The sequence below is a fragment of the Nansenia antarctica genome (genome assembly GCF_963989245.1).
Source record: "Nansenia antarctica genome assembly, chromosome: 7".
Classification (NCBI taxonomy): domain Eukaryota; kingdom Metazoa; phylum Chordata; class Actinopteri; order Argentiniformes; family Microstomatidae; genus Nansenia; species Nansenia antarctica.
The window spans coordinates 41,881,528-42,025,706 of NC_137677.1; the positions used below are offsets into that span (position 1 = coordinate 41,881,528).

The 144,179-nt window shown below is 43.8% G+C and overlaps 3 protein-coding genes across 3 annotated transcripts; 1 reads left to right on the top strand and 2 right to left on the bottom strand.

The window, feature by feature from the left end:
• Window positions 1-32,748: 32,748 nt before the first annotated feature.
• On the top strand, window positions 32,749-36,789 carry LOC308162123 (alpha-aspartyl dipeptidase). Its single transcript, XM_080536229.1, has 8 exons — window positions 32,749-32,874; window positions 33,367-33,455; window positions 33,545-33,619; window positions 34,161-34,240; window positions 34,429-34,602; window positions 34,727-34,786; window positions 35,425-35,507; window positions 35,599-36,789. Exons 1-8 carry the CDS (start codon window positions 32,780-32,782, stop codon window positions 35,663-35,665), a joined length of 723 nt encoding a protein of 240 aa, XP_080392355.1. The 5' UTR covers window positions 32,749-32,779; the 3' UTR covers window positions 35,666-36,789.
• itgav (integrin, alpha V) lies at window positions 36,784-72,292 on the bottom strand. The gene is made up of 30 exons (XM_080536228.1): window positions 71,863-72,292; window positions 71,561-71,691; window positions 67,009-67,100; window positions 65,866-65,980; window positions 65,508-65,569; window positions 65,299-65,344; window positions 63,963-64,085; window positions 63,652-63,696; window positions 63,488-63,531; window positions 63,149-63,205; window positions 61,564-61,616; window positions 60,779-60,984; window positions 57,443-57,634; window positions 56,900-56,945; window positions 56,176-56,283; window positions 55,748-55,803; window positions 53,994-54,148; window positions 49,397-49,534; window positions 48,761-48,828; window positions 48,038-48,185; window positions 47,614-47,706; window positions 46,619-46,698; window positions 45,788-45,868; window positions 43,685-43,790; window positions 43,199-43,357; window positions 41,759-41,893; window positions 41,151-41,264; window positions 40,925-41,032; window positions 39,000-39,122; window positions 36,784-38,166 (listed from the first exon to the last, which is right to left on the bottom strand). Exons 1-30 carry the CDS (start codon window positions 72,027-72,029, stop codon window positions 38,068-38,070), a joined length of 3,150 nt encoding a protein of 1,049 aa, XP_080392354.1. The 5' UTR covers window positions 72,030-72,292; the 3' UTR covers window positions 36,784-38,067.
• A 2,942-nt stretch (window positions 72,293-75,234) lies between these two features.
• zc3h15 (zinc finger CCCH-type containing 15) lies at window positions 75,235-88,438 on the bottom strand (the record flags this gene model as incomplete). The annotated part of the gene is given in 12 exon segments (XM_080535780.1): window positions 75,235-75,404; window positions 76,331-76,463; window positions 77,382-77,495; window positions 84,878-85,006; window positions 85,008-85,025; window positions 85,643-85,779; window positions 85,782-85,824; window positions 85,949-86,046; window positions 86,210-86,362; window positions 86,622-86,730; window positions 86,878-86,979; window positions 88,361-88,438. Coding segments are annotated over 12 exon segments (1,284 nt in total).
• Window positions 88,439-144,179: the final 55,741 nt, after the last annotated feature.

Consider the following 144,179-nt stretch of genomic DNA (forward strand, 5'->3'; position numbering starts at 1 on the left):
CTGTAAACGTTTGGGGTTAAGCTGATTTATTTTTTTATTATTTGTGTATGCAAATACCGTAACATATTTTTTTGCCCCCAGTTAGTTTTTCATGTCCCCATTTGGAACAGAGTAGTAAAGAGAGGGATTCACAGCACAGAGAAAACAGATGTCTATGCCTCTATTTACCCTTCACCAAAATAGAATGTGGACTAACAGATATATCAATTCATCTGACACTACTAAACTTTTCCTGATACGGCCAAAAGTCAAATATGAATCAGCATGTCTTAAATCATTATGCTGAAAATATACCCTAATCATAGCTGATGTACTTGCAAGGTTTACACAGTAATTCAAACCAGGGAGGACTCTTCATGGATTTGAGGTTGGAACTATCAAGTAGGTCACTTGTCTCTAAGGCTAGTACTTTGGGTAGGCAAATACAGTAATAACAAGGACCTTTACTCATCCTATGGTGTGTAGGTCTACTGTATAATCCATCCAATAGCTATACAGTTAAACAGGGCAGAACCAGCACAGGGCAGGCAGTCCAGATCAAGGTTTTGGTTCATTCAGTCAAGAAAACAAAATCAAGAAACGTCTGGGGGATTCTTTGGAATTCAATTCACAAACGGAAAACAACCTATTATCTTTCCTGTATGTTTCAAACCTCAACGCATCCCTTAAATGGACTGTATGGGAACTGAATTGACCCCAACTCTGTTTACAGGTGAGGTTCAGGCAGCAGAACCAGAACCATGCATCTCAGAGTATTTTATGGACTAACATGTTTTTCCCTCTGAAGAGCCTGGAGATCACAGAGACACAATTACAGAGTGGATGAGATCCCACGGAGTGTGTCCTCCTCTCTTTGATGGTCATAAATAAAGCCATGCGCTCCGCTCCCTACAGGCCTGCCTATTGAACTTGGCTGTTGACAATGCCTCAGAAGTGGTCAGATCCAGTCAGTTCAAATCCCTCCTGCCCTCAAGAAAAGGGACCACGGGACCTTTAAAGGGAAGCTTCATCAGACCAGCGTCTCCCTCTCTGTCAGACCGTCCATGATGGCAGTGGTTCAGACACCAGGCCCAGGCCCTTTTAGTCCATTGATGTATCCCCGAGTTATTAATTTTCCCCTGTGAAATAAGAGGACGCCAGGCACCAAGACAGAGGGAGATGGGTGCCTTTCAAATAATGCCAGCCGGAGTGCCTTTCATCTGGCTGTCAGTGGGGTGAGCATACTGGGTGCTCACATGGGCACCAGAGCTACCCACGGCCCTAACCAACAAAGGGTGTTGCAGGGAGAGAGCAAAAAAGGGGGAGGAAAAGAGAGAAAGAGAGAGAGAGAGAGAGAGAGAGAGAGAGAGAGAGAGAGAGAGAGCAAGAGGGGAGGAAGAGAACGAGAGAGACATGGCATATTGGTATGTTCCTCTACTATTAGCTGGTAAACAACTCTGTTTTTAGTTGTTTTCTTCTCTGGAATGGCGTTTTTGTGGGTTGTGGCGGGATCGGTGTTGTGGATATTTACTCTACCTCAAGGTAATGGCAGCTGTTTTTTTGCCCACTTCCCGCTGTCCTTTTCGTTTAACCTCCAGACAACTTCTGTGAGCCTTTAAACCTCAATAAACACCTCCGTTTGCTCGCCAAGAACATGGTTGTGTGACCTTTTTTAGTATCCTGGGTCAACTCTCCTGAATTCACTTCCTGAAAAAGTCCTTTCTCACATCCAGTTTTCGACATCCCCAGTGTTTTTGGCGGAGAGAGGAAAGTGACATTTCATCCATGAATGAAAATGTGGAGTGTCACTGACATATCAGCCCATTCCCTTCAGAGGCGATGAAGACGTGAGTGGTTGAGGCAGCCAGGCAGCTAGGCAGGCCAGGCAAGCAGGCCGGCTTGAAGGAGCAGACAGGGAAAAAATAATACCCGAAAATGTATAAAAGCAGAAGCTAAAAGTGGCCTGAGCTTCGCCGCCTGCAAAGAAAACAAAGAGCTGCCCAGGGGACTCGCTCACGGCCGGGCAGTGTGGATGGGACTCGCCACAGCCTCGTCTCCTCTCATACGTCCTGCTGCCAAACGCCTGTAATTGAGGCCTAAAGGCCCTGCAGCCATGAATAACTCAATGAACACCGCATCAATAGCAGCCTTGAGGTCCTGCCCTGGCCCCTCTCTCTTGCTGACTCTCTCTCTCTCTCTCTCTCTCTCTTCACCACCTTTAACACCGTAAGCTCTTTCTTTAACCCCTTCTTCTTCTCCCCCCCCTCTTTGAACCAGGAGGCTGGGGTGGGGGCGGCGGGGGGGGGGGGGTGCGTGTAGGTAAATCAGTATGAATATTAATATATGACCTGGCTAAATGGTGTTATAGATCTTAGGGTATCAACTTAACTGAGTCATATATATTGTGATTCATTCTAGCCGTAAGAGCAGGATCCCAATTGGTTCATTGGTCAGCTGATCTACTGATCTACATGTGAACTACTATTTCCCATAGACAGGACGAAATAATTGAACCGTAGGTACAAATGTCAAGGTCGACTATGACCACAACTGTTCTTTAGAGCACAGTAGGATTTCCCCCCCGTTGCCCTGCTGGGCGAAGGTGAAGGGTAACAAGACTGTAATGACCCCGTACGTTCAGCGGGCCAGGGTAGATGATGATGTGGTGGTTGATGAGGATGAAGGAGAAACACATGTCGTATATATCGCTGCTGCCCTGCTGTTTATTGCTCCCGCTGTGCTCGTCTGTCGGGGCCAGAAGAAGAAGCCAGTCCTGTGTGTTTTTTTTTTCTCCTCTTGCACGCGTGCCACGACTGTGGTCGCTGCGGTGATGTTTCACTGCTCAGAATGGATTCGCCAGCTCAAAAGCGTCCTTATTATATTTATATTTTACTACACCACCGCGGCCTCTGCCAGCTGCGTGCTGGATAACAGCCTGGCTCCCTTAAATAGGCTGTGACAATATGATTACCCAGCTGAAAACAAAGGTAAACATCAACACAGGCTAGGCTCTGTGTCATCCCCCTGAGCGCTAGACAGATCTCAAGCAAACAATGGTGAACTTTGTTTTTTTTGTTTCCGTCAATACAGGACGAAGGATGTGACTGAAAGGGAATAAGAGAGGGATAGAGAGAGAGAGAGTGAGAGAGTGAGAGAGTGAATGTGAGAAAGAAATACATTTGGGGGCAGATGAGAGAGAAGAATGACTCTTTCTTAAGCCAGGTTAGGATCAGGTGTCATGATGTTATTGGTTGAATCATATTTAGCACAATTGGGACTACCGTAAATGACGACTCCATAGGAATCACATTGATATTACACGTGTTATAGTGAAAACGACGGAACTCCGTAATGTATGTAATTACAAAGGAGCTACTAAATGACTACGTAACAGCATGTTGTTACCAACGTAATTACAGCATTACGACACGGGCGTAAGAGCAATTAGATGTCAAATGTGATCCCCTCTTTTCCTGTTTAAGGCAATGACAGAGGAGAGGAGAGGAACGAGCCCGTAAAAGAGAAAAGGAGAAGAGAGAAAACAATCCCCTCTCTACATTGCAGATGGATGCCTTTTGCTGACATCTCCCTTAGCACTGTCTGCATCCACACACGGGAGGACGGGAACGGTGGGAGTGGGAAAGATGAGCATGACAGGACCGATGTTGACAAGTGTCTGCAACAGAGTGAGAGAGAGAGAGAGAGAGAAAAAAAGTGTGCGTGTGTGTGTGTGTTTGAGAGAGAGAGAGAGAGAGAGTACGAGAGAGAGAGAGAGAGAAGTGAAGAAAGAGAGAGAGAGAGAGAGACAGAAAGAGAGAGAGAGAGACAGGGAGAGAGAGAGACAGAAAGAGAGAGAGAGAGCGAGCGTGAGTGAGTGAGCGAGCCGGGGCCCTGCGTGTCCCTGTTCCTCTGGTCGTCTCCTGATCCCCTGCGGGACGCCACACTAACCCCGGCTGTGGCCCGGCTCTGCGGTGGTGCTGTGGTGCTGCTGCAGGCTTCAAAGGCCCCAGGCCTGACCACAGCCCTAATTAGAGGGTCCGGGGCCTTCGGAGCTGCATGGGGACAAGCAAGTGGAAACTGTGTGCAAGTGCACACACACTCCACTTCAGTGTCAGCGGGGCTGACATACGCATAGGACGAATGGGGGGCGGGTGGCTGGGGGGGGGTTTAGGGGAGCAAGGGGGGGGGGGGGGACTGCCACCTCTCATCAACCCCCCCCGTTCTCTCTGTCCTATCAGTCTTCAAGATATAGACACTGACTTCTAGGGTAACGGGTGAAAACACGTTCCCCTTGAGTATAGACTAGCCTGGAGGCTAGCTGATGGGGACACACTTCCATGGCTGTGGCTCTAGACTGGCCTCGACGACAGCTGATGGGAATAGTCCTAATGGCTTTAGACTGGTGTTGGGGAGCTGCTGACATGGAAGGTAGTTATTGCGGTGATGTTGGTGTGTCAAGGCACAAGTTCACACGGGTGACTGATCAGGTAGGTGTAGAATAGTAGGCAGGAGGAATCGACTGTGTAAACTCCCTTGAGCTGTGTCCAGGTAACTTCTCATCAAATCACAAAGGCCTAATCATAGTCAACTGGCATCCTCTGACAGTCTAATAGTGTGTCCACACTGTTGACGATGATTCTCTCTTGACATCATCAAGTTGCTACTTGGGGGTGTTTGTTCCAGGTGACACAAACCGGGGGTTCTCTCCACATTCTCTCCGCCGATTCGTAGTTGCAGGGAAAATACAGAGCCCACTGTAATGAGGAAGCATTTTGTCTTCTTTTAGCTTGAAATCAAACAATTACTATGTGGTTAAAGTAGAGATTCTCAGCTTTCCTTCAATGTTTTATTTTCTTCTGATTGGGTTAGGGTGACCTTTTTAGACATTACAATCCTAACAGTCCCCCTATTCTGGGCACCAAAAGGATTGGAAAGGTGTCTAGAAAAGTGTTTGGGGCTGGTCAGGTGTGGTCCGTCACATCATTTGTGCAGCCATAAGAGAGCTGTTGATTCTAGGCTTTGCATTTGCCTTTGGAGTCTGCTACTGATGCACGTCAACATGAGGACCAAAGAGATGTCAGTGAAAGTCAAGGCAGCCATTATTTACATTTTTACATTTTACATTTTTGGCATTTAGCAGACGCCTTATTCCAAAGCGACTTACAATCAATACATTTGAATACTAAGCATGTGAATTATGAGGCTGTAATATGAGAAAAATCTATCAGAAAGATACCCACAACTTTAGACTTACCAAAATCAATATTTTGTAAGATCATTTAAACAAAGACAGAAAGCACTGGTGAGCTCAGCAATCGCACACGGGCGAGGAGGCCAAGGAAGACTTCTACAGTGGATGACCGAAGAATGCTCACCATAATTACGAAAAAAACAACTGTCCCACAGATGAATGTGTCTAGACTACTTTCCACAGAATATGTCACAATATTGTGGTGGACCTCTATGGCTCAGTTGGTAGAGCATGGCGATAACAATGCTTATGTTGGGGGTTCGATTCCCCGCTGGGACCATATATACAAAACAATTGTAGACACTCACTGCAATGTTGCTTTGGATGAAAACATCAGCTAATGGCATATATTACTAGTTATCCTCAAAAAGGATGGTCAGGGTACAGTTTGCTAAAAAGCTAAAAAAAGCTCTGTAAAATGGTCTTGTGGACAAAATTATAAGACGATGTACTTGCAAGAGTAAGTAAGTAGTAATAGCTTTAAGAAAAAAGGACCGTCCGAAGATTTACAACATAACATCTCGCCTGTGAACCATGGTGGAGGATTATTATGATTAATAATAATAATAATAATAATAATAAAAATAACATGTACAACAACAATAATAATAATAATAATAATAACAACAACAACAACAACAATAATAATAATAATGTATTTATATAGCACCTTTCATACATAAGTGCAGATCAAAGTGTTGTACAATACAGCACAAAAGAACAGAATAAAACAACTAAGACATCAGCAAAGTACTGTACAATATAGTGCAAAAGATAGAAAAAATAACAGATTAAAAACAAAAACATGCAAAGAACAGTACATTATTATGAGCAACGAGTAATGAGCACTGAATTATAATGAACACAACATTAGGACATCGTTTGGTCATTTCTTAAAGATAAAACCAATCAGAAAAAAGAAAACATTGAACTAAAACTGAGAATCCTACTTTGACGCCATCGTAACTACTGGAGCATAGAGCTAAAAGGACACAACAGGCTTCCTCTTTCCAATAGCACTGTATGTCTCTGTATGTATATGTAAAAAGATAGACCTTTTTTCTATTCTGGTGTCATCGCCCAATGGTGGAATCGTTCACGCCTATGGATATCTATGGATGTCTAGGGATATCTATGGATGTCTATGAATGTCGTCTATTCAATGAAACAGTTCCGATTTCCATGCACTTTGTTGCTCTTCATCACTTCATGTCTTAACACCCAGTAACTCGTGAAAAAGTGTGCTGGTTTGGGATGAAATGATGGTAAACTCATCTAGAAGCCCATTTTCTATGAATACTATTATGATCTTTTGGGTCTACGTTCCCAAAAGGCTGAGAGGGTGGAACAACTATACTATGGGCTAACAAGACTTTCATTCTGTTGGAAAGGAAGGAAAGTGGAAAAATCTCATTGAACAAAACGTTATTTTTAGGGGAGATTGAAATCAAAAGGAAGTAATACTGGAAACTCCCAAAATGCCTGAGATTTGTGTATCAATCATGTTGCTTCGGTAATTGTCATTGTCCCACATGAACAGAAGTTTGTCAGCCACAAAGATAATTATGCAAAGTTTATGGGATGTGATTCACGACCGTCCCTATCTCTGGGAGTATTCTCCAATGTCACCCTTGCCATCTTAAATCTTCTCAAGGAACATTCCAACGAAAACGTTTAGAGTTAGACAACACACTTTCAAAGAGAAGGAGAAACCCCAAGCGAGGACGGGTATAGAGTCTTAAAGGTTGTGGGACGGAGGCTGGTGAGATGAATGGGATTGATCAGGGAGCTTCTGTGAACGAGCTCCAGTTGCATGGGGCAACGGTCAGCTCTCTCTAACTGAGAGCATACATTCCCACATCCCAGAGACCCACTTGAAAACAGCCACTCTGGTACACCACTCCCTTACACAAAAACACAGCCTCTGGAAAAAGGCAAATATCAATAAATTCATTACACATTTATATTTAAATATTTATATTGAAGTGCAGTTTATAAAATGCTTGTATTCTGCTACCAATAGTATTTTTAGTGCTGTGTCACATCGTCATTTTCGGCGGCCTGTGGTGGCTGGGCAGCTGTGTGAAAGCACCCATGGCCCAACTGTGGTTCCTCGACCCAGCTGGGAGAGTGTTCTGGGCAGTACCAACATCAGCTGGGAGAGGGGGGTGGGGGGGGGGGGGGGGGGGGTTCTTGGCAGAACCAAGACCAGATGGGAGAGGGGAGTTCTTCTGGGCATTACCAAAATTATATTTCTATGCTATCAATTCCTGCTAGGTGCATTCTGGGCCGTACCAATTCAAGCTGTGACAGCGGTGGGGGGGGGCTCTGGGTTGTACCAAGTCCAAGTGTTATGATGGCATGTGGCATGTTAACCCTGTGTTGCGCTTTGGTATTTACCATTAGATTGGAAGTGAAATAGACTGACTGACAGAATATTGGGCAACATTGTGTTGCTCTTACATTGTGTTGTTAAACAAGGGTAATATAGGCCATTTTTCTTCCACTTATATAGTATCAATAAAAGACACTCCAAATCATGTTCATTCAATTACAGCAATTGCAGATAAAAGAGGAACTAGCATATTGTGTGTAGCATGTATTCAGGTGTGTGTGTGTGTGTGTGTGTGTGTGTGTTTAGGTGTGTGTGTTCCTTGTCTCCACAGTTTGACATGCTGCTGGAGGCTGGAGAAGGACAGCAGCAGAATGGTACAGTACACACACACACACACACACACAAACACACACACACACACACACACACACACACACACAAACACACACACACACACACACACACACACACACACACACACAAACTGTTGCAGCGGATTGAAAGGGATGACCTAGGTTGATTCAGGCATTAATATGTATGCTCCCATTCATAGCAAGTGCGAGGATTGAAATCTCAGGTACCAATGAAAACCCATTTCAACACTCATTGACAGGGTGTAAATGTTTTACCTGTTGAGTGAGGGAGAGAGAGAGAAAGAGAGAGAGAGAGAGAGTTAACCAACCAGGCCGACCTCTCAGCTGCCCTCCTCCTCCAACGCTGATCCCAAAACAGCTCCAGGTCCACTGAACTCTGTTGCAACACAGTTACACAAGACCTCCCCTACAACCCAATACTGTCCTGCAATCTCCCCCAACAAGACCTCCCCTACAACCCAATACTGTCCTGCAATCTCCCCCAACAAGACCTCCCCTACAACCCAATACTGTCCTGCAATCTCCCCCCAACAAGACCTCCCCTACAACCCAATACTGTCCTGCAATCTCCCCCAACAAGACCTCCCCTACAACCCAATACTGTCCTGCAATCTCCCCCAACAAGACCTCCCCTACAACCCAATACTGTCCTTCAATCTCCCCCAACAAGACCTCCCCTACAACCCAATACTGTCCTGCAATCTCCCCCAACAAGACCTCCCCTCCAACCCAATGCGCAATCGCCGCAACTCTGAAATATCCTCTCAGCAAACTCAGCAAAAGGACAATGGATACCCTATTTTAGACTGTTCTCCAGGGTCTTACTATACTTAACTATCAGTCTCTTTCTTCAAATATAGTACTGGCAGAGCTATGGTATTTCATTTGGTGAGTAGTCCAGCTGAAGCGTTGTTCCCAAGCTGAACCAAGTACAAATGTGTTTCCTGACATCGCCACCAGTCTCCCCTTGCCTCAGCAGCCGATCGGTACTGATGTGGCTAAAGTTGCCACTGGTCACGCGTAAAATCGACCTCTTCGTTCTGTTCACCTCGGCATGCGTCAACAGTCACATTGCTCAGAGTCTCCTCATGTCACCGTTGTAAATGACTGATTCCTGCTAGTTCTCTTCAGTATCTCGTATGAACACAGAAACAGATAATAATCTTCTCACCGTTCATGTACGACTATGAGAATAGTCCTTTGTGGCATTCTCCATGTCACAGAGAGATATGTATACAGAAGTCAGCACATGGGAGCTACTGTACATTACACAACCCTCTGCAGAACCTCAGCTGCAAAGCACAAAGGCATTAGAAAAGACGACAAATAGTCTGTTAAAAATGATATCTGATAAAGCAAGAACAAAATTAATCAGGGAGGGCTATGAGTCTAGCAGGAGGCACTCTCAGAGAAATATTTACATTTGGGAAATGAAAACATTATTTTATTGTTCATTGTTTATTGAGTAATGAACACAATTGCATTCATTGGCCTTTCTAGATATTTTCACAATTGTTCTTATGCTAACAATAGATTTCATCAAATTCATTCAATTCATGAAAACAACAAATGGTGACTACGTGCCACCAAGTCATAGAAAATAGTTGATTAGCATGATGGGTGAGGGCACTAAACTTCCACTATGGAATGAATAATCCATATTCATCATTCTGCTGCTATTCAATCCCAACAAAGGAAAACTTGTGACGTGATGGCAAATTCCCATCACCCCCCAGCTCCCATAGGGCCGTGCTGTGGCTGCGAGAGATGCACAAGGACGTTGGCTCTTTCATAGAGGCCCCTGTGAGTCGGTCCTCTAAGGCTCTGTTTGTTTAGCAGTTCAACGAGAGCGGTATAGGTGAATGGGCCGTAAGCGCCCCATCAGCAGAGTGCAGGAGGGCAGAATAACGCACCCAGCAGCCTTGCCTCTGAAGCTTTCTGCCCCCCTATTGGGCCTGTCGCTAGTTATGGAGGAGAGCAGGAGAGAGGTGCTGAAAGTATCTGATTGATTGCACTCAAACACCTGTCCCAGAACCCTGCAGCGCCTCCCCTTTTCCTCACAGTTTAATTGGGCCTCAGTGATATCAAAGGATAATGTTATGCTATGGTTTCAGGGGGCTTAGAGCTGAGGCAGCTTTACTAGACACCCTTACTGTGTCAGCTGAGGAGAGAGGAGGGGTACCAACACCAAAACATACTAGTCAAAACACGGCAGAGTGGCCTCACACCACTGACACAGTCAAAAATATAGTTTTAACAAGATTCTAAACCACCTGTACAACCGTAACCTCAGAAACAACATCATAAAGCAACCTACAGTAAACAATCTTTACATCATAAACAACAATTACTTCATTAAGATCCTAAACAAACCTTATATCATAAACAATATTTACTTCCCCATAACAACACAACATCATAAACACCATGGACAACTTTCACATCATAAATGCCCTAAACAAACTTCATAAATAACCTGAAACCTTAACACCATGACCAACTTTTACTGTACATCATAAACAACTTGAACAGACTTTATTACATCATATTGAACATTTAACTCATAAACAGTCTGAACAACATTTACATAATACACATGTACTTCCCTTATACAACTTTTAAATCATAAACAACAACCAACAACAATCAATAACAACCTTTACAAAAAAGCCTTTACATCATTACCTTAACAACCTTTACAAAAAATACATGACATTCTAAACAGCTTTTATTTCCTCTTGTCTACCTCATCATCATCATCATCATCATCATCATCATCATCATCAACCACTCAGGTAGACGTCCATCCTTGGACCTGGATGAGAAGAGAGCCATGCCAGATCAGAGAGGGGCAGGAATAGAGAACTCTGCTGACCACAGTCCTCAGCTCTGGCTCCAGTCAAATACACCTCATCTTAACTACTCCTCATAAACCCCCCCTAACCATGTGATTCTACCCAGAACACAACCTACCATGTGATTCTACCCAGAACACAACCTACGATGTGATTCTACCCAGAACACAACCTACGATGTGATTCTACCCAGAACACAACCTACGATGTGATTCTACCCAGAACAGAACACAACCTACGATGTGATTCTACCCAGAACACAACCTACGATGTGATTCTACCCAGAACACAACCTACGATGTGATTATACCCAGAACACAACCTACGATGTGATTATACCCAGAACACAACCTACGATGTGATTGTATACTATACTATACAAATAAAACACTGTGCTGTACTCTATGCTATGCTATACCTATTCTAACATTTCCTATCTCTGAACCTTATGTACCCGAGGGTTGTCATATTGCACATAGTGTTATTGCACATTCATTTAAAGTGTCGCAGTTTGCAGGTTTGAAATGTTCACAGTTGTGTTTCAGTATTGCACTTGATTACAATCTAGTAGCTGCCATCAAATTGTCTAGATTGTCCAGGGCCTAGAACCTAGGTCTTTGCTGTGTTCAGGGCCTGAATGGCCCTGGGGTAGAAGCTGAGCTTCAGTCTATTTGTCCTTGCGAACATGGTCCTGAACCGCCTGTCCGAGGGCAGCCGAGCAAAGTGTTCGTTCCCAGGGTGGGATGGGTCTCTGGAGATCTTGGAGGCCTTCCTGAGGCAGCGTGTGTTGTACAGCTCTTCCAGAGAGGGGAGGGGGGCGCCGATGATCTTCTGGGCCGATCTCACGACTCTCTGTAGCGCATTCCTCTCATACCCAGAACACAACCTACGATGTGATTATACCCAGAACACAACCTACGATGTGATTCTACCCAGAACACAACAGAACACAACCTACGATGTGATTCTACCCAGAACACAACAGAACACAACCTACGATGTGATTATACCCAGAACACAACCTACGGGAAGGAGGAGATGTGGTGTTGGAGGAGAACGGATGGATGGTGATAGGAGAAGAGAGGAGAGGAGAGCGGAGTGGAGGAGAGCAGTGTAAACGGCTGTGTACGTCTCTCACAAAGGCTCTAGTAATGCTGTGTGGAGGGGGAGGGGAGGGGTGGGGGTGTGTGGTCACGGGGGGTGTTGGGGTTTCAAACTCCTAGCCTCTAATCCTAACACACTGCCTCCACCAATTAGAACTCCTTCAAAAGGCAAAAGGGGAGGAAAAGACAAACCCAGAAACCCAGCTAGGGCATATTTAGTAACGTTTTGGCAAGCTATAATTACATGTATGGCTAACAGAGAGATTTAACTACTTTCTGCCCACTGATTGACAAGGCAGGCAGAGGGAGACAAGCTACACAACTGCTCGATACAACTCTATTCAACTCTTCTATGAGTTATGGTATTTATGATAAACGACGTTGCCGTCCTGAATCTTTCCTTCACATACATCATTCCATGGTCTGTCTTCCTCTCTTTGGGGGGTCACTAAATAGTGGGGTCCATGAGTACATAAGTGTAGAGTAGAGTAGAGCGTGTTAATGTATGTAAGAAATGCATTGTCAAACAGAAACATTTATGTAAATGTATGTAAAAGTCAGATTAGAGTAACTCTAATCAAAAATGTGAATTGCACACTTCCATGAAAAGCACTGCAGAGGTCACTAAAGCCCTGGCAGCAGTGAAAGTTATAATTACTCCCAGGTCAATATTGACTCTTGTGGTGGTTAGGTAGAGCAGTGTGCTGCTGTCTGCCTTAGAAAGGAACAGACAATAGTACATGACTCAGAGAAAGGGAGGCTGAACAAGAACATGACAAGATATTATGTACAGTAACTGTATCTCATTAGATACAGTTGATATTATGTACAGTAATAATCGCACACAGCTGATATTATGTACAGTAATAATGTCACACAGTTGATAGTATGTACAGTAATAATGTCATACAGTTGATATTATGCACAGTAATAATCTCACACAGTTGATATTATGTACAGTAATAATGTCATACAGTTGATATCATGTACAGTAATAATGTCACACAGTTGATATTATGTACAGTACTAATGTCATACAGTTGATATTATGTACAGTAATCAAATCAAATCAAATCAAATTTTATTTGTATAGCGCATTTCTTACAAGATGCAACTCAATGCGCTTCACACAATGAAAATGTTCAGTCAATCAGTCAATCAATCAATCAATACTGACAGAGCCGCGAGCAGGCAAAAGTAAAAAACCTGTATACTATGTAGCCAGGAAAAAATTCCCTTGCAGCCCTCTACCAATAGAGCGACTACTAGCCAGTTTGCTTACCAGTACCCAGCGGTCCCCCAGGGGAGGCCAGGACCACCGGCACAAAGCAAGCAAGCAAGGGCAAAAACCTGTACACCATGTATCCAGGAAAACTTCCTTGCATATTATCGGCGTACACACTGTCCATAAATTTTGTGTTGTATTTGCATCGTTCTGCATCCAGTATGGTCACAGGTCCTGCCAAAAGAGAAACTTAAGCACAGTTAAGATGCAACAACACAATAGAGACAATAAAGATGACAGCAATACAACCTGATGGTGGTCCTGGTACACCCTTGTACCGGTTCCAGTACTGCTCTAGGTGCTATTTGGAGCTGACAGTGCCTCATCAGCACCCGGGTCCATTTTCCTGTCAACACAAATCTCAAAAACACGAGTATGGTGTAATGGCCTAGTGATCCTATTTCTATAATGTCCAATGTCTCCCTTAGTATCAAAAGGCGACATTGAATAAGTAGGTTTTGAGGTCACGCTTAAAAATGTCCTGAGTTTTAGACAACCTCAGGCCCTCAGGTAGGGTGTTCCACAATCTAGGAGCATATATGCTAAAAGCTGATCCTCCAAATCTCTTTGTCCTAGCCTCTGGCACTATTAAAAGTTCCGTGCCACTAGACCGTAGGGGTCTAGCTGGTGTGTATCTTATGAGCATGTCCACCATGTAATTGGGTGCATCACAGTGAAGTGATTTATAAACTAGTAAAAGGATCTTAAAGTATATTCTATGACTGACAGGGAGCCAGTGTAGTGATCTCAAGACAGGTGTGATGTGCGCTCTCCGTTTGGTCCTAGTAAGGACACGAGCAGCAGCATTTTGAACCATTTGTAGTCTATTTATCATTTTTTGGGGGAGACCTGTCAGGAGAGCATTACAGTAATCTAGCCTACTAGTAACAAACGCATGCATTAATTTTTCAGTGTCTGCCTGGGAGAGAAATGATTGTACCTTAGTGATGTTTCTTAGATGGTAGAAGGATGTTTTAATAGTGTTATTAATATGAGTTTCAAAATTTAGATCTGGGTCAATTATGACACCAAGATTCCTGGCCTGACACTTAGTGTTAAGAGCTAGTGTTTTCAAGTGTGCAGATAATTTCTCTCTCCCAGTTTTCTCGCCAATGATCAATACCTCTGTTTTTTCTTGATTGAGTTGGAGAGTAATAATGTCATACAGTTGATATTATGTACAGTAATAATCTCATGCAGTTGATATCATGTACAGTAATAATGTCACGCAGTTGATATCATGTACAGTAATAATGTCATACAGTTGATATGATGTACAGTAATAATGTCACGCAGTTGATATGATGTACAGTAATAATGTCAGTAGGATACAGTTGCAGGGGACAGGAGAGGTGTTGGATGTGCTAACTATAATTTAAAGGCCCGCTAAAGTGACTGAATTCCATCTAAAATGTCTGGGTAAATGATAGGTTACATACTTTAATTGTTTAGAATTAAAATGGCAAGAAGTAGCTTTTTTGCTTATCACAATTTCTCGAACCAGCAGTCTCTCAGGATTGACTGGGTGTGACAACCACATTTTTGATTGAAAGTCTACTTTTTGATTGACAGGTCGTGAGCCTTTCCTTCCTAGTTGGCAGCCTACAGTGTCTACTGTGGACTTATGAAGCATTTCTGTTTGCAGTTGGATGCTATTACATTTTTGTAAATAGAGTTACTTTGAAGCTAACTTTGTAAAGTGGTGAAAAATAAATAATAATTAAAAAACATTAGTTAGCCAAAAGATCATTTATCGAGCTTGCAGAAAAACAACACTGTGCTCGCTCAAACAACAAGATCTAAATTAAGCTACATAACTTTCTTACCTTTCTATTTTGTATTCTATAACAGTCTTGCTGCATTTTAACACAACATTCTAAATGGCCAGTTTAATCTAGTCTTGACTGTTATCTGTACCTGCCATGAGTTGATAATGTGTGTGCTGCTAGTGCTGGCTAGAATGGGAGGGATGTCAAATGTATCCACATTGGTTAATTTGATAGAGCTTTACTATCCAGAGCAAGCGTCTTATTTGAGTATAACATGAGCAGGTCGTTGTGATGAACACAAAACCTCTTAAATCACACCCGTTGAAAACTAGGCGTTTAAATAAACAGTACTGACAATTTTACAGTGTAAAATGACAGAAACCTGTTTTTACATATTTGGGTGATGGGGACAATGGATGGCTAATTTGATGTGGGGACAATTTTCACTTTAGTGGGCCATTAACTTGTATCTTGTCAGTCATTAAAACAGTATATCAAAAGTATATCAAAAGAGTTCCGTGGGAGGCACACGGAATGCCGTCCAAAAGGCGAGGCCTCTTCCGAAGCCTCAGGGCCGAAATTCAGAGGCTAACCAACAGCTACTTCCCGCAGGCGATCAGGCTCATGAACAAGCCCACTGTAGACAATTGACCCCAAGCACACCCCATGTATACGGACTACGGAAACCTTAAGCTCACCGCCACTTTACTACTGAACTATCTATTATCACTAGTGACACCACTAGTGTATCCTGTCTTACCTGTACTATTGTCACCTTTATCTTGTATTACGCCTAGTATTTTTTGTCCTGTACCTCTGTCAATTCAAGTTAAAATCTTTAATTATTATTGCCTTATGTCTTGTGCTGCAATGCAATGTGTAATGTGACGTAACAATAAACTTAAAACTTTACGCTTGAGGAGACAGTGTGTGGCTCCAAACAGTACTGTGCCGACCCGAACCATACTGTGTTGGCTGTTACATCTTCCTTTCGCATTGTCCTTTCCAGCACTGTTACATCACCTATAGTGGATGGATGTGTAACCAGGCAAGACCAGTACAGCTTAGCTCAATGAAGCTCTGTCATGTGAATTAGGGTTAGGATAAAGGAGGTGGTAAGTTGATATAGGATATAGGAGGGGGTAGTTTGGTTGGGCTTCACAGGTGAGGTGTGAGTGAGGTACTGTAGGTTCAACTTGGTTTCTGACCGTACAGGGGACTGGAACCAATCGTGTAAAAACCTTGATAAAACAGGCCTGCATTTACCATCTATCGTTACATGACGGAAATTCATCCCCTTAAATATTCCTCTCACGCTTGACTATGATGGTGAATGTTTAATTTCAAAACAAATTCACCCATGAATAAAGATATTTAGCAATAGGCTTGGCTGAATGTAGCTGTGTATTTACATGCTGGTCAGTAGGACGGGGGTCACATCATCAGCACCACGTCAGCAGCAGCAGCCCAGTGCTCACCACAGCCTCAGAGCGGGAGAACGAACAATGTGTTGATAGATCAACAGGTCGCCACAGGGCAGATGTTTGGAGGCATTTAGAGGAATCATTCATTTAGTCCAGAGGAAAGCTTGAGAGTTCATCATTCAAAAATAGAATATGTTTGTGTGCGTGAGTCACACTTGGTAAACTTTATTTTCGTGATACCATATCCACTGGCATTTATCTGGTATTTACAATAACAATAACATGTGGTAATAATGGGTACTTTCTGGTACTAAATTCAGAAACATTCCTAACAACATTTCCTCATACCAAATGAATGTCTTGTGGTGCTTGCTATGAATCGCAAATAAACAAACGAGTACTTCTGTAGTTATAAACAAGTCTGCGCTGTAAAATAAGGGGCTCATGAGAACTCTTCATGTAACAGGTGTAAGTTCAGACCAGAGTTAACACAGAAAACCACTTCAATACTAATCAAAACAGCCACAGTGACGTGTCTTGAATGCGAAGGCTTAGATGTTGTATGAGCTGAGGTGTGAACAGGTGAACAAAGATATTTTGTAGAGTTGGTGTATTGATGTACTATATCAGACACCCAGACACAATATAAACCGCATCAGGAGTACAGCAACTACCACTCAGACATCATCAAAATCATCTAGGTATCGTCTCGAAGTGTCTTGTTTGGTGAAGTGTGTTGTTGACTCCACGGTGACACGCTCGACACCAGACAAACAACAGCTAGCGACAAAAGTGTCAAAACAACACAAAACAAGGGCACATGCCTCACACGTCCCGTAAAATCACTGAAACACCCCCTTATCACAGAGAATTCTTCCTGTCCCCAACCCCTCATTTCCTTTAGGAGCCCGGGACCTGTAATAACAGCAGGAGAAACCGCCAGACTTCATTACTGCACTGATTACAACAATTAGCAGCATGTAGGGAGGGGCCCCGCGATGCCCGGAACTACCACTGTGACTGACTGCCTGACTCCCAACTATTTACCATACCTCACACACACCACGTCCACCAGCCAGCCTCCCTCACTCTGCACAGCAGGATACCACCGGCATGATGCAGTCCACCAGCACGATGCAGGGGGCGGCTGTGGCGCAGGAGGTAGAGCCGGCGTCTAATGATCGCAAGGTTGGCAGATCGGCGGTTCGAGCACCGGCTGGCCACATGTCGAAGTGTCCTTGGGCAAGACACTGAACCCCAAATTGCTCCCAATGAGTGGGGATGGGTGAATGAGAGGCCATTGTAAAGCGCTTTGGAATAAGGCGCTATTTAAGTCAGTCCATTTATACAGTCACATCTCCTTCAGCAGCTGATAATGGTCCATTATCATGATTTATTCTCAATGTATCTCAATGGAGAAGAGAGTGTCTGAGTGTGGACTTAAAAACACACCTTTTTTTAGCCTGGCTTTTCTCTAGTGTCTATGTCAGCTTGCACTTCTTCTCCTCTCTCATTCTATTCTATTTCTTGTTTTATTCCTGGTTTTATTATGTTCTATTTATTTGATCGTTTTCGTATCTTCTACCTCTTGTTTTATTGTATTGTAGTTCATTTACTATTGTTTTTATGTTCCGCACTTTGCAGAAGTTGCATTCAATGCATGACTTGTGCTACATAAATAAAGTTTGATTGATGATTGATTAGATACACTGTATTTAATGATAAACAAAGGTGTTACCTATGAATCCATACTATGTCCATTTTACCAATATGACGATCATAACAGAACTATGCATCACATTCAGTATAGGTGACAAGGAAGGTAGGCTTCAAACAATGTCAGCACTATCCACACCACCCGTCACCATTACAGCACTAAGAAGACAATAACAAACAAAGAAATAGAACAAAACAGCAGGCTATCGGCTGGGAGATTGAGAGTTGGAGTCGAGAAGTCGTGTGCTGTACGTAAACTACACAGACCCAGTGTCTTGTTTCTGTCCTCGCTAGAGAACATCTGATATTGTGATACGAAACAGAGGATCTCAGTCTCTGATCTGAGCTGTGCTGTTAGATTAGCAGCTTTCATGGGGTATTCCTCTGCCTTTCAACATCTCCCTCTGAGCAGATGTAAAGTCCAGGAGTGGCATCCCAGAACGCCACAAGTGAGCGTATTTTCCAGCCGCAGGGTCGAGAAGAAAAACCACCAAACAGCCTTCAGCAACCCGACATAAAACAAAACTCCTCAAGAAAAAAAGAAGAAGAAAAAAAAGGACAACATTTTTTTTCAAAAAAGGGGGAAAAGCTAAGGATTTTCTAATCCAGCCTTTATTGAGGTTCCTGGTTTCAGCAGTGCAACCTTTTTTATGTGTGAGAAGCGTTCCCTGTAATTTCCCCCACCGCCACCACCAGACCGGCTTGTAATAAAAAGTGCTCTATTCTGGGATTCTCTGTAATAATGGCCTCCTCTCTCTTCCTCCTCTTGTTAGATCCATGCATGTCTATCTGATCCCCTTGTCCGAGGGGGAGAGTGAACAGGTGGTGGATGGATGGATGGATGGATGGATGAACGGAGAGAGGGAAAGATAGAGGGATGGAAGGATGGAAGGATAGAGGGTTAGATGGATGGGTGGATAGATGCATGCATGGATGGATGGATGGATGGTTAGATGGATGGATGGATAGATGGATGGATGGATGGATGGATAGATGGATGGATGGATGGATGGATGGATGGAAGGACGGTTAGATGGATGGATGGATAGATGGATGGATAGATGGATGGAACCATGGATGGATAGATGGATGGAACCATGGATGGATGGGGGGATGGGGGGATATACTGAAGATAGGGAGATGCAGCAACAATGGCTGTGAAATACTTCAACCTCAACTTGAACTGAGCTCAACCGTCAACAGACAAGGTAGCAGTAATCATTACTTCATTAACAGGTGAAACATAGTAAACTAGCCAGTAAGATGTGGTAGGTGGATCTGGTCCCTGCTCCAGGTCCTGAGAATACAATTATTATTTTTAAAATTAACAAAATGACATAACCCTAACATTTTTAAAGAACTAGTTAATTGGGAATATAACAATACATATCTGAATTCGCACCAACATCGTTTGGAGTGGTTTACCTAATAGGCTAATCCAGAAACAAAACATGAACTTAAATTAAATTAATTGATGACAACATTTACAAATTAGTTGGTGCTTAGTCAATACCAATCTTATTCCACACCATCAGTGAATTGTATTCCCTTGACAAAAATGCCTGTCTTGCCTCAATTTCCCCCTAATTGGAGTTGGTTGGTCTGTCCCTCCCCCGCCTCAGCCCCTCTTCTCCAGAACATTCCGGTGGTCAGAACCATCTAAGCTGGTGCAACGCGGTCACCCTGTCTAATACAGAAGTGGCTTATTTTCCCTGAGAAGGGGAGAAAAAAAAGTGAAAAACGCACTCTTGTTGCATGACAGAATCCCTCCCAACCAAGACTTGTCCTTTAATACCGAGGTCCTTTCATGTGGCTTCTCCACGATTGCACATGGGGAAACACAAACCACACGGTCGGGACGCTGCTTATTATACACTGGAAGAGTGTGTGTGTGTATGTGTGACTCGATGTGTTCCTGGAATGCTCTTGCAAGCCATGCAGCAAACTTTAAATTTAAATGACACATCTTAATTTGTCAACAACCTCCTCTTGGACAGAAAACAAGGGGGAGAGAGAGTGAGAGAGAGAGAGAGAGAGAGAGAGAGAGAGAGAGAGAGAGAGAGAGAGAGAGAGAGAGAGAGAGAGAGAGAGAGAGAGAGAGAGAGAGAGAGAGAGAGAGAGAGAGAGAGAGAGAGAGAGAGAGAGAGAGAGAGAGAGAGAGAGAGAGAGAGAGAGAGAGAGAGAAAGAAAGAGTGTACTCACAATGGTTCTCAGTGATGGTACGCTCTACATCTGATGAGGACGTTGTTTTCGACAGGAGAATGTCTGAACCTGCCAGTCTCCTCTGGGTCCTCTGTCTCTGAGAATGACAACAGTTCAACAACAATGTAGAGGAACCCAGTTGACCCAACGTAGAGGAACCCAGTTGACCCAACGTAGAGGAACCCAGTTGACCCAACGTAGAGGAACCCAGTTGACCCAACGTAGAGGAACCCAGTTGACCCAATGTAGATGAACCCAGTTGACCCAATGCAGAGGGACCCAGTTGACCCAATGTAGAGGGACCCAGTTGACCCAATGTAGAGGGACCCAGTTGACCCAATGTAGAGGAACCCAGTTGACCCAATGTAGAGGGACCCAGTTGACCCAACGTAGAGGAACCCAGTTGACCCAACGTAGAGGAACCCAGTTGACCCAATGTAGAGGAACCCAGTTGACCCAATGTAGAGGGACCCAGTTGACCCAACGTAGAGGGACCCAGTTGACCCAATGTAGAGGAACCCAGTTGACCCAATGTACAGGAACCCAGTTGACAGGGGCACAACGCATGAAACAACCTAGCAGCTGGACCAATATATCTGAGCAACTCAATACACAATCTCGCTTCAAATTGGCTAAACTGACATAAGGGGCCTCATTTATAGAAAGTACTCAAATTTGATCTTACCCGTGTCGTACGTAGAAAACCACGTCAAAGTAGTGATTTATACAATTTCAACGTGAGTTGATTTGACCGTGGAAAGGATCGTAGCTCTACGTCAGGTATTGACTTTACGTACGCACATTACCTACTGGTTATGCGGAGTTATTACAGGCATGTGAGCCGCACTGCCTATACTGTAATTCATGCGAAGTGAACGTGGCTCGTAATAAAATTAACAATGTTGTTATCAGCCGAGAAAATGAGTTTAATTCAAGTCACTGACGCTGTGGGGATGCAAAAAAAATAATAATAATTGATGTGTGAATCCGTTCCCTCTGTTTAGTAATTTGTTCCCTCGGTTTAGTAATTTGTTAGGGTTAGGGTTAGGGTTAGGCCCGACGAGCCAGAACGATCGCAAGGATTAGGGTTAAGGTTAGGTTTAGGGTTAGGGTTAGAATCCTTGCGATCGTTCTGGCTCGTAGGGCCTAACCCTAACCCTAACCCTAACACTAACGAATTACTAAACCGAGGGAACAAATTACTAAACCAAGGGAACGAATTACTAAACTGAGGGAACGGATTACTAAACCGAGGGAACAGATTTACTAAATCGAGGGAACGGATTCACACATCAAATCTTTTTTTTCTACCATGTGACCCCAGGGGGGTCAAACGTTACAAATGCAACTTACCGAGAAGCCACCCTTCTCTGCCCTCTCCCGCTCACTTGGCTCAATTCAGCCGCTATAAGCATTACATTTCAAGTATATTTGGTATTTATAGACTTCAGTATGTACGCAATTTTAAACAAGCGCAGCCCGTTTTATAAATAATGCTTACGTCCGTTTAGAAAAATGTGCTTACGTGCAAGTCAAAGATGACGTTCAAGTACTTTTTTATAAATGAGGCCCAAGGACTATGAAAAGTTCAAGTCCTTCAAACAGTAAAAAAACAAAAAAACTCTGACAAAGCATATCAAACGGACAACGGACCATTGTCATCTCCATTGTCCGTCAACAGATGACTCCCATAGAGAAACCAGTGGCTCAATCCATGAATGGATATCTAGTATCTATTACTGTAAAGTACACAGTCTCATTGCCAAATGCTCGCCTAATCTTCTAAGCAGCGTTCAGACTTTTATTCAGAAAAATGTGGCATGAATTTCAGCGTTGTTGAGGATCAGTGACACACTCACTGTTCGAGCCAATATATTGCAGTGCAATGGATTCGGTGAGTAATCCCCACTACTACCTAGTTAATGTAGAGTGGTGGGGATTGCTCACCGAATACATTGCATTGCAATATATTGGCTCGAACAGTGAGTGTGTCATTGATTTTCGGCAACGTTGAAATTTATTTGAATTTTTCAGAATAAGAGTCAGAACATGTTGATTGGTTGGCACCAGCTGCTGTCACATTTTTTGTTCAGTTGAAGTAAGACAACAGGTGGCTGGCTTCAACAGAAAGCAGAATGTCCCCATCAGGTATTTCCTCCATCTCTCCTGCCTCAGGCCCTTGCCGTGTTCTGATGGGTCTCACCAGAACATCCTCCAAAGGTCTGGTACTGAAAGAGCTATCTGCTTAAAGGAGTAGGCCTATTTTAGTCAAAAACCATTTTCCAGTATATTTCTCATCGGTCCGCTGTTGATATGGTCCTAACTTTTAGCATATAAGCCAGTTTTGTGTCAATATACATCATCATCTCAGTTTTCCAGGAAGTAAATGTAAGCTTGTCATTAGGATATCTATGTAAAATAATGGTGTGTTGAGGCCTAAGTGGATCACAAACATATAGGTATAGGTATAGGCATATATGCCATGCAGCAAAGTTGAGTGCTCGGTAAATTGGCACCCGCTGGTCAAACTTTTCCTCTGCAATGCCATGCCCCCCCCCCTCCCCTGGATCCGGTCTGCCATGCATGGCTTGTGAGCCACAGGAAGGTTAAAAAGGAGGAGAGGCTAAATCAAGTGCCCTCTCATTCCAGCGTTTTCATGGTTTGGTTAAAAGCAGGGTGCCAGATGATTCACATTTTATAAGCCCTCTCTTGCGGTGGGCTGCGTCACCCTGGCGCTCGGACTGGGCCATTCCCTCACACCTCCCCCCTCTCCTTGACTCCAAAGCTGGGGAAAGTCTCAAAAACAAGCCCATTTACTGGAGTAAATGAAGCTCCTGGTAACAGTCCTTCGTCTAGGTACAGGTTCATTAGGAGGCAACAGAACATTATGGGGAGAACTAATGGCTCACCCCTAAGAAAGAGAGGGTGTTTCCGTTTAGTTTTGTTTCACTTTATGTTTCCATGTTGTGTGTTTTAATATGTGCTTTTCATGCTGTGTTCTTATACTGTTTTTTATGCTGTTTTATGATGATGTTTTGTTTTATTCATTTTATGTTTTATACTGTGTGATGTTTTGTTTTATTCATTTTATGTTTCCATCGAGGACCACTTTGGAAATAAATGCTTTCAAGTGCCATCCTCTGGACATTACTTAGTGTCATAATGTGTAAATGATGCTATTTGTAAATTCCTAATAAAAATCAAATCAAATCAAATCAAAACAGACAGAACTGTCTAGTTCCTCACATATGTTACTCCTAACACAGTCCTGTGTGTCTGTGTTGACTGACTCAGCTGCAATACCAACCTATCACAAGTGTGTGATGGACATTCCCATAAAAGTACAAGAGGGACGGAGACACAAGACAGACCTACAATCTTAACCAACCCACCAAGGCTCTATTACATCCCAACAAGTACACAATGTCTGTCTGTCTTGAAGGAGGCAAACGGAAAATAACAGTTTGTTCCAACCAGAGTCACTGAGGAAAGAAAGAAAGGAAAAGGAAGAAAGAAGTAGGTGACTGACATTCCACTTAGAGGCTCTGACAGCCAGTTCCTCGCTGACCGCTGTCCTTTATCATTTCCTCATCATGGATCATCTTGTTGTGAGCATGGCAGTAGTGGAATCCTCGGCCAGGGAAAGCACCAGGCACCCAGAGGGCAGGAGCTCACATAGGAACAGAGACAGAGACAGAGAGAGAGAGAGAGACTGGACATCCACTGGTACATAAGCCTAGGACTATGCCATGGCAGCAGCACACTCACAATGTTGGGTTGCACTGCCCCCCTGTGGTTGGGCCTTCTCATTACAGGGGAAAATAGTTTTCAGTCAACACGGTTGGTGGATAATAGAACTATGCAAGTGACACCTAATCTGAGAGAGGGAAAACAATGAAATTGATTATGAAAAAAAGTACAGAAACCTGTGTGTATACATCAGAGTTTGGTCTAATGTTTTAATTTCATTGGACATTTTGAAGACAAAGGGTGTTTATTATCTACTTTTCCTGTTGGATTTGCATAACTGTCTATCTAAATTATAGTTGTGTACTATTGCAATTGATGGTCATACCACCGAAACCAAATGGAACCAGAGGATGCATCTTAAATAGAGACATACCATAATGTTATTGTCAATGAACACTCAAACTCATTTGCATTCTTCTGCCACCCATCAAAAGTGCAGAAGGACAGACCTATAGGCCTTCTTGGCACCCAGTCACATCCCAGAGGAAGACACTGTGACCAGGCAGAGAGAGGGAAGTGTCGTAGCCAGCCTGAGGTTTGGAGGAAGAATGGGAACTATGCTGTTGCCGTGGTGCTGGTCAGACTGCAGGCTTTAGGTTTCCCAGCAGCCACGGCCCAGACCGCATCCCTGCATCTCTCTCACTCTATCGCGCCCCTCAAACCAGCTCTGCTATAAAATGCTTCCTTACTAAATACTGCTCCACCCTTCTCTTAAAAAGCGTGTACATTAAAAAGCCCTACAACACCCACACCACAGGAAATAAAATGGTTCTTTTTCTCCTGTTAAAATTGTTGGGGAAAAAACCATAGGCTTTTCATTCACATGTTCAGTTCAGATGTTCAGTCTGTGACTAGAGCAATCCCACTATGAACAGTGATGAGAGGAATTGTGGAGTTTTTTTTTTTTTAAGTCTAAAGGGTGTGAGCCAACTATGGACTATAGAGAGCCAATCAACCAATCAGGAGCCAATTAACATACTATTGTTTATATTGTACATTCTAATTACACTTTCCTCCAAACAACCTTTGAGAGCGCAGAAAGAGAGAAGAGATACTCTGAAATTACAAACCTAAGCAGTATTGGTGTCAAACAATGCAAAAACAGTAACACTTTACAGTAAAAATACAGTATGTAGCCCCATTTGTGACTAGACGTACTACGTTTTACATCTGGATGTTGCAGAAGTCTAGTCACAGAGTGGTAGACACAGGGGATGTGGTAACATAGCTTCATATAGGAGACGGCTAAACAACGACTCACATTGCAGACATTTTTGTGAGTAAAATTGCCTGAGTAATTTTGTTTTGAGATAGGGGTACAATAATCTAGAAGGAATGACTTTATCTAAGCTTTTCCCAATTTCAATCAGCATTCCAAAAGGCCACTGGAAAAGAAACATTTGCATTCACATGACCTTGTATCCATCTGTCCATCTCACTTTCTTTCAACTACCTAGGCCACATCCTTTCATCCCATCACTAGTCAATCCTGTTTGACTCAGTAAAACCCATACTGAATGACCTCTTAATTTAATGTATCTATCATTCCCTCTCTCACCTATCCATCCTCTATATATATATACACGCATATCTGTCTATCTACAGTGTCCTGAATAAGTAGTGGGACAGTGAAGCATTTTTTTCTTCTTTTGGCTCTATACTCCCAAAAGTAGTCTCTGACACATTCATGCCTACCTCCTGGAGAGTGTTCCTCATCTGTGGGGCAGTTTGTTTTAGGTTTTTCTTAAATGTGGTGAGTATTTTTGAGTCATCCACTGTAGAAGTCTTCCTTGGGCATCATCCTTTGTTCCTTTCACCAGTCACTGCTTCACCCAGTCACTGCTTCACTCAGTATAACCCACACTGGTTAACCTCTTAATTGTTACCATGTTTCTATACCTCCCCTCTCTCATCTATCCATTTGATCTTTCATGTATCCATTCATTCATCCAAGCAACCTAACCAACCTATCTCATTTTCTTTCAACTACCCAGGAAATCATCATCAACTCTGATAAAAAGCTTTCTGATCCCTATTAAAGTTTTTTTTTTGCAACTCCAAAAACTCTCATCTGGTTAACCAACCAACGCTCTACCCACTCCACTGAAGTACCCCTGGCTCATCCTTTCCTTCCTTCCTTCCTTCCTTCCTAAACTAAACTAAATTCTGTTAGTTCCTAGAAAATGTAACATTGATTTTACTGTAGTCAAAATATTGCATATTTTAGAGAAATGTGGTCAGCTTTCCAACTTACTGTGACGCTTAACGGTAACAACCTATATAGAAGATGACTGTGACATCAGCCGATATTTGTGACAGGGTTTGATGAAAAAGTCCACATGTCTGGCAACATCATTTTTCAGTTTCTTACAGATTATGAAAGGGTAGATTGTAAGCTTTCATGTATCATACATTGACATCTGAAATAAGTTGAAGAAGTCATGCATATTTGAATGTTGATACCCCCAAATCACCAAGCCGAGAAATCCGCCCTCAAAGTATTTTCAGCCTTTTTCACAGGTAGGTAATGGGTGGGAACAATAGCTGGTTAACTCCACCCCAACCACTCCCTCAAGACAACCACTCCCCCATTACACTACCTGTCATTATCTACCTGTCATCTGTCAGTGGGGTTGCCAGCTAATCCTCAGGAAACAAACTTGCAGGACTGTTTAAATTGCTAAATAATAATAATACAAGATTCATGATGTTTTATTGCCATGTGTGCCAAAAGTGTATTACATCCCATTATACAAGTACAAGAGAGTAAAATTCTTATGGCTTCAGTTTCAGTCGATATTGCATACTGCTACTTACATACAGGGTGGGCGTGGCTACACACACCGCCACACTAATACCCCCCACCTGACTTTGCTAACTAGATGTAGGTATTTAGTGAATGTAAAACTATTGGTTATGATATCGAGTGAGTTCTTCATCCCTTCATTTGTCATCCTATGCCAAAAACCGTAAAACACATTTTTTCACAACAAGACTTGTTTGGCTCGATTGCGAGGTTTCACAATTGCCGACATGAGGACCTTTTAATGAAACTGTGTCAAATTGTACTTTTAGACACACTTTTACTACACAGTTTACTACCGTAAACCTGGTTGCTACCAGGTTTGTTCTGAAGGATTGGTTGCATAGCAACCAAGCAGCAAATTATTTGAGCCGCATTCATGGAACGGAACTCGAGCTGAAATTATCGTGAATTATCAAAATTAGTCTAGTTTAGCTCTAATCACGCTTCGAGGAACAGGCCCCAGGCATGGTAGGGTAAAGCCCAATTTATACTTCTGCGTCGAATTTACGCACGGCTACGCCATAGCCTATAAGGGCTCTGCCAATTTATACTTCTGCGTTGGTCGGTCTTGCGTCACGTTGGTCGGTGTACTCATAGCGGCATAATAGCGATCAAAAAACGTACTTTTTGTTATGCTTGTTGTAAAGAAAATGTGTATAATGCATTGAAATGACAGTAAACTAAGATAATAAGATGGTTATCATAATTTTTCAAATCTTTATTAATAAGTAATTACAGAAAAAGTAAATGACATTTCTGTCATGACTTCCGCATTTACGAGAGAGTCGGAATGTGACGCTACCAAGCGGACCAATCACAGTTCTTATAGATAACTTTACATAAATATGTCTATCATAAATATAATTTAAACCCAACGAACAGCCATGGGGCTCCCTGTAACTAATCATTTATTTCTAAATAAACAGGATTGTACATCTCGTAAATGTGAATCGCGCTCCTTATAGGAAGGCTGCGCCTGACGCTTCCATAGGGCGCTCCGTTGGAACGGTGTACGATTTTTTTCCGTTACGCTTGTTGTAAATAAAAGTTCTATGATGCATTGAAATGACAACTAAGATAATCTTTATTAATAAGTAATTACAGAAAAAGTAAATGACATTTCTGTCATGGCTTCCGCATTTTGGCCTACGAGAGAGTCGGAATCATGTTGGAATCATGTGCTACCAAGCGGACCAATCACAGTGCTTACGGTTGCGTAGGCATTTATTGCATAAATTGTTGATTTATCTATATTTTAATGTTTTATTATATAAAGGACATATCTAGCTTGCTGAAAAACATAGTGGTCGAGCTCAGGCACCTACATTTTATTTTATTTAGAATACCCTCTGTAGTTGAATAGGGCGAGTGTCTCCAGAACAGAGTGGACACATAACAGGGTGGACACTAACAGGGTGGACATTTTGAGTTAAAGTTAGCCTTTACCCTGCCTGTGTTAGCATAATGCCTAGAATGACCATGAATACTTGATGAGGAATCTAATTTGCACTAAATACTTTTTTTGAAATTATTCAATTTGATTGATCTCCTCAATATTTAGGCATAACAGGGTGGACACGTTATGGTCAACCACATTAAACTCACTGGATAAAAACATAAAAATCAGATGGTAAAAGAGGTAGAAAATCACACAGCTTACCACATTTGAAATCCCCTCCACTGATGTGATGTCACGTCATGAGAGTGATGTGATTGAGAAATATGGTTTTCTTTTAAAAGGGACACAGCCAGTGGCGGACTGGCCGTCGGGCAAGCCTGGCAAATGCCAGGAGGAGGGCCGCGAGACTCTGGGCCGCTCAGAATGTATTATATAAAAAATAAATGAATAACATATTTGTAATTTTGTCTCTGGTGATTTTCATTGAAAATAACTTATTTCAGCAGACCGTGGCCCAAAACATTTTATATCGGCCCGGGTCGTCCGCGCAGGGCTGCGTTCGTAATTTTGCTCTGAGAGTGCCGGAACGCACACTAGGTGCAACGTCATAAAGGGACCAAGTAATTTGATTGGATAAGAGGCATTCCATGAGTGGTGATCAGATTTCCAGAGCGTTTTTTACAAACAAAGCCTCTATCGCTGTTTTGAAATGATCGCTGGTAGCTTTGCGCCGCTCTTTTCCCATTGACATCATGGTGTCAAGTAATGTATAAATAAATGTGCTGAATTTAGATGCCCTTTTGTGTTTTCATGCAGGGATGTTCAAAGTATTTTACTTTCAACCAGGTATTTGATTCTGACCACCTGTAGTCACTTACTTAATGTAGGAACTACTTAATTCTTGTTGCACTGAAGCAGGTGGTTGAATGACAGTGTCTAGCTTTGTCTAAATGTAAGGGGTATCCTATGGTTGTCTAGTGGTGATGTTAGGATTGACTGTGTGTACCCTTGTCTAAATGTAAGGGGTATCCTATGGTTGTCTAGTGGTGATGTTAGGATTGACTGTGTGTACCCTTGTGACCGCAGCCTACTGAAAACAGACCACTTTGGTCTATCTTGTCTCCGTAAAGGTAAGGTGGCTTTTACATTTTAGTAACCTAGTGTACATATTTTTCGCTCCTTCTGTATAGCAAAAATAACACAATTATTGGCCGAGATACATGTGTGACTATCGCTTTTATAGCTGTTGTTTCATGTGGGGCTGTTGATGTGGTGAAATGAGTAGCCTGCAGCTGTGGCGTCAGGATATGTTGGTATTTGAGGAGGAGGAGGAGGATGAGGATGATGTTTCGGTACCGGTACCGTTTTTAAAGTATCGATTTGTCACCGGTATCGAATAAAACCCAAACTGTACCCAACCCTAACTATATGTTTACATGCCAACTAATTAGCTAATTCATTTCTGTCATTTAGAGCTGAGGGGAGCAACAGAGAGCTGGACAACAGGACAGCAACAGAGAGACAGACAACAGGACAGTAACAGAGAGACAACGGGAGAGGAGAGCAATAGAGACAGAACTGAATGCACTGAACCTTTTTTTATTCTTTGCATTATTAACACTGTTGTGTTATTGTGTTATTAAAGTGTTTAAGTGTTTTATGGTAAAGCATTATGAGTGGTGTGTGTGTGCAGGGTGCTCGTGAGTTGTATATTTTGGGGAGGGGGGAGGCTTGTGTATGGGGGCGGAGGGTCCTCACACAAAGGAGTAGCCTAGGGCCACTGACCACCTTAATCCGCTACTGCCTATAGCTAATTAAAACTTGTAAGTCCCATCGCTGTGTGGGCATGATTCGCGCGTGCATGAGAACATTTCGCACTGTTATTTTGGAGACCCCCACAGAGTTCAGCTTATAACTCGAACCCTGGCGGTCGCGGTCCTGGAACCCATGATGCTGACGTCCGATGTCCTTTCTTTATCCAAGATTGGATGAACGGGAGAGGGTCAAATTTGTCAGCAGGGCTAACGTTAGGTGTCATAGCAGGTTTCTTTGATAAAAACCCGAAATTTTCTAGGCTTGATGACCCGGTCGGCAGCAGTGGCCTTTTTTTGGGCGGCATGGTAGCTACTGTATGTATATACTCCTGTATAGCTAATGAATGAATGTTTGCTTCTCAATAATAGGCTAGGTGCACGATCTCCACTACTTCCTGAAAGGCACCTTGCATGAACATATCCTGTCTCACTCTATTGGTTTAATTGATTAATCAGCTGTGCACTGTGTGTTCCAACGGTTTACCGCACAGCTGATTAATCAACCTTTTGCTGTTGCTCAATATTCTACTGCGCCCCATGGTGTCTTGGTGGTGAAGTGCAGGCAGTCAAAGGCATACTGTCATTCACAGGAGATTAATGGTGCGCGTAGTTCTTTTGGAAAACGTGTTTATTTTACAATATTTATAATATAAATTAAATAATATTCATTACATTGACATTTTGGTCAAATAATAGTTGTGGTAATGTATTATTAGCGACCCCCACAGATTTTTGATTTTACTGCCTTCAAGGGAGCTCAGACCATCTCTATGGGAGCTCAGCTCCCATTGGCTCCCACATAACTCGAACCCTGCATACATACATACATACATACATACATACATACATACATACATACATACATACATACATACATATATATATATATATACACTCATATCCAAACTATGCCTATCGTAAGACAATAATATCAGAACATAACGAGTCTTTTGCTCGTCCAGACCTGTCATTTAAAAGCTTAGTGTTCGGATGACTGGCCAGGTGTACACATGTGTCATAAACTGTGACTGTACAGACAACGTTAGACCACGTAGACCATGTTACAAATCAACCAGATTTTTCTTTTTTGCGCTCCACTCTCGTAATTCCTCCTGTCCGCCATGCACATGACATTGACAATCGCTCCACCAAAGATGATGCCCCTGCCCTGCGCGTGACGCGTCGATGTAAACCTCTCCATTGGCCTAAATATACAGTATAATTAAACAAATTAAAACACGTCATTCATCAGAGCGTCCAGTAGGAATAGTGATAGGGGCTGTATTTCCATGCCCGCGGGGGAGGGGGGGGGGGGCTGTATTTCCGTGCCCTGCGCTGCGCCAATTTTTTTTCTTCCAATTTGAACGTAATTTATTAATTCAAAATCAAAGAGCAAATATGTATTCATACATTTGGATTTATTTTGGGGCCCCTTGTAGCCCGGGGCCCCTGGGCTCAAGCCCAGGGTAGCCCATGCATAAGTCCGGCCCTGACCAGATGGTAATGTGTGTGTGTATACTTACCAAGAATAGGCCTGTAGCACACGAACATTACCAGGACTGATACAATATTGAAGAAATAGGAGGCGGCCATTGCATGTTCGCCTTCTCCTCGCCGGGTTATAAGGCTAAAGAAAGTGAAAGTGGTTTTCCCACTTGTCCATAAAAGTGGTTATCCACTTGTCCAGGAATGTTTCAGAAGGAATGAGGTTAAATCTTCGTTTATAACCTGTCTAGAACTGCACTGAGAGCTAAATCACAGCAGACATAAAGTCAATCTTATCTATAACCTGTTCCGATTGCGGAGCCACACAGCTGAACCCGTAGGAAGTCAGGGTTGGATTAGTGACTCAGGTAAACTCAGGTAAGCGACGTAAGCAACAGGTTTTTGGAATGGATCCCAGAAGGGCAGGTGCTACGTCCAGTGCCGGACTTATGCATGGGCTACCCTGGGCTTGAGCCCAGGGGCCCCGGGCTACAAGGGCCCCCCAAATAAATCCAAATGTATGAATAAATATTTGCGCTTTGATTTTGAATTCATAAATTACGTTCAAATTGGAAAAAAGTGTTTTGTCGCAGCGCAGGGCACGGAAATACAGCCCCCCCCCCCTCCCCCGCGGGCATGGAAATACAGCCCCTATCACTATTCCTACTGGACGCTCTGATGAATGACGTGTTTTAATTTGTTTAATTATACTGTATATTTAGGCCAATGGAGAGGTTTACATCGACGCGTCACGCGCATCATCTTTGGTGGAGCGATTGTCAATGTCATGATCATGCAACCTGGTCTCACACGGAACGTCGCTGTCATGTGACTTATCAGCTGACCCAGCGCTTTCCAAACAAATCAATGTTTCTCAACCATGTTTAATAAAAAATAAAAACCGATAGATATTTACATTGTATCAACATTCAGTTCAGTGATGTAATTTGTAAATTGACAACGTTTCATTCTGTCAGTGCAGAGAAGAATCGCCACTGGTATATATGTTCTCCCATGTTGCCATTTGCTCTGATTAATTCTCGTGGTGCTCAGTTCACTATGTTGAGTTCAGCTCAACTAGTCATAAAAGTCTCTAGCTTTTGCAACAGACGTTTAATTACAAGCAGAACTTTGAACTTTGACCGCTCATTGGTCTTTGAAATTGCTGCACAACTAAATAAATATTTCTGGCGTTATTTCAGCCCAGTTATTGGAGTTCGGTCTTGACAGAGATGGAGAGGAGACTTCTGCTGGTGTCCAACTCGACCCTCCACGGGGGAGGATATCTGGAACACTGTCAGCAACAAATACAAACATTTTTCGGACAGTAAGTTGCTTTTCACTTGATGACTATTCATATTCATGTAGACAGTCTTTTTGACCGTTTCAAACGAGTGTGAGTATCGGATATTGACGCTATCTGTGCAAGGAAAGTAGCTTTTAGCTTTCTTCTCTTCTCACTCTCAATGAGCTATATAATGCATTAGGACAATTTGTAGCTCCAACTGTGGTTGGGACTATATTCTTTAGTATGTTGTAAGCCTATGTATGTATAAAACATAATATGGTCCTAGTAACACTTTTTGTGTCTAAATACTATTCTCTCTCAACGATGTGTCACTGCCATATTTCACAATACCATTGACCTGCAAACATAACATACATTTTGTAGCATTATTGCTTTTCCCCCCTTTTTTTTAGTGCAGACTGGTTTACTTTGTGTCAGTACCATTTGTATTATTGTACATCATAGGCTGATAGGATGCATCTCTTCTTATGATATTTGTGAAAGATTGACTGTACATTGATTCTTTCGCAGGGATGTGAAGAGGGTTCTGTTTATTCCTTATGCCCTGCATGACAGAGATGGGTATGCAAAGACAGCCAGGGACAAGTTCAAGAGTCTGGGTATGTCTTTTACAAGTGTATTCACACACGCTCACTTATCTTATCAGTTAACTAATCTCAGTTCACTAAGGAGTGTTGTCCCCTATAAGGCTATGACGTGGACAGCATCCATGAGGCCTCTGATCCAGTGGAGGCAGTAAGGAAGGCTCAGGGCATATTTATTGGTAAGGATTACCGACAAATGTATCATCTTAATACATGTACAATAACTCGCATTTCTAATAAGCTTCTGACTAATCGTCAGATAGTTACTTTCGCATTTCTAATAAGCTTCTGACTAATCGTCAGATAGTTACTACTGTATGTTGACATATTTGTTGCATTTTCAGAAGCGGGTTCTTAATAATCAATAACTCCAAGTGAGCTTTGCTTGAAATCCAATAGTTTGTTTCATTTATTTATTCTCAGCTACGATACAGATATGATCACTTCAGATATTTAATTACCACTAACTGCCTTTTACATGAACAGGACAGTTCCCAACTGTATCAACCAATCACCATAGAGAGACAATTACTCTTATTGGTTTAACATGACACTTTTAAACAGAGGTATAACTCTTAGTGATTTATAATAAATACATACGTCATTACGTATTTCAATACACCACACTATCATAAGCTGCTAATGATAATTGTTGGTATTGAAGCTTTTTTTGGATCATGTGACTGTCGTCATGACTGTACCTTTCACTGTGCTCTTCAGGTGGTGGCAACACTTTCCGTTTGCTGAAAGCTCTGTACGACAACAACGTGGTGTCTGAGATCAAGAAGCGAGTTCTACAGGTGAGAGGCACAGATCCTACCATTGACACATCTGACTCTTGCTCCTGGTACTCTTCTGGTACTCTGCACCGTACCGTATGTGAAAAGATGCGTATTGTTGCTGTTCTCGGCTGGTGAGATGATACAACTGTTAGATAGCAGTGTGTCAGAACATCTGGTGATGATTTGAAGTCTTGTTGTGTGTCCAGGATGGCGTGCCCTACATGGGCTCCAGCGCGGGCACCAACGTGTCCACTGTCAGCATCAACACCACCAACGACATGCCCATCGTCTACCCGCCCTCCTTCGCTGCCATTGGTCTGGTGCCCTTCAACATCAACCCCCACTTCCTGGATTGTGACCCCAACAGCAAGCACATGGGGGTGGGTACAGAAGAAGAAGGCTTAGTGCCAGTGGGAGTGACCTGACATCATTAGCCAGTGTTTCAATCTTAGATGTATATCACCAGATATATTCAGAGATAACATCATGTTCCTTCCTCTCCAGGAGACCAGAGAGCAGAGGATCATCCAGTACCATGAGGAACAGGACACTCCCTGCGTGCTTGTACGTCATATGAGAGAGCTTAGGCTGGTTATTGATGATTGATATGGTTGATAAGGCCCAAATTACAAAATCACATATTTGCTTCCTTAGTGACTAACATGGCACAGCAACATAACCCAGAAAGTAGCGTAAAGACAAGGACACAATTCAATTCACACTTCATGTTATGTTGTGGGTCGCCTAGACTGGTTTTGATTATTGATTTGGCGGTATTGGTCGTTAAAAGGGGTGGATCAGAAATTAATTTGCATGTGTATTGCTGGTCAATCAATAATGCATACTGTCTTGAACTATTATATTTTTGATACATCATAGCTATCGAAATGTGAGGTCTGTTTACTTCCTAAAAAAAGTATTGTACTGTGTTAAAATACATCAGACAGATCAACAGAAGGACCTTGTGGGGAGGGAGAGGGGAATCTTGGGATTGAATTGAATTAGATGGCCGATTTGGAACATCAGGACTGATGAGGGCATTTGATACAAGATATCTCCGTGGTCGTTTTAAAAGACACATTTTTGTTCATGTGTTTACTATTGAATCCACTGGATTACAGGGCAAAATTCCACCGTAATGGTTGTGTCATCAGTATGTAGTATTTATGATTAATAATCAGGCATTGATTGTCCACTCCCAGGCCATGAGAGAGGGCTCCATGCTCCTGGTCGAAGGAAACAAAGCTTCTCTGCTGGGGACTTGCAAGGCACGCCTGTTCATTAGGTAACACACACCGTCTCTCACACACACGCACGCACGCACGCACGCACACACACGATTTTGGGAGTCTCATGACAGTTTGTCTGTGTTTCAGGGGAAAGCCAACAGTAGAGTATGAAACCGGTAGTGATCTCAGCTTCTTGCTGACGGAGTGTCATTGACCTGAGAAAAAGGGAAGTCAACAGATCGCCACACTCAAGACTGGCCTTGTTTTGGACTTCTACCATAAAATGGAAATACATATTTTACTACAAATGTTGTCCTACTTTCAGCACAAGCTTACAATGAATAAAGTGTATTGAATTGTCAATGTGAGGATGCCTTTAACAAGGTTTGAGGTCATAGCAATTAAACACTGTGTGTTTACACAGTAACACAATTATATACTGTGATGCATGTTCTACTTTCGCGTTCCCATATCATTGTGCGATCAGTTCTGTGTGCTCCATTGTGTGTCCAGAACCATGGCAAAGTTGATCTGATAAGTGTTATCAGTGCCATAAATATGGTCAGATAAAGAGCAACAAGGCACTTGTAACATACTTTGTAACACTTTTATTCATTTCATTTATGAAAGAGAGAAGTCAGCTCTAGAAGAAACATGTTTCTCGGAGGGAAAGAATACATACCCAATTGCAAATGTTTTAATTGAAAACAATAACTGACATATGAACAAGGAAGTAACAATATGAAATGACCAGTCACCCAGTTAGAGTGTAGAAATCTATTCTACACTCACAAAGAAACAACATCTATCACGCAACCTTAAACTTACACCAAGATAAATAATGAATGTGACAAAACAGACAAAGCAGTGAACGAGAGGCTAGTGAATGATTAATTTGTGTTCCAATAAAATAATTACGTTGTTATCATTAGTGTGATTCCTGACTAATAAACAACTATTAAACAATGTTAGTCCCATGCTGATGCCAACCCAATATGGGTCAATTCAATCTTGGAAGTTCTTTTATACAAATCATTGCATATATACAAACACAGAGGGTTGTGAATTTGTGACCTACTAAATGCATGTAGCTATGTTAGGTGCATGAATATAAGGGGACTCTTTCCATTGTCAAGGCCTTTTCTATTGCAGTGTTTCCCATTGATCACATAGACTGTGGTGGCCCTCCGGAGTCTAATTTGTGCTGCCACATTTTCATAACGAATCCAAAATATTTGTACACTTCTCATAATAACATCGATCTTTAACATTGTGTTTTGTGCTGCTTCAGCAAAGTGTCTCACTCCCACCCGCTGCTGTAAGGCGTTTTGCCCACCCTTGGATCTCCCCCCCGACGAACATTTTCTCCGCTAGCATGCCCCCTGTCTCCGATTTAATAAAATACCTTTAAAGAAATTAGACGTGATTCACCCGCCACAGTCTCACAACATCCTGTGGGAAACACTGCATTGTCAATAACATAACGGCAAGCTGAAGATGACAGAACTTTGAAATGTCTGGAAATTCATAAACATTATAGTTGATTTAAAATCTTGAATCTGAAGACCACCGCATACAGTACAAACAATATTAAATTGCCAGTGAAATGTGCTTACCTCTACCTGAAGCATTGTGAACCCATGCAACCCAAATGACATTATTCAATGCCCTCAATCTTTTTTTGCAACATCCTCTAAACCTACCACCTGAACCCAAAAGGACTTCGTGTTTAAACAAACCATTCATACAAATTACTATTCAATATAACCTAAAATGTTTTTAAAAAAAAAGTATATCAATCATCCACACTTGGCAGTTATCATCTTAGAAAATGCAACATCATTTCAACTCTCAACTATTAACTTCAACAATGTCAAGTCCTGATCAGACAAAGTATGAGTCTAAGACAAAGTATTATTATTGCTCCTAGTTACATCTCATATTGCAATTATTCCTCTTGTCTTATAATGCTGTCTTATTATATTCTCTTAACACATGTATTCACAATTGCAAGTCAGTGCACTGAGATGCAGAGAAAGAACCAGAACAAGCCTCTCCCTTTTAACAGAGTCATCTAAAATGTATATTTATATACACAGCATTTCATACCAATCTCTCTTGTTCCTACAGTATCATAACTGTATGGTACAGCAGTGTGCTCCAAATATATGGAGCCAGGCCTCAGGTGTGTGTGTGTGTGTGTGTGTGTAGCGGTAAATATACATTGTGAGCTTTACTAGCAAGGATGTAAAGAAGGATTATTCTATCTATCTCTGTGTGGGTTAGGGTTGTACTGGTTTCCAAGGCAACCCTGACCCAATCAGCACTCCTGTACATCTGAGAGAATGGGGAGGTACGAATTAATGCCAAACATTTATGTTGTTTACACAAAATACATTAATAATGTTTATACCTCAAATATGTTAATACTGTACCGTAAAACTACCACCAAATCATCTCATATCTACAGGAGTTGCTAGGAGCCAATTTGGAATTCAGCCTTTGGCTGTTGCTAGAGCTACCAGCCGACAGCGTGTCACCGTAGCCCACACAGCCGCTGCAGGGCTCGGCAGTACGCTCTGGCAGGCCAGGGGGGGGGGGGGGGGGGGGGCCTCGCTAGGTGTCTGTGTTCCTGTCTCCGTTCTCCTGAGGTTGCAGCTGCTCCTTCTCTGTGCAGTCTTCCTGGGGGGGGCGGACGCGCTTGAAGAAGCCCAGCTGTGGATAGAAGGGGGGGTTAGCTGGGTAAAGTAGTGTTCTGCTGGGTGGGCACATTTGTCCCAAAGCACTGGTACATACCAGAGGTGTGTGTTAGATTTCACAAACTCATCCCTGACTTTTGAGGAATTGAGGACTTTGATTCGGAGAGAGTGATTCGTTAAAGGAGACGTGTTAGCGCTGGGCTAATGTGCACACCTTGAAGATCAACTATGGATGGATCAATCAGGGGCCAAACACAACACAGGACTCCCAGCTTCAAGTAATCAACCAGCCATCACGAACAAGTACAGAAGAGACAGAGGGAAAAATAAGGTGTAGGAGTAAAGAACAAAAAGGAGAAGAAGGAAAAGATGAAGAAGAAGAAGAAGGAGGAGGAGAAGAAGAAGAAGGAGGAGGAGAAGAAGAAGGAGGAGAAGAAGAAGAAGGAGGAGAAGAAGAAGGAGGAGGAGAAGGAGACGGAGAAGGAGAAGAAGAAGGAGAAGAAGAAGAAGAAGGAGGAGAAGAAGAAGAAGGAGGAGGAGAAGAAGAAGGAGAAGAAGAAGAAGAAGGAGAAGAAGAAGAAGGAGGAGGAGAAGGAGAAGAAGAAGAAGGAGAGGGAGGAGAAGGAGAAGAAGAAGGAGAAGGAGAAGGAGAAGAAGAAGGAGGAGAAGAAGAAGAAGGAGAAGAAGAAGGAGAAGGAGAAGGAGGAGGAGAAGAAGAAGAAGGAGAAGAAGAAGGAGAAGAAGAAGGAGAAGGAGAAGGAGAAGAAGAAGGAGAAGGAGAAGAAGAAGGAGAAGGAGAAGCAGAAGCAGAAGCAGAACAAAAAATAAATAGGATAAACTCCTCCTCACCTTGTACATGACGAAGATGAGCAGGGCCAGCAGCAGCAGTCCAGCCAGCACGGCCAGCGCCACCACCCAGCCTGGGACGGGCGTGACCTCACCAGACTTCACCCAGATCACTGTTAGGCTCACCTGAGGAGAGGAGCAGCACACACCAAGGGGGGGGGGCAGCGTTTATTTCCCTTGTTCATTGCCCTTCTGTACATATCATACTGCACATATCTTTGCCCTTGTCTGTACATATCACACAGTACACATATATTTACTGTACGTATCATATTCATATATGGGCCGGCTGTGGCGTAGGAGGTAGAGCCGCCATCTAATGACCTCAAGGTCGGCAGATCGGGGGTTCGAACCCCGGCTGGCCACATGTCGGAGTGTCCTTGGGCAAGACACTGCTCCCAGTGAGTGGGCCGGCGCCTTGCATGGTAGCTTGCCGCCGTTGGTGTGTGAATGTGTGTGAACGGGTGAATGAGAGGCCGTTGTAAAGCGCTTTGTATAAAGGCGCTATATAAGTGCAGTCCAACTGTACATATCTTCGCCCTTGTCTGTACATATCACTAGGGATGTCCCGATCCCACTTTTTCACTACTGATACCGATACCGATACCTGGGCTTCGGGTATCTGCAATACCGATACCGATCCGATATTCAATACATTTTTTTACCCCTGAATAATAACAAATACCTCCCCAGTCCACACCAACAACAGTTAAATTAAAGACTGCCAGCAACAAATGCGACGTGTTGTGGATTGGAACTACGGATCATAAGCTTTCAAATGATGTGTCATACATTGAAATCCGAAAAAAGATGACGAAGTTAGAGTCATTTGAATGTTGTTAGACGTCAGGCACATATGGGGTTAACCTCTTTGTAATGAAACTGGAAGCACACAGCGCTACGAACTATGAGAGCTTATGCGCATTTTAAGCGCATATAGGACTCGCGTGAAGCATTTCTGCGACACGCGTTTCTGTTCACTGTTTTCATTCCCTCATCGCTTATACACATAAGTTTGACTGCGCATGGCAGTAGTTCAGCTGTCTCTTAGTCGCACTGGTGCGATTGAATGTATTTCCAAGTCGCACAGAAATATATTCACTCGCAAATGAAAACCAAAACAGTCGCACTATCGAGCCCTGGTCATGCACGTGACCACTGGCTACTACTGTTGTCGTCACTTGAGTGACACGCCAGATCGGGCACGCGGATTGGAGCCTTTTTTTTTTCTGGTCCGATCTGCGATCCAGCATTCAGGACCAATATCGCGGCGATATCCGATATCAGTATCGGATCGGGACATCCCTACATATCACACTGTACATCTTTACTGTACGTTTACTAACTATCTTTACTGTACGTATCATATTCATAACACATATATCGACTTAATATTCATTGACTTATACTCACTGTAATAACGTATACTGTCCCACCATGCACTGGCCATACGTTTATGACTATTGTACTGGTTAGATGCCAAACTGAGTTTCATTGTATTAATTTGTACTCTGGACAATAAAGTTGAATCTAATCTAACCTAACCTAATCAAGGGGGGTGCTCGTACAAGTGACACCTTAGGGGCATCACAGCCACTAACTGACACTCTGTTTAACAGATTGATGGACCGACATTTCCCCACTCAGACCTACAGAGAAGACAACCCTGACATGAAGGCACTCCAAATCGCCCCCTTAGCCCCTTGGAAGGGACCTACACAGTATCGCCTACCTTCAAGGCAATCCTATAGATCTGAGAGGATTGGAGATGTTTGAGCAATACGAGAATAACCTTGGCTTCTGAATGGCTGGCCGGAAATATGACACAAAATATTATTTCCATCTATCAACGGCTCTCAGACACAGCGTAGCTAGGTGCAAATTTGGAATGAAGCAGGTGTCATGCGTGGTTAGGAGAACACACTCACGGTAGTACTGTTGGAAGGCAGCTCAGACACCAGGTTTTTGTAGGGCATCTCGATCACGCTGAAGGAGGCAGTAGATCTCACAAGGAACGAATGGTTCGAGCTGTCGGTCTGGATGGGGAAAAAAAAACACACACACACACACGGTTCTACAGATGTTTCGTACAGCCCTTGTCTAGCCTCTAGAGGGCGTAACAGGGGAAGACCAACAGGTGAAGTGCCCCCTCACCTTCTGGAAGGTGGCCACGCCCAGGCGGGCGTGGATGAACAGGATGGCGTTCTGACCCCTCTCCAGGCGGCCCACCTGACACTTGATCTTCAGACACTGTGCCTTGGAGCAGTCCTGAGGACACACAAACACCACATTTAAAAAACGATTAATTAGTTCTTGTTGCTTCTTGCATATGTATGATCATTAACACAGTAGTAGAGTGAGAATGCCTGGGTACTTCCATTGAGTGTGGGTGCAGTAGGCAATAACGACCGTAATACTGGAACATTAGAACAGTGTTTTCCGTATTGGAGGGTACAGTATAAGAAATTGCTTTATTAGGAATAACCCCTTGAGATATCTCGTTTTCGAGGGGGTCCTATGCAACAACAATAAAATAACAACACAATTAGACAACACATTTAACAAAAAAACGAGAAGAAAAAATCAATAAATAAACAAAAACTAAAGTAACAAGAGGACAGATGAACCACACAAGACATGACAAGCAAAATAACAAAACAGACAAAACAAAACCCAAAAATCTAAATTAGAACAAAACATAAAGAGCATACAGATGGATCTTTCACTGATTAGCAATAGAAGAATAGTAATGGTGACAGTACCAGCGTCTGCAGGTCCTCCTCCTCCTCTTTGCCCTCCAGGTCTCGGCGGTGAACGTGGTTCCGGTTGCCGCCCTCGTTCCTGTCTCCGCCGCCAGTCCCCGGAGAAGTAGCGTTCTTCTCTCCTGACACAGGGTTCTGGAGCAGACACGGCAGACGGTGTTAGACCCTTAGACACCCAGGCTGGGTTCTCCATATGGCGCTTTTCCATTGACCAGACCGGTACGGCTCGGCACGGCACACATTTGAAAAGTTCGGTATAGGTACGGGTAGGATACGTTCTCCATTATACACAACAGACCAGGAACGAGTGGTGACAGTAGGAGGAGTTAAGTGTCATAAGAGCACTTCACTTTAATAAGTGCCGGTATACAGCTCAACGGGGGGAAATGCGATAAGAATTATGTCAAAATGCAGCACTATCATGCACAGATCAGCCTTAAAACATGTAATGTTAGATACGTTGGACAGGGAGCGATGTATTCTATCTACAGAAAGGCTGTGCTTGACGCTCCCATTGGACTGACGGCGGGGCTCATACAATCTCTGCGTTTGTTATAGATACGAGTGCTCCGGTGTCTTGCTGGTAGTCAAATATATTTATTTATACAGCATATAGATGTTACGTGCCTGTTACTTGCCGCTTTCAGTTCTAGTAGATCTAGAAGTTCTAGTAGATCGCGCAACCAGGGAAACGCCGACATGTGTTAAAGGGAGCAAGACGCGAAACCGGCATTTGGCTCATGAGTGAACGGCGAATATGCCTGGTCGGCACAGCTTGGGATTCCATGGAAATTATAGGGAACTATGTGTGAAAGAGGCTTAAATGTTGAAATAGCAGTAATACCATGTTCATTGATAAAATGACATAAGGGATGAAAAGGGGGGATGGCAGTTTTAGAAGGGGGATGATGAAGCTCGCTGGACTGAGGAACAGTCTAGCATATCGCCATAAAAGCGACATTTTTTATGCTTGTTAAATAAAAGTTCTATGATGCATTGAAATGACATTAAACTAAGATAATAAGATGGTTATCATAATTTTTCAAATCTTTATTAATAAGTTATTACAGAAACAGTAAGTGACATTTTCCGAGAGCGAAATCTGTTGTGGTATTTAAAAATGGCGGTTAAGGGTGAACTCTGAACATGGGATGACAATGTTGTGACGATTTCCATTGACCAATCAACGGTCTGCAGCGTCACACGTCACACACAGCCTGGCAAAAAGTACCTCTCGCTACCCCTCTGAAACGAGAAGTAAAATGCCCGGCTCGGCCCGGCCCGGGTGGCAGTGGGGAAAGCAAAACGGTGCGGTACGGCACGGGTCGGCATGGTAGTGGAAAAGCGCCAATAGAGAGACACCGTCTTGTTTTAGTTTTTTGGGGGGGAAATTGTTTCACATTTTCAGAAGCCGAATTTCCTGGTTGGGATGTGACTTACTGAGACGTTGAGAGGGTTGATCTGCATGTCCGTGCTGCAGTTCATGGCCCCCTCCACCTCGTACTTGGTGATATAGAGGAGAGAGCCGTTGTTGAACCTGTACGGCCACTCGATGTCCAGCATGGCCTTGCTGAACGTGCTGGGGCCGTTGTTGCGCAGCTGGAAGGGAAATGACACAGTTACAGCACAACAGGGAAGAAAGAGGGAATTTACGGATGACGACGATGATAACGATGATATACTGACGAACGTGTGAATATGATTATTTTCTTTAATTCATCGTTTATAAAAGTTAAATCTGATTTTTTTTTACAAGGGATACCTGTTCCAACAAGCCAGCCAAATAGCAATCATTCCAGTAAAAAATTGTGCTGGCAGTTTATATTCATGTACAGATAACATATTGGATTGATTGATGATGATTGATGACAAGGTCAGTGTTTGAGGGTTTTGACACCGGGTCATGTGATGAAACAAAGGCGGAACCTCGTAGACGTGGAGGATCAGCGGGCCGATGTCGTCAGCGATTTGCGGGTTGTCTTTGGGTTGCCAGTTAGCGATGGGCAGGAAGATCTGGTCCGGTGCTGATACTCTAAAGGACAGAAAGGAGGGTTATATCCAGGGTTCCCACACCTTCTGAAACATAAAATTCAAGCACCTTTCAAGTTACTTTCAAGACTCAATTCCCTCAAATTCAAGGACCCAACACGGCGTAGTTTGAGACAGACCTAGATGAGAATTTATATAATAGGAACTATCTGCTCACAGACAACAATTAAAAAGAGAGGCTTGAATGTGTGAACACTAGATGGTCTCTTGCCTTCTCTACCACAGCACAGCAAAGCAATATATTGTGAAATATGTGTTAAGTTAAGCAATACAGAGACTTATTTACTAGTTGACCAGAGGACACAGAGGAGGGTTATATCTGACCAGAGGACAGAGAGAGGAGGGTTATATCTGACCAGAGGACAGAGAGAGGAGGGTTATAGGGGGGTCGTAGAGTTAGGTCATAAACACTTTCTAACCCAAGTACCGTATTTTCCGGACTATAAGTCGCACCCGAGTATAAGTCGCAGCAGGCCAAAAATGGGTCACGAAGAGGAAAAAACCACATATAAGTCGCACTGGACTATAAGTCGCATGGTTCAAGGGAACGGGCTTGGCGGAATCAGCGGGGAAAGAAGACCCTGTTGAGCTTGACTCTAGTCTGGCACTGTGAAGAGACATGAGAGGATTTGTAAGCCCAGGAAGGACATAATTCACGTTAAAACTTCTTCTGAAAGGTTAGAAATACTTAAATTATCGAGTGTAAAGCCAGGGCTAGCTAGCGCGTTGCTAACGAAGGTTAGCAAAATGGCGTCGCGGGAGCAAGCAAACAGGATGGAACAGCCTCTGAAAGGTAATAAATGACTTTAATATCGTGTATAACGTTCATAATAGCGTGTATAACGTTCATAATATAGTGCTTAATGTCCACATTGTCGAGTGTAACGACTATTTATCGTGTATAAGGCCATGACAAAGATAGCTTGGTGAAAAACGGAAGTAGTTAGGATGAAGGGCGGCCTACAAACAATGCAACATTGAACAGCCTCTGAAAGGTAATAAATGACTTTAATATCGTGTATAACGTTCATAATATCGTGTATAAGGTCCATAATATCATGTTTAATGTCCACATTGTCGTGTGCAATGTCCACATTGTCGAGTATAATGGCTATTCTATCGCGTATGTGGCGCTAGCGGAAGTAGCAAAATAGCCTCGCGGGGGTAACTTAGCAACATAGAACAGTCTCTGGAAGGAATAAATGACTTTAATATCGTTTATAACGTCCATAACATTGTGTATAAGGTCCATAACATCATGTTTAATGTCCACATTGTCGTGTTTAATGTCCACATTGTCAAGTATAATGGCTATTCTATCGTGTATGAGGCGCTAGCGGAAGTTACTCCTTGGTTCATGTCAGTCAGAGATTACCGTATGTCAGTTCATGTCAGTCAGAGATTATGAATTATTGATATATAAGTCGCACCTGACTATAAGTCGCAGGACCAGCCAAAGTATGAAAAAAACCGCGACTTATAGTCCGGAAAATACGGTAGGTGCTAAAACACAAAGGTGAGTTGAGTTCACCCACAAGCGCCTGGCACATGCACAGGGTACTGAGCGCCTGGTGGAAAAGCCAAAGTGCTATACAAATCAAATCCATTGTCATTACAGCAGCTATCTGTTGTTTTCATGAAGATTTTAGCACAATATTTAATTGTTATTATTAAGTGCTAAGCAGACTTTTATCAAAGAAGATGCAGAGTGTATGCCTCTTCCATTTCACAGTCAGGATGTTTAGTGGAGAGAATCAGGTTAACCAGCGCAACTCTTAGACAGATGGCTGGCTGGCTGAACGCCCCACCTGGGAGTAGAGGCAGCAGAAACTCATTAGCTGCTCTGACGTTCTGATAAATGGGACTATTTCAAGAATATAAGAATAGTCTGCGATATTATTCTATAATTATCTGTACTCTGTATTCTATAGTACAATGTGCAGAAAAAAATGGGATCAAAGTGAATGAAATAGAAATTACCCTCTAATATCCACCTTCGCCAGAACAGCTAGTTTGGTGATACTCGAGACCAGACTGCTGGTGTTGTTGAACTGATTGGAACTGCAAAGAAAGAAAGTGTACGAGAAAATTAAGGGAGGAACACAAACCCAAACACATCAGAAAGCAACAGTACTAAAGCATTCAGCATGTCACCACTTAGCAGATGTTGGCGTTATATTACAAATGTCCACACGGTGGTGATATTGCTTCATGTCTGACAGTGAGGAGTTTGAACTCCTGCCAAAGCCTCTTCAACTCCCTCCAGACAATTTAACCACAAGACATATGGGCTGAACTAGACTCTCAGCCATTCAACAATTACTTTGGTAAACAAAACAACCCTGTAGAGTGTTCCGTGTGAGCCTGGGGGCTGAGTCAACAACGTGTTTGGAGATGAATGGTCTCCTTACAACAACAGGCTACACTGGCCCTCTGTCATTTACATGTCACTCTCAATGCATGCAGGGAGCACAGAATAGTGCCACTTAGCCTGCCACTGTGGACGTTTGTGGAGAGAGCCGGGCTCTGCTTCATTCAAATCAAAAAGGATCTAAATGATGAATGAATGCTCTAACCTAGAATTAGAAAACATTGGCTCACTCAAATATCACACAGAAACAGCATCGTCATCTCACAATTCCGGAAGTAAATATAAGCTTGTCATAAGGATATCTAAGAGTATGCAAAAAAATGTATTATATTATGTTGGAACAATATCAACAGTGGACTGATGAGAGATACTTTTAAAATGATGCTCTGGGGGAAAGTCCTCCTCCTAAAGCGGCTCCAGCAGAGCTAGAATAACGTTACCTCTGTATCTGCAGGTCAAACTTGACAGACGTGTCTTGTTCCGAGAGCTGGTGGACACTGAAACGCAGTCCTGCCAGCACCTAACCCAATCAGACCACAGTATTAGGAACATCTACGCCCAATCAGAACAAAGCATTTGGATCATGCAGAGGAGACTGTTCAGGCTGTTGCGGTGTAACAGAAGGTTCCTCCAGAAATGTATTGTGTACAACAGGGCATCAGTGACTGCCTTGTCTGCCTGTCACAGTACCTCCATAACATCATAATAATAATAATAATAATAATAATAATAATAATAATAATAATAATAATAATAATAATAATAATAATAATAGTCAACTAGGGTTGCCAATATGACAACCCTAGTTGACTATCTGTGCAGTATAGTACAGTGGATTGTGTACATAGCCTTTATTGATGTAAACCAGCTCCTTACCTTCTTGTGATTTTATGCTTTTATGCTTTTTCTAAAATGTTTTTTATTTTTTCCCTTTCCTAACACCAGGGGAGCCACCCCTCCTAAATTTTGTTGTTTGGTACCTGTACTGTAGCAATGACAAATAAAGTCCATTCCATTCCAATAATAATAATAATAACAACTTTTATTAGTGTAGCGCTTTTCCTGCAAACGTTGCAGCTCAAAGTGCTCCAATTATTATATAATCATAATTGTATTATTTAGTCATTTAAAGGCAATATTAAAAAGATGGGTTTTTTGTCTCGACTTGAACATATTTGCTGAGGTTGCATCCCTGATGTAAACTGGCAGTGCATTCCACAATTTGGGTGCATAAAATGAGAATGCAGCCTCACCAAATCATATGACACTATCTATCTGCAACAACTGTGAACATTTCACCTCAATAAAATACATCTCAGTGTCATTACCATGCAAAGTGCTCGTCATCGCCTCTAGGGGGTCTAACACAATTTTAACACAAAGTTTCCTGTTCCATTTCAAATGAGCTCGTTCACTTTCACTTGTCATGACCTACTTTAGTTCCTCCTTTCATGGGGTTTCCCAGGTCACACACCACCACTCTGGTCTGGTTCTCTCTCTTGTAGGCGCACGACAGTTTGGACAGAGTCTGGACATGGGAAAAAAAGATCAGACGTCAGTCACTCCTCTCATCGTGACGGGTCAGAGGACGGGGGGGGGAGGTCCGACAGCCGCAGCCTTTGGTACATGAATACGACGTAAGCGCTGGATCCAATCCCCGGTCTCACTATCATTTCCAACACATCTTTCTCCTCCATTTCCTGTCTCCTCTCACACATTCTCTATGATAGAAAATAATATGGAATTAGGAGGAGCAGGAGCTGGATCTAGATAAGGATGCGATTAGGAGCAGGATTGGGATATGGTATTTTTTGGGGGGGGGATTTTGGAAGGCAGGGTGGGTGAAGGGAGCAGTATACCTCACTGTTGCGGACCACCCCGGTGAAATCAGCCTGGGGGGGCAGGAAGACGTGGAGCTCCGCCTCGTACGCCCCCTCCCCTCCGTTCTCCGCCGTCACCTCCAGGGTCAGAGGGTTGTCGTCCCCGATGTAGATCTGCTTCTGGTCGCTGCCGGACAGAGACGGGTCACCACACATCAGGACACACGTCACAGCTACAGCAGAACACCCAATACTGGAGCTCACTCAGAACTAGACCACTGACATACTAGTTCACTAACATACTAGATCACTGACATACTGGAGCTCACTCAGTCAGGACTAGATCACTGACATACTAGATCACTGACATACTGGAGGTAACTGTCAGGACTAGATCACTGACATACTAGATCACTGACATACTGGAGCTCACTCAGTCAGGACTAGATCACTCACATACTAGATCACTGGCATACTAGATCACTGACATATTGGAGGTAACTCTGTCAGGACTAGATCACTCACATACTGGATCACTGACATACTAGATCACTGACATACTGGAGGTAACTCAGTCAGGACCAGATCACTGACATACTAGATCACTCAGTCAGGAGTTAGGTCACTCAGTCAGGAGTTAGGTCACTAACATACTAGATCAGTCAGTCAGCAGTTAGGTCACAAACCTCTATGGTACATAGACAGTACCAGTACCAGGGAGACAGCTCGGTGATTGCCCCCTTAAAATGTAAACAAACTCACCTCTTGACAGTCAGCTTCAGGTTTGGCTTGCAGATGTTGTCTTTTCCACAATCCAGTAAAATGTGAGCCTAGGAAACATAATTTCCATCCGAGTTATTTTTGTGTAATTTGCTATCGTTTTACTTCCCCCCCCCCCCCCAATGTGATGTACTGTAGCATTGATATAAGTGATCAAATGAATTAAATGAATGGATGAATCGACCCGAGCCAGGCAGGGTGCATCAACAACACACTCAGGGTGCTACTAGATTGAAATGAAGTGCAACACTGAAACACAACTGTGAACATTTCAAACCTGCAAACTGCGACACTTTAAATGAATGTGCAATAACACTATGTGCAATATGACAACCCTCGGGTACATAAGGTTCAGAGATAGGAAATGTTAGAATAGGTATAGCATAGCATAGAGTACAGCACAGTGTTTTATTTGTATAGTATAGTATAGTGGATAGTGTACATAGCCTTTATTTATGTAAACCAGCTCTTTTCCCTTCTTGTTTTTAGTTTTTTTTTCCTAGCACCAGGGGAGCCCCCCCTCCCAAATTTCGTTGTTTGGTACCTGTACTATATCAATGACAATAAAGACCATTCATTCATTCATTCATCATTCATTCATTCATTCATCGTGGGTACCTGTTTGGAGACGTTGGCAGGGGCGGACTGGTCGAGGATGGGCAGCAGGCCGGTGGCGTCAGCGGCCCGTTGGTAGTCCAGACTGTACTCCATGAAGACGGCGATGGGAGTGATCTTGTCCCTGAACTCAGAGTCATCCTGGACAGGAGAGACAGCACAGGAGGAGAGAGATGACATCACTACTGTTAGCTCAGCACAGGAGGAGTTAGATGACATCACTACTGTTAGCTCAGCACAGGAGGAGAGGGATGACATCACTACTGTTAGCTCAGGAGACACAGGACAGGAGGAGAGAGATGACATCACTACTGTTAGCTCAGCACAGGAGGAGAGAGATGACATCACAACTGTTAGCTCAGCACAGGTGGAGAGAGATGACATCACTACTGTTAGCTCAGCACAGGTGGAGAGAGATGACATCACTACTGTTAGCTCAGCACAGGAGGAGAGAGATGACATCACTACTGTTAGCTCAGCACAGGAGGAGAGCGATGACATCACTACTGTTAGCTCAGCACAGGAGGAGATAGATGACATCACTACTCAGTGTTTCCTCTATATGCATTGATTCGTGCATCGTTTTCTCCGCCACTAATTGATTCAGTCCACTAAGTCGGCGATTTCTCGTCAGGCTGCGCAACGAGAAAGGCAGCGAGGTAGTATGAAAGAAAAACCCAGATTGAAGGTAGATTTAGGCCGATTTTGTTCCGATTTAGGGAGCAGTAAGTTACAATGTTACAATGTTGCAGACTTAATCGCCCCCACACACGCGAAGTGACGGCAGACATTAGCAAGTCAAAAAACGATGCTTATGTGCCGTCACTTTAGCAACGACACAGTATTGGCAGGGGAAAAGAAGGAATTACTTGCTGGAAAAACATGCAGCTAAAATTCAGGGAACATTTGGACAATAAGAGACACAAGGGAGAGGTACGGGAAAACAGGGCTCATGTAGGTGTCATCAAAGGTAAGAGTTGGTTTTCTTTAACTCAGCTGATACTCAGCTGTTTACCGAATGCTCCATCTGACTGTCACACTGTCATTCTACTTGTGTAATGTGGTGGGTTGACATAATTCACCCACGGAACTATGGGTTGGGAGTATTGTTCCGTACGGACAGATAAGTGCGTGGTACCTGAGTTGTTTATTCAGTTCTATTTACTGCTTGAGTGTGTTGTTGACAATCGTTCATGTCCTACAACTACCAAGATCATTATGAAGGCCCTTGTGATTGTGGAGAAATTCTATATTCACTGTGGGCATGTGATTTCGAGCAGAAAACCTGAAAAATGGCATCGATAAGAACAGGTTAAGCGCACCCACAGGCTATGCTTTTAAACAGCCATGGGAATCTAATCCCCTTGATTAAGTCAGAGGTTCCAAGTCTTGGTGTTATTTTAAGCCTGGTACAGACACAAGGACAGCAAACGGCCGATAATCGGATGGCTCTTAAGATTATCCTACAAGATTATCCTGTGGTGTGAGGTGTGTTAAGAGTCAATTTCTCCCGACAATCTGCTCGGAAAACGGTTGGGCCGACGATCGTAAATATTCAACGTGTTCAATATTTACGATCCAAAATCCTCTTGTGTGTGGGTGACTCCCGAGTCCGATTGTGACATGAAATGGAATGTAGCCAATCAAGAAGCGAGCTGACTGAGGCGTCTTCTTCTTTTTGTTCTTCTGCACTTAATTTGCCCTGTAGCACATGGCTGCCTCGTACAGGTCAGTCAGGGTACTACTACCCTGATCACGCGAGATTTCTGGCTTGGGGGATGAGACTTTAGAATCTCGTAGGACAGATCTTTATGTATGTGGTGTGCTGTATTGGGAATATCGGAGCACACCACACACAATACGATCAAAACTGTTCAATCCATGATTTTTTTATCTTTATGTGGGGGGTCTCTCTCAGATAAAAAAAACATGTTAAGATTTAGAAAATCTTTATGTGTGTACCAGGCTTTAGACTCTGATCTGAGTTTTAATTCCCACATAAACAAAAGTGACCAAGATGGCCTTTTTTCTTCTGAGAAACATTGGCAAGGTGTAGCCATTTTTAACTCTGATTTATGCTTTTATTTCAAGTAGACTTGACTACTGCAATCTTCTCTCTGCTGGCCTCCCCAAGAAGTCTATAGAGAGGCTCCAACTAATTAAAAAATCCTGCTGCTAGACTACTGACAAAAGCTAAGAGAGAGCATATCACTCCAGTCTTAAAGGCTCTGCACTGGCTCCCTGTATCATTTAGACTTCCAAGTCCTTCTATTGTGTTTAAAGCACTAAGGGGGTGTTCTCACTAGAACATTTGCTTCACTTGAAACTGAGTTTAGGATAAAGTTCGCTTTGCTCTGCGTCGTTTGGAGCTGTGAGAACGCGCATTCGAAGTAACTCCCGGAACAAATACCTGTCGGATGCTCCGCTTGAAAAGGGTGGTTTTGCTTCGGTTAGAAACGACGCATCCATCACTTTGCTTTGCTTTTGGTGAGAACGCTGCTCGAGGCAGTCCATAGAAAAACAACAGCGCACGCGTGTTGATCTGGATAAGAGAGGGACAACGGGCAATTCTAAATTTTTCGGACCAATCAACTACCACGTCTGTTGCTTCGATTGCGTATGTTACTTCGTTTACATGAAGGGCTGTGAGAACGCAAATCAGAGAAATAATTTATGCAACAATGTTGCGAACTTTGTTCCACTTGCTCCTCTAGTCTCGATTCGGACTTTCATGTGAGAACATGACCTAAATCAGCTGAGACCAGTCTATCTTACTGTACTGACTCGCTGACAACTTATACGTCCGCACTGAGGTCCTCTGCTGCTGGCTTATTGAAGGGTACTATCAGAAAACCAAAAGAAAGTTGCTGATGCTGCATTTGTTAATTATGCCCCTAAACTGTGGACTACGTTACCTCAAGTAATCAGGGAAACAAGCTCAGTAAACATCTTTAAGCGCCACTTCTTCTTCTTCTTCTTCGTCGTATGGGTTGTTGTTTTCCTCTCCACTCCACCAGGCTCGGGGCCGAGGGGCTACCCTTTTACCACCCCGAGACCTGGTTGAGGGGCTCACCCGGGCTATATTTCTGGACACCCCTCCAGAAGCCACGTCATCGTCTCGTCATCTAATACCGACAGACCATGCATCCCGTTGGGTGGGTGGTACACCGGGCAGTCCAGGATAACATGGTCTGCGGTTTGGTCCTCTGCGCCACACTCGCACGACGCATTTGGGGCCAAGCCCCATCTGTGCATTGATGAGCGGAAACGCCCGACGCCGGTCCGGAGACGATTGAGCCTCACCCAGGATAGCCTTGACAAGTCCATCACGAGGGGCTCAGGGCCGGCGACTGGGATGTGGTCACGGAGTTTGGAGGTGTTTGCCTCCCACTCCGTGCGCCACATATAATCCGCCCATCCAGCCGCACTGATGTTTAGATCTCTGCGCCAGTTAAGAACGTATCTCTTCAATTTAGCTTTTAATTGGCATTTAAATTCATGAAACAAGCGGATGAGATCAGAGTCCGTCTTCAAGAGAGACAGAGAAACAAACAACAAGGTTGTTGCATCCTATGTTGCTTTCTTTGCTGCTTTTATTGTGATCAATTATGTTTTTGTTGTTTTTGTCTTTAATCTGTTCCTTTTGCTTTCTTCTGCACCTTTACAAGGTTTGGCACCTTTTGTTGTTTAATTTAGTTGAATTCAGCTCAATCCAACCATGCTTGTGCCCTCTGGTGGCCAAGGCGAGCAACAAGAAATCCTCAGTGGGGACCCGCTCTACCAAAATAGTCTGAGGTGATCTGCACGGGAGTTCTGCAGGCTGTCTATCACCGAGTTACACCGTTTACAGAAATAGTGTGAGTAGACAATATTTGCTCCAATCCATCATTGAAACCGAAACTAGCCATATTTTAATTAACAGAAGGTTAATGGGCCTATACTGTCCTGAATATTTTAACATATTTGAAAGTGTGTATGTTTGATTAAAGCTACATGACTAGCAGTAAGGAACCTGACTGTAAACCAACACCTGTTAAAGGCTTATATAGACCACCTGATGTTAGTCTTGACCAGATAATGTTTGTTTTTATTATGTTTTCAATACTCATTGAATCATTTAGTGTTATTCCTTGTATGTTTTTACAATTTTAATCTGTTACTTTCTTCCTTTCTTTCGCACTGTATTATACAGCACTTTGCTGATGTCTTAGTTGTTTTCATTTTTAATCTGTTCTTCTGTGCTGTATTGTACAGCACTTTGAGCTGCATTCTTATGTATGAAAGGTACTATATAAATAAAGCAAATTATTATTATCACAATAACAACACAAGATTTGGCCTCTTCCATGTCAACACTGAATTTAGCCTTGACGGTAACATGGTAAGAAGTTAGCATGATTTCCCTGAGGTACACTGACTAAAAATATATATAGTATACTTTTTAAAATATAGCTAATATACTTAAGGGTCTTGCATGATACACAAGGACACATGTCGTCAGATCAAATGAAACACAATAGCATAAAGACCAGATTGAAAAAGAACAACAAGGCTAAGGCAGAATGGCTAACGGTCTGGAGTGGTGTGGAAGAGCACTCACTATGAGGAAGGCGTCCTGCTCCTCGCAGGCCGGGCCTCTGCCGTTGGCCACCGTCATGTTCTTGGAGTACTGAGACGTCCTGCTGTGGAGGAACAGCACGCGCTTGATCGCCCCCTTGTGTTTGAGTCTGTCCAGGACCAGGTCCACCTGGAAATCTGAGGAGAGACAGACAGACAGACAGTCAGACGTACAGTCAGACAGACAGACAGACGTACAGTCAGACAGACAGACAGACGTACAGTCAAACAGACAGACAGACGTACAGTCAGACAGACAGACAGACAGACGTACAGTCAGACAGACGTACAGTCAGACAGACAGACAGACGTACAGTCAGACGTACAGTCAGACAGACAGGCATACAGTCAGACAGACAGACAGACGTACAGTCAGTCAGACGCAGTCAGACAGACAGACAGACAGACAGACGTACAGTCAGACAGACAGACAGATGTACAGTCAGACAGACAGACAGATGTACAGTCAGACAGACAGACAGACGTACAGTCAGACAGACAGACAGACGTACAGTCAGACAGACAGACAGACGTACAGTCAGACAGACAGACAGACAGACAGATGTACAGTCAGACAGACAGACAGATGTACAGTCAGACAGACAGACAGATGTACAGTCAGACAGACAGACAGACGTACAGTCAGACAGATGTACAGTCAGACAGACAGACAGACGTACAGTCAGACAGACGTACAGTCAGACAGACAGACAGACGTACAGTCAGACAGACAGACAGACAGATGTACAGTCAGACAGACAGATGTACAGTCAGACAGACAGACAGACAGATGTACAGTCAGACAGACAGACGTACAGTCAGACAGACAGACAGACGTACAGTCAGACAGACAGACATGCGTACAGTCAGACAGACAGACAGACAGACACACACACACACACACACACACACACAAGGCTAACATGCTAACTCCAAGGACTGGAGCACCATGGGAACACCAGAAAAGTAGCGCACGGACACAGGACAGGACAACCTGTCCCTTGTATTGCAAGCTTCCTGTATTCAAAGTGAGTGCAGACTCACTTTGAGGAGTTTGTGAGCAACACAGCGCTTTCTGTAAACATCCTCCGTTTCCAGAGACAACAAATCAGGACGTATCAGGATGTATCAGGATGTGAGAAAACGTCAAACCAAGTCAGCTGGAAGCACTTTCATTTCCACTATTTGACACTATTCTTACAGAGGCACTTCCAGAGAGTTATCGTCATAGATCAACACAACACAGATATCAGTCCCTCTCGTTTCCTGAGAGTACCCCATTAGTAGGGACATGAGGCTGTAAAGTTCAAAGGGTTGAGAGAGGGGTAATAAATTGGCAGAGGGCGTCGTATGTGGTCTCTTAATGGTGGAGAACCTGGGTCTGGCAGCCATTACAAACAGACCTTGGTGCCATGGAAGGGCCGGATAGGCCCCCTTTTTAAAAAACCCTCACACCCACACAGAGACCCTGCAGCTATACTGTGTGTATGTGTGTGTGCTTGTGTGTGTGTGTGTGTGTGTGTGTGTGTGTGTGTGTGTGTGTCGCCACAGCCGATGTGGATGTGTCGCAACGCAGTGAGACAGGGTGTCTCTGTGGCGAGAACAGAGCTCTGTGTGAAGACCGCCGTCTGACGCAACTCTGTCTCAGAGTGGAGCTAGCTGCCCCTGTGGGAGGCTGTGGGAGGCTGTGGGAGGCCGTGGGAGGCCGTGAGAGGTTGTGGGCGGTGTGGGACTTACTCAGCGAGGCCGGGGCTCCTCTCCCGCTGGCCTTCAGACAGTACTTCACTTTGAAACTGAGCGGAGACACGGAGACAGGAATAAAGACCGGGGCGTTAACATTTCAAAGACACTGCAGTAAAAATGTCAATCATTGCCTCTGTGTTCGGCAAAGAGGATTACGGCACGTCATAGTGAACAGCGTTACATAAGCTCTGCACGGTGACAGACACCAAGCATTCTGTGTGTTGTGTGTGTGTGTTTGTGTATTGGAGTGTGTGTGTATTGGTGTCTGTGTGTGTGTATGTATGTATTGGTGTCTGTGTGTGTGTGTATGTATTGGTGTCTGTGTGTGTGTGTGTGTGTGTCTGTCTGTGTGTGTGCCTGTATTGGTGTGTGTGTGTGTGTGTGTATGTGTGTGTGTGTGTGTGTATGTGTGTGTGTCTCACCAGGACACTGCGGTGTTGGTGTCGGGCAGGGTGCAGCTCCTGTCCTCAGGGTTCAGGATCTGAGGGCTGATGTCCAGCGAAGCGTTGACACTGATGACCGGCCGCGCCCTGAGGGTGAAAGACGGTCAAAGCATGAACACACACACATCCTGTCACGGCCACACCACCACCACGCCATCTGACCGACAGCAGCAGTGGAGAACATAGTGGACGTCACGCCCGAATTATGTCTACGGCTAAAACCAATGGTGCACATCAAGGTTGAACAGATATGAAGAGTCTGTTATGTGGGTCATATTCAGAGCTACTCACGACCAATCCAGAGCCGTTTCAAAGACTGTATTGTCCACAACAGTTACTGTTCAGCCAACTGAAGCGATTGGTCAGTGGATACACTGTTTTGTAATGATGCGTGCAGGGTTTGGGTTTGTATGTAGGTCACGGGTTTGTATGTAGGTCAAATCAATATACAAGTCCTGTAACTGTAGTATCGGACGCCTTTATAAAAAACAGTGGCTGCTTGTTCGCTATTAGATACATCCATGTTGAATGTATTACATTCATTAAGGTTAACACGCCGCTAATTGTATATAAACGGTGTGGGGATTCCTTTCTATTAAAATCAAACTCATTTGATGGTTGAGGTGGGCTTGGTCATAAAAGCACATTGGATGCATGTGTACAGTAAGATCAAAGGGATAAAACGCTAGCACGGTAGGCCTACCTGTACAGAACAGCTTTGTCTGCTCCAAACACCCCAACAATTAGGTCTGCGGTACAGGGGAAGAGAAAACAGGTCAGTCATTTATAAATGGCAACCCGCAGGGTAGCCCAGCAACAGCAACAGCCAACTAAAGCCTTGTTTACGTGGCTTGAAGGTCACACCTAAACAAATCTAAAGTACCTCACAGGATTTTACGTTTTGAGATTAGAATAACAACCTGGGTTGGGAAAAAAACGATTAAAAAAATCTATATTGTATATATAATGTTGTAATCTATAGTTAGGAAAACAAATTCCCCCAAACATGGACCAGATAGGAAGTAGCAGACCTTGTTCTCCCTCTTTCTCTCTCTCTCGTGCCAATATCTGTCTCTCAACAACATTGCAACATGCATAGACATTACCACATCAGACTGATGGGGAGACAAACACCCGAAACCCTCCCAAACCCTCCCTTCATCTGCTCAGAGACATGCATACAACACAGCCTCTGTACCTGGGTATCTGTCTGCTCAGAGACAAACATACAACACAGCCTCTGTACCTGGGTATCCGTTCTGGTCGATGTCTGTGGCTCCGTGCATGGAGTATCCAAAGCTGGCGGGCATGTAGGAGGACGCCCACCTCCCCTCCAGGACCTGAGAGGCCGTGGGGTCGGGCCCCCCCGCCCGGCCGTTGTGGATGTACACCAGCCCCCGGTGTTTGGGCCCGCCGTACGGCGCAGCGATGGCGATGTCTAGAGAACAAGGTGGAGAGAGGGACAATCATCAAGTCTGAACGTTCTACGGGTGGGGGGGGGGGGGGGGGGGGGCGCTGAATGAAGTTATGTACCCTGACGCTAAACAGCGTTCCGACACATTGTACTGACGTCACCGGTTCATCTCGAGCAGCGGTAGCTAGCTTGTGCCGCTAACTCGCCGTGTCGGTCCGTCCACCCCCACCGAACGCGCTCAGTTATCTGCGCACGAATCTAGAACGAGGCCGGAAGAAGGCGCGAGCCAAAGGGCAGCTCCGTGCAGGCCTCTCACTTTTTTCTTTTTTTTTAAGGTATTTATTTCTGAGTGGGGCAGTCCCACTCATATTTTTCCTTTTATTGACAGATACAGTAGAGATTTAGACAGGAAGGATGGGTGAGAGAGAGAGGAGGGATGACATGCGGGACATGTCCGCGGCCGGAATCGAACCGAGAGTTACATGGTTGACGCCACCTAAGCGCCCCAGGCCTCTGACTCTTAACAAGACAAGAAGCACATCGGACCTGACGGCCGAGCATGCGCACCGAGTTACCGATACGAGAAGCACACAGGAACCTCAGCCAGGAAGCAACGATGGCAACATCACAGCTTTCAGCTGATAAAACACATCTTCTTTCTTTCCAAAGCACATATAGGTAAATACAAGTAACCTTAATGGGTAGTCTTGATAGTAATTATTTATTATTTATTTTTGTTTAATCAATGTTCAACGTTTAATCAATTATGCCCGATTAGGATCAACGACTGAAAAAGAAGGATAGTGTAATTTTATTCAGATTCGGTCAAATATTCCCTTAGGTTACTTCTAGAAAGCCTTACCTTCAGCCATGAGTGATTATATCATCATCCAAAGCAAATTACCATCCCACAGAAAACATGATCCAAATATCACTGCATGTTAAATAGCGACAGTCAACAGGCCTTAGCCTTCTTCATACCTTCTCTAGCCATCGTTGATAAGATTGTTGAAGTCATCTCATGATGTTCGCTCATGGCAGCGTCCCTCAGTTCTATCTCAGCCTTAATTAGCATCTCACTGTAATTGTGTCAACAGGTATGTCAATGCTATGGATTTCTTTGAAGACATGATGTACTGCATAACTAAATGTGTATTTCCACCAAAATATGAATTAACCTGTCGTAGAATATAACACACCTGGAGACTCAAACTCATGAGTCATGAGAGAGAAACAACGCTGCTAAGTTGTGTACTCAACCAGGTGTAGGCTAACGTACAGTACATAAGAGGTGTAGGCTAACGTACAGTACATACGTCTATGCCTACAATTTGAGATGCATGATGTTACTAATCTCACGTTAGCGACTAGGCTAATGCTGGCACGCTGAATTACCTGGGGCCTCATACATAAAACTGTGTGGAGGATTAATGTGATATGGTTGCGTACAGATGAAACACAGAAAGTGCTTACACAAAACAGTATTCTGATTTATAACTCAGTGCATAAACACGTTCCACACAAGGTTTCCCTTTATAAATCACAAAAACATTTGCGCGTGGAATGAAAAGAAAATCTCCAGAGGTAAAAACAAGGCCTACCACCAGTTGTTGTTGACATACCAGTAATAATAATAATAATAATAATAATAATAATAATAATAATAATAATAATAATAACTTTTATTTGTATAGCGCTTTTCCTGCAAATGTTGCAGCTCAAAGTGCTCCAATCATTATATTTCATAATTTATATTTGTAATTTAAAGGCAATATTTATAAAATGAGTTTTTAGTCTTGAACATATTTGCTGAGGTTGCATCCCTAATGTAAACTGGCAGTGCATTCCACAATTTGGGTGCATACAATGAGAATGCAGCCTCACCAAATCTCTTCTTTTGTACATGTGGTACACAGAGAAAACCAGTGTCAGAAGAGCAAAAGGTCTTTCAGATATGCTGGTGCTATGCCAGAGAGAGCTTTATAAACAAGCAGAAGGATCTTGAAATCTATTCTGAACTTAACAGGAAGCCAGTGTAAAGTCTCTAAAATAGGTAGAGACACAGGCATCTATCAGAAGGCAGACAGTGGTGCCGATGCTTATTACAACAAACATTTTTGAAGATGAAATCAAGGCTTGTTTTTTTTTTGTCAATTAAGGTTTGTATTTGTCCGACTGCACTAGTTTTAAGATCAAGCACTACGTCTCCTGAGACATTACCACCCCCAAGCACTACGTCTCCTGAGACATTACCACCCCCAAGCACTACGTCTCCTGAGACATTACCACCCCCAAGCACTACGTCTCCTGAGACATTACCACCCCAAAGCACTACGTCTCCTGAGACATTACCACCCCCAAGCACTACGTCTCCTGAGACATTACCACCCCAAAGCACTACGTCTCCTGAGACATTACCACCCCAAAGCACTACGTCTCCTGAGAGTTTACCACCCCCCAGCACTACGTCTCCTGAGACATTACCACCCCCCAGCACTACGTCTCCTGAGACATTACCACCCCCCAGCACTACGTCTCCTGAGACATTACCACCCCAAAGCACTACGTCTCCTGAGACATTACCACCCCAAAGCACTACGTCTCCTGAGACATTACCACCCCCAAGCACTACGTCTCCTGAGACATTACCACCCCAAAGCACTACGTCTCCTGAGACATTACCACCCCCAAGCACTACGTCTCCTGAGACATTACCACCCCCAAGCACTACGTCTCCTGAGACATTACCACCCCAAAGCACTACGTCTCCTGAGACATTACCACCCCCAAGCACTACGTCTCCTGAGACATTACCACCCCAAAGCACTACGTCTCCTGAGACATTACCACCCCCAAGCACTACGTCTCCTGAGACATTACCACCCCCCAGCACTACGTCTCCTGAGACATTACCACCCCCAAGCACTACGTCTCCTGAGACATTACCACCCACCAGCACTACGTCTCCTGAGACACCTGCTTTTACTATTCCCCTTGTACTGTCTCTCCACATTTTTTTTTCACTACGACTGCCCCTGGCCTGAGCTAGATTACGCCTCCTACTAGAACTGATGAATTGATGATTCACTTCCTTAGTCAAATGTATTGATTGTAAGTCGCTTTGGGGTCTGCTAAATGCCAAAAATGTAAATTTAAATGTAAATGTACCGTTGAAGCCGTCCATGTCCAGGTCTCCCAGGGCGCTGATGGAGCTACCGAAGCGGGAGTAGACCTCCGAGCCCGTCAGCTTCTGGGGGGGGTGGAAGGAGAAGCCCCCCTTGCCCAGGTAAACGTACACCTGGCCCACCTCCCGCAGCTTTCCATCTGAACCACGGTCCATGAAGAGGGGGGCGCCCACAAACATGTCCATCAACCTGAGAGAGAGAGAGAGAGAGAGAGAGAGAGAGAGAGAGAGGGAGAGAGAGGGAGAGAGAAAGAGAGAGGGGGGCGAAGGTCAGAGAGAGAGGGGGACAGAGAAAGCGAGAGAGAGAGAGAGAGAGAGAGAGAGAGAGAGGGGGAGTGAAGGTCAGAGGGAGAGGGGGAAGGAAAAAGAGAGAGAGAGGAGAGGGAGAAGCAGAGGCAGAGGGGAGAGAATGAGAAAAGAGAGATACAGAGAAGGGGGGTTGGGGGGGGGGGGTGGTAGAGAAAGAGACAGACAGAGAATACAGACAGACAGACATACAGATAGACAAGCAGAGATATTTAACACAGCATTCAATATTCAGCGGCAATTTGAAGATATTCAGTAGCGTTTGAGAACAGCCGCTGGCTGTGTGTCTTTATTGTTCATTCTGCAGACCCACTGGGGCTGCTACGACACAGGACATCCACATCCACATCGCCTTGAGCAGAACCAACCGTTCATTAAAGCCAGACTCATTAACCCAACAGCCCACAGTAAAGGGAGCAGACAGTTAAGAGAGGCCTTGGCCGAGTACCAAATCATAACTCACCCGTCATTATTGATGTCGGTCGCTGCCACGGAATGGCCGAAATAGGCGGCCATCTTGGAGAAAACAACAGGGGGGGGGAAGATAATGAGCGTCTTGATTACAGAGAGATTTTGGACTACTGCTACTACTCCAAGTCCCCCAACAGAAACCATTATCTGGTCATCAGCGTTGGGTTATTGCAGTATTTTGCGATAGTGGGCCGAAGCATCTTCTGAATCATATTATGTGGAGTACTGTATAACAGCATTATCTTATACAGCTGCTACTGTGTAAAGTTGTTGTTGTCTCGGCAGTCATGCCGATAAAGCATTTGAATTTAATTTAATTGGGAGTAATCCATATACAGTATGGTGCCTCTAAAACAGACAATCAGCAACACAGCAATTATACAAAAGGGCTTCGACACAGCCAAACAGCCTCGCTGTGGGCTGTGTGCCGTCTCCTGGGCATGCCCCCAAAAAACAAAAGCATATCAATTATGTTTAGCAGTCCTATAATCCTGCTGGCTCCTACTTTAGCCGCCCCGTAGAGCACTCTCTCTCTCTCCGAGACACTTTCCTGGCCCACGCCGTCTTTACGAGGAACCATCAGAGGAGAAGCTTCTAGATGTTTACAGGTTGTTAACACAGCTGGGTGTCGCTGGGGCGCTGAGGTTTTCACGGATACGAGTGTAGAGAGAGAGAGAGAGGGAGAGAGAGAGAGAGAGAGAGAGCACCCTGCTATCACAGAGAGCTTCTCCTCCCCTTCTTCCTACCCCCCCCCCCCCCCCGCCCCCCATACCCCCTCCTGCCCCTCCCTATCTATCTGCTGACAGTGGGTTCCAGATGTGGTAGTGTTGGGTTTTGGGACATGAACTCCCAGCTTCGTAAACAAATACCAACGAAAGCGGAGGACCACAGCCGGGCCCCTTTTAGCCGTGTGTGCGTGACACCGCTCAGTCACAGATTCAGAAGGCGTTATTGTCCACACACACGGTCACACACGGTCACACGCGGTCAGCTGAATCTTACAGCAGCATAGCCGTTCCCAGTGTCCCCCCCTCACAACATTCCCTGCGGTCTATGACACAGGGTTCCCACACCTTCTGAAACATCACATTCAAGCACCTTTCAAGGACTTTCAACAAGACTCAATTCCCTCAAATTCAAGGACCCAACACGGCGTAGTTTGAGACAGATCTAGATGAGAATTTATATAATAGGAACTATCTGCTCACAGACAACAATTAAAAAGAGAGGCTTGAATGTGTGAACACTAGATGGTCTCTTGCCTTCTCTACCACAGCACAGCAAAACAATATATTGTGAAATATGTGTAAAGTTAAGCAATACAGAGACTTATTTACTAGTTAACGAGCTACGTATTTTTTTTAAAAATATTTTTTTTTTTTAAATGCGAGAGAGAGAGAGGGGAATTCAAGCACTTTCAATGACCCATGTCTATTTTCAAAAAGACCTTGATTTTTTCCCCTCAAATTCACAAACTTCCAACGATTTCAAGGACCCGTGGGAACCCTGATGACACCCTAATCACATGACTGAGACGAGGGTCCCTGATTGGACACGCCTAGAGGGTCGTGGCTTACCTGCACTCCTGTGAAGTTCAACATGGACTCCATGTTCTTCCCGTTGAAAATGTTCACCTGTCAAAGACAAAATATCCCACTCAGTTCCCTTACGCCCAAGCTTACACAAATACTTTGAAAGCGATGCTTTGTTTGAGCATTGGCTTGGCCAGGTGGGCGGGGGGGTTCGGACTTTTGGGATTATTCCATTGGTTGCCTTGTTTCAGGCAACACTGAATCAAGCACAAGTATTTTTCAATTAATCAAATACTATACGAACACAGGTCTGAGTATCTGTGTGTGTGTGTGTGTGTGTGTGTGTGTGTGTGTGTGTGTGAGTACTGGATACACAACACTTACATAGCCAAGGGCCTTATCTCCTCTGGGAACTCCAGTAATGTAATCTGTAAAAAAGAAGAATGCAAATAACAGAAATCAAAAGGAGGTGAAAGGGTTCATATGAAATGCCACACAGGACTGTGCAAACATCATCTCCACGAGCAACATCAATAGACTAGTCTTACCCTCCTCTCCATCTTCATTGAAATCACCAACAGCCACAGAGTAACCTGACAGAAAAAACACACCAACACAATAGATTGCCATGCATACAGTTCCATGGCCCAGAAGGCATAGCGCCAGCCGGAGTAAAGTAGCTTTAGCTTACGATTGCACGTGTGAACATTACACTCCTCAACCACATCCGCCTCACAGCTGTCATTAAAAAGGTTTATGCGGAGAGAGCCAAACCGAGAGCTTTATATACCACTTTGGAACAAGTAGACCCAATACAAAAACACTCAAGAGTTAAAAAACGTGGTGGAAGGAGCCTTACCTAGATAACTATCATCGTATTGGGCGCTGGCTGACTTGGTGGTGAGCTGGTTACTGTAAGGGGTGTAGAACTTGCTGTTGAATCGGGTGATGATCTCGGAGATATCGTCAGAGATCAGCTGACCTGTGGAAAAGTACAGAGCTTGTTTAGAATCGTTGACATGACAGATGATGATGATGATGATGATTAGGGTCTGGACTTTCCCTGACCACGTTCCTTTCTTTACCAGGACCAACTCTGGACCCTAGTCCTAGGATAGGGGGAGGATCTGCCACAGGTGTTGTTAATAACAATGCACTTTATTAAAAGTGCATATATGAGATGTGACAATCTATACTACAACGTATGACACAGACACACACAGACACACACACACACGATCCAATCAAACTCACTCACTAATAGTCAGACTCCTAAGAGGCACATGTTCTCTACTACGCAGAAGCCGTTTGGTGTAAAGACAAGACTGTGGCAGACGTTGGCGCCCATCCAAGTGTTGCCGGCGTTCAGTTCCGCCCCTCCCTATTCAGTACACGTTGTATTGAGCAGAGCAGCCAAAACCGCAAATCAAAAACAACTACGTCTGCTGAAAAAAAAAAGGCCTGTATTTGCTGTTTGACTCTTCTCGCTGGGATGCAGGAAATTAGCACACCTAGAGGAAAAACAAACGACTAAACCAACACTGGACTCAGCAGAAAACACTCCCACTGCTGTTAGCATACTGAAACGGCTGCTTAGGGTTCGGCCCAGTAAGACAAGACAGCATTGTAGGGTTGTGCTGTGTGGTGCCAGTGTGGAGCTGCCTACAGAGGGTTTCCCACTTACTCACAACCGAAACGACAACAACAACAACAACAACAACCAGAGCTGGCAACCTGCCAGCATGCACTCCTTCCGACAACCTCCGTTTCCCATAAACGGGAATCATAGAAATCATATACACTACTTTTAAAAAAAGCTTGATTATTGCACAATACTGGATCGATGTCATTCAAACAATTCTTCTATTGTTGCTTAACAATAGTTTCTGATCCACGTTCCGCTCATCAGAGAATTGGTTACAGAACTTGTTTACAACATCGACCAAACATGCTCCGGCATGCCGAGTGCCAGCTCATGACCGCCAAGAGAGACTCCCTGCCGGTCGTTGTTCGACTATAGAGAAAACATGACAAAGGCTGTACTTCAGCAGAGCCTCACACACATTCCCCAAATCACTGGAGTGCACTGCTTCTCCTGACAGGAGAGCCAGACAGAGAACAATGTGTATGCCTGACCCATACCCCTACAATATCAAACCTGTTAGCTGAGTATATACAATTACTACATTGCTTACCTTGCCAATAAAAGCTCCCAGGTCCCCCCACAACAACTCGTTTATTCTGGGAAAGAAACAGAAAACAAAAAAAAGTGAATGCCACTCGGATGGAGAAAACAAAGAAATGACTTTTCACAGAATCCAACATACGGTAACACATTTACAAAACAAAACAAAGACACAGTTGATTGATGTTCGGTTGAGTGGAACGCTGCCACAGTACACACCTTCACAAAGTCAACACTGAACCCGGCCTGACAGAAGCCCTGGCCCTCCGGAGTGTTGGCGTCTGTTGGGAGAGGAGACAGAAACACACCAGACTGATCTTTAGTACCCAGCAGGACTCCAGGGCTGGCCAGGGCTCTCTCTGGTCTAGGCGAGGGTATGTTACAAGATGGAAACCCTTTCTCTCCGGTGAGCTTCCTAAAAGTATAAAGTAGCACTACGAACATCTTTAATCCTACGGAGCCTGTAGGCGTCTAGGCAATAGCCACACAAAAAAGAATAATCAATCAAGCTTTTGGTAAAACACGACCACGCAGCCCAACTGCGGTGGACCAGTCGATACGGGGATGTCGCACTTACTGGATCGACAGGGGGAGTACTCCACCACCTCCGGTCCCTTTTTGAGGAAGCAAGTTCCGACCGGCTCTCGTTCGGAGAACCCGTATGTGCTCCATTGGTAGAGAGGGGCACAGGCCTTTAGGAGAAAACACAATACATCACCTCATCAATGCCAACTCAATAGCAGGGCTGACTGACAGTCCCCTAGGACAGTGATACTCAACCCTGGTCCTGGAAGGCCCGGAGTGGGTCCAGGATTTTTGCCCCCCAGCCTTGTGCCCTCCACGTCAGAAGGCTTTTTCTTTTAATGAACATTTTCACTTTATGTATAAGAAACTCTCAAACAGATAGAGCTTCCTTACAAACGTAACACAATAGTATAAAAAGAAAAGAGAAACACAAAGCAAAAGTGAGGTTGTGGGATGGTAAAATGAAATCAATATAGAGTTTATCCAATCTAACTATCTACATTGTTACATGTTGTACAAAAATAGTCATGGGGCCTCAGACATATTGGCTAGATATATACACCATTTTCCCCAACGTTTTTCCCCCAGTACTTTTTGGAGCCTTACATTGTGAGTCATTTGTTCTAGGTGATGCAGTTGGTTCAAAATATTGACAAAGAGGTCAGCAGTTGGACAGTTTTTCTGAGTGTCGAGGCTTTTAAAACATTAGCTAAGACATATCTTCTTCTCCCTGGTCTTTGACCTGAGGTGAGCCTGGCTCCCGACACTGCACTTTTCTGCTCTTTTATTTTCTGCACCTGTTTTTGTTTTAGTGTATTTTTTATTTGTTGTTTTCTTTTACTAGCGTTTTATCTGTTAAGCACTTTGGGTGGCTGTTTTGTCATTGTAAACATGCTATAGAAATAAATATGACTCATCACACCTGATTGAACCAATCACTTGATCTTGAAAACCTTGATTAGCCAAACCAGGTGTGCTGAGCCGGAGCAAACGCCTAGAGAACTGCCGCTCCCCGGGGACCCTCATGGAGGACCGGTGGCCTAGGACAACAACCCCAAGACACTCAAGAAAATATCCCACTCTCATTGTCTAACTCTGCTAACACACAGAGAGGAGACGCTATTGTAAAGCGTGTTTTGGTTTTAGAAAAGGCCGACTGTACTATAAATTGAGACATAATTATGGCGAGACTCACCAGAATGTGTTCACCGTCCGAACGCACGCTGGCTCCGAACCACTGGTTGGACTTGAACTCCATTTGAACCCCGACGTCATTCTTTCTGTCATCTATGGAGATGGAAATTGACACCATTTAAGCAGACACTTTTATCCAAAGCGACTCACAATTAGAGATTTCAGGGACAAGTCTCCTTGGAGTCATTTAGGGCTAAGTGCCTTACTCAAGGGCACACTAGTGGTGGTTCCAGGTGGTTGATTTGAACTCATTACCTTCTGATCACGAGTCCAACTCACTCAACATCCACTAGACCACCACTAACCTTGAGAAAATGAGAAATGAGAGTGTTGGAAAGCAGGTATTACTTTGGGAGTGCCGCATGTCTAGGAGCCTGGTTCCTCAGACAAGGTGTATCCGCAAGGTCAAGGAGACTTGCTGGATAGATAAAGCTTCCATAAAAAAATGTATTCAAACATTGCCAAAGTTGATCCCATTGATGTGTGGCATTCCTATCATTACATGGGGAAAGACAGCAGGGTTGGGCTTTCGTCATCATTCTGCTGGTTACAGCCTGAAGATCAAATGGTATTCTCTATAGAGGAAATTGGTCACAGCCAACACCCATTAACACCAACTAAGCACACAGACACACAGAAACACAGAGACACACACACACACACAGACAGCTGAATCTATAAATGACCTAGATCCTCTAACCACCAGAGCTGACTTCCTATGGGGCCTGATAAAGGCAGTCATGATGATGTGAAAAGATGAAATCAGAGCCTAGGTCTCCTTGGAATCAACACATCCAAACTGAATAAATGTATCAGAGAACATAATCGACGTTTGTAGCAGACAGTGCTACAAGTTGGACACATCAGAAGCAACTCTTCTGGTTACAGCTGGTACAAGTCTGCTGGCGTCAAGACGCCTCACGCCTACACAAGCAGAATCCAAGTGCCTACAGGGCTCGTAAAATGGAAGGTTACCTCAGCACGCTGAAGCACCATGTCATTGAGGCCAATAAATCCAGAAAAAAAGTCATAAGCCTAATAAACAAGATGGCAGCTATCCTTTGTTTGTGAGCTCTGTGGATTTTCATGTTTTAAGTCGTGTTTTAAGTCAATTTTGTCAGACATAGAGTTGAATATGGGATGCTTTGCAAGATCTTTTTCATTTTCTTACTTCAAGATACCTGGGACTTATTTTTGAGATACAAAGGTATCAGTTTGTCTCAGGACTGTTTGAGGCCTTGTTTGCCTTGGAATTAGGGTTAGGGTTAGGGAAGCCTGGGCCATTTTTGGGGACCTATTAGCCCTGCAGCAGCTATCCTCTGCCAGCCATGCAGTAGCTAGCCCCCACCAGCCCTGCAGAAGCTAGCCTCCACCAGGCTACCAGCCCCCACCAGCCCTGCAGAAGCTAGCCTCCACCAGGCTACCAGCCCCCACCACCCCTGCAGAAGCTAGCCTCCACCAGGCTACCAGCCCCCACCACCCCTGCAGCAACTAGCCTCCACCAGGCTACCAGCCTCTACCAACTCTGCAGCAGCTTGCCTCTACCTGGTTACCATCCTCCACCAATCCAGCTGGCCTCCACCAGGCTATCAGCCTCCAGTTCTGCAGCAGCTAACCTCCATCAGGCTACTAGCCTCCACTAGCTCTGCGGCAGATGGCCCTCACCAGGCTACTAGCCTCCACCAGCCCAGCTGGCCTCTACCAGGCTATCAGCATCTACCGGTCGTGCAGCAGTTGGCGTCGACCAGCCCTGCAACTGCAGCTACCTCTTTGCTCGACACACAGACTTTCATGCACTATTCTCTACATCCGGAGTGAAGACCATACCTGATAAAAAAATAAATAATGAAACTGGGTCTCTTTTATCGCAGGACATGCTTTACATTTGCTGCCAGGAAAAAGTTAGTTGCAGCCACCTTTCTTCCTGTATTGGATTACGGTGACCTTTATATGCATGCCCCTACAAAATGTTGGCAATCTCTGACCTCTGTGTACCACGGTGCCCTCACTCACCACTGTACCTTATATGGCAGAGTTGAGTGGCCCTCATTGGCTGCACGTCGTCTCTCACACTGGCACACCTTTACCGGTATATATAAAGCCATTTTAGGCCACTCCCCCAATATCTATGTGGTTATATTTCAAGAACCCAGAGTACTTACTCCTTATGTTCCAAAGACTGTTATCTGCGAAATGTCCCCAAAGTTTGCTCTGAATTCGGCAAGCACTCCTTCATGCACTTTGCACCCGTTGCCTGGAATTCACTACAGAGCACTCTGAACCTGAAGGAACTTGTGAGTAACTTGGAATCAGCCTCATATCGTTCTTGCTCCTGCTTTATATGAAAGTCCCATTATTTTATTCTATTGCTCTGACCAGATTGTATTTTGTCTATCTTTGTGATTTGGTGTTGTTTTATTGTGTAATTCTGCATTGTTTGTTTTAACAGTCGAAACTCAATGTTTTAAGCTGCTGTCTTGGCCAGGCTTCCCTCTGAAAAGAGATCATTGTGTCTCAATGGGACCGACCTGGTTAAATAAAGGCTAAATAAAAATAAAATAAAATAAAAACACACCCAGAGAGAGGAAGGGAGGGAGAGAGAGAGAGAGAATATAGGGGATAAGAACAGAGGGAGAACAGAGAGAAGGGGGTAAGAACAGAGGGAGAGGGGGACAGAGAAAGAAAGAGAAAGAGCGATATGGGGGGGCAGACAGATGAGACAGTCAGACAACTCTCAGACACATGAGATGTGAGATGATATACCCTGATATGATGAAAACAACACCCTGTTCCTGTCCCACCATGACCAGATGAAGGGGTTTGGGGTAACAGCAGCTGTTACCCCCTCTTTGGCCTGGAGAGTAGGGGATTACCCCCAGAGGGGGCCAAGGCCTCTACAAGCCTGCACCTGGTCATCAACATATTACCACCCTTTACCCAGCTACAATTATAGTGCATGTTATTACACCCTGACTCCATAGCCTGTATAATCATAGTTATCTACAGCAGGACTGGTAAGCTGTAGCCTAACTCTTTAGGTTTTGTGCTTGTAGGGACCTACATCAGGGCCTACATTCGTCAATGACCCAACTGACAAGAGCAAGAAAACAAGGTTTGGAGAGAGCATGAGAGGAATAACAGAATGAGTAAGAGGGAAAAGCACCCGGCACTGAACTCACGCTGACTAATTCCAGTAATTTCCTCCCCCTACAGTCTCCTTGGACTGTACCACTAATCTAGCCTGAGTCAGTGTACAGGTCACAGCAAACACAAAGGACTCATTGTGGGAAGGGCCGTCGTTCGCTGCATCACAACAAGGCTAGGCCGCACTCTGTGGTGAAACAATGCCATGTAAGGTATTGCGAAAAAGGAGGGAAGTTGGGAAAAACTCTGGACTTGCTTTCAACCACACACGCAATTCAGGCTTGGAAAGTGTTCTCTTTTTTTTTTTTCAAAAGAAAAACTATGTAATGTATTATTTTACTCATTAATCAGTTGCACAGAATGCACTTTAATAAAAATAAAAATGAACAAAGCTCTAAAGATAAAGACTTGGGCTCATACTGCCAGACGTAGAGGTGGCTAGCTACTGGATGTCTGCTGAGAGGGGAGCTAGGAGTGGAGTACGACCATCCAAATGAGCGTCTGTGTGGCGGGCTCTCTGTGGTAGTTTTCTGGAGAGGATCTTGGCATGGCGTTGTAGGCCTACAGCTCCGTCTGAGTTTGGCTAAGCTCTGACAGACACAGAATGTCAATGAGATCTGGGGCATGGTTTCCCCTCAGCTAACAATAATGCCTGCCTGAATGAGTGGCCATTGAAGGGAATCGTCTGTTTGTGTGTGCGGTGAATGAGTGGGCCATTGAAGGGAATCGTCGGTTTGTGTGTGTGGTGAAACCCTTCACATGTAGGACAGTAGCAGTGTGTTAAAGTAGTAGTTAGGTGTTAGTAGTGCAGTGTACACAAATATCTAGATAATGTTGTGACTTGTGAAACAGTAAATCTCTCTGTAATGAGAGATTGTACAGATGAGAGATTGTATAGATGAAAGATCTGTAGAATGTTGCCAAGACAGGAAATTAGTAGATTACTGAGATTACTGATTCATCATTGACAGTCAGGAAGCCCATTACTGACGAACCTTTCATTCTAACACACAGTCCCGAAGCCCATTACTGATGAAACTTTGATTCTAACCCTGTAACTGTACCTCAACGCCAAGCGTGTCTGCACATCTCCTCTGCCTCCCCCCTACATTCCTGGATGGGTCCTGACACAGCCCTTCCTCCTCTGTCCTACAACCTAAATACCTCCTGAATGATTTGAGCATTTTACGGTTTAAAAGCTTACCCAATATGTATTGTGAAAAAAGGTGGTCAATTTGGAACTTGTTTGAAATCATACATGACATACAAATCTAACATGGCTGGGTGTGTCCCTCTCAATGGTTTAATGGTAATCCCCATGGAGATGTGATGAATCTAGAAATGAGTTCAATGACTTCAACTCAACTCAATAATGTCCTGTAACTGTAAGGGCTATTTATTTTACTCACCAGTATTATCAAACTGCACTTGTTGACAGCCAGCACCAGTTTGCCACGGGCAGCTGTAGACTGCCCCTCTCTCCACCACCGTTGAAGCAGCAGTTGTATTCGCTCTTGGGGCGCCTATGAGAATGTTGGACCTAAAGATGAACAGAAGGGATTTGAGAGGATATTATACTCACAACAATTATATCACAATCATGTAACAAAGATACTGCGAATGTCCACTGTCCTGAGCAAAGCAATGATAGTAGAACTGGCACATTGGATAAGTGTGGGGCAAAGAAAACAGTGTAACATGTAAATCTTACAGCTTGTCATCTGGCCTGAAGAAATCCACAGAAAATCCAAAATAGCTTCCTTGCGGTCCGGAGAACACAGACGGCTTGTCAACATCCAGATTGAAGGAAGAGGATAGTTCCAAACAAGGCAAGATCAACAAAGCCAAACATACACAAAGTTTGCGACGTCTCTCCATCTTAGCTAAGTGGGGGAAAACACACCTCGACAGGAGAGAAACGTTTGCGTAATTGCGCTGAAGTGCGACTCTCTTTGTAGACTTATGTTCTCTTTGTAGTGTCTCTCTCTCCTCTCCGGCGCAGTCCACTAATGATGGTCCACCGAGATGCCACACTCCATGTCAAAGGAGAAATAAAACACCCGCCATGTCAACAACGCGCCAGAACACATTGTTTCACATGTACAGCATTTCCACAATGTGTCAATAGCTGTGTATTTCAAATCTACGCCTTCGATTACAAATCCTGTAAGGTTGGTTGGTGAACTTCTTTCAGCAGCGGTGGGTGCAGAGAGATGGTGTTGGCTGCCTAAAGTAACTACAGTACAGGAAGTGCGCGGTAACATCGGGTGCGTTCATAAATTCGCTCTGGACATCTGATCAGCGCTCATGGAGCGGCTCTTCTCCAATCAAATCACTCGGTCGCTCTATGACGTTGTACCCAGTGTGCGCTCCGACGCTCTCAGAGCAAGTTTACGAACGCAACCCATCGTCAAAAAACGGACTTCCGTGTAATGTAACGAGAAATCCCATGGGAATTTCGTTTCCCTAGTGGTGGTATTTGATGAGACGATGGTGTATACATGTACGTTCGTACAAAACGTTATTTTTTTTATATCATAAGAATTTATGGATAATGGATCGGAATTATAGTCACGTGCCTTTTGGAAACGGCTCATCCATCTGTCAGTATCCAGTGGACCCGCCCGGGACTGTTTTATGTATCCAATATACAATCCAGAGCTGATTTTATGAGTGGCGCTCGATTACTCACAAAACACACACATTCAGAGCAGAATTATGTTGTACATTTGGAATGTGATTACGCAATGTGTGTGTACACACACACACACACACACACACACACACACACACACACACACACACACACACACACACACACACACACACACACACACACACACACATACATATACATATACACACACACACACACACACACACACACATATATATATATATATATATATATATATATATACATAGGCTATATATATATATATATATATATATATATATATATATATATATATATATATATATATATTACATCTCAAATCAGAGCGCTCATGTGAGTCATCTTTTAATCTAAGCCTTTACAGTCTTAATCCATACCGTTGAACAATAACACATGATTTCTCAGTACTTGAGATATTTTGGTCATATTTGGCGTTGTCTTGGACTCATGGCTTTGAATGAAGTCTGCTCTAAAGAATGTATGGCAAAACTCCACTGGGAAACATGATGTAAGGAGTAGGAGGTGTTTAAGAACATGAGAGAATGTTGGATGTGTTTTGCTTGAAGGACACTGCCCCTTGGTTTTATAGATAATTTAATTACACTGTTTAATACCACAAGCATGTCTTCATGGACCCTTTTGAGAGCCCAAGCCCAATGAGTAATACGCAGCAAATGTGAGATTATGACATTCATACTGTATATGGTCATAACCCTTCAAATTGTCGTAATCTTGCCCGAAATTATTTTTACATTGGTTCCAGACGGGTGAGGCATGAACATATTCAACAAACCAACACAGATAATGACATATACATAGACATATATAAGTAGACGAGGGAGAGAGGACAGCAGTTAGAATCGAGACAACAGCTGATTCTTTCCATAAGCATTGTTGCAGGACTCAGGACGGAACCAGGAACAAGTGAACCAATGACTATTTAGAGATTAAATGAGTGTGGGCTTTTCCCCTTTTATCGGAAAACAATCTGTCTTTTGTATTTTTGGCCGACAAGACCAGACTACTCGTGCGTGTCGTCAAAGGGTTTTTAGCAACCATGTGACCCAGCATGGGCCGGGCTGCTTTGGCACATTATCTAATGACAAAAGACTAGTCGCTTATTTCAACACGTTGGTTCCACACCATAGGTGGTGCGAGGCGTTGGGATGAGCCCCTAGTGCGAAAACAACTGTGTTGAAAGAGTCAGGAGCACAGTATTTACTGATGGGGGGGACGGTGAGATCACATCGGGGGGGTACTGTATCTCTCTTTCAAAATAAGAGCCATGCATTTTAGCACAGTGAACAGATAATCAAAACAAAGTAAAAAAAAATAACAACAACAAAAAACACCATGGAAAAAATAATAATATTATAATAATATTTTATAGATTTTTTATTTACAATTCTTCTCGAAATAATGGCGAGAGGGGGAGTTAAAACAATTGAATAAACAGAAAAGGACAGACTCATCACACATTTCAGTACACTTTGTACTCTATGTAGAAATCAACTCAGAATAGTGATGTTGGCACTCATATATCCTGGATCTGTCCTTCCATGGCAAAGTCAGCCAACCAAAGCAAGCACCAGCTTTCACATGTTCAGCTTCCATGTTCAATCAGATCCATCTCTTCTGTGGCGATGATCTTGTTTTCAACAACACACATATTCACCATATACATTCTCATCCTGATACAGGCATGCAGATGTTTTTGTTTTAACATCATTTGAGGTTAAATGACATCACTGATACCTTGCTTTATATTGCATTAATGACACAAGACAGATACAAAACAACAACAACAACACCAACAACAACAACAAAAACAGGCAGCTCGGCATAACAGATATCCAGATACTGCTGTAGTAGTTCAAATTAGCCATCATAAAACCCAGTATTTATGAAACACCTCGTAGACTTTAGGCCATTCACTTCTTATTAGCTAAAAACAAGGTGTAAAATACCTTGCTTCACATTGATCATTTCCATAATCAATCATCGACACCAACTCCAATAAATATTTCATTTTAAATACATTCCCACTCCTGATCATGTTTGAAGTCGTACGACGGAAAAGGGCAGATCAACATGGTACAAACCCCAGCGATGAACTGTGCTTTCAGAGGGACAGACGGACAGAGGGAGTAATACATTCTTTTTTTTTTTTAAAAGAGGGAAAGTTGTCCGACAACTCCTTGTTACGTAAAGGATCTTTTTGGATGGTGACAAAAGGGTGCGGGGGGGCGCGGATGCGGTTCCACTGTGGAAATGTTATTGTGTGAAACACTCTCCTTCACTTCAAGCCTTGTGTGGTCTTTGAAATGAGCAGTTCAAGTGTCGTCGTCGTCGTCCCGCCCCCCGCCCCCCTCTCTCTCTCTATCACTCACTCTCTCTCTCTCATTCTCACTCCTCCAGGTCCAGTGTGTTGAGCTCCTCATCCAGGTCCTCTCCAGTGAAGAGGTCCTCGTCCACGGGGACGGCGTCCGTGTCCTCCTCCTCCTCCTCCTCCTCCTCCTCCTCCTCCTCCCCCTCGCCGTTCTCTGACCCGCCAGACGCCTCGCTCAGTTTGTTGTCTGAGGGGAGTGGGAGAGGTGAGGGAGGGAGGTGGGAGGAGAGAGAGGAAGGCCGCATGCCAAAAATATCAGCAGACGGACATCATTTAAATCAGCAGACCCCACGAGAGGAAATTATTTGATCAGATTTGTTTTCTATTGTGTCCACACTTCTTCCTAACATGCTCACCCAGAGAGAGAGAGAGAGAGAGAGACTTGATTGGAACCAAACAGCTCCTCATGCTTTGCAGCAAATCAGATCATACACTCAGGGTGTACTAATGTACCTCAATTTGGTTTGCACTGGGAACCCAAAGACTTTCCACAGGCCTCGTTGACAAAACTTTGTCTAATTTGTTTAAAGAGTTATGTAGGCCTTCCTACATGTACGTACACCTCTTGAAGATACACCACTCTACTCTGTATAAGCGCGCCTAAGTTGCGCATTAATAAGTCAATGCACCTGTTTACCGGATTAGTTCTCAATAATAATAATAATAATAATAATAACTTTTATTTGTATAGCATTTTTTCTGCAAACGTTGCAGCTCAAAGTGCTCCAGTCATTATATAATCATAATTGAATTATTTAGTAATTTAAAGGCAATATTTAAAATATGGATTTTTAGTCTTGACTTGAACATACTGTATTTGCTGAGGTTGCATCCCTAATGTAAACTGGCAGTGCATTCCACAATTTGGGTGCATAAAATGAGAATGCAGCCTCACCAAATCTCTTCTTTTGAACATGTGGTACACAGAGAAAACCAGCGTCAGAAGACCTGAGAGCTCTATTGGGCTGATATGCTAGCAAAAGGTCTTTCAGATATTCTGGTGCTGTGGCAGTGAGAGCTTTATAAACAAGCAGAAGGATCTTGAAATCTATTCTGAACTTAACAGAACATAACAATGTAGCAGCACAACAAATGGCAACCAGGTCCTCTCACCTTCACTGTGTTTTGCTAGCTGAGGTTTGGCTGTAAATCGGTCTGCTGTCGCCACGGTGATCCCAGCATGGTCTACCTCCTTGGGTATGAACCTGTCCACATCCACGTCCTGGACATCGTCATTATCCACTACCTGTGAGCGCAGCAAAAAGCCAGTGAATAGACTTGGCGAAGGGGAGAGAAAAGAGAAGATGGCGTGAAAAAGAGTTGGGCAATTGAAAAACAAAATAATTTTCATCCGCAAATTCACTCACTTCTCATGACATACTTTTAATGACACCCAGGCAAAGCTTCTAATACAAGTTGTACTTAAATTTAGTGTAGACTCAAATAAAATGACAGCATCACGGGCTTCAGTGACGTTTCCGCTTCACCTCAGCGAGATGTTTTAACTTGTCACGGGGCCTAAAGCCCAATTTATACTTCTGCGTAAAATCTACGCCGTAGCCTGCGTAGGCCCGGAGCCTACGCCGTAGCTTGTCGCGCACCTCTCCGAAAATGTAACTACGCGGCACACCTACGCAGACCGTAAGAACTATGATTGGTCCACATGATTCCGACTCTCTCGTAGGCCTAAATGCGGAAGCCATGACAGAAATGTAATTTACTTTTTCGGTAATTACTTATTACAGCCTTCCCATAAGGAGCGTGACTCACATTTACGAGATGTACAATCCTGTTTATTTAGAAATAAATGATTACCTGTGGCGTTTGACAGCGGATGATGATAGATATATTTAATGTAAAGTTATCTATCGACTAGCAATGTGACGGTGTAATTGCAGGGCGACGCAGACCGACCAACGCAGAAGTATAAATTGGGAGAGCCCTTGCGTAGGCTACGGTGTAGCCGCGCGTAAATTTGACGCAGAAGTATAAATTGGGCTTTAGTCGCACGAGCACGGCAGTGCAACGTGACAGCCACATGACAAAAAGGCTAGCGAGTGTATTGTCTCACATCACGCTTGTTATATCTGCCTGTAGTAGCCTTGCCATTTCTTTGGCATATTTCTGAGTCTACCTTTACGTTTTGTTTATTATGTAAGCTTACTTTGTGAATGATGTTGTCGTCGTCATCATCATCATCATCAGCCTTGGCATATTTGGTATCGTCTGCCTCTTCATCATCGTCGTCCATCGACTCGAACACTTCACGACCGCTGACCTGTCACAAGCACAGAAGACACACAAGTCAAACACCTATGAAGACAATGTGGACGGCTTAAACATCTCATAGCACTGAATATTAAGATATACAGTATATATACATTAATATATTCAGTGGTCCTATTGAATATCGTTAAAAAATATATATAAATTAGACTATGCTATCAGTTAGTGCAGCATCAGGAAAAGTATAGTACTGTCATAAAAGTAGAGTAACAACCAGATACATTTGAGTTATGTCGCCCCCCTCTGGTAGAAGGGAGGATAGCAGGTTGCTCATGCATCAGTGTATTATGTTACGGTACATGTGGTAATACGGTACATGTGGGAAAACTAGGGTTAGGGTTAGGTGCTAGGGTGCTACGGTTAGAGTTAGGGTTAGGATTAGGGGTAGGGTTAGGGTTAGGGTTAGACATGCCAGCATGTACCAAGTCACCCTAGCACCTAACCCTAACCCTAGTTTTCCCACATGTACCGTAACATACAGTGCACTGCATAAGTAATCGGGAGAGTGAAGCTTTTTTTTTTCTCCTTTCGGTTCTTGAAACCACAATAAAGTCGAGATTCTTGTATTGTCATTGCTTTACTGTCATCAGCAGTTACAATCATCAATTACATTCAAGCAAGTTCTAGTGGCAGCTATACATGCCCAAACCAAACACCCCCTGCAGCATGTTTCACAGATAAGATGGTATGCTGTAAAGAGGAATGTTTGGAGAACAAAAGGATCATCCTGTTAGATCTTAGTGGTATTTCTTACAATATTATCTGTGTGTCCTTACCTGACTCCCAGGGGCACCGTCCTTGGGTGTCTTGCTTGAGCTGAGGCGCCAGGGCTGGCTGATGTATTGATTATTACGATGTAACAACTGTGATACAATGAGTATTTAAACCATCCTTGGCCATTGTGTGATTGTCTAATGCTGATCTCAGACGCCAGAAGACGTTCATTCCGTATGCAGTTCCTTCTGTTTGTTTTTGTTTTTTCAAAACCAGTAGGACCACTGTCAATTCGGCTCCCATATCTATTAAGGTTACATACAGATCATACTGACACACAGGAGAGGGGCCTCCTAGAAAAGTTGTTGGCCTTCGTCATACCTCTTTTGTCTCCAATATTCCACCCTGTGTTTTACAGTGTCCCATCCTTGGCCTTGTGGGGCAGAAGGGGTGACGGAGCTCTTCTCCTTCTGTTCAAACTCATTGTCAACACACAACACATGGTCCCATGCTCCACCCTCCACCGGGGGGGAGTTCTGCATGTTAGCCTGTGCTAATTTCTCCTCTGCCTTTCTCCTGCCCTCCTCTGCTTCTCTCCTCAACTTCTCTAAGACTCTAATCTTCTCCTGTTCCTTAATCTCTTTTCCCTTCTCATACTCCAATTGACACTGCTTATTGTCCCTGCTCCAACTGTTATGTTCAATAATGGAGACTGAACTCAGAGCTTAGTCGGAATGTGTACTCCATTTAATCAACAACGTGTGTAACACAAAACGTAATACGGCACGTCGTAAAGTCTCAACTGTCGTAAAACTACAGACGTAACATTTCCCCCCCCCCTCACACAACCTAGGTGTGATATTCAGTCATGTAGTCACGCAAGTAATCGGGCCTGTTGCGTCCTCGAACCAGACGTGGCTCTGGTGCAGCCACAGCCACTGGTGGCGGCTCCACGCCTTGGGGCTGAGCCTGGTAGGCCGGGGTTGCTGCTTCATCCAACCGTGCGGCTGGCAAGACTGTGGAAGAGGCCACACCCAGCGCTGGGCCAGGGGGAGGCTGCACCTTACGCAGGCGGGTAGCATGCCAGCGAGTGCCGTCGGCGAGCCTAAACGAGGCCGGGCCAAGCTGCTTGCTGACCTGGACAGGGTCAGACCAAAACGACTGGAGTTTGTTGTCCCGATGAGGTCGTCGGATCCTGACCCAGTCCGACACAGCAATGACAGGTGGCCTAGCACGTCTGGCCCTGTCGAAACGATCCTTCATCAAGCGCTGGTGTTTGGTGACTGTGGCTTGAACTGGATGGACCGGGGGCTGAGCTAGTGTAGGGCGGAGCCTATCGAGAGGCAGCTGGAGCTCCCGCCCCAGCATGAGGGAGGCTGGGGAGACTCCTGTAGTGGCGTGTCGCGTGGCCCGATAATGCAACAGCGTCTGGAGGAGGCTGGTGGTGAGCGTGCACCCTTGTGCCAGGTGGGCCCTAATGCCATTTTTCAGTGTTTGGTTCAGCCGTTCCACCCCCCCGTTCGCAGCAGGGTGGTAGAACGCTGTGCGGATGTGGTGGATCCCTTTACCCACTAGATAGGAGGACAGTTCATGGGAAATCATTTGAGGACCGTTGTCAGTCGTGATCCTCTTGGGCAGGCCCCAACGTGCGAACAGAGCGTCGAGAATGTCGATCAGCACCTTTGCTGTGACCGAGCCCACAGGTGTCACCTCTGGCCACTTAGAGTGGAGGTCGTAGGTCACGACGAGAAAACGCTGGTGATGTGGTACCCCATGCAGCTCGCCGCAGATATCCAGTTGCAGGTGCTCCCAGGGTTGAGATGGCCAGTCCAACGGCTGCATGGGCGGGGGTGGGGCTGGAGCCCTGGTCTTACCACTAAGGAGACAGGCAGTGCAATCCTTGACCAGGGTTTCGAGTTCCCTGTCGATGCCTGGCCACCACACAACATCACGACAGCGCTGTTTGAGCCTGACTATGCCCAGGTGACCCTCGTGTGCCATAGCAAGGATACGCGCCCGAAGGACACCTGGGACCACAGTGCAGAACCCGCGAACGACACAGGTGTCATTCCAAACCGACAACTCCTCCCTGATCCTGGAGTAAGTGAGTAGCTCGTCAGGTACTCTTGCCGGCCACCCCTGCGTGATGTAGGTTGAGAGTGTAGAGAGGGTGGGGTCATCGGCTGAGGCATCCCGGAGCTCTTTCAGCGACACCGTCTCCTGAAGGGGTGTGTGGAGGAGCTGGACGAGGTCATGCTCAGCCTGGTCCAGTCCGGGGGTCAAGGTTGGGGCTGTGGGTGGGCTGGGGATTGAGCGTGATAGCAAGTCGGCTACCACGTTGTCTCGTCCTGGCGTGAACTGTAGCCGATAGTTGTACTGCTGCAGGCGGTCGGCCCAGCGGTGGAGGCGGAGTGGCTTGTGACCGGTGCCAGACGTGGCCAGGAGGGTGATGAGGGCCTGGTGGTCTGTCCTCACTGTGAATAAACGTCCATAGAGGTACATGTGCCAGCGCTCACATGCCCAGAGGCATGCTAGGGCCTCCCGCTCCCCCACCGAGTACTTCTGTTCCGTGGGGCTGAGAGCACGGGAGGCGAAGGCGATCGGTCTCTCCACCCCCCCTTGCAGCTGGGACATCACCGCACCAATGGCTGTGGCAGAGGCGTCGCACGTGACAAGAGTGGGGCTGGCCAGGTCGAAATGCGCCAGGACCGGTGGCGAGGTGAGTTGGGCCTTCAGGAGGCGTACGGCGTCTGAGCAGGCAGACGTCCAGAGCCAGGGCTCGTCATGCTTCAACAGCTTCCGCAGTGGTGTGGTTGTGGCCGAGTACTGTGGCAGGAAACGGAGGTAGTACGCCGTCATGCCTAGAAAGGAGGCCACCTGAGCGGCTGTGGTGGGCTCCGGGACATGATGGATGGCCTCGGTGTTCGAGTGCAGCGGGTACGTGCCATCAGCTGAGAGGCGGAACCCCACAAAGTCAATGGCTGGGGCGGCGAATACACACTTCTCACCATTGAGTGTGAGGTGATGCTTGGCCAATGCACTGAACACACTGTGGAGACGCTCGTCGTGGCTCTCGACGGTGGCCCCGTGAACCACGATGTCATCAAGATAGATGGCCACACCTGGGATCCCAGCGAAGATGGAGGCCATGATCTTTTGGAAGCAGCTGGGGGCGGAGCTTAAACCGAAAGCCATGCGTTTGTAGCGGAAAACCCCTCTGTGAGTGATGAACGCTGTGAGGTTGCGGCTCTCGGGGTGTAGTGGCACTTGGAGGTAACCCTGACGGAGGTCCAGTTTAGAGAACACGCTGGACCCGTAGAACTGGGCGGTGAGCTCCTCTATCGTTGGCAGGGGGTATTTGTCAGGGATGATGGCCTTGTTTACCGCTCTCAGATCCACGCAGATGCGCAGCCCCCCAGACTTCTTCTTCGCCACCACCAGGTTGGAGATCCAAGGCGATGCATTCACCTGCTCAATGATGTCGCTATCGAGCATGCTCTGTAGTTGAGAGGAGATGTCATCGCGGAGAGCCAGGGGGGAGCGGCGGAGGGGCTGTATAACAGGCATCACTGTAGGATCTAACAGAGGCTGGTGGGCAAAAGTGTCGAGGCAGCCTACACCGCTGAACAGCGCAGGCCACTGTTGCTGCCAGGGGATGGAAACGGTGTGAATCTCTGAGCCAGCTGTGTCTAGCAGGGTGAAACCGAGGGCGTTGAACAGGTCGAGGCCTAACAAGTTGGTCCCGTGGCGTGCAACGTTGAACCTGAAAGCCGGCAGTGTCCTCTCCCCGTACTTCACAGGCAGCTGAAAAGAGCCCACAATGTCAATCTTAGAGTTGGCATAGCCACGCAGGGTGGTGGAGGGCAACCCCAGGGGCACATGGGAGAAGAACTGTGTATAGGTCGTCAAGTTCACACTGTGGCTCCAGTGTCTAGGAGGAGCGGCAGAGTGACATCACCAACCATCAACGAGCATGTTTTGAATGGCGCTCGTCCTGAGCTGACATTATGGATGACTGTGGTAGGTGACTGGGAAGCTCTAGCTGGGGCAGACCTGCAGACCTTGTGAAAGTGGTTTAGTCTCCCGCAGTTGGAGCAGGTTTTACCACGGGCTGGGCATGTCTGAGCTCTTGAATTGTGTGCAGAAGAGCCGCAATTCCCACACGGCTGGTGTGGCTGGTCGCGTGACCGAGAGGCCAGTAAAATGCTCTCCCCGCCGCTGGTTGCACTCACGTGGAGGAGGGGCACCTGTAGGCTGTGCGCGCCCTCTGCCGGTGAGCTGGGAGAGGCTGAAAAACTAACTGCACATTCTAAAGCTGTTTCAACCTGGGCCGCCATGTTCAGAGCTGCTGATAATGTAAGTTCATCATTTTCCAGTAACAGTTTTTCCCTAATCTTGTCACAGTTCGTGTGTAAGATGAGTTGGTCTCTTATCATTTCGTTCTGTAATGTCCCGAACTTGCATACGCTCGCCAAACCCCGCAGATCAGCCACATACTGTGTCACTGTCTCACCTGTTCGTTGGTGTCTTCGTCTGAATATGACGCGGCGGAGAAGAGCGCTTTGTGGAGGGGCGAAGTGTTGCTTCAATAGTTCCACAGCGTCTGTGTATCTCGCCGCAGGGCCGAGAGTTTCAAACACGCGCTGACCCTCCGCTCCCAGGCAGTGCCGCAACAGCTCATATTTCCTCTTGTCTGATACATCCTCCAAGCCGGCAGCTAGGATGTATGTTTCGAAAGAGGAAATCCAGCGGCCCCACGGAATCGGTGGTTCTGCCGGGACTGCTAGGAAAGGAGGGGGTGTTGATAGAGAACAATCAGCCATCCTCGTCGCCAATGTTATGTTCAATAATGGAGACTGAACTCAGAGCTTAGTCGGAACGTGTACTCCATTTAATCAACAACGTGTGTAACACAAAACGTAATACGGCACGTCGTAAAGTCTCAACTGTCGTAAAACTACAGACGTAACACCAACTACGTAACGTGCCTAGTGTGGCAGTGACTCGGTCAACTTTAACGATTGAAGCATCTTCTTGTCGATAATGATGTTATGAATCAATCTATAGAGGATAGTCGTGATCTTAAATGCGTTGTGTCATCTCTGGATAGATCAGGTGTGCAGCTAACACGAAGTGACATGGATATTCAAAACACGGGTCGTAATGATCACTCAGGTTGATTAAACAGAAGGAACTGCATACGGAATGAACGTCTTCTGGCATCTGAGATCAGCATTAGACAATCACACAATGGCCAAGGATGGTTTAAATGCTCATTGTATCACAGTTGTTACATCGTAATAATCAACACATCAGCCAGCCCTGGCGCCTCAGCTCACGCAAGACACCCAAGGTCGGTGCCCCTGGGAATCAGATAAGGTCTTCTCTAAACATGCCAGACAATATCAGAACCGTGTGATCCTGTACTGACACACAGATTATATTGTAAGAAATACCACTAAGATGTAACAGGATGATCCTTTTGTTCTACAAACATTCCTCTTGCAATCATTCTGGTCCATGCTAATATTCATCGTATCTGTCAACAATACTTTTTTCCAGACCTCTGCAGACTTTTTAGGTACTTATTTTTGTGCAAATTGTAAGCTGACCATCTTTTTTGAGGATAACTAGTGGTTTGCCCCTTGCAGTGAAGCGTCTGTAGTTTTGTTGGTGACATTCTGTGGATGGTAGTCTCTGACACATTCACACCTACCTCCTGGAGAGTGTTCCCGATCTGTGGACAGTTGTTCTACCTCCTGGAGAGTGTTCCTGATCTGTGGACAGTTGTTCTACCTCCTGGAGAGTGTTCCCGATCTGTGGACAGTTGTTCTACCTCCTGGAGAGTGTTCCCGATCTGTGGACAGTTGTTCTACCTCCTGGAGAGTGTTCCCGATCTGTGGACAGTTGTTCTACCTCCTGGAGAGTGTTCCCGATCTGTGGACAGTTGTTCTACCTCCTGGAGAGTGTTCCCGATCTGTGGACAGTTGTTCTACCTCCTGGAGAGTGTTCCCGATCTGTGGGACAGTTGTTTTGGGGTCTTTCTTAATTATGGTGAGCATTCTTTGGTCATCCACTGTGGAAGTCTTCTTTGGCCTCCCAGCCCGATTGCGATTGCTGAGCTCACCAGTGCTATGTTTCTGATTGTTTTGGGGGGGAATTTTCAGCCTATAATGGCTTCCTTCACTTTCACTGACACCTCTTTGGTTGTTATGTTGACAGACACCAACAGCAAATTCAACGTTTTTACAATCAATACTACACATTGACAGCTCTTAGGCCTGCACAAATGATGTGACGGAACACACCTGACTTACGAGAAACACCTGTCAAGCCAATATTGTCCCATTACTTTTGGGTACCCTAAAATAGCAGGACTATGCATAAAACGGGTTGTAATTTCTGAATGACGAAACCAATATGTACACGAATACCATCAAATAAAAGCTGAGAGTCTCTACTTTAACCTCATAGTAATGAAGTAAAGTAGTAGTGTTTGATTTTGGAATGTAGAGTCAAAAGAAGAAACAATGCTTCACTGTCCCAATACTTTTGCAGGGCACTGCATATCAAAGCACTGTGCTCCATTCAAGATCTTTTTCTCAAGATCTTTCAAATGAAATAACCAAAAGCATTGTTACATCGAACAGTAACACTCACCCCCAGTGACCTGCCCGCTTTGAAATCGGCCTTTTTCCTCTCCATGTCCTGCTCGTCTTTAGCCACCCTCTCTTGCCTTTTTCTTTTCTTCCAAGCCAGGAAGGTTTCCAAAGTGATGCGGGTCACATTTTGGTCCGAGGGCAGATCGCTACCAAAACAGATAGGTACTGTTGCTGTATGACACAATACAACTTAAATGCATCACATTAGGACAATTAAGTAAAACGACAAAGACAACATACACACAAAATACACTTATATACACAAATATACAATTCTATGACTCAAGGTGCAACCTTTCTTCGAATCTGTTAATTATCGCTAAATCAACATTTACAGGAGGCTGCAATCCGTAACTGGACCCTCTAAATCAAAAATCAGATTAAAAGACCCGAACTACCCACTGTACATACTTTGTGTTTTGTCCCCCGCCCCCACCTGTGGTGTATGTCCCCACCTGTCCTACCCGCTGTACATACCTGATGTTTTGTTGTATTGTTCTTCCCATGATGGATGTATTTTTATCTTGTAGATAGTAATAGTTATTTGTCTGTATTATCTTGTAGATAGTACTAGTTTGTTTTGTCGGTCTTACATGTAACGATGAATTGAGAATCAAGGACCCCAATTGAAATAAGCCAGTGGCTTTCTTGGGTTTTTATCCTGTTAGTTGACCTTGTATGTAATATGTACTTTCATGTACCTACTTCTGCAAATCTTCTAATAAAGTTTTCAATCAATCAATCAATCAAAAGTTAAATCAACCTCGTTCTCGATCAGCTCCTCCAGCGATATCTCCTCTTCCTCCTTCTCTTCCTTGTTCTTGTCCTTCTTGAGCACAAAGCCGGCCGGGAGAGCGTGGCGGTACATACAGTTCTCTCCTCCACCAGGACACACCCAAAGCCATATTTGTTGTTCTCTATGGCATCCAGGAAGTGTTTGCAAACCTTTGGGGGGAGGGGGGGGGGGGGTGAAGTAATATGTTGGTCAACTGTATAGGGTCCCCTCTTGAAGGAGCACATATATTGTTACGATATGCACCAGGAGCCGCATTTGAGTGTTTGTGCGTACAATTTGAGTTTGAGTTTGAGCTTTCTTTTTTTCGGCCTCTCCGTGTTTCTTGTTCACGACTTCCTCCAGCTTCTTCTCATCCCAGTTCTCCATGGTATCTAGACAGCAGGATTTCAAACAGGGAGACATTCAGAACCATTGCAACTATCACAGTCCAGAAAAGCAATTGAGTTCAAACCTATTGATATAGTATATCAGTCATAACATGATTTACAGCCAAGCCGAAGCTCAACAGACATGAGTTAGCGACTACTGCTTTACCTTTCTCCAGGTCTTCATCTCTGCCATCAATGCACACACTACGCTTTTCACATTTCCTCTCGAGCGTCAGGTCATGGGAAAACGTGCACTTATCCCCCTTAGTGCACTGGCCTTGTTTGAAGAAGGCCCAGAGCACCGACTTGGGATCCACACCTGACAACAAGAATAAAGACGCAGGTCGAAAATGAACAACTTACTCTACGAGTGAAATGATGCATCACTGACTGCATGAGAAGGAGACTGTCATTGTGTAGTAGTTTCTCAAGCTATACACATGGTTGTAAGTGACTATAAGTGACCTTGTTTGAATTACAAAATAATGAATTGGACTTGTTCTAAATTCTAAATAAAAAGTTCTACATTGAACTCTATTCATTCACTTTACTTTTACTAGGCTAATACCTCCTGATACCTTTGCTGACTTTCTGGGCTGCGACCACTGGTTTGAACAGCTCATTCAACTCCTCAAGCTCCTTCTTCTTGTCAGTTTTCTTATTCTTATCACCCTCAGCAGCTGCAACCTATAACAAGGAGATGTAGACCAAATGATTGACTACCAGTTCACTAGACCAACAGGTAGATCACAGCCTTTTATTTATTTTTTATTTTGGAGGGGTTAGGGTTAGGGTTAGGTTTAATCAATGTACGCACAAAGTTTGTGATCCCACCTGTCTTGCATTTTGCTGTCCATACTTGACTTGATGAGTAACAGTTTTGATTAACTTCTGTTGTTTGGCTCCCTTTTTGTTTTTCAGTCCAAATGTCTTGTCCTGGTGGATTTAGACCAACAGACAGCAGGACAGTTGAGGGCAAAATTATTAGCCCTCCTTGGGAAATCAGACCAAACCCTTGATTTCTCCATGGAAATGACCATGAACAACAAGTGTTTGTAGTGTCTTTGTTTCCGAAAAAATAAAGAAAAAATGTCCACTAAGTTTGTTTGTTTATTGATGCACTGAGTTGAAACAAGAAACGGCAAAAATGAAACGTCCAAAACGATTAGCCCCCTGGCCATTAATAATCAATAGTGTACCCTTTCTGAGTCACAACTGACAACAACCTCTTAGAGTAGTTCTTTACTAGGTTGGCACAGGTGTCTTGAGGGATTTTGGCCCGTTCTTCCATTGCAAATTGTTCCAGCTAGTCATGGACATTCACCCGCCACAGATTCTCAATAGGATTGAGGTCTGGGCTCGGTGCGGGCCACTCCAGGACCTTGGTTTTGGTGTCCTTTAGGAACTGTTGGACCAATTTTGATGTATGCTTTGGGTCATTGTCTTGTTGGAAGACACAGTGACGACCTAAGCCTAGACTAAGAGCAGATTTCTTCATAATATCCCTCAAAATGTCAACACAGTACGTATAGCCTTCCCCCTTATCATGAGCCTCCACTATCTTCTTTCTGAGCTCAAGACTGATTTCCTTTGTCTTTGGCATGGTGAGTAAGAGTAACGTTTTATCAATGCTGCAAACACTGGGAAGAATGTTAGGAAAATGTTCCATAATTCCTGGGGGGGGGGGTTATAGCCTACTTTTGGCCTCAACTGTATAAAGAATACCTATCTAGGCTATCATCACCATCTTCATCTTCACCATCAATATAGCTTTACAGTATGATCTGACACATTTGAGTAGGGGGACACATTACAACAGATACATTAGTCTAATTTCCAGGGACAAATAGCTTAACCAAATGAAACTAGTACACGTAGAAAGTTGTCATAATGTTAATAATGTCAGCTTTCAAGCTACTCTGTTTTGGCATAATAATGTTAGCAAGCAGCTACGAGCTACAGTCTCAGAGACCTTTCTGTTTTATCCGTTGCCTTGTATCGAAAAAGTACTATAATAATAATAACATAGTTATCTAGTTTGCTAGTAGTACAGTAGCCTAGGTGGGTAACTAGGAGGTATTCCATCAACGTCGCTAAAGGAAGATCTAGGCTTATTTCGCTAAGTCTCGCGAAACTTAAAAAAATAAAAAAAAACTAGGCTTATTCTGATCAATCTCGCGAGATTTATCAAAATAAGCCTAGATTTTCCTTTAGCGACGTTGATGGAATACCCCCCTGGTTGTCTTTGGCTGGATAGACAGCAGCTCGCTTATCTAGCAAAACACAATGGAGGTTCCCTGAACGGATCCCCACTTACCTCGATAATCTTCTCCTTCTTCTTCTCTTGGGTTTTCTTACTACCTGCTGCAGCTTGAGCCGGTTTCTTCGGAGGCATATCGGTTGAAAAATGTAAAAAGAATCGAATCCAAGCTCAGTTTTTTTGGTTAGCTAATGTGATGAATTGTTGAATTAGCAATATTGGCCGCGTTCGTAAATTCGCTGTGAGAGCGCCGGAGCGTCCACGTGACTGCCTCTTGTCCAATCAAATTACTTGGTCACTTTACGACGTTGAACCCAGTGTGCGCTCTGGCGAATTTACGAATGCGGCCAGAGTTGAGTTCAGCTCAGCTGCAGATCCTGCCAGAGGTGGACAGATGTGTGTGATTTGGTTCTTACATTAATGATACTGACTCCAAACATCAATGATTTCAAATAGCCTGATTATAAAGATTCTATATATTTTGTTATGTTTTCCATTATTTCATGATAACCTCACTTTCAGGGTGTGAGAAAGTTTCCCCTTCATCAAAGAGTGAGTCCTCATTGTCAGAGCTCACTTTATATTTTCATCAGTCTCACCTGAGACACCTTTTCCTCAATCTAACTAAACAGTCTTTCTGCCACCTTTTTAAATGTTGCATAAATCCATTACCCCTACCAAGAGGATTAGATAAAGGCTAATGCAGGCTCAAGCTAAATAGCATTTCAATGATGTTAAACTCTAAAATGGGTAAATTAAGGAGGGTTCAATAATATTTAACTTGTCGAACAAGTGGTAGGTCAGTAGTACTCTGAAGCACCGCTGTTGTGCCCTTGAGCAAGTCACTTAACCCCTGCACCACTTCAATGGTGCCTGTGGCACGCGCTTGGTGGCACCCAGCCTGTCATCGATACAGTCGGTGGTAGGTTGGGGTTGGTGAGTGAGCTTATAACCAAGACTTGCAACACAAATGTCCCAGATTTTAATTAGGGTTAGGCTTTTGGACCATTTTGGACAGAAATCAAATACAATACAATACATTCACATGTATTGCATACAGTTATAATAGACACAGTGAAAGGTTCTGGGATCTTGCTCCATGCTCAATAACAGAAGTCTACAGTCAGAAGTGCTTTTAGGAGGGTTAAAGTTAATCTGCACTAATTATTTAACTTGTTGAACAAGAGTAGGCTGCAGTTCAAGAGTTCTCTGCAGGTAAACTTAATCATTGTCAAACCAGCACACAATGTTACTCTGTAATTAGTGTATGGGGCGGACTCAAGGTTAGAGAGGCAGGCTAGTTCAACTGTAAAAATATGGCAGGGTGTGAGCTGGCAAATGAAGGGTTGCTGACATCATAATAATTTAGGTACCATCACCGCTGTTGTGTCCTTGAGCAAGGCACTTAACCCTGCACCACTCCAGCCTGTGGCTCACTGTGTGCAGCTCCCAGCCTGTCAATAATACATGGGTATGTGTCTGTCCAGAGTGCAGTCTGTGTCTTCATCCTGATCTCATCAATGATTTCATACTATATCATACGTAAAGCAATCTTCGAGAAGACGTAAAGATGTTTACGTGTAGGTAGTCAGGAGGATGTAAACGTTTTACAGATCAGGCAACGTCAACTGGCAGGGAGACACAAAAGGCTTTGGACAAGTTGGACAAAGTGCTTTTTGTGGTTTCATTTGCTTGTTGTTGTTAATATTTGCTTATACCTTCCCATGACATATACCCATCCACATGAATACCCACCCTTACCATAACCACCAAGTTAATTGTCTAACACCAGAGGCAAGGCAAGGCAAGTTTATTTGTATAGCACTGATACCACAGAGGCAATTCAAAGTGCTTTACATACAGCATTAAAATAAAAACACAGTAAGAGGATGATAGTAAGAAAATACACATTTCAAAAATATACGTATATATATATGTTTTATTTATTGTAAATATTTGTAGGGTTTGGGCTTGGAGTTTGGAGTGACTGAAAGCTGCTGCACCGTGTTTAGTTTTCACTCTTTCACTCTCGAGAACCTATAAACCAATATACTATTACTAATACTGCCTATAACCGCTATACAAGTCATTGCTAACATGCTTCCTGGAAACGGTGAACATTTGATGTCAGATGTCAGGCGTGAGGTGACACGGAATCTTTACACTCTCTAGGTACATTACTGTACATAAAATATCACACCAATGATTGATGAGATCACGTTGGTGTCTTGGGTTGGGTAATGTGACAGCAAAATCATAATTTATTTTGCAAAACAGACCAATACAGATTGTATTGTATTGCGCAGCAGCTACTGTATGTGACTAACCACACTACTAGACCACGCTAGACCACTACTAGACCACTACTAGACCGCTACTAGACCACTACTAGACCGCTACTAGACCGCTACTAGACCACTACTAGACCACTACTAGACCGCTACTGGACCGCTACTGGACCGATACTGGACCACTACTAGACCACTACTAGACCACTACTAGACCACTACTAGACCGCTACTAGACCACTACTAGACCGCTACTAGACCGCTACTAGACCACTACTAGACCACTACTGGACCGCTACTGGACCGCTACTGGACCGATACTGGACCACTACTAGACCACTACTAGACCACTACTAGACCACTACTAGACCGCTACTAGACCGCTACTAGACCACTACTAGACCACTACTAGACCGCTACTGGACCGCTACTGGACCGATACTGGACCACTACTAGACCACTACTAGACCACTACTAGACCGCTACTAGACCGCTACTGGACCACTACTAGACCACTACTAGACCACTACTAGACCACTACTAGACCACTACTAGACCACTACTAGACCACTACTAGACCGCTACTAGACCGCTACTAGACCGCTACTAGACCACTACTAGACCACTACTAGACCACTACTAGACCACTACTAGACCGCTACTAGACCGCTACTGGACCGCTACTGGACCGATACTGGACCACTACTAGACCACTACTAGACCACTACTAGACCATTACTAGACCGCTACTAGACCGCTACTAGACCACTACTAGACCACTACTAGACCATTACTAGACCACTACTAGACCACTGTTGCTTCTGCAGCCATTTCCTCTCGCAATGTCACACTCCATCAATGCAACATATTTTGCATATCCATGCAACATTTGCTTAAAACTTAACATATTAAAACTTCATAAAATGACATATTAACATTTGTAGAGCCAAATTACAGCTTTTAGCCAATGGCGGCCAAAATTTAGGATTTAAAAACGGAGGGTTTTGCTTGCTCGCTGATTGGCTAATGTCTTCTTAGTAACAACTAAGTTATAACTTACACCACAGTAGTTACTAAGCTCTACGTCATAACTAGTGTGCTTGGTGCAACCCATTCAAGTTTAGTAGTGACTAAATCTTGATTTAGTAAATACTTACGCTATAACTAGGGTTAGTTTGTACTTAGTAAGAAGTGGTGCAACCGACCCCAGGTGCGCAGGCGTGAAGGGCTGAAACTGTTATGTGCGCGTGAAACTCCTTGGTGAAGAAATTGGTGACAGAACGTCAGCCGCGGTTTTTGTATGCTGAGAGAAGACAAGGACTGAAATCGCAAATACTGAGATAAGAATGTAACGTTAACAAAATACAAATTGCTAGCTAACGATAGATGGCTAACTTTGGTACTAACATTTGGTACTAACATTACTAAGTGCAGTACATGTAGCAGGTTACTTTCTGCTCTTTATTATTCTGCGTTGTGTTATGCAGGCATGAAAACAGGTCGGGGTGAAAAAGGTGAGAAGGATACGAGACCCGGATCCTGCTAGGGCAGTCGGAGACTGAGAGCCAAAAAAGATTATTGGGGTACCAGAAAGAGACACATCCAGTGGTGGGCCGTCAGGGCCAGCAAGGCCTTCTCTGCTGGCCTAAACATCATCAGAATATACATTTTATTTTAATATATTTTTTCCACAAATATGTATTAATGATTCCGCATAGTCTATTCTCTTCATTTCATAGCTTTCCTCTTGGTTGCGCTGCTTCCAGTCTCCGATTGAGATTTGGAGGGCTGGCCTTTATGTTAGAGCTTTTATCCAATCAAAATGTGTTGCCAGGGGGCTCCAAAATCTGCCCGCCTGCACAATAAACCGTGCCGCGAATACGGCCTGTAACTTAACGTTGAACGAGAAAACCTGTGGCGTACCTAGTGGAAACCTACGTAGATTTTGAGTTGGCGAGCAATAGCAACAACGGCGCCTGCTGTAAGGCTCAATGATGTCAGCACCCAGCACGTCTTTTGATTGGATACGCACTATTGAGATGCGTAGCTGTGCACTGAGCGCCTTTTTTCCTCCTCCTCACGACGGAGAGAGGGAGAGGCGTTTACATTGTCTATGTCCGGTGCGCGCGTTGGCACAATATGTGAAGCGCACAGCAGGACTGAGATCTTCTCCCCAGCTTCTGATCTGCTACGGCGGACAGAAAGCCGGGGCACCACTCTCGAAGCAGAGGCTGTCCCATTGGATTTGCGAGGCGATTAGCTATAGATTAATAGTTTATGCCTTTATCGTCACGTTTCTTGACGATAAAAGTGCCTTTTATTTAAAAGTTTTGACAGTATCCAAGCGAAGCGATCTTAAAGATGTTAGTTTAACACTCTTCATTGTAAATGCGGATTTATTGATAAAAAATGCTTCGGAAATATTAATAGCCTATAACTCTGTTGTACTTGTCTGATTATGTTAAAAGTGCCTTTTATTTAAAAGTTTTGACAGTATCCAAGCGAAGCGATCTTAAAGATGTTAGTTTAACACTCTTCATTGTAAATGCGGATTTATTGATTAAAAATGCTTCGGAAATATTAATATAACTCTGTTGTACTTGTCTGACTATGTTAAGGTGATGCAACGCCCGGTTATACTGTGTTTCTGTCTAGTTTCTAGAGCCATGGCGTCATAATGATGGTATTAAGAGGTAGAATAATTCAGGTAGGACTGTGTCGGACATCACTGAAGGCCTAGGTGTGAAATGCACCACCCGCCACTGGACACATCATACATACGGGCTCACAAAAACTTTAATTCAGATCGTGGGGCCGCAGACTTCACTGGTTGGAGGGCCAACTGAAGGAGACTGCAATGTAACCAATTTTATCTAATTTAAGTTTTTCATTGTTATGCGAAGTATGGATCCTTCCACAAAACCGTCTTTTCCGCCATCTCCAGAGGCACTTGGGTGAGCTTGAGACGCGAACGACGAACTTGGTTGATCGTTTGAAGTTTGTATATTGGTGGAGAGGTGACTCACTCGTTTTATATTTAGTATAAATCAGGCTTCAGTCCTGCTGGCGGCAATGTGGATAACAATCCTCGCAGTTCACTCTAGGGTACAAGTCGCTGCTTGCTACACTACCAGGTAGCTGCAAACGTCCACGGTTTGACGTCCACGGTACACGTTTATCATAAATGAAAAATAACAAAGCGGCTAACCCTTTCAACTGAAACAAAAACCCGGAATTGCTAAATGTCAAACAATAATCCCAATTTAAGTAGCATAATAATAATTCCGTCATTGAAAGCCTGCAGTCCGAATATAAATGTTATGTGTGCATCAACTACATTGTGTTAATGAGCTGTTATTGACGTGCTAACTTAAATGCGTTGTATTAGCTGGTGCCTTATCCTTAACGCATTGGGCAGGGCTGCTGCTCCATCAAGTGGATAAAGGGGGCTCTTGGGGATCCATCCTCATGTCCAGTGGGTTCAGCTCCAGTCCATGGCTTGTATTCAGACTCTCTTTTGACAATCTCTCAGAGATTAGGTTTGGGGACTATTCCTGTTGGGAATTTGTATTAAATAACTAGAAGTGATAAATCATGTACTATGTGCTCATTTAAATAATGACTGAGGTCAGTTGAGAAAAATAGGAAGGTCTCGCAATAAGCCAAAAGAGAGGTTCTGTTTTTGAGCGACATGAAGAAAAGCTCCTGACTAAAAGAAAGTTTTAGGATTCAAATCGCCTGTAAATTACTTATTTTTACCTATGTGCTAACAACCATTTTACACCTGCTGTTATGATATTCTATTTTTCTGTACTGATTTTATACTTTCATAACTAATGATTAATGATAAGTCTATTCTTCTATACTATATTTTAACTTGTTAATCGAATCCTAACTCATAGGACTGTGTAACTTCAACAGTTATGTTTTCACAAGCTATTCTGATAAAGGACACACTGACCCAGTCATGAGGGAATGGGTTTGAAGATCAAATAACTGGCCAATTAGTGCTTTAGAACGCACGTAGAATTAACTGTATAAAAATGTCTGTTCATCCTAAAAATATAACTGTGTGCATATGTTTACTGATTTCTTAAAGCTTACTGTTTTCTTAATACTTAACAGAATGTGTGCTCAGTGCTCACACAAGTATATCATCATGACAACGGGAGGCCAGAAGAAGAAGATAACAGCTATTCTGATAAGGACACACTGACTCGCTCAGTGGTCACACAAGTATATCATCATGACAACGGGAGGCCAGAAGAAGAAGATAACACACAGAAAATAGTTGAAGGCCACATGACTAATTAAAACACTTGCTTACAAATCAAATGGTCACAGCTGCAACAGATTTTATGCTGACAATTAAAAACCTACCAGATAGCAGGGGGAGGGACAGCCCAGCCCAAATGTTAAATCAAATGTATAAAGTACTATGTACCAAGGCTAAACGGGGTTCTTGTTTGGTGGAGCTTCTGCAGTTAACCTGTTGACGGCTAGCTGATACTGGCCTGCGGAGGTGAAACTAGATGGGACCACTTTTCCATGGAAATGAACTATTATTGCTTGCTGATGTGCTTGAATAAATATTATCTTAATGAACAGTTCAGTAGTGGTGCCTAATATTTGATTGGATCATTTTATCTTAAGAAGTTATATCAAGGACGTCTCGTTGAGATTAAACGAACTCGCTTGTAAGTGACGACTCAATTAAATCAATTCTGGAGAAGTTGATCGCCTTACACCCCCTAGTCTGTCAAATGAGCACGAAGTTACGTTGTGCACAGTGCTGCACACGCGTGGCCGATGGCTTTTTTTACTGATTACATACATGTCCACTAGAGACCAAGGCCTGCACCATGTCCACAGTATTTACCCTAACATAACACAGTTCAATACATAAATCATTACATCATAAACCCACAATATTTTTCCACCAAGGAGGTCCTCATCACCCTAAAATCTAATCGTTCGAACGCTGTTGCTAATCGTTCGAACGTTCGACGTGCGTTCCAGACTAGGGCCAAAATCTGTCCGCCTGTGACGTTATTCTACTGCTCTGTGCTGTCTACCACAGCAGATGAATGTGTGTATCTTAAACGGCGAAGACAAATGTAATCTTCTTGCACTTGAATAGCATTAAGGTTGATGCAGGCTCACTAGTCAGCTACCTGGACAGAACCTCAAGAACCAATGATGTGAACGAGTTCGGTCATGCATGTCTTTGAATTGTAATAATACGGTTAGGTAGCGGGTTTTATGTAGTAGGGCTTTATATACAAACATGAGTTATGAATAGATCTCCAGGATTTAACGGTCCAGCCAGCCATTTATACAGAATGCAATGATGAGGATAACAACTATCATCTGAGATAAAGCGATAATCAAACACTGCCATGAACGAACTGCCCGGGTAGCGGGACACACTCACTAGAGGCATCACACAAAATGCAAACATGAATCAAATAAAAACATGGTAGAACATAGATTTTATCTTTCCAACATTAAGTATCATTCTCATTCTCAGCCCCACTGCAGGACAGTGAACGCAGACTGTAGCTCAGTGTCATCAGAATATATATTATTGTTGATGTGAATATTAAAAAGAACCAGACCAAGAATTTACTTTTTTATGTCCAGTAAAACAGATTTAACACAATCAGTTAAGACAGCCTAGTCCTGGACTGAATCAATGTAAGACAAGTGTAGACACCTAGCCTGTGCTATGGCCGGGTATAAAGCCAGATTGGTGTACATTTAGGTTACATTCAAAGGTTAATCGTACGACAGGAGGAGTGATTACAAAGCTGGTAATATGGTGATTGATGTGGTGAATTCCCCACATGTCTTGTCCATGAAGATGAGGGGAAGCCACTTTAGATGATTGACATGCAGCCAACGTCAAACTAGTCAAACAACTCGCTGCCTGTCTTTCTGTCACTGGGCGGGGGTTTGTTATGACACGGGAGCGAGGGGGCTCAAGGACACGACACCGGAGGCAGAATACAGTGTTAGCCCCGTAGGGTATTTATTTACAGTGCAGGCGGGTGGAAAAACAGATGATGAGTCCGGGGGTTTCAGCCTGGCGGGCTGGGGGTAGTGGCTGGCGTGGGCTGTAGAGAAACAGAGAAACAGCGTAAGTCTCTACGGTAGGCCAGTACAAAAAGGTATGACAAAAATAGTAACGAGAGCAAAGTACACGACTGGTAATAGAGGATACTTGCCAGGCCATTCTTAGGGAAGAACTGACGATGAATGAAGGGAGTCCAGGGTAGATGTAGCCAGAGGGTTGATTGGGAGTGGAGACAGGTGTGTTGGTTTGACTGTGGCTGGATAACCCTCCAATCACCGGGAACGAGCTTCACCTGCGGCGGAGAGCACGCTGTGCTCGAGTTGTGGGGGCGGGTGCTCGAGCTGTGGGGGCGGGGGAGGGCGTGTGTGACGGCCCAGCCGTAACAGGGTTGCAATCTTTTGAAAATTAAAAACGTGCCATTAAGCGTCTATAATCAGCACAAGTGTTTTCATTGTGTATTTTTATTGAAAATACATAGTTGTGTTTGCAGTGATATATTACATAGTTGTGTTTACAGTGATATATTGGGGGTGATCAATATTTTTCCCAATGGGCAAGAAACGAATTGTGTTCTGCAGTTACACCCGACTGGGTTGTCCTTAGCAGAAGCTCCGCCCTCTACAACACGCTTTCCTGTGTGGAGGGTGGTCTCAATCACGTCCTCACAGCGGAGATAAATGAGCTCCACGCTTGTCTAACAAGTCACACATTAACTTGTACTCATGATCTGTGATCATGTCCGGCAGAGGAAAAGGTGGAAAGCGCCATCGCAAAGTTCTCCGTGATAACATTCAGGGAATCACCAAGCCCGCTATCCGCCGCCTGGCTCGTCGTGGGGGTGTGAAGCGCATCTCCGGTCTGATCTATGAAGAGACCCGCGGTGTGTTGAAGGTGTTCCTGGAGAACGTGATCTGTGATCCGTGATCCACCTACACCGAGCACGCCAAGAGGAAGACCGTCACCGCCATGTTGTCTACGCTCTGAAGCGCCAGGGACGCACCCTGTACGGCTTCGGCGGTTAAACCTTCGGAACCTCAACCACCACATCTGAATCCAAAGGCTCTTTTAAGAGCCACCCATCTCCACACTCAAGAGAGTTGATTCCATCTAACAGTCCTGTGTTAAAGTCCATCCCAAATCCATAGTTAACATCAATAGTTGGAACATGTGCTACCATGTTCCAACATTCACGATGTTCCTCCATTATTACAAATAGTGAGGCTGATGGGCATAACAATTGTGCATTTTATGACTAAACTAAGAAACTTTCTACAGTGTTTCTATAGACAGCAAACTTCATTTTTAGATGTGGAACCACACTATTTCTGCAAATCATTCTAGAATGTTACTGTGCAATCTAGAACCTCAATTAACTGCAATGTATAATGTCTGCTTGAGTGCATTATGACATCATTCGCCTCTTGCAGTTAATGTCTTGGCTGGTGCTTTCGCAAGTCCTTTTGACGCTCTGCCGAGGTCCTGCAGTCCAGTCCATGAACGAGTCATTACCATGCCCATGGTGGGCATGTTTGACACTCTGCTGGCTGCTGTGGCCCAGCTGATCCTGCAGTCCAGTCCATGACGGAGTCAGGACCGTGTCCATGGCTGGAGGCAGGCAGGAAGGCTGGAGGGTGAAATACAAATACAATGTATTTAAATAAACTCTATTAATCAGTCAATGTTGATGATCTTCATGTGGCAAGTTATACAGTAGAGTAAAACAATGTGGCAGACACACTGGACTTAATGTGGAAGTGCTTACATCCAGTGTACAGTGCAGAGTCACTAGACACAACATATCATATGCATTCATGAGTCTAAATAATACAAATTCCATTATATTTATATAGTTTTAGCACCTTAAGACATGTACTCACCAGCAGCAGAGACTGTGGGGACAGCTGGCTGGAACTGGAAGACTAGAAAGTGAAATACAAATAAAAAGAATGTATATAAACTGAATCAATCAGTAAATGCTGATGAGCTTTATGTGGCAAGGCTACAGTATATATATATATATATATATATATATATATATATATATATATATATATATATATAGTGGACCTTTAAGAAACTCACCAGCAGCACGGAGTATAGGTCTGTTCAGATGGCCATGGGCCTGGCTCTGTTGGAGGTGGAGATTCTGTCCCTGGGTCTGGGTCTGGGTCTGGGTCTGGTTCTGAGCTCCTATGAAATGATGAGTTAAGAAGCAGCGGAGGTCTTCCTTGGAGAAAGATCTTGCCAGAACGTCGTATATGTTTGGATCCAGAGGAAAAGGAGCACAAGGTTTGAAATGGCTCAGGTACTGTAGAATGTCCATCTCACTGGATTTCGTTGTCTGGTACTTGTAAATGGTAAATGCAACGTTGTCTTGTCTTGTTGACATCAAGTTCTGGAAGGGTATGATGGTTCTTAGTGGATATGATGATAGACCCATCCATAGACCCATTCAGATTCTTCTCAGCCAAGTGACATTTAACATGTTATAATCAAGATTCAAGTCAAAAGTATTTCAATCAGGAGAGATTTAATGAATTTGTAAAAAGGTTTATTGAGATAGGCCTCAATCTGGGATGACAGTTGTTCCCAATATGGGTCAGATGAGATCAGTTTGTCCCAATATGGGTCAGATGAGATCAGTTTGTCCCAATATGGGTCAGATGAGATCAGTTTGTCCCAATATGGGTCAGATGAGACCTGGCCCCCTGGCAGAGTCTGGAAAGGGTCTTCAGGTGGTGGCAGGTGGTCTGGTCGGTGGTCTGGTCGCCTCCTGTCTATATTATTCGCCTCTTGCAGTTCATGTCTTGGCTGGTGCTTCCGCAAGTCCTTTTGACGCTCTGCCGAGGTCCTGCAGTCCAGTCCATGAACGAGTCATTATCATGCCCATGGTGGGCAGGTTTGACACTCTGCTGGCTGCTGTGGCCCAGCTGAGGTCCTGCAGTCCAGTCCATGACGGAGTCAGGACCGTGTCCATGGCTGGAGGCAGGCAGGAAGGCTGGAGGGTGAAATACAAATACAATGTATTTAAATAAACTCTATTAATCAGTCAATGTTGATGATCTTCATGTGGCAAGTTATACAGTAGAGTAAAACAGTGTGGCAGACACACTGGACTTAATGTGGAAGTGCTTACATCCAGTGTACAGTGCAGAGTCACTAGACACAACATATCATATGCATTCATGAGTCTAAATAATACAAATTCCATTATATTTATATAGTTTTAGCACCTTAAGACATGTACTCACCAGCAGCAGAGACTGTGGGGACAGCTGGCTGGAACTGGAAGACTAGAAAGTGAAATACAAATAAAATTAATTTATATAAACTGAATCAATCAGTAAATGCTGATGAGCTTTATGTGGCAAGGCTACATAAGAAACTCACCAGCAGCACGGAGTATAGGTCTGTTCAGATGGCCATGGGCCTGGTTCTGTTGGAGGTGGAGATTCTGTCCCTGTCCCTGGGTCTGGGTCTGGTTCTGAGCTCCGAGCTCCTATGAAATGATGAGTTAAGAAGCAGCGGAGGTCTTCCTTGGAGAAAGATCTCGCCAGAACGTCGTATATGTTTGGATCCAGAGGAAAAGGAGCACAAGGTTTGAAATGGCTCAGGTACTGTAGAATGTCCATCTCACTGGATTTCGTTGTCTGGTACTTGTAAATGGTAAATGCAACGTTGTCTTGTCTTGTTGACATCAAGTTCTGGAACAGTATGATGGTTCTTAGTGGATATGATGATAGACCCATCCATAGACCCATTCAGATTCTTCTCAGCCAAGTGACATTTAACATGTTATAATCAAGATTCAAGTCAAAAGTATTTCAATCAGGAGAGACTTAATGAATTTGTAAAAAGGTTTATTGAGATAGGCCTCAATCTGGGATGACAGTTGTTCCCAATATGGGTCAGATGAGATCAGTTTGTCCCAATATGGGTCAGATGAGACCTGGTCCCCTGGCAGAGTCTGGAAAGGGTCTTCAGGTGGTGGCAGGTGGTCTGGTCGGTGGTCTGGTCGCCTCCTGTCTATATTATTCGCCTCTTGCAGTTCATGTCTTGGCTGGTGCTTCCGCAAGTCCTTTTGACGCTCTGCCGAGGTCCTGCAGTCCAGTCCATGAACGAGTCATTATCATGCCCATGGTGGGCAGGTTTGACACTCTGCTGGCTGCTGTGGCCCAGCTGAGGTCCTGCAGTCCAGTCCATGACGGAGTCAGGACCGTGTCCATGGCTGGAGGCAGGCAGGAAGGCTGGAGGGTGAAATACAAATACAATGTATTTAAATAAACTCTATTAATCAGTCAATGTTGATGATCTTCATGTGGCAAGTTATACAGTAGAGTAAAACAATGTGGCAGACACACTGGACTTAATGTGGAAGTGCTTACATCCAGTGTACAGTGCAGAGTCACTAGACACAACATATCATATGCATTCATGAGTCTAAATAATACAAATTCCATTATATTTATATAGTTTTAGCACCTTAAGACATGTACTCACCAGCAGCAGAGACTGTGGGGACAGCTGGCTGGAACTGGAAGACTAGAAAGTGAAATACAAATAAAAAGAATGTATATAAACTGAATCAATCAGTAAATGCTGATGAGCTTTATGTGGCAAGGCTACAGTATATATATATATATATATATATATATATATATATATATATATATATATATATAGTGGACCTTTAAGAAACTCACCAGCAGCACGGAGTATAGGTCTGTTCAGATGGCCATGGGCCTGGCTCTGTTGGAGGTGGAGATTCTGTCCCTGGGTCTGGGTCTGGGTCTGGGTCTGGTTCTGAGCTCCTATGAAATGATGAGTTAAGAAGCAGCGGAGGTCTTCCTTGGAGAAAGATCTTGCCAGAACGTCGTATATGTTTGGATCCAGAGGAAAAGGAGCACAAGGTTTGAAATGGCTCAGGTACTGTAGAATGTCCATCTCACTGGATTTCGTTGTCTGGTACTTGTAAATGGTAAATGGTAAATGCAACGTTGTCTTGTCTTGTTGACATCAAGTTCTGGAAGGGTATGATGGTTCTTAGTGGATATGATGATAGACCCATCCATAGACCCATTCAGATTCTTCTCAGCCAAGTGACATTTAACATGTTATAATCAAGATTCAAGTCAAAAGTATTTCAATCAGGAGAGACTTAATGAATTTGTAAAAAGGTTTATTGAGATAGGCCTCAATCTGGGATGACAGTTGTTCCCAATATGGGTCAGATGAGATCAGTTTGTCCCAATATGGGTCAGATGAGATCAGTTTGTCCCAATATGGGTCAGATGAGATCAGTTTGTCCCAATATGGGTCAGATGAGATCAGTTTGTCCCAATATGGGTCAGATGAGATCAGTTTGTCCCAATATGGGTCAGATGAGATCAGTTTGTCCCAATATGGGTCAGATGAGATCAGTTTGTCCCAATATGGGTCAGATGAGACCTGGCCCCCTGGCAGAGGCTGGAAAAGGTCTTCAGGTGGTGGCAGGTGGTCTGGTCGGTGGTCTGGTCGCCTCCTGTCTATATTATTCGCCTCTTGCAGTTCATGTCTTGGCTGGTGCTTCCGCAAGTCCTTTTGACGCTCTGCCGAGGTCCTGCAGTCCAGTCCATGAACGAGTCATTATCATGCCCATGGTGGGCAGGTTTGACACTCTGCTGGCTGCTGTGGCCCAGCTGAGGTCCTGCAGTCCAGTCCATGACGGAGTCAGGACCGTGTCCATGGCTGGAGGCAGGCAGGAAGGCTGGAGGGTGAAATACAAATACAATGTATTTAAATAAACTCTATTAATCAGTCAATGTTGATGATCTTCATGTGGCAAGTTATACAGTAGAGTAAAACAATGTGGCAGACACACTGGACTTAATGTGGAAGTGCTTACATCCAGTGTACAGTGCAGAGTCACTAGACACAACATATCATATGCATTCATGAGTCTAAATAATACAAATTCCATTATATTTATATAGTTTTAGCACCTTAAGACATGTACTCACCAGCAGCAGAGACTGTGGGGACAGCTGGCTGGAACTGGAAGACTAGAAAGTGAAATACAAATAAAATGAATTTATATAAACTGAATCAATCAGTAAATGCTGATGAGCTTTATGTGGCAAGGCTACAGTGTATATATATATATATATATATATATATATATATATATATATATATATATATATATATATATAGTGGACCTTTAAGAAACTCACCAGCAGCACGGAGTATAGGTCTGTTCAGATGGCCATGGGCCTGGTTCTGTTGGAGGTGGAGATTCTGTCCCTGGGTCTGGGTCTGGGTCTGGGTCTGGTTCTGAGCTCCTATGAAATGATGAGTTAAGAAGCAGCGGAGGTCTTCCTTGGAGAAAGATCTTGCCAGAACGTCGTATATGTTTGGATCCAGAGGAAAAGGAGCACAAGGTTTGAAATGGCTCAGGTACTGTAGAATGTCCATCTCACTGGATTTCGTTGTCTGGTACTTGTAAATGGTAAATGGTAAATGCAACGTTGTCTTGTCTTGTTGACATCAAGTTCTGGAAGGGTATGATGGTTCTTAGTGGATATGATGATAAACCCATCCATAGACCCATTCAGATTCTTCTCAGCCAAGTGACATTTAACATGTTATAATCAAGATTCAAGTCAAAAGTATTTCAATCAGGAGAGACTTAATGAATTTGTAAAAAGGTTTATTGAGATAGGCCTCAATCTGGGATGACAGTTGTTCCCAATATGGGTCAGGTGAGATCAGTTGGTCCCAATATGGGTCAGATGAGACCTGGCCCCCTGGCAGAGTCTGGAAAGGGTCTTCAGGGGGTGGCGGGTGGTCTGGTCGGTGGTCTGGTCGCCTCCTGTCTATATTATTCGCCTCTTGCAGTTCATGTCTTGGCTGGTGCTTCCGCAAGTCCTTTTGACGCTCTGCCGAGGTCCTGCAGTCCAGTCCATGAACGAGTCATTATCATGCCCATGGTGGGCAGGTTTGACACTCTGCTGGCTGCTGTGGCCCAGCTGAGGTCCTGCAGTCCAGTCCATGACGGAGTCAGGACCGTGTCCATGGCTGGAGGCAGGCAGGAAGGCTGGAGGGTGAAATACAAATACAATGTATTTAAATAAACTCTATTAATCAGTCAATGTTGATGATCTTCATGTGGCAAGTTATACAGTAGAGTAAAACAATGTGGCAGACACACTGGACTTAATGTGGAAGTGCTTACATCCAGTGTACAGTGCAGAGTCACTAGACACAACATATCATATGCATTCATGAGTCTAAATAATACAAATTCCATTATATTTATATAGTTTTAGCACCTTAAGACATGTACTCACCAGCAGCAGAGACTGTGGGGACAGCTGGCTGGAACTGGAAGACTAGAAAGTGAAATACAAATAAAATAAATTTATATAAACTGAATCAATCAGTAAATGCTGATGAGCTTTATGTGGCAAGGCTACAGTATATATATATATATATATATATATATATATATATATATATATATATATATATATATATATATAGTGGACCTTTAAGAAACTCACCAGCAGCACGGAGTATAGGTCTGTTCAGATGGCCATGGGCCTGGTTCTGTTGGAGGTGGAGATTCTGGGTCTGGGTCTGGGTCTGGTTCTGAGCTCCTATGAAATGATGAGTTAAGAAGCAGCGGAGGTCTTCCTTGGAGAAAGATCTTGCCAGAACGTCGTATATGTTTGGATCCAGAGGAAAAGGAGCACAAGGTTTGAAATGGCTCAGGTACTGTAGAATGTCCATCTCACTGGATTTCGTTGTCTGGTACTTGTAAATGGTAAATGCAACGTTGTCTTGTCTTGTTGACATCAAGTTCTGGAAGGGTATGATGGTTCTTAGTGGATATGATGATAGACCCATCCATAGACCCATTCAGATTCTTCTCAGCCAAGTGACATTTAACATGTTATAATCAAGATTCAAGTCAAAAGTATTTCAATCAGGAGAGACTTAATGAATTTGTAAAAAGGTTTATTGAGATAGGCCTCAATCTGGGATGACAGTTGTTCCCAATATGGGTCAGATGAGATCAGTTTGTCCCAATATGGGTCAGATGAGACCTGGCCCCCTGGCAGAGACTGGAAAGGGTCTTCAGGTGGTGGCAGGTGGTCTGGTCGGTGGTCTGGTCGCCTCCTGTCTATATTATTCGCCTCTTGCAGTTCATGTCTTGGCTGGTGCTTCCGCAAGTCCTTTTGACGCTCTGCCGAGGTCCTGCAGTCCAGTCCATGAACGAGTCATTATCATGCCCATGGTGGGCAGGTTTGACACTCTGCTGGCTGCTGTGGCCCAGCTGAGGTCCTGCAGTCCAGTCCATGACGGAGTCAGGACTGTGTCCATGGCTGGAGGCAGGCAGGAAGGCTGGAGGGTGAAATACAAATACAATGTATTTAAATAAACTCTATTAATCAGTCAATGTTGATGATCTTCATGTGGCAAGTTATACAGTAGAGTAAAACAATGTGGCAGACACACTGGACTTAATGTGGAAGTGCTTACATCCAGTGTACAGTGCAGAGTCACTAGACACAACATATCATATGCATTCATGAGTCTAAATAATACAAATTCCATTATATTTATATAGTTTTAGCACCTTAAGACATGTACTCACCAGCAGCAGAGACTGTGGGGACAGCTGGCTGGAACTGGAAGACTAGAAAGTGAAATACAAATCAAATGAATTTATATAAACTGAATCAATCAGTAAATGCTGATGAGCTTTATGTGGCAAGGCTACATATATATATATATATATATATATATATATATATATATATATATATATATATATATATATATATATATATATATATATAGTGGACCTTTAAGAAACTCACCAGCAGCACGGAGTATAGGTCTGTTCAGATGGCCATGGGCCTGGTTCTGTTGGAGGTGGAGATTCTGGGTCTGGGTCTGGGTCTGGGTCTGGTTCTGAGCTCCTATGAAATGATGAGTTAAGAAGCAGCGGAGGTCTTCCTTGGAGAAAGATCTTGCCAGAACGTCGTATATGTTTGGATCCAGAGGAAAAGGAGCACAAGGTTTGAAATGGCTCAGGTACTGTAGAATGTCCATCTCACTGGATTTCGTTGTCTGGTACTTGTAAATGGTAAATGGTAAATGCAACGTTGTCTTGTCTTGTTGACATCAAGTTCTGGAAGGGTATGATGGTTCTTAGTGGATATGATGATAGACCCATCCATAGACCCATTCAGATTCTTCTCAGCCAAGTGACATTTAACATGTTATAATCAAGATTCAAGTCAAAAGTATTTCAATCAGGAGAGACTTAATGAATTTGTAAAAAGGTTTATTGAGATAGGCCTCAATCTGGGATGACAGTTGTTCCCAATATGGGTCAGATGAGATCAGTTTGTCCCAATATGGGTCAGATGAGACCTGGCCCCCTGGCAGTGACATACTCAAAAACCATGAGAACAGTCCTGAACATTCTAGGCACATGACATCGTGGAAGGAACTGGAGAATCGTCTTGACAAGGGCCAAACAATAGATAAAATAGAAATGGCACTTCTGGAGGCTGAAAGGAGGAAGTGGCGTGAAGTCCTGACCAGGTTGGTGGCCATAATTCAGTCGTTGGCAGAGCGAAATATTGCCCTTACCACAAACACACTATCAGCCGAATAATGGTAATTTTCTGAAAGAGGTTGAGCTCATGGCCAAGTTCGACCCAGTCCTTAAGCAGCATGTTGCTGAGGTGAAAAGAGGAGCCATCCATACATCCTATTTAGGAACAAGGATTCAAAATGAATTAATAGATTGCATCGGTGGAAAGATTGTGAAGTATATGGTCGATGAAATTTAAAAATCCAAATACTTCTCAATTATTTTGGATTGCACCCCCGATTTGAGCCATAAAGAGCAACTATCAGTTATGATTCGACTTGTTGCAATGGAGGGCACGGTGGGCATCCCCCAAATAAAATAGCATTTTATGGGGTTCCTTGAGGCGGAAGAGTCCACTGGAGAAAGCCTCTCGATTCCTCATTCTGAAGAGACTAGAAGAGCTCAACATCCCTGTTGAAGACTGTAGAGGGCAGTCCTACGACAACGGGGCTAACATGAAAGGAAAGAGAAAGGGAGTCCAAGCCAGACTTCTGCAAATAAATCCAAGAGCTTTATTTGTGCCATGCGGAGCACATACATTGAATCTGGTGGTAGCTGATGCGGCAAAAAGCTCTGCAGAGGCCACTGGCTACTTTGGCTACCTGCAGAAGCTTTTCACACTGTTCTCTGCCTCCACTCAGAGATGGACCATCTTAAAAAGCCATGTCAACACAACGCTGAAATCCTGGTCAGATACCAGATGGGAGAGTCGGATCAAGAGCGTAGAGGCTGTAAGGTACCAGACTGCAGAAGTCAGAGATGCACTTGTACAGGTGAGGGACAAAGCCACAGATCCAGTCATACACATTGAGGCACAATCTTTGGCTGAAGAGGTTGCATCATACCGCTTTGCAATGTGTACTGTGGTATGGTATGACATCCTGACCCAAATCCAGCATGTCAGCAAAGTATTGCAATCAGTGTCAATGCAGTTGGATGTTGCAGTTGACCTCTTGAGGAAAACAGAAGCCTCTCTGGTCAGCTACAGAGGCACTGGCACATTTGCTTCTGCCCAAGCATCTGCCAAAGATATCTGTGAGGATATGAATGTGGCAGCTGTTCTGAAGCAGAAGAGGCTGAGAACAACCAAGAGACAGTTTTCCTATGAGTCTCCTGATGAGCAAGTGAGTGATGCACTTAAGAAAATGGAAATGTCCTTTTTCAATGTGGTGGTGGATGTTTCAATTGTGTCACTGCAGGAACGATTCCAGACCTTAGGTGAAGTCAAGGAAAAGTTTGGGGTGCTTATCAACTTCCCTGACTTGCCTAATGTAGAGAAACACTCAGCAACACCCTGAGCTGTGGTGGACAGTCAGACCTGGATGGGAGGGAACTGGCACTGGAGATGCAGACTTTCCCAGATTTGCCAAAAGCCAAAATGACCACCCTGGAACTTCTGGCTTTCTTACAGGAGAAGCAACTGAAGGAGGTATATCCAAATATGTGGGTGGCCCTCAGAATCGCTGTCACTATTCCAGTGACAGTTGCTGCAGCAGAGAGGAGCTTCTCCAAATTGAAGCTAATGAAAACCTACCTAAGGTCGACAATGGCTCAGGAGCGTCTCAATGGACTTGCATTAATGAGCATCAATCGTGAGGTTTCTAGCCAGATATCACTTGATGATGCCATAGATGGCCTTGCAGCAAGGAAGTCCAGACGTGTCCGATTTTAAGGATATGTAGGCTACCTGATGGCTGAGGGATCCAGGGTCCTCCACACTGGGAACTGTCTGTAGGCTGCATCAGAAGGAGAACTGTTGTTGGCCTGAATGGGCCCTACGGAAGGCGGAGGAGTCCCTCCAACTCCAAAGTTTTGGGTTTTAAACCAAGTACTATTGCACATATGTTCCAATATGTATATTTGTACCTTGTTTTCTGATTGCACTATTAATGTTTGAATATGTTTATTTGTACCTTGTTTTCTGATTTCTGTAAAAAAAATATAAAAGACATTGTCTTGAAACCATTGTTGTCCATATTTTTACTGTTGAGTGTGTGGGTGGTGATGAGGCAGTACTGGTGGCTTAATGTGGTTGTGGTGGGGGTGGCGCCCCTAAAAAAATGTTTGGGTGGGGGGGCATCAAATCATACTCTCGCCTAGGGCACCTGAATGCCTAGGGGCGGCCCTGGCTTGAGGTATTAGTTCTGTAAATTGTCATTGGCGTTACTACTCCTCCTGGTAAGACCAGTTTGAGCGAATGAATAAAAGAAAATCTATACATTAAGCTTTCATTTTTGGGGATTGTTAAAGGTAAGAGTTTTGATTAAGTAAAATGAAATACATTTTAAGACATTTGCAATTCCTAATGCCACCGTTTCTGTAGAATGACCCTTTGATTATGTTTCTGATCATATTTCAGCCTCTGTAGAATTCTATGCACAGAGGGAGCCGGACAACAGGTAGCTGCCTCTTACAATCGTGCACGCATGTAGAAACGCAACGACTAACGTCCAACACTGCAGTCCATCCCGGGGAGTTATATTATTATAGAATAATTATTGAATTTCACCACACTGGTGGCAAAACCTACGCCCTTGCTCCATTAAGTCTCCTATTCCACAAATGAAATGCATGTTCAATAGGATTTAAATCTGGTGATTGACTTGGCCAGTCAACAACTTCACACTTTGTGGAGGCATTTGCTTGTACTTGGACTGACAAGATGTTTCTGTACACTTCTGAGTTCCCCTGCTGCTCCGGTCAGCAGGTACAGCAGTTCAATTCACCAATTAATACAAGTGAAGATGGCATTATGACAGATAAAATGGTATGCTGTGGATATTGGGCAGTTCCTTTTTTTCTCGCCATACTTTACTCCATGCCATCACTCTGATACATGTTAATCTTTGTGTCATCAGTCCACAATATCTTTTTCCAGAACACTGCAGGCTCTTTTAGGTACTTTTTAGTGATTTGCATCATGCAGTGTAGCATTCTTCTGTCATGCTCTGTAGAAGTCTTCCTTGCCCTACCAGGCCGTCTCTCTTCATTTGTTATACATTTGACGATTTATGTGTTAAATTCTACACAAGGCTTTTAAATATGTCACTGGTGTTACTCATTTCATACGAAGGGGAATTAAAAATAAAAATAAAAAATATATTGATTACATTTTATATTTGAATTATTTTTATATGATTGAAGACATGTGGCTTGAGGTATTAGTTCTGTAAATTGTCATTGGCGTTACTGTCATTGGTGTTACTACTCCTCCTGGTAAGACCAGTTTGAGTGAATGAATAAAAGACAATCTATACATTAAGCTTTCATATTTGGGGATTGTTAAAGGTAAGAGTTTTGATTAAGTAAAATGAAATACATTTTAAGACATTTGCAATTCCTAATGCCACCGTTTCTGTAGAATGACCCTTTGATTATGTTTCTGATAATATTTCAGCCTCTGTAGAATTCTATGCACAGAGGGAGCCGGACAACAGGCAGGAGTCGAGAGAAATGGCCGTTGCCCATTTATTCAGTACTTTGGTTCAACTTAAACTCTCCCTCAGTCCCCTTAGGGTAGCGCTGGCATGAAAAATGTCTTGGAAACAATAATAATAATAATAATAATAATAATAATAATAATGCTGAGCACTCGGCAGCCCACATCCGCTCCCGCTGTCCACCCTTTCGGTGCTGTCCTTGCTGCCTCGTCTCTCTGCTCTCTCCGTCCTCCGCCACGACTGTCCTCCCGGGGGAAACGAGCACAAACATTAAGAAGCCGACTGATGGGGACCCCATCCCCTTCACCAACCGTCCTGCAGCTCCCCCTGCAGGCCAGACGCGACATGCTCCCCACTGATGTCTCCTCTGTCCTAATGTTCACAGATACCAATTGCAGACTCAAATACTAGACATTGAGAGCCCAAATGACTGCACAAATGATGTGACAGAACACATATAACGAACCAGAAACACCTGTCAAGCCTTCACTTTTGGTTTCCCTGAAATAGAGGGGCTATGCATAAAAAGTGTGGCATTTTCTGAATAGTGAAACCAATATGTCCACAAATAACAGCTGAGGATCTCTACTACTGGGAAGTAGAACTTTTGGAGGTGTAGAGCCAATAGAAGAAAGAAATGCTTCACTGTTACGCAGGGTAATGTATGTGGCAGTCTTTGCTTTTACTAAATACACTTCCTGCTGAATTGCAGGAGTAGGACGCTTGTCTATCATGGTGCAGAGGATGCTGGGAAAGCCTCCAAACATCTTCTTTAAGGCCTGCTGTATGATCTGATTTGCTGCAAAGCATGAGGAGTTTCCAATCAAGGCTCACTTTCTCTCTCTCTCTCTCTGGGTGAGCATGTTAGGAAGAAGTATGGACGCAATAGAAAACAAATCTGATCAAATAATTTCCTCTCATGGGGTCTGCTGATTTAAATTATGTCCGTCTGCTGATATTGTTGGCATGCAGCCTTCCTCTCTCTTCTCCCACCTCCCTTACCTCTCCCACTCCCCTCAGACAACAAACTGAGCGAGGCGTCTGGCGGGTCAGAGAACGGCGAGGGGGAGGAGGAGGAGGAGGACACGGACGCTGTCCCTGTGGACGAGGACCTCTTCACCGGAGAGGACCTGGATGAGGAGCTCAACACACTGGACCTGGAGGAGTGAGAATGAGAGAGAGAGAGTAAGTGATAGAGAGAGAGAGGGGGGTGGGGGGCGACACTTGAACTGCTCATTTCAAAGACCACACAAGGCTTGAAGTGAAGGAGTGTTTCACACAATAACATTTCCACAGTGGAACCACATCCGCGCCCCCCCGCCCCCTTTTGTCACCATCCAAAAATATCCTTTACGTAATAAGAGGAGTAGTTGTCGGACAACTTTCCCTCTTTTTTTCTTCAAATGAATGTATTACCGTCTCCGTCCGTCTGTCCCTCTGAAAGCACAGTTCGTCGCTGGGGTTTGTACCATGTTGATCTGCCCTTTTCCCTCGTACGGCTTCAAACATGATCAGGAGAAGGAATGTATTTAAAATGAAATATTTATTGGAGTTGGTGTTGATGATTGATTATGGAAATGCTCGATGTGAAGCAAGGTATTTTACACCTTGTTTTTAGCTAATAAGAAAAACATCTGCATGCCTGTATCAGGATGAGAATGTATATTTGGTATCGTCTGCCTCTTCATCATCGTCGTCCACCAGCTCAGGGCGGAACTCGAACACTTCACGACCGCTGACCTGTCACAAGCACAGAAGACAACATCTCATAGCACTGAATATTAAGATATACATATATATTAAGATATTCAGTGATCCTATTCAATATCTTAAAAATATATATATAAATTAGACTATGCTATCAGTTAGTGCAGCATCAGGAGAAGTATAGTACTGTCATACAAGTAGAGTAACAACTATGGTGGAATAATATGCCTGCCAAGACATTTTATTTATTGATAAAACATTCATTACCTTTGAGACTGAATTCACAAGTCTCTAGACAGTCAGACTGTCTGGGCAAAATCAACACATTGACGACCTCAGGCTAAGTAAACAATGAAACCAGTTGCTCTACTTGAAACTTGACTTTGGCTAGACAACAGACCATACCTGTCAACATTGGGATTTGAAAATAAGGGATATTTCCCCCCCGGGCCCGGGCCATCCTCTCCCCCCCACCGTCCACAAACCATACCCCTTACATTTAGACAAGGGTACACACAGTCAATCCTAAAATCACCACTAGGCAACCACTTGCTTGATACCTGGTTCAAAGTGAAATACTTCCCTGTCTGCATTATATACACATGAAAACACAAAAGGGCATATCAATTAAACACATTTATTCATTATTTATGTTATTCATTATTTATGTACACATCACTTACACATTTACATATGAGAGAAGGAGAGAGGGTGAGTACAGCTGTACATTGAGTACATATTTACATATGAGAGAAGGAGAGAGGGTGAGTACAGCTGTACATTGAGTACAGCGTCTTTGAGCCCCGGAAACGCGCTATATACATTTAATTTATTATTATTATTATTATTATTATTATTACAGATGGTAAGATGATTAGATTGTGAGCATGTCATTTCAGAAAACCTAAGAAATATAATGGATATAAACAGTAGCAACAGAGTGCAAATGCAACAGAGTAAAATTAAGCTTCGGTTCCTCAGCACAAGACATAGGGCATACTACGGTAATCACCATGACATAGGGCATACTAATCACCAATGTAGGCCATACATTACTCACCATGGAGGTCTCTTCCATGCTCAAGGGACTTGTTGTACACATAGGTTGCAGATTTAGCATTCCTCAACACCTTCTGAGAAGGAGTGTATTTGTGGGCTGGACCAGTGTGGTTAATTTTACATGATAGTAAAGCACAAACAGTGCTGTTGTCCAATGCCATTCTATTTTCTGTAACTATCTTTCTTACCATACTAAATACTCTTTCAGAGCTGGCATTGCTGTGTGGAATGCATAATAAAGCTTTCATGAGTCTTGTCAACTCACTGAACCGCAAGTCCTTGCCTACAAGGCCCCAGAATCTGTCGATTCTGTCTTCTTGGGGGAGTTGGTTGCTACTGGTCACCTGGTAATCAATGAGCTCCTCTCTCAGCCTATCCTGCCTCAAGCTCAACTGAGGGAACAGGGCACTTAGCCTTTCCACTGTAAAATAAAACAATAGTGTTCAACTGCTTGTTATCGTTTGTCCTTACAGTGACTTATCTGTTCTTAATCTTATTCTCAATTATTTTTGTTGTCAATTGTAATCTGTCCCTAATCTAATCTAAACTGCCCCTACCTGTCCCTGGTGTGACGTCTAGCCGAGCTGCGGGGTCCAGCACTCTCAGGTCCTTGAGGAGTTGGGAGTCAAGCGGAAAGGAGGCAAACATCTTACGCAGAACTGCTTCATAGAAGCTTCTCACAGTTCTACAACAGAGTAATAGTAAAAAAAACAACAATATGCATTAGATAGTGGCACACATATCAGGAACTCTATAATTATTCTCAGGCTGTCAAAAGATGACATAATAATAATTAATTATTATAATGTAAGTATGTGACTACAGAGTAAGATACTCACTGAAAGATGTTTCTCTTAGTTGAAATGGTGAGGTCTGCATTACTCATCATGAATGCCTTCGACTCTGCTCCAATGAAGAGGTCTTCGTCTGGCAGTTGATGTCCCTCTCCATAGTTCACATCCCTGAGAGGCACACCCATGATGGCCCTGGCTGGTATGAGGTAGCCGAGGAATCGCCTGATCAGCCTGCACATCTCCTCTTCAAGTCTGTGGATCTGTACTCCCTCTGACTGTAGACAGTACCGGTAGTCACAACAAAATAACAGTGAAATAAGCATGATCATATTACATTATATTTATTAATCTAAACACCCATGGTCGGTGCCCCTGGGAATTAGATAAGGAATGTTTGTAGAACAAAAGGATCATCCTGTTAGATCTTAGTGGTATTTCTTACACTATAATCTGTGTGTCAGTACAGGATCACACTGTTCTGCTATTGTCTGTCATGTTTAGAGAAGATGGCCTCTGCATCTGGCAGACTGGCTGGCATTCGGCAGACCTTACCTGACTCCCAGGGGCACCGACCTTGGGTGTCTTGCATGAGCTGAGGTGTCAGGGCTGGCTGATGTGTTGATTATTATGATGTAACAACTGTGATACAATGAGTATTTAAACCATCCTTGGCCATTGTGTGATTGTCTAAAGCTGATCTCAGATGCCAGAAGACGTTCATTCCGTATGCAGTTCCTTCTGTTTGTTTTAGTTTTTTCAAAACCAGTAGGACCACTGTCAATTCGGCTCCTGAGTGATCATTACGACCCGTGTTTTGAATATCCTTGTCACTTCGTGTTTGCTGCACATCTGACCTATCCGGATCTAACGACTGAACTTTTGAACTGGTACATCGTGGTAACATTGAGACGGCTGACGGCAGAGCAAAGACGTGCAGCCCTTTACCCCTTTTCCTGAGAGAGAAGAGGAACTTTGTGGTGACAGGTGGCTCCAGTCCGTGCTTACACCAAAGAGCAACTAAAAAGTGAGTTCAAAACAGTCGCTCAGATCCAAGAAAAAGAACCTTTGATACACAATATTCAACACGTAAAATGAACAGTAAAGCTGAGCAGACTAATGCTAATCCTATAAGTATTGTCTGGAATTGAGATTTGAGATACAACAGGATACTGGTATTCTAGAGCTAACGCTGACAAATACAAGTTGTCATTTAGCCAACAGATACAGCGCCGTGATCTAGCGATTAGTCTTTGTCAGTACAAGTGGTGATTGAAAACCGATAGAAAACAGGATCCTTGTATTAGGAACTGATATTTTGTGGTGCTGCTTGTAAACACAAATGGTACTGGCCTAATGGATCACAGGCGCAGGACAGCTTGTGGGTGTGGGATCTTATAGAACACATGGGAGAAGTCTACATAACAATATAAAAAATAATCATAACAAGCTTATGGGTAATTGTTGCTTTCTTTGTCAATACAATTGGTGATTAAGCTGACAGGATAGGCTACACACACAGGGTCCCTGTATCGGGAACTGTGATATTTTGTAGTGCCTTTGTAAACACAAATGGGATAAGCCTACATAAAAACATTTTATAATAAGCTTGAGGTTAATTGGAGACCTTCAGATTGGAGACCTTCAGAGGGAGATTTGGGAAGTTGATATAGACGTTGTGTGTTACATATTGATTGAGTGACACAACTAACTTTAAGAGTTGATTTATTCTCAGAGGAAAAAATAATTCTGTGTCTGGTGACCTTGGCCAGACTCAATATACACACACACTGTTCTCTCTGTCTCTCTCCCTCGCTTGCCTCTCCAACAAACACCTAGTCTAGTTTCTAGTCACTACAAGCTGTTTCAGAAATGTGTTTGACTAGCCGTGTCTATGATGAAATGATTACAAAGTATGACGTTAAAGTTGACCGAGCCACTGCCACACTAGGCACGTTACGTAGTTGGAGCAGGGACAAGGGGCAGGAGAAGATTAGAGTCTTAGAGAAGTTGAGGAGAGAAGCAGAGGAGGGCAGGAGAAAGGCAGAGGAGAAATTAGCCTATTCAATTATTATTATTATAATTATTATTATAATTGTTGACAATGAGTTTGAACAGGAGGAGAAGAGCTCCGTCACCCCTTCTGCCCCACAAGGCCAAGGATGGGACACTGTAAAACACAGAGTGGAATATTGGAACAAAAGAGGTATGACGAAGGCCAACAACTTTTCTAGGAGGCCCCTCTCCTGTGTGTCAGTATGGTCTGTATGTCACCTTAATAGATATGGGAGCCGAATGGACAGTGGTCCTACTGGTTTTGAAAAAACTAAAACAAACAGAAGGAACTGCATACGGAATGAACATCTTCTGGCATCTGAGATCAGCATTAGACAATCACATAATGGCCAAGGATGGTTTAAATACTCATTGTATCACAGTTGTTACATCGTAATAATCAACACACCAGCCAGCCCTGGCGCCTCAGCTCACGCAAGATACCCAAGGTCGGTGCCCCTGGGAATCAGATAAGGTCTTCTCTAAACATGCCAGACAATAGCAGAACAGTGTGATGTGATCCTGTACTGACACACAGATTACCGTATTTTCCGGACTATAAGTCACACTTTTTTTTCATAGTTTTACATTACCGACTACAGCCGCAAGAGGGCGCTCTGGGCTTGTGACAACTATATGCTGCTCCTGTACCACTGAAGAATTAACTGAATTAATAGGCATTTTCGTTACTTTGTTTTTTGGTAAACTGTAACCTGACCATCTTTTTTGAGGATAACTAGTGGTTTGCCCCTTGCAGTGAAGCGTCTGTAGTTTTGTTGGTGACATTCTGTGGATGGTTGTTCTACCTCCTGGAGAGTGTTCCCGATCTGTGGGACAGTTGTTTTGGGGTCTTTTTTAATTATGGTGAGCATTCTTTGGTCATCCACTGTGGAAGTCTTCTTTGGCCTCCCAGCCCGATTGCGATTGCTGAGCTCACCAGTGCTATGGTTTTGTCTATGTTTCTGATTGTTTTGGGGGGGAATTTTCTGCCTATAATGGCTTCCTTCACTTTCACTGACACCTCTTTGGTTCTTATGTTGACAGACACCAACAGCAAATTCAAAGCCTAGAATCAATACTACATATTGACAGCTCTCTTAAGCCCAATTTATACTTCTGCGTAAAATCTATGCCGTAGCCTGCGTAGGCCCGGAGCCTACGCGGTAGCTTTTCGCGCACCTCTCCAAAAATGTAACTACGCGGCATACCTACGCAGACTGTGATTGGTCCGCTTGGTAGCACATGATTCCGACATGATTCCAACTCTCTCGTAGGCCTAAATGCGGAAGCCATGAAAAAAAAAATCGCTATTATGCTGCTATGAGTACATCGTTCCAAAGGAGCGCCCCATGGAAGCGTCAAGCACAGCCTTCCCATAAGGAGCGCGATTCACATTTACGAGATGTACATTCCTGTTTATTTAGAAATAAATGATTACCTGTGGCGTATGACAGCGGATGATGATAGACATATTTAATGTAAAGCTATCTATAAGAACTGTGATTGGTCCGCTTGGTAGTGTCACATTCCGACTCTCTCGTAGGCCTTAATGCGGAAGCCATGACAGAAATGTCATTTACTTTTTCTGTAATTACTTATTAATACAGATTTGAAAAATTATGATAAGCATCTTATTATCTTAGTTTAATGTCTTTTCAATGCATTATAGACATTTTCTTTATAACAAGCATAACCAAAAAATTGCTATTATGCCGCTATGAGTACACAGTTCCAAAGGAGCACCCCATGGAAGCGTCAAGCACAGCCTTCCCATGAGGACCGCAATTCACATTTACGAGATGTACAATCCTGTTTATTTAGAAATAAATGATTACCTGTGGCGTTTGACAGTGGATGATGATAGACATATATATATTTTTATACTTTTCATTTTTTTCACATTTTATGAACAACAAACATCAATAACAAAAATAAAAAAAACATACATACATACACAAGGTCATGGGGTCAGCAAATACAGCATATAAACATACAATCAGTACAAAGAATCACCATCTTCATTGGCTAAATAATCGCACCATTTTCCCATCGTTTTTCCCCCAACTCTTTCTGAAGCCTTAAAGAGAAGGTCATTTGTTCCATTAAATGCAAATGCTCAACTGTTTTAACAAAAAGACAGACAGTAGGACAGCTTTTCTGAAGCCAACATTTTGTGATGGCCTTTTTACCTGCCACCAGTAACATTTTTAGGAGGTAGGTCCCCCATCAGGGATGAGTCCAAGATAAAAAGATGTAAAATACATACTAATGCTAACCCCCAGAGTTCTTGAAATGATCTTAGCAACTTCCGTCCAAAAAGTCTGGATAGGAGGACAAGACCAGAAAACATGCCTTCAATACAATAGACCCGGTCAATCTCTTCAATAAACTGGTGGACATGAACATTGACCCCTGCATCTGCCACTGGATATGGAGCTTTCTGTGGAAAAGACGACAGAGGGTCAAGATGAACAGCCTTTCATCTCGACCCCTGACCCTCAGCACAGGCGCCCCCCAGGGCTGCGTCCTCTCACCCTGGCTCTTCTCCCTCTACACCAACCACCTGATATCCCTCCACAGCTCAGTCACCATTCTGAAATATGCAGATGACACAACCATAATCGGACTCATAACAAATAATAATGAAGACCGTTATCGCGAGCAGATAGCCCAAGCAGTCACTTGGTGCCTCAACAACAACCTCCAGCTCAACTCATCAAAGACACAAGAACTCATCGTAGACTTCAGGCACAGCCCCCCCCCAAAAAAAAACATCAACATCTTTGGAGAACCCATAACCATAACGGATTCTTTCAAATTCCTTGGCACTCACATCAGTAACTCCCTCAAATGGAACACCAACACAGACTTCATCACCAAAAAAGCCCACCAACGACGATTCTTTCTCAGACAGCTCAAAAAATTCAAAGTAAAACAAAACCTCCTCCTTCAGTTCTACACCGCCATCATTGAGAGCATACTCACCTCATCCATCACAGTCTGGTACGGCAGCTTGGACAGTAAATCAAAAAGAAAACTACAGCGAATAGTAAGAAAATCATCCAAGATCATCGGCACCCCTCTCCCATCAGTTGAATCACTATATCTCAAACGCACCACAAATAGAGCACATAAAATTATCTCTGACCCCTCCAACCCTGCTCACCACCTGTTTCAACTGTTGCCCTCTGGACGGCGCTACCGATCCCTGGCCACCAAAACATCCCGTTTCAAAAACTGTTTTTTCCCCTCTGCTATAAGGACTCTCAACACCTGACTCACTACACTAACCCTGCCAGACGTACTGCACTTTATAAATTGTAAATATGTTCTTGTCTTGTGGCTATGTGTGTACATGTCCATGTGATAGTTATGTGCAATGTGTGTATGTTTTTTTGACACTGCTGTATTGAGCTTTCCACCTGTACCGAAAACAAATTCCACCGACCTAGGTTGTGTGGTCATTAAACCATTCATTCATTCATTCATTCATGTCCGTGATCAACCATGGTCTCTCCACATTCCCCCCAGCAACCAAGCTCAGTACCAGTTTGTTTAGACTTCTGTTTAGGAGTGATAAAAAAGCGAATTAAGTTTTTCCAACAAAAGTCTCTCCAGGTTAGGGAGTTGGTGGAGGATGACTGTACATCCCATGCATTCAACCACGTCCTCTGATATTTCCAAGTCCAGGTCCCTTTCCCATCGCTGTCTCACATAGTCTGTTGTGACCTTATTCAATGACATAATGCCCTGATACAGCCTACTTATGAGGCCTTTAGTGTTTCCTGAATTATAAGCCTCAATAAAAATATTAACAACCATGGGTGGATCTCGTGGATTAGAACCTTTTACCTCTTTACAAAAGTAATCACGGAGCTGTAAATACCTGAAAAAGTCTATCCTATCCATGTGACAACTGACAGTGAAAAGAGGCAAAATCATTTACATGTGCTTAAACTACAGATTGTAAGCTTTCAAATGATGCATCATACATTGAAATCGGAAACAAATTGAAGACGACATGAGTATTTGAAGGTTGCTAACCCTGAAATCACAATGCTGAGGAAAATGCCCTTCAAAGATGTTGTTCTTTCTCACCTTCACACAGCCAGGTAATGGGCGGTAACAATGTCTGCTTAACGCCACCCACAACCACTCCCCCTCTAGATTGACAGCTGTCAGCTGTCATTATCTGTCAGTGTTAGTCACTGGGTCAGATAGCTATAGCTAACATTATTACCTAGCAAGGTATTACCTAAGCTAATTAGCCAGCTTATCATTATGGAGGCCTTTGGCGCTTTTCCACTACCGGGCCCGGCTCGGCTCGGCTCGCCTCAGCGCGCTTTTGAACAGTTCTGGGTACGAGACATTTTCCACTATACAGGAACGACCCGGGACTGTAGGAGGAGTTACGTGTCATAAGATTCCCCCCGCTATACAGATCAGCGGGGGGAAATGCGATAAGAATTATGTCAAAATGCAGCACTATCGTGCACAGATCAGCCTTACAACATGTAACGTTGAGTGCCTGTTACTTGCCGCTTTCAGTTCTAGTAGACTAGTTTAGATCTCGCAACCAGGGAAATGCCGACATGAAATGCCGACACGGTTCTATTTTTATTTCTCCTGACACGTTGAGCACTGTGCTTTTTTTGTTGGTGAACTACCGTAATAAGCCTAAAAAAGTTCAACTTCTCTCTTTCAGAAACTGTTTGAATTTTTTAGATTGGGCATATAGTTCATGAATTACGGTAGTTTGAAGGAACACTGTAGAATCCGCTGTAGACAGCTCCAGTTTCGGAGAACAAGACGCGAATCTATCGGCATTAGTCAAATACAGGCTCCCATCCAGTCATCCGCTCACTGCTCTCCATCAAAAATGGCACATCCATCAATAATATTACACAATAACAACTGGTGAAGAAGGCCAGCTCTGTGGTGGGGACCGGGCTGGACAGCCTAGAGGTGGTGGCAGAACAGAGGATGGGGAAAAAACTGGCGGCCATGCTGGTCAATCCCTCCCACCCGATGTACTGCGAGCTGGCGGGGATGAGGAGCAAGTTCAGCCACAGATTTGTTCTCCCCCGCCAAAGTACAAAAAGATTTGGACAGTCCTTTGTTCCAGCTGCACTCCGACTCTACAACCAGGCCCTGCAGGGTGGGGGAGACCTGGAGCTGGAACTTTTGGAACTTTTTACTTATTGAGCCTGCACTGTTTTATGTATTTTATTGAATGTTTTCTGTTTTCTGTATTGAATGTTTTCTGCCCTAACTGAGCTGTTTGACAACAAAATTTCCCCATTGGGGACAATAAAGGTTTTCAATCAATTCAATCAATCAATGCTCTGATTAGATTGCTTAGATTGTTTAATACATCAACGGGGGGAAAAGCGAGATGAACAAGCGAGATGAACTCGCGAGTATCATGCTTCCTCCGTTGAACGGAAAGTCCTATCTATTCCATTCAAAGTGTTTTAGCCATCCCCCTTTCCACTGGTAGTCGCTCCGGAGTATAAGTCGCATTTATTTTGAAATATATTTCACAAAATCCAAGACCAAGAACAGACATTTAATCTGGAAAGGCAAGTTTATTCAACTACACAATACCACACAGAACAACAGGCTGAATAGAAGTCTGGTATGTTAACATAACACATTAACAGTTATTCAGCTACACAATAGCATAAAGAACATACCTGGGAGGCTGAATAGGCTAAATGAACATAACAAGCCAGCGAGTCCAACAAGCAAGTTACCAGTAAGCAAGTTCACCAAGCTACCGTTTGCTTAGCTTCAACAAGCTAATGTTTTAGATAATTTCTTCAGGGGTATAGGAGCAGCATATAGTTGTCACAAGCCCAGAGCGGCCCAGAGCGCCCTCTGTCGGCTGTAGACGGTAATGTTTACTCCTTGGTTCATGTCAGTCAGTATGAAATTATATATACAGTATATTGAAAATATAAGTCGCACCTGACTATAAGTCGCAGGACCAGCCAAACTATGAAAAAAAGCGCAACTTATAGTCCGGAAAATACGGTATACAGCATATGGATGTTATGTGCCTGTTTACCTTCCGCTTTCAGTTCTAGTAGTTTAGATCTCGCAACCAGGGAAACGCCGACGTGTTAAGGGAGCAAGACGTGAATCTACCAGCATTTGACTGCCGCTGGACTGAGGAACAGCATAGGCACAGGACATCGCCATAATAGCGATTTTTTGTTATGCTTGTTGTAAATAAAAGTTCTGTGATGCATTGAAATTACATTAAACTAAGATAATACGATGGTTAGCATAATTATTCTAATCTTTATTAATAAGTTATTACAGAAACAGTAAGTGACATTTTCAGAGAGCGAAATCTGTTGTGGTATTTAAAGATGGCGGTTAGAGAAGAAATCTATGAACATGGGATGACGATTTCCATTGACCAATCAACGGTGTGCAGCGTCACACATCACACGCAGCCTGGCAAAAAAGTACCTTTCCCCAACTTTCGCTACCCATCCCGAACAAGAACTATTTTACTGTGCCGTGCCGTGCCGAGCCGACCCGAGCCTGACCCGGGCTAGCCCTGTAGTGGAAAAGCGCCATTTATGGTTGTTGTAACTATTATTCTTTTAATGATACAAAAAAGTCTTGAATCAGAATTTATTTTACAGTACACAATAATACAAATATTTGGGTGTGGTTGTTCAACATTAGCTTTGCAGCAAGGTACATAATCACAACAATAATCACAAGTAAATAAGTAAAGTAAGTAATGATAAGTAATAAAGTGATAAGTGATGGTAGTCGCACTACAGTAGAATTAAAGTGCAATCAACAGTGTAACATGCTGTGCAAACACAAGTAAATAAGTAAAGTAAGTAATGATAAGTAATAAAGTGATAAGTGATGTTAGTCGCACTACAGCAGAATTAAAGTGCAATCAATAGTGTAACATGCTGTGCAAAGTTCAACAAGATGAAAATGAAAGTGTTCAGGTATTTCTCAAGTAGTGAGGTAGTGTGCAATTTCTGCATTCCTCCCGTGTGTTTCTCCTGCCGCTACAAACGGACAGCCTTGTTCCGAGGTGCCTTTTTCTGAGGTGCCTTGTTCTGAGGCGCTGTGGAATCTGGTGGGCACGGGCATGTGGTGTCTATTATTCTTTTAATGATACAAAAAAGTCTTGAATCAGAATTTATTTTACAGTACACAATAATACAAATCTTTGGCTGTGGTTCTTCAACATTAGCTTTGCAGCAAGGTACATAATCACAACAATACCATCACAATAATCACAAGTAAATAAGTAAAGTAAGTCATGATAAGTAATAAAGTGATAAGTGATGATAGTCGCACTACAGCAGAATTAAAGTGCAATCAACAGTGTAACATGCTGTGCAAACACAAGTAAATATGTAAAGTAAGTAATGATAAGTAATAAAGTGATAAGTGATGGTAGTCGCACTACAGCAGAATTAAAGTGCAATCAATAGTGTAACATGCTGTGCAAAATTCAACAAGATGAAAATGAAAGTGTTCAGGTATTTCTCAAGTAGTCAGGTAGTGTGCAATTCCTGCATTCCTCCCGTGTGTTTCTCCTGCTGCTACAAACGGACAGCCTTGTTCCGAGGTGCCTTTTTCTGAGGCGCTGTGAAGTCTGGTGGGCACAGGCATGTGGTGTCTTTTGCCTCATCAGAACAGAATTCTCTGATCTTGTCAAAGAGATACTTCTGTCTGTCCACGTCAAGTCCGGGTGGGGCTTGTACAGGAAGATCACCTCTGGGGGGCTTGACATCAGTGCGTTTCAGTAGCTGAAACTCGACTGGTTCTGCGTCGTTGTATTCCCTGGCCATAACCACGCCAGGTCTCCGAGCATCAAAGCTGCAACAGACAGAAGACAATGCATTAAATTATTGCCCATAATAAATGAAATAATATTACCGCCATACCATGTTCATAAAACAAAATAGGTAATACATGACAATGAATTACCTGAAGTGTTGGTAACTCTTAATGTGTGGGAGCGTTCGGAAGTAGCCACCAAGATGCTTTTGCCAGTCGTAGCATTGAACAAGCACGGTGCCATTCTCCAGGCCTACAAGCTGGGGGATGTTGACGTGTTTCACTGGAGAGCTGTCCCTCACGACTCTAGCATTGTCATCCAAAGTGTCCACTCTGGTCTTCCTGAAGCACTACTTGACAAGGCCAAAGCACCAGTCGGGGCCAAACTTGGTGTGGCCTGCAATCAGGAAGTGGAGGGCCAGTGTCTTGTGAAGGCCATGCATGGTCCGCCAGGCAAAGTACCACAGCATGAAGTTGTTCTTGTTTTGGCCACTGCAGTTGTCACAGTTCAGGTCCACGTATGTTTCTCCAACTCCATAATTCTCGAAGAAATTATGCAGGTAATTGATGACTGCGTTGCTGCCCTTACTCGATGCCATCCCTTCATCGATGAGATAGTTCACCTGCTTAGGCATCCCTTCGCAGGAGACACCAAAGAGGCCGCACTTGCGTGGAGTCAGAAAATACATGGGCCCTGGTTGATGAGGGTCAGCGGGGTAGTGGACCTAAGAAAGAGAGACAAAAGAGGAAGAGAAGAAAAAGATTAGATGCAGTGAAAACCAACATCACAGTGAATTGTGTTTGGGTAAACCAAATACAATCAACCAAATCAACAGTGTCATAGGATGAACTAATTTCTCACCTGTTGTGCAAAGTCAAAACTGTAGTGCATCGTGATTTCCCGGCTTGCTGGTGTGGAGGGGCCAAGAGAGAGATGCAAGTCCTCGCAGACCTTCGCACAGGCAGCATTCATGCCCTGGTACAGAGAACGCTCCTTTTCAACATGGTCTAGATGCTGCTCCTGCTTATTCAGCTTGGCTGATTTCACCACATCCGGCAGATTGGCACTTCGGAACACTTGGTAGTTGTTCCGCTGGCACTCCCAGCACAGATCTGTCCGGGGTTTGGTGCTTGTTATGTCAGGGAGCAAGTCCCTCCACAGGAAGCTGTCCACACTAACAACACGTTGCTCTGCAAAGAAAGAAATTATGTTATGAGTATGACAGCTGTACATATTTACCCACACAACATACAGTTTCTCAGTACAAAAAACCTTTAACATGTCTGTAACTTATTACAATTCTACTGAACACGAGTTTTACACATAACGTTTACATACCGCCACAGATTCTCAATAGGATTGAGGTCTGGGCTCTGTGCGGGCCACTCCAGGACCTTGGTTTTGGTGTCCTTTAGGAACTGTTGGACCAATTTTTATGTATGCTTTGGGTCATTGTCTTGTTGGAAGACCCAGCGACGACCTAAGCCTAGACTAAGCAGATTTCCTGATAATATTCCTCAAAATGTCAACACAGTATAGCCTTCCCCCTTATCATGAGCCTCCACTCTCTTCTTTCTGAGCTCAAGACTGATTTCCTTTGTCTTTGGCATGGTGAGTAAGAGTAAAGTTCTATCAATGCTGCAAACACTGGGAAGAATTTTAGGAAAATGTTCCATAATTCCTATTCCCATAATTCCTGGGGGGCTAATACTTTTGGCCTCAACTGTATAAAGAATACCTATCATCACCATCTTCATCTTCACCATCAGCATAGCTTTACAGTATGATCTGACACATTTGAGTGGGGGGACACACAACAGATACATTAGTCTAATTTGCAGGGACAAATAGCTTAACCAAAAAGGTTATTGAGACTTTACGGGCCGGTTTCAGAGACGAGGCTTAAGCCTAGTCCTGGACTAAATCACACTTTCAATGTAAAATCTCCATTGAAGATGTTTTTTAGTCTAGGACTAGGCTTAAGCGTCGTCTGTGAAACCGGCCTAAATGTTTTGGCTACACTCAATGGGAGAACAGACAGAAGATACATGGCAAGCTAACCAGCTAACTAAGTAGCTGTTACATCATTCAAATCAAACGAGTACGTATACAAAGTTGTTAATAATGTTAATGTCAGCTTTCAAGCTACTCTGTTTTGGCATAATAATGTTAGCAAGCAGCTGTGAGCTACAGTGCTAGCTAGCTAGCTGGTGACCCTAGCAGTATTATGCAGTCTCAGAGACATTACCGACTGCTGTTTTAAATAATGCTTTCAAGTGCTATCCTCTGGACATTACTTAGGGTCATGATGCGTAAAATGTAAATTCCTAATAAAAATCAAATAAAAAAAATCTGATCAAATCAAACCTTTCAAACAGGGAACAGTTTGTCTCCGTCAACGACTCAAGTTCCCCCCCAGCCCCAGTCAATCAAGGCGTGCCTCAAGGCTCTGTACTCGGACCCCTTCTCTTCACCATTTACATGCGGGGGCGGCTGTGGCGCAGGAGGTAGAGCTGGCGTCTTAAGATCGCAAGGTTGGCAGATTGGCGGTTCGAGCCCCGGCTGGCCACATGTCGAAGTGTCCTTGGGCAAGACACTGAACCCCAAATTGCTCCCAATGAGTGGGCCGGCGCCTTGCATGGTAGCTTGCCGCCATTGGTGTGTGAATGTGTGTGTGAATGGGTGAATGAGAGGCCGTTGTAAAGCGCTTTGGAATAAGGCGCTATATAAGTCAGTCCATTTACCATTTACCATTTTACCATTTACATGCTCCCCCTCGACCAGATCCTCCGTCATCACGGCCTCAACTTCCACTGCTATGCTGACGATACACAGATTTATCTCAGCTCCACCCCATACTCTCCGCTCCCCCCCCAGTCCCTTGTCAACTGCCTGCATGAAGTAAAAACCTGGATGACATTAACCTTCTCAAACTCAACAGTAAAAAAAACAGAGCTCATGGTTGTGGCACCCAAGGCGCTGCTCTGGAAGGTTGGTGAATTCATCCTTGAGGTCGATGGCTGCTCCATCTCCCCATCCTCCGAAGTCTGCAACCTGGGCGTCATCCTGGACTCAACCCAGTCACAGTCACACATAATATCTGTCACCAAATCCGCCTTTTTTCACCTCAGAAATAATCGCCAGACTACGACCTTCCCTCACTGACTCCGTGGCCGAAACCCTCATCCATGCCTTCGTCACGTCCCGTCTGGACTATTGTAAAGGAGTCCTGTTCAGGGTTCCCAGCAAGGCCCTGGACAGGCTCCAGTATGTGCAGAACTCTGCTGCCAGGGTCCTCACCCACACCAAGCCCTGCAGCACATCACCCCCACCCTCATTCACCTCCACTGGCTTCCGGTCAAGTCCCGCATCACCTACAAAATCCTCCTCCTCACCTACAAATCCCTCCACGCCTGCGCCCCCCAGTACCGCACTGACCTTCTCTGCCAACACACCCCTCCCCGGAACCTGCGGTCCCTAGGCATGGGCCTACTCTCCACCCCCCGCACCAATCTACAAACTTTCGGGGGCAGAGCTTTCAGTGTGGCAGCTCCCACCCTCTGGAACTCTCTCCCCACAGCGATCCGCAATGCCCCTACACTCGACACCTTTAAATCAGCCCTCAAAACCCACCTGTTCTCTAAGGCCATTGGCCTCTGGTCTAGTTTTGGCACTCTCACACTCTTGTTTCTTTGCTTTGTTTTCTGTTCTGTCTGTCTATGAAATTTGTTAAGCGTCATTGGGTCTGAGAAAGGCGCTATAAAAATCTAAGATATTATTATTATTATTATTATTATTATTATTATTATTATTATTATTATTATTAATAGAGGCTTACAATTCACTGCAGCTAGCATGTCATTCACATGAACAAGGAATAAAAACTGACCCAAAATGGAGCCTTGTGGCACCCCACATGTTATACCCCTTGGTTCAGACAGAGTTCCATCAACATTGCAGACCTGGGTTCGCCCAGTGAGATACGAGCTGACCCATGTTAAGGCAGTATGCCCAAGTCCCATACACTGTAGTTTGGACAAAAGTATGACATGGTCTACAGTGTCAAACGCTTTCTGTAAGTCCAGTAGAACCATGCCAGTGTAATTACCCTGTTCACCTTCTTGTTTGATGTAATCACACAGGTGAATAAGGCAGGTGTTGGTGGAGTTGGCTGCTCTAAAACCTGACTGGAACTCATACAGAAGGTTGTGCTGTTTCAGGTATCCCTCAATCTGATCTACACTACCCTTTCCAGTATCTTTGATAAGGTAGGAAGAATCGATACTGGCCTATAGTTACCTACTCAAAACTCTCAGGCACAACATTTTTACTCTGGTAAAAAGCGTTCAAGAATGGCAAACCAAATCTCCCTGAACCGTTTGGCAATTTAGAAACCAGAATATCAGCAAAAGTTGTAAAAATTATTCAAATGCCCAGAGATCTTCTGTTTGTCAAAACACACTGTATTATCAATGTCTATTCCCATACTCCCTGAGTTTGTATTACTTTTCCCTGTTGAGCCAATGGGCCCTATTATGCACTTCATAAGTCTTAAGCAATAAGACGAGGCGGTAGATCTAAACTTAAGACGTGGAGGCGTGGTCAAGGCCACTTTGCTATTATGCGTGCGGTAGTGGGCGCCTAAAACCCGGCGCTAACCCCAGAAATTAGTCATGGGTGTGTTTTGGGCGTCTTCTCAATCAACCCAATCAGCGTGCCAGGTGCCATTCCCTTTAAGAACCGGCTGCGTTGAGTCTTTAGCGCTATGCTATTATGCAGTTCATAGGCGCTAGACTTCACGCACGTTTTGAAACACGAGCGCGCCTCCGCGGTTTGCGCATGCGCGCTGACCGACTTGTTTCAAAACGTGCATGAAGTCTAAACTTAAGAACTTTTCAAACCACTTAGCGCTAGGCGCAAAGTCAAATCGCATAATAGCAGGGGCGCCTAGTGCACTTCATTAACATATGAACACACCCACAATGAGTAATATATGCACGGGAGTCTTACTTCTTATGTGTGGGCGCCTATCGACACCTGCATAATAGCAGTAGCGCGTATGAAGCGCATAATAAGGGTGGCGGTAGGTATTAACCTGGCGGTGCGTCTTAATTAAGACTTAAGACGGCAAGTTAAGAAGTGCATAATAGGGCCCAATGTCTTTAAGGACTTTCCACAATTTCTTGGGCTGCTTCACATTTTCTGACACAGCATCTATGTAATACTGGGACTTGGCTTTCTGCATTTTGTAGCTAGCTTGATTTCTGCACTGAACATATTTATTATAATCAGTTTGCTGATTGGACTTCTTAAAATGCAGCAAATAGTAATCTCTTTGTCTAATGAGATCTAATATCTCTGTTGTCATCCATTTGGCACCTCTCTGTTTAACTCTGACCTCTTTCATTGGTGCAACTGCAACCAGCATGGCTAGAAACCTTCCTTTGAATAAATCCCATGCCCTGTTAACATCATAACATTCATAAACAGCAGTCCAATCCTGTTCTGAGAGCTTATGCTCAAACCCCTCCTTAGTGTACTGTCTAGTGCATCTGAACTTAACAGTGTTGATTTCCACTATTAACCTGGGATCTAATAACCTTGCGGGTGCAGAAAACCACTTTGTGGTCACTCAGACCAATGTCCAAGATACCTGATTGGCAGATCTTCTCATTGTCCGTGGCCAATATCAGGTCTAGTGTAGACTGGCTATTTACCCCTACTCTGGTTGGGTCAACTATAAGCTGTTGATAGAGCTGTTGGTCCGCAGGTGATACAGGGCAGAAGAGTCGAGATGGCAACATTGACGGACAAGGGACAGACGCTCTCAAGAGAAAAGGAAGTATGGGCTCATCGAGTGGAGTTTATCCTCGCAACTGTGGGTTACGCTGTTGGTCTGAGTAACGTCTGGCGGTTCCCTTACGTCTGCTTCAGAGGTGGTGGCGGTAAGCAAGCTCCAATGCGTTGGTTTTTAACATTTATTTTATGTATCGTATTGTAACTTGTCATTGCAGAACTTTTCAATTATTGGCTAGTGGGATATTATAATAAGTGTAGTACTTAATTAATTTAGACTAATTCAATTTAATTAAATCCACTGTCTGTATAGGCGTTATATTTCCAGTAATTGTTAATCATGTAACATACGACTTCATTTTGAAGTGTAGCCTACAGAGACTACAAGAGATACTTCATTGGCATTAGTAAAAAAAAAAAAAAAAACTGTCTTATAAAACGGAAGTGTAGCAAAATGCATTAACAACCATACAGTTGAGGAAGGTGTTCTGGAGTGTTAACAAATGTGACAGCGTCTGGTGAAAAAGTCCTCAAGTAGGGCAAGGTCATTTTTCAGGGCAGATTGTAAACTTTCAAATGATGTGTCATACACATGAACATACTGAACATAGTTGAAGAAGATATGCTTATTTGAATGTTGGTACACCCAACCTCTTCTTATCCACCTAATTTTTCTGGTTTTCTGCTCGAAATGACATGCCCACAGTGAATATAGAATATCTCCACAATCACAAGGGCCTTCATAATGATCTTGTTATCAAATGAAAGCTAACACCTGTGGGGTGGCTGTAGAAGTGTCAGAATCAAAATCTATGTTACTGTGTCAGAGTAAATAGAGCTAGAACATTATAAAACATCTCAAATTCAGTCTCCGCCTAAAAAAACAACAGCTTTTACAGTGAATATCACCTTGGAAACCTGATGACCAAGCCCAAATCATCTAGGAATCAGTACTCCAGGGTCTTATTAGTACTTGTGCCAAAGTTGATGCTAGTAATGTGAGCAAATGCAACTTTGTACCTGTTTTAGTACAGGTATGTTTAGGCGGACACCTATATGTTTAGGCCATTTGGAGATATGTTGGCACCATCTTTGACCTTTGACTTTTCTCATGTATCAGATTTCTTTTCTTTTTTTGATTTTTTTGAGTTGGCCGACCAATGGTATGGAAATTTGGCGTTGAAACCGGACATGACACATTCTCCAGTTGGAGAAAACTGGATGTGACTTAGGCCGTGTTTACCGTCTCTGGAAAAAAATGGTGGCATCGTATAGCATGCAAAGTTGTGAAAAGAATGTGATATCGATGAAGAGAATTGATCGAGGTAAACTCTTTATATCACTTCGGATCCCCATGAGGGTCCGTGGATATAAAGAGGTTTTAAAACCTGTTCTTATCCACGGGACACAGGTGGGGCGAGGTTTGGGTCTATGTTTAATATAACAGATATAAAGAGCTTACCTTTATCAATAATGTTCATTGATGTCGCAAACGATTCATTAGATTCTCTTCTATACGACCGCATCGTTTTTTTTCCATATTCTATATTCACTGTGGGCATGTCATTTCGGGCAGAAAACCTGAAAAATACGACCGATAAGAACGGAGTATGGGATAACCCGCTGTGAAGCTAAGAAGGCACATCGCTATGAACATCTAACTGCATGTTTAGCACATCACAACATGCTGATAGAACATCAACATGCAAAAAAAACATAACTACACATAATTAGATGATCATACGGCCCTTGCTTTTGAACACGTCCTAAAATGAAAGTTTGTCTTCAAGCCATGTATCACTCACTGCCTACGGCAAACGATACAGTGAATCCAATTCACTAAGTATTTAGTGATCCTAAAAAAAAAAAAAACTTTTAAAAAATAAGTTTTTGGGTCATTTGCGTGACTTGAGAATTGCTGACATGCAGACTTTTTCACCAGACCGTGTGTCACAGATATTTGCTTCTGAATATCAGGATGCATTTAGTCCAGTCTCACATGTTTTTTATGGTCATGCCATGATCATCTGGCATTTCTATATCTTTTCTTAGAATAAGTACCCTGACCCTCCTCTCTCCTAAGGTGCCTTCCTCATTCCCTACTTGACCGTAATGTGTACATGTGCTATTCCACTGGTGCTCATGGAATTCTCATTGGGGCAGTACACACGATTGGGACCAGTAGAAGCCTTCATCAAGATATGCCCTTTCATGAAAGGTGGGTAAAGAAGGCGAACAATCTTTTTTGATTCGAAAAAACAAGTTAGGGCATGTCAACTTAACTGTAAAGCATGTAGCATATTTACTGTTTATTGTGATGCCTTTACATGAAGTAACATTTTGTACTGCATTAAGTACTGCATTTTGTTGTCTAGTACTCTGCAATGACAATAAAGTTGAATGTAATCTAACAGCATGCAGTATGCACCATTTTCCTGTTGATTTACAGGAGTGGGGCTTGCTTCTGTGGTGCTGTCCTTCATCGTATGCTGCTACACCAATACTGTAATGACCTGGGCTTTATATTACCTCTTCAACTCGTTCAGAGCTACTCTGCCTTGGCAGCTCTGTAACTCCACCTGGAACATCCCAGAGAACTGCTCCAGTGTTACTGATAACACAACCCACACACAGTTGGCCACTCAGCAGTTCTTTGAGTAAGTTCACTCATGAACCTCAGCAACGTCAACTGTTATGTTATGACTGAATTAAATTGAAATTACTAATCACATTCAGTGAATCACATGTAACGTCCAGCTACAAGAGGATGTCTAACTCACGTCGACAAATATTGCTGTGGTATGAAAGTATTGTTAGTTTTCATCCTCATTTCATATGAACAGATTTGAATTTTTTTATGTGCTCGACTTAATACTGGTGTGTTTAGCCGTAGGCTCCTGGAAATCACTGAGGGAATAGAGACGGTGGGCCACATGCGATGGGAACTAGTCGGCGCCCTCCTGTTGCTATTGATCCTTACATACTTCTGCATCTTTAAAGGGGTCAAATCCACAGGAAAGGTTGTGCGCCTCTCCATAACTTTACATAAATCAATGTTGTGTCTCTTACCTGTAGGTTATGCATGGTCTTGTTATCTGTTTATTTATTCAAAACAAAGCAAGTGGGAAGACATAAAGGGATGACAAGCTAGACATAGCACTTCATCAAACGTTATCTGACTATGTTGTTATTTTTTTGCAAAGAGAAACCCAGCAGATACAATACAACTAATTATGCCAGAGAGAACTGTTGCATTGAATCACTCAACTGTCCTGTCTATTCGCCATCTGCTGACTGTCAGTGTCTACACTAATCCTCTCAATGTCCACATAGGTGGTGTACTTCACAGCGCTGTTCCCATACGTGATCCTTTTGGTTCTACTGATCAACAATGTCAGACTACCTGGGGCTGTGGATGGTATCCGCTTCTTCCTGATCCCAAAATGGCACAAACTGGCCGATATACAAGTGAGTGGATCTAAGGACGACTTGGTTGAAGCGATGTCATTGCTAAATTGATTATACTGCTGTTTAATCGCAAGTTCGATAACTCATTGAATCATTACCGCACCCCTGGCAACAGTAGCCCCCATTCCCCCTGACCCCCTCACACCCCAGCAGCAGTTGCCTCCCCTTACCAACACCAGGAGCCAGGGAGCATGCTTCACACCTGGAGACACCTGTACTCACAGCTTTATAACATCTGAGCAGGTGAGAAGGCAGCTCTCCAGGGTGAATGTGAACAGGTCCAGACAACATCAACCCCAGGGTTCTGAAGGTGTGTGCTGGAGAGCTGGCGGACACATTCCAACATCTCTTCAGTCTATCTCTAAGACTGAGGAGGGTGCCACAGCTCTGGAAGACCTCTTGCATCGTCCCAGTGCCAAAGAAGGGACGGCCCAGCACGACTACAGACCTGTCGCCCTGACACCACAGGTCATGAAGATCCTGGAGAGGCTAGTGCTGCAACACCTTAAGCCCCAGGTGAAGGACTTCCTGGACCCCCGGCAGTTTGCATACCAGGAGAGCATTGGGGTGGAGGATGCCATCATTTACATGCTGCACAGGGCCTACACACACCTGGAGAGGCCACAGAGCATGGTGAGGACCATGTTCTTCGACTTCTCCAGTGCATTTAACACCATCAAGCCATCACTGCTGGCTGACAAACTAGCAGTGATGTGTGTGGAGGACTCCCTGACGGCTTGGATCCACAACTACCTCACAGACAGACGTCAGTATGTGAGACTGCAGGGCTGTCAGTCTGAGGTGGCGGTGTGCAACACCGGTGCCCCCCAGGGAACTGTTCTGTCACCCTTTCTCTTCACCCTCTATACCTCCGACTTCCAGTTTAGCTCCGACCAGTGCCACCTGCAGAAGTTTTCTGATGACTCCTCTATCGTCGGTTACATCACAGACGACAGGGATGAGGAGTACAGGGCCCTGGTGGAGAGCTTTGTGCAGTGGTGCGACACCAACTACCTTTTGCTTAACACCAGCAAAACAAAGGAGTTGGTGGTGGATTTTAGGAGGAAGAGAAGGACCCCAGCCCCCATCACCATCAAGGGGGTGGAAGTCGAGAGGGTGGACTCCTACAGGTACCTGGGAGTACAAATTAATAACTGGACTGGACTGACAACACCGAGGCTCTTCTCAGGAAAGGGCAGAGCAGACTGTTTTTCCTGAGAAGGCTGAGGTCTTTCGGCGTCTGCAACAAGCTGCTGCGAATGTTTTATCAGTCGGTGGTTGCCAGCGTTCTGTTCTTCGCCGTGGCCTGCTGGGGTGGAAACATCTGTGCCAGGGATGCTGCGAAGCTAAACAAACTGGTGAAGAAGGCCAGCTCTGTGGTGGGGACCGGGCTGGACAGCCTAGAGGTGGTGGCAGAACAGAGGATGGGGAAAAAACTGGCGGCCATGCTGGCCAATCCCTCCCACCCGATGTACTGCGAGCTGGCGGGGATGAGGAGCAAGTTCAGCCACAGATTTGTTCTCCCCCGTCAAAGTACAAAAAGATTTGGACAGTCCTTTGTTCCAGCTGCACTCCGACTCTACAACCAGGCCCTGCAGGGTGGGGGAGACCTGGAGCTGAGAGGCCGTTAAGACTGCTACTTGGACTACATGCATTTGAGCACTTTATCTTGCACTTTTTACTTATTGAGCCTGCACTGTTTTATTTATTTATTTATTGAATGTTTTCTGTCTGCCCTAACTAAGCTGTTTGACAACAACATTTCCCCATTGGGGACAATAAAGGTTTTCATTCATTCATTCATTCATTCATTACATTTCAGAGCTTCACTGTGGGCAGAAACAAAGATTAAGGAATCAACAAAAGATTCTATATAACAAAGTGGACATATACTGTATTATGTGCCAAACTGATGCATGTTTAAGCTCCTCTTGTAATATGTTTTTTATACTGTTAAAGGGCTAGTTCACTATTTTACAACATATAGTCAGACAGAAGGGACCATCTGACTACAAATTGTAAAACAGTGAACTATCCTTTTAAAGTGTCACCATATTTATTCAAGTTATTTCCCCTGTTTTCACAGGTGTGGATCGACGCTACTTCTCAGATCTTTTACTCTATAGGAGTGGGGTTCGGTGTCATGATCTCTATGGCCAGCCACAACCAATTCAATAACAACATTCTCAGGTACAGTAAGATCTTTTATGTGTGATAGCTAAGGCCCGGGGAGAAATCCTTGACTCTATCCTTGACCCCATCATCAAGAGGCACACATACTGTCGCACCGTCACAAAGTATGTGGAGACACCAGACACACAGGTTAGACGAGACATCCAGACATGTCACCAGACATACCATAATATACTCACAATACCACTGGGAAGTACATTTTCCTTTTAATAATGTTCACGAGAAGATGAGGATTATCTGTGCAAATGTAAAGTGATCATCTGTTATCATCTGTTATTCAAGACCTTTAGAATTCCATAATTCGTGAATACATTTTAACTCCCGGTCTGCAAAACGGTGGAACTGTCAGCCTGTAGAAGAACGTGCAGCGGGTGCCTTGAGGTCATCTTATGAAGGACATGAAAATGATGTGACAGGTCAGGTGGTCAAGAATTTCTCCGAGCCTTAAAGGGGAAGTTTACAGAATAATCCGCTATTATGTGTAAATCCACTGGTCAATCCACGATGCGTACCGTCTCAAACTATCATCATTTCACATGCAGCAGCGTCATAGCTATCGAAACGTGATCTCTTTGTGTTTACTTCTGAAAATCTCTCTCATATCGTGTTCAAATACATCAGATGAGAGTTCTTTCTCTCTGACCCTGCTCTACTATGCCAGTGATTCTCAGAGAGCAGCATGCGCTAGCTCTTCCATTGTTCAACAGAAGGGCCTTTTGTGGGAGGTAGAGGAGCATCTTGGGAGGTGTAGGGATTGACTCAAATGGGCAATTTGGACTGATCAGGGCATTCAAAGCTAAATATCTTGACTCAGAGATTTTTTTTTTCTTTAATCTTCGAACAACCACTGACCACTTAAACAACATCAACAGCAACAGTAATATGTGTCATGATTTAGCATAAAACGCCTAGAATGGAATTTTACAGTAATTTGGGTTTCACTGTATGCCCTCCAGGGACGCAATGATTGTGACATTGGCCAACTCTGCCACCAGCATATTCGCCGGTTTCGTCACTTTCTCTGCTATTGGATACATGGCACATGAACTGAGCCTGGAGGTGGAACAGCTTGCTGTAGGAGGTACGGAAGGAGTTAATGATTGTGGCAATGGAATACCATGAGGAATTTACATATTTAAGTTTAATATGTATATAATCTAACTTTTTATTTTCATAGTGCTTTTCCTGCAAACGTTGCAGATCAAAGTGCTCGATTAATGCTTTCAGTTCAACACAGTTGAACATGTGACATATTATTCACACAAAGTGCAGAAAGTACTGGCATGGTGAAACAGAGAGACAGATTTCAGAGTTGATATACACAATGATAATCAACGAGTGAGACACAGTAAGTACAGTAAATACAGTAAGTACAGTGGTGGGTGTGTTTGTGTTGTCCAGGGCCTGGCCTGGCGTTTGTGGTGTACCCTATGATCCTGTCCTCCCTGCCCCTGCCCCAGCTGTGGGCCTTCCTCTTCTTCCTCATGTTGATACTCCTCGGCCTGGACAGTCAGGTTTAGTAGATACACGCACACACACACAAACTCACCCACACCCACGCACGCACGCATACATGCAAGCACCCACACCCACACACACAGGGGCATGCCACAACATTCTGGACCCTATACATTAACAATCTCTGTGGGCCCCCTTCCTCTTTTGATCCATGACTCTCACGCATATTTTAATATAGAACATTTATTCTTAAATAGGAGAGCAATTTTCCCCCCTTGGTGGATTTTTTTTTTAAATCAGTTGTGCAATAGTCAATTTTAGTGAGTTGTTTCTGTACGATTGACTTACATTACATTAAGGTAATGAATAAAGGTGATCTACAGTAGTAATCTCATGGTACAAATGTCAGGTAGTAATCTACATCTTTCCTAGCAGGTAGACCTGGTTCAATCTCATTAAAAAACATTACAGATTTATCTATTCTCAACTCTAAATTAACTGCATTGTTAAAAACACTAGTATTGTAAGACCTCACCTGTGTCCCTGTACTTGTCTCTGCTGCCCTTATACCAAAAAAGTTTGTGTTACCAACTCACCTATTAAAAGTGAGACGATTGACAATATCAAAAACATGCTTGCACACACATAACTTACTCACACACAAGTTATTGTTTCTGGCCCCAATTTGGTACAATTATTACAGAAATGATTGAGAATAGAGACATTGTTGACAAACTAGTTGTTGTACCCTTTAACTTTCGCTAACTAGCTGGAGTACAATCGCGGGTGACGTTAGGTCGGGTTTTTCAGTAAAATAACATAGAACATGTTTCTATTAACACAACATGACATGGACTTGTTAATTAATTTGAACCAACAGTATTATGGCGTTCATACAGTTTGTTTAACTCACCTAAATTAACGAGGATCATGGACATGGTTTTAACATTAACGTTACTCCATGGCTTGTTTATTGAGGAACTATTAAGGCTACTACTAGCTAGAGCAGAAACCTTGATGTCCCGCTCCACTACAGCGCCTGGCTAGTGGAGTGAGATGGAGCTGGGAGGATTTTGAGTTACCATTGTCTGGATAAAATCACAAAACTGACTAAACAGATTTAATTTTCAGGGGAAAAAGCCAGGTTTTTTAAGCCAGCTATGGCGAGTGCCATAAATTGCCATACCAAAACGATGCCTATATCGAGACACAGAGAGCGAGCCACAGACTTTTAATGAATAGATTGAAGAGCCGTACACAGACAGGTAAAGTCAAAGAGCCGCATGCAAGCTAAACCATTTTGTGCCAAGAGTGGTCTCTCAGATCTTCCAATATTTTTGGGAGAACTGTGGCACAAAGTTAATTCTCTCAATTGATGTAATCAACAAACTTAAATAAGTTATGACACTAATTCATTCGAAATAAAGAACAGTACAAACAAAACAAAACTTGCTGGGGCCCTGGGTAGTCAGGTCCACTTTTCCCCCAACTAGTGCGCCCCTACACACACCCACACTCACACACCCACACTCACACTCACACTCACACTCACACTCACACTCACACTCACACTCACACTCACACTCACACTCACCCTCTCACACACACACACACACCCACACTCACACTCACACTCACCCTCTCACACACACACACACACACACACACACACGCAGAGCCGAACACCAACAAACAACCCATTCCTCCTGAAGGATGTTAAGATGTCTGTCCCTCTCCTGTAGTTTGGTCATATGGAGCTCATTATGACTTCCATAATGGACACCTTCGGTTCAAAAAGTCGACATGTGCTGAAGCATAGGGAGCTGCTGACCCTATTACTCTGCCTCCTGACCTTTCTGCTTGGCTTCCCCTGCATTACACAGGTATGTGTGTGTGTGTGTGTGTGTGTGTGTGTGTGTGTGTGTGTGTGTGTGTGTGTGTGTGTGTGTGTGTTAAATAGGCATGTATGGACAACAACAAATGTATTTGAGACCCACTGTATTTATCATGAAGCAAGAGTAAAGCCTGGTGTCTGTTCCATAATGACATGCATAGCTGATGGTTCTACAGTATGTGTTATAATGTAATGCAGTGCTACAGTACAGACCTACAGGTACTCTGGACTTTAAATCTTAATATGCTCTTTGGTCTTTACAGGGTGGTGTGTATATCTTCCAGCTGCTGGACCACATTGTTGGCATATCAATCTTGATTATTGCTTTATTTGAAGTAGTTGCCGTTAGTTGGATATTTGGTAAGTGCGGCATTAGAAGCTCCATGAAGGGAGGTCCTGTATCTGTTGCCCTAGGCCTAAATGACAGTTTCTTTTGGCACTTTTCCATTGACCAGACCGGTACGGCACGCATTTGAAAAGTTCGGTACGGTACGGGTAGGATACGCTTCTCCATTATACACAACATACCTAGAGCAAGCCGGGACAGTAGGAGGAGTTAAGTGTCATAAGAGCACTTCACTTTAATAAGTGCTGCTATACAGCTCAACGGGGGGAAATGCGATAAGAATTATGTCAAAATGCAGCACTATCATGCACAGATCAGCCTTAAAACATGTAACGTTAGATATATAACGTTAGACAGGGAGCGATGTATTTCTACGGAAAGGCTGTGCTTGACGCTTCCATTGGACTGGCGGGGGCTCATACAATCGCTGCGTTTGTTATAGATACGAGTGCTCCAGTGTCTTGCTGGTAGTCAAATGGTCTAACATAGGCACAAGCACATAATAGCGATTTTTTTGTTATGCTTGTTGTAAATAAAAGTTCTATGATGCATTGAAATGACATTAAACTAAGATAATAAGATGGTTATCATCATTTTTCAAATCTTTATTAATAAGTTATTTCAGAAACAGTAGGTGACATTTTCCGAGAGTGAAATCTGTTGTGGTATTTAAAAATGGCGGTTAGCGGTGAACTGTATAAACATGGGATGACGATGTTGTGACGATTTCCATTGACCAATCAACGGTCTGCAGCGTCACACGTCACACACAGCCTGGCAAAAAGTACCTTTCGCTACCCCTCTGGAACTAGAACTAAAACGGCCCGGCTCAGTTGGCAGTGGAGAAAGCAAAACAAACCGGGCTCATGCGGTACGGTAAGGCACGGTAGTGGAAAAGCGCCATTATAGACAAGAGGCTTTACCGATTCAATTCTTATACAGCAATGTATAAGTCACTGTCCATTACAGTGAATATTATTTTCTTCTTTTGGCTCTACAGTTTGGACTTGAATTAATGTTCAACTAGAGATTCTCTAGCTTTTTTTTTTTTTTTTTTTTTTGTAATATTAGTTTATTTCACCATTCAGAAATGACAACACTTTTTATGTTATTTCAGGGTGCCCAAAAGTGATGGGACAGATTCATCAAATGTCCAAATTAAGCTCTTATGTTTAGTATTTGGTCGACAATCCTTTGCATGCAATAACTGCTGTAGTCTGTGACCCATTGACTGAAAAAGCTAAAAAACCAACTAAATATTATAAATAATATAACGGTAAGAGTGGTCATGCCATTTCATGTCATTGGTGTTACTGCCTCACAAAACTTTTATTTTGAAAGAAATGAAATAACTAAGTACTTCTTGGTTCAAGAGGTCATTGGAGGACATGTGATCAACATATGCACATGGTCAATCTGCTGTCTCTCTTCATTTGTTATACATTTGACGATGTATGTGTTAAATTCTACACAAGGCTTTTAAATATGTCACTGGTGTTACTCATTTCATACGAAGGGGAATTTAAAAAAAAGAAATATATATTGATTACATTTTATATTTGAATGATTTTGATATGATTGAAGACATGTGGCTTGAGGTATTAGTTCTGTAAATTGTCATTGGCGTTACTGTCATTGGTGTTACTACTCCTCCTGGTAAGACCAGTTTGAGTGAATGTATAAAAGAAAATCTATACATTAAGCTTTCATTTTTGGGGATTGTTAAAGGTAAGAGTTTTGATTAAGTAAAATGAAATACATGTTAAGACATTTGCAATTCCTAATGCCACCGTTTCTCTAGAATGACCCTTTGATTATGTTTCTGATAATATTTCAGCCTCTGTAGAATTCTATGCACAGAGGGAGCCGGACAACAGGCAGGAGTCGAGAGAAATGGCCGTTGCCCATTTATTCAGTACTTTGGTTCAACTTAAACTCTCCCTCATTCCCCTTAGGGTAGCGCTGGCATGAAAAATGTCTTGGAAACAATAATAATAATAATAATAATAATAACGCTGAGCACTCGGCAGCCCACAGCCGCTCCCGCTGTCCACCCTTTCGGTGCTTGGGTTGCTCGCTGTCCTTGCTGCCTTGTCTCTCTGCTCTCTCCGTCCTCCGCCACTACTGTCCTCCCGGGGGAAACGAGCACAAACATTAAGAGGCACCCCCATCCCCTTCACCAACCGTCCTGCAGCTCCCCCTGCAGGCCAGACGCGACACGCTCCCCACTGATGTCTCCTCTGTCCTCATGTTCACAGATACCAATTGCAGACTCAAATACTAGACATTGAGAGCCCAAATGACTGCACAAATTATGTGACAGAACACATATAACGAACCAGAAACACCTGTCAAGCCTTCACTTTTGTTTACCCTGAAATAGAGGGGCTATGCATAAAGTGTTGCATTTTCTGAATAGTGAAACCAATATGTACACAAATAACAGCTGAGGATCTCTACTACTGGAAAGTAGAACGTTTGGGAGTGTAGAGCCAATAGAAGAAAGAAATGCTTCACTGTTATGCAGGGTAATGTATGTGGCAGTCTTTGCTTTTACTAAATACACTTCCTGCTGAATTGCAGGAGTAGGCCGCTTGTCTATCATGGTGCAGAGGATGCTGGGAAAGCCTCCAAACATCTTCTTTAAGGCCTGCTGGTTGGTGTTCTCCCCGCTGTTGATCGTGGTGGGTCAACTACATAATCATTTACTGACAACAGCGTTTACTACTGTTTGTCGTGAATTTCTACTATTGTTGTCCATGAAAGACAAAATGTGTATCAGTTTGTTCTATCTTCAGATTATGCTGGTATCAAGGCTGGTCCAGAATCCTCCGCTTCGTTATAAGACATATCGCTATCCAGCCTGGGCAGACGGTGTGGCAGGGATCATCATTCTGCTGACTGTTGTGTGGATCCCTGTTGGAGCCTTCCATGAGCTCCACTGCAGGAAAGGAACTTTTTTGGCGGTAAGGTTCATTAATGACCTGTTGAGCCAGGTTACCAGGTACTATCAGTAGCCAGCTTTGCACCTTGTGAGAGAGGGAGGAGAGAGGAGTGGAGAGACAGGAGAGAGAGAAGTAGAGGAGAGGAGGGTGGGAGAGAGGAGAGGAGAAGAGAGAGAGAGGAGAAACATGAGGAGAGGAGGAGAGGGAGGAGAGGAGAGGAGAGGAGAAACATGAGGAGAGGGAGAGGGAGAGGGAGAGGAGATGAGGGAGGGAGAGAGATGTGAGAAGAGGAGAGAAGAGGAGAGGAGAGGGAGAGGGAGAGGGAAAGGAGAGGAGAGAAGGGGTAGTTGGTCTTACATGAGCTCCATTGCAGGACAGTAACTTTTTTGGCGGTAAGGTGCATTCATATTTACCTGTTGAGCCAGATCACCAGGGACTATCAGTAGCCAGCTTTGCACCTTGTGATCTGGAGAGGAGAGGAGAGGTGGGGAGGAAATTCAATAGTTGAGCTGATTGGTTCAAACTTAACTGCTATTTCATTGGGCGAGACCTTGAACTGCAGAATGAAAAAGTGTGCAATATCAACGACAACCAGCGTGAAGCCAGGTAAAGCACAGCCCCTTCATTACATATTGTGCCGACTAGTTCAAAAGGCAGTGCTCAGAATAAACGTGTCATCAATTTGTGTGCAGTGTCAACAACAACGGAGACAGAATGGGGCTATTGCTGTGTCATCTAGCTTAGCATAGTTATGCAGTCTAAACCCAACTGAGGGCACGTACAGGAGTTAGACTCACAGCTGCGTGTTTGAGATTGATATGTCCTCTATATCTGTGGTTTAGAGCACGCTTAAAGGACAAACTCATCGACGGCCACCAGGACTCAACAGCTATTAGTTATTAGTGGTCTTTCTTGTCTAAATAGCCAGGAGATATATAAAAATGTGTGCAAATAAGTGAAAAAAATAAGTAGTAATATGTCCGAATGATGAACAGCGTCCATTGTGCTTACGCCTCCCAGCCAGTCATGGAGGCTTGTCTAAGATGCACCTTAGTAAACACAAGTGATAGATGTATGCGCTAGGGTGGTGCTTATGGATGTAAACAAACCAGGCAGTAGCTTAGTTGGAAACTATTACATCACTCGTCCCTAAAGTAAAAAACAAACAAACATGCTCCAAATATGTCACTCAGGGTAAATTCCTCAAACTAGCGATACCTAGCATGTGATCTAGAGAACGCATTTGGACAGTGTTTACATGCACAAGCGTTCATCAGGTGATCTGGACACACTCTCTGTTTATGTCAAAAATGGGAGAACTGTGCCTTTAGGTTTGATCTTTATGAATGAATGAATGAATGAATGGTCTTTATTGTCATTAATACAGTACAGGTACCATACAACGAAATTTAGTAGGGGGGGCTCCCCTGGTGCTTGGAAAAAGACTAAAAACAAGAGGGCCAAGGGTAAAATAAAAAAGGGAAAAGAGCTGGTTTACATAAATAAAAGCTATGTACACTATCTACTATACTATACTACTATACTATAAAATAAAACTGTGCTGTACTCTATGCTATGCTGTAAATATCCTAACTTTTCCTATATCTGAACCAAATCTCGTTGTTTGGTACCTACTATATCAATGAAAATAAAGACCATTCATTCATTCATTATGTACACAAGGGTTGTCATATTGCACATAGTATTGTTGCACATTCGTTTAAAGTGTTGCAGTTAGCAGGTTTGAAATGTTCACAGTTGTATTTCAATATTGCACATGTTTTACAATCTAGTAGCTGCCATCAAGTTGTCTAGATTGTCCAGGGCCTAGAACCTAGATCTTGGCTGTGTTCAGGGCCTGAATGGCCCTAGGGTAGAAGCTGAGCTTCAGTCTATTTGTCCGTGCGGACATGGTCCTGAACCGCCTGCCTGAGCGCAGCCTAACAAAGTGTTCGTTCCCAGGGTGGGATGGGTCCCTGGAGATCTTGGTGGCCTTCCTGAGGCAGTGTGTGTTGTACAGCTTTCAGATTTACTGAAAGTTCTTAAAACATAATAATACTGAACAACTGAAAGTTATTTAACTGAAAATGTTTAGTGGAGTCAAGAGTTTTCAAGCAGCAGATAGACCTTTGTGATGGGTCGTTCAAGAACACTGGTCTTGGTCTTGATCTTCACTGAACAAACTAGGCCTTTTGCATCTGGAAATGTTTCTGTTACTCTTCCCAGCATCCATGACCCTTACGGTGCAGTTGAGTCTACAATCATGACAACATCCCCTGTTTGAATGTTTTTCTTCATACTTGTCCATTTTTGTCGCTCTTGCATTAATGCCAAATATTCTTGGGTCCACCTCTTCCAGAATAAGACTGCCATGTATTGAGCTTGTCTCCACCGGCGCTTGTGATACATTTTTTTTTTTTTTTTTTTAAAGAGTCCTGGTGGCAGAATGGGTTTAGATTTTAAGATCAGGATATGGTTGGGTGTCAGTGCTTCACACAGGATGGTACATAGGCCTTCATCATCACTTGCTGGTGTAGAACTGACTGACAGGAGAACTTTTCTCACCATTCAAATCAGTCTCTCCCACACTCCACCATGGTGTGATGCTGCTGGAGGGTTGAACGACCACTTGATACCCTCTTTCAGCAAGGAATTTCTGAGTTTGTCTTGGTTTAGACTCATTAGGGCTTCAGAGTTCTTTTTTTGCACCAACCAAATTGGTGCCATTGTCTGAGCGGATGTGAGACACTTGACCTCTTCGGCATACAAACCTCCTAATAGCAGGAATGCAAGAGTCTGTATCTAAAGAATATGCCATCTCTAAATGTACTGCTCTGCTGGCCATACAAGTAAAGATAACTCCATACCGTTTGACAAGGCTTC

What these genes read in the sequence shown, in the direction of transcription:
- LOC308162123 (XM_080536229.1), top strand. Translation starts at nt 32,780, where the DNA reads ATGGAGAGGAGACTTCTGCTGGTGTCCAACTCGACCCTCCACGGGGGA. An exon ending in TCAAGAAGCGAGTTCTACAG is followed by an intron (nt 34,241 to 34,428) that starts GTGAGAGGCACA and finishes TTGTGTGTCCAG; the next exon opens with GATGGCGTGCCCTACATGGG. An exon ending in AGGACACTCCCTGCGTGCTT is followed by an intron (nt 34,787 to 35,424) that starts GTACGTCATATG and finishes GTCCACTCCCAG; the next exon opens with GCCATGAGAGAGGGCTCCAT.
- itgav (XM_080536228.1), bottom strand. Translation starts at nt 72,029, where the DNA reads ATGGAGAGACGTCGCAAACTTTGTGTATGTTTGGCTTTGTTGATCTTG. An exon ending in GACAAAGCTGTTCTGTACAG is followed by an intron (nt 56,284 to 56,899) that starts GTAGGCCTACCG and finishes TTTCACCCTCAG; the next exon opens with GGCGCGGCCGGTCATCAGTG. An exon ending in TCATCTTCGTCATGTACAAG is followed by an intron (nt 38,167 to 38,999) that starts GTGAGGAGGAGT and finishes TTCTATCCACAG; the next exon opens with CTGGGCTTCTTCAAGCGCGT.